Raw genomic sequence first — 144,179 nt, 5'->3', positions numbered from 1 at the left:
GTCGGCTATTTAGGGTTGTTTGGAAAACACATACAGTGGAATGTGAAAGACTCCTCCTAGGGAATTTATCCGATTGCCACCAAACTCGGTGTGAATGAAGTCAAGACATTGAGGATGAATTATTGACAGCAGATTTTTGATATCTTGAAAGGGTTGGCCGTGGCGAGGAAACGAATTTATGGCGAATAATGGGACACAGGAAGTGTGTTATAACTTCTGCACACATTAACTTATCTTGATGAAACTTCACCTTCACCAAAGGCACCAGGGTGGCTGTGCCCCCGGCTTGGGCCCACAATCGCTGCCTGCAGCTATATTTAATATATATATAAAAAAATATACACAAAATATACACAATCTATACACAAAAATATATACACAAAAATATAGCTGCAAGCTACCCTAATCCATTTGTAGAAAATAAATTGGATAAAAAATATAATTGATTGATCCCAGGATGTAAATTAGTTCTGTTACCATTGCTCACATTTAAGAAAAGAAATAAAAAGCATATGTTAACTCTAAAAAATTAGGATGACTTGTGCATGTTTGAAATAACAGGGTGAATAAATGTAGACAGAATGCTTTGAATTTTGAGTGAACTATCGGATGTTTCTGTAATTTGGTCCCTGTAAAGCATCTTGGTGGCACCCTGCTCGCAAAAGTGATACATTTTATAGTCATTTTATATATATATTTATATACCCTATTTAAACACTAAGTCTTAAAAAAAAAAAAAATGGATAATATCACCTCTATACTTAATTGCTGTTTGTCTGTGTTGAGCGCACAATATTTGAACAAAAAGGTTTCAATAAGCACCACCTGCTTGTGATACCTTCAAATGTAAGCACAACAAAAGTCCACATTGTTCTCTAAAGACAGATATTGATTAACCTGCATTAATTGCTTACCTCCACCGTAACTGATTTTCCCACACAAATGTTAATGATTTAATGTTAGAGCTAGAATGACCACTAATGTGTTTATTTACAAAAAGGCATGAGCGAAGAAAAACAAGGGAATTTTATTTTTATCTAAATTTTTATAAAACTGCAATTTAAATATATTATTTCTATAAGTTCTACAAAAAAGGACAAAATAGATAGGCTGAATAACCTGATCTATGGCATGTTAAATGGTGGTAGCCTAGTCTATGAACAGTAGCTAAACCCCCCTAAGCCCACAGAAATGGTTAGACCCAAGCCTTCAGCAGCCAATGACACTGACCCGTTCAAACTGATTTTAACTGGTATTTCACGCGTCCTTTTCGCCTGGTTGGAAACTTCACACACGTTTGTACTGCCTGTTTGGGTTAACTGTTTACACATCAAAAGCGTGCGTTTTGTCCTAGTCAAAACACACGTTTTCAACGCCCATTTTTGTTATTATAAACGCGCGTCAAAAACGCGCGTTTTCGGTGACCCCAAAGCGCACGTTGCAAACGTGCGTTTTAAATGGCAGATCACACGTCGAGGACGCGCGTTTTGATGCAAAAACCGCGCGTTTGTGACGCGCGTTTTCCGTGACCACAAAGCGCGCGTTAAGAACGTGCGCTTTTATGGCAAATCGCGCGTCAGGGACGCGCGTTTGGCGGTCGAAACGCACGCTTTTGACGTGTCAGTGTGCAATCAGACGCCCGACCAGGCGTTTGTGAACACTTTGGCTTGCCATACCTGCTCACCATACGCACTGCTCCTGCTCTGCTCACGCTCTGCTATCGCGTGCAGTGTGAAACCGGCGTGAGACGCGCGTCTCACACAGGCAGTATGCAAACTCTAAACTGTTAACATGGATGGGAGCCGAAATAAAAACGGACACGCCACGCAGCTGAGACGCTTACGCCACGCATCCAGTGTTTCACCGGCCTTATCCAGCGGATGTGGGCGTTTCACAGGTTTGTATGGATCGCCTCACATTTGCGTTTGAATAGCGGTCTCCGTAGGCGGAGTCACATTAAAACTTAATTAGCTGAGATGAGAACGACTGACATCTCTCTCTTTACATACATATTATATAAACTGTGAATATTTGTTTTTTATAAAAATTACTTCATTTGAAAGAAGATAATTCAAGCTTCATGCCTGTGTGACTGTATGCCTGTTTGACTGAGTATTCGCTGAGTTACAGTTCATTTTCGGACGCGTTTCAGAATTGACTTCACTGACGGAGAGTAGGCAGAACTCGCATCATGTTTATTTTTCTTTATTTGGCGAAAAGCACAACACTTTGTTTTTATTATGAGCATACACAAAAAAAATACACACTAAACTGGATCGATTGATGTATAACACAAGCATATAAGATAAAAATTATAATTTTTTTAAAATTTTTTTTTTGCACTCATACGGAAAAAAACGAGCCTATCGCGCCGGCGCGATAGCCGACCTCAGGGGGTTAAAAAGGTTATACAATTACAATTATAACAATTAAAATTTTAACAATATTTCCAGTGTAATCTTTCTTTGTAAAAACTAAAGTATACATTTTATCATACGTATTTCAAAGTAAATAATTCATTAGTAAAAGCTGTTCATTCATTCACGCACAGAAACGCGATTAATATTTAAACAGTCTTTTTGCGTGTACAGACACTTGCGATTAGAACAAAGCAAATATAGAACTGACCTCTTCCTCAGCTGGATCTGTTGCTCCTCGAAATGAAACTTCCAGCACTTCTGAGGTAAATTTTCCAGGATTATTATTAAGATAGTATTATTCCTCACAGCGTTGTAAAGTTCATGACTCTGATAACTCGTGGTGTGTGTTCTCCAGCTGATGTGGGCGTTTCACAGGTTTGCGTTGATCGCCTCAGATCATTTGCGTTTGAATAGCGCACGCTCTCCGTGGGCGGGGTCACATTAAGACATAATGAGCTGAGATGAGAACGACTGACATCTCTCTCTTTTCATACAAATGACATACACTGAGAATATTTGTTTTTTATATAAATGACTTCATTTAAAAGAAGAGAATTCAAGCTTCATGCCTGTGTGTCTGTATGCCTGTTTGACTGAGTATTCGCTGAGTTACAGTTCATTTTCGGATGCGTTTCAGAATGGACTTCACTGACAGAGAGAAAGCAGAACTCGCTTTGTGTTTATTTTTCTTTATTTGGCAAAAAGCATAACACTTTGTTTTTATTGTGAGTATACACAAAAATAATACACACTTAACAGGATCGATTGATGTATGGCACTTGTATTTAAGATCAAAGTCAACAGAGTATTTGGAGTCTCCTTTGCACTCATAATAAAAAAAGCGAGCTGGTATCGCCGGCGATACCGCCGACCCCAGGGAGTTAAGGATTCATTACTTTGAATATAGCCTAGGCTACATTGGAACAAACACTATAACATGTTATTTGATGACTTTATTTTTGACAAAACATATACTATATTTAACATATGAGCAAAAGTTGGCAAACAAAAGCTTATTTGAGGTGGCAGATATTTTACAGTAAAAATGTATAATCTATCCATAACTAGTCAACGAAATGTTGTCTTTCATATGTCTGTAACATAGGCCTTTCGTTTTTATTATAAGGAATATAAATGTTAATTTGCAGTTTAAAACGTTGCTTATACAAATACATTTTATTTCAACATATTTCAGTCGATTTTTACTTATCTCAGTATAGCAATACAGTTTGCTAAAACATCATCATTCATTCACACACAGAAACGCGATTCAAATTTAAACTGTCTTTTTGCGAGCTGTGGTAAACAGCGCGCGTCTCTGCCGTTCATTCATTCACACACAGAAACACGTTTCACTTGAGAATGAAAAAAAACTTACTACAGTATTCCTCAGCTCGGATCCTCCTTGAAATACCAGCACTTCTGTTCTGAGGTACATTTTCCATTATTATTATTACGATAGTATTATTCCACACAGCGCTGCGAGACGGTGTAAACAAATTCAATGATCTGAATAAACTTGTGTTTTCTCGAGCTGAAATGGGGGCGTTCACAGTTTGCATGGATGCCTCAGTCATTTGCGTTTGAATAGCGCGCACTCTCCGTGGGCGGGGTCAGATTAAAAATAATGAGCTGAAATGAGAACGACTGACATCCTTCTCTTTTCATACATATTACATTAACTGTGAATATTTGTTTTTTATATAAATTACTTCATTTAAAAGAAGAGAATCCAAGCTTCATGCCTGTGTGTCTGTATACCTGTTTGACTGAGTATTCGCGGAGTTATTGTTCATTTTCAGACGCGTTTCAGAATGGACTACACTGACAGAGAGAAAGCAGAACTCACATCATGTTTATTTTTCTTTATTTGGCAAAAAGCACAACACTTTGTTTTTATTGTGAGTATACACAAAAATAATACACACTTAACAGGATCGATTGATGTATGAAACTTGTTTGAAAGATCAAAGTCAACAGACTATTTAGAGTCTCTTTTAAAAAGAAGCGAGCAGATCACACCGGCGTGATCGCCGACCTCAGGGGGTTAAGGACTAACTTAAAGCATCCAAGATCGAGGAGGTCAGAGGTCATGTGTCCTGCTATAGTATCATCACCTCTCCTCAAAGTCTGTTCATGCGGCCACCAGACAGACAGCCTGTCTATCAACACATGCTAACACTTTAAACTTCTACTAGGGCTGCACAATATATCAAAATTATCGAAATATCGCAAATGTATATATCACAATACGCATATCGCAACACCTTGCAATAACTGGGGTCATGAACAAAAGACAAAGAGAAAATCACTCACTGCTCTCGGCTGAATAACTTTTGTAGCTTTAATAAGAATCAGTATATATTTAATTCATACAGTGATAACTAAGCAGTGTTTATTTTTACATTTATTTATTTTTATTTTACATTTATACACTGCTGTTCACTGTCAGAAGTTGTAAGGATGTTTTCTTGTCACACAAAGAATGTGAAACACATATGTAGGTTATATCATTTTAAATATATTTTAAAGATAATTTAAGTTTACTTTACACACTTTTTAAGCATTATCGTATTGCATATCGAATATCGCATTATTTAAAGAGTTATCGCATATCGCATTCTCCTTCAATATCGTGCAGCCCTAAATTCTACATATATTTTGAGTAGATAACCGATTGTATATTCTCAGTAAAGGGTTTCACCCTGTGTGTTTCCACACTGAATAGATCATAGCTACCATAGAAAAAGCAGAGCTGCCAACTCTCACGCATTCACCGTGAGAATCATGCAATTGACACTTTTCACGCTCTCACGCCACACATCCACTTTCTCACGCACAGAAAAATCGCGAAGCAAAGAGGACACGGAGACCGACAGACTAGACAGAGCAGGTTACTTATGATATAAAAAATATCAGCTCTCAAATTCTGTCAATTTTATTACAAAATTCAAACAGTAAATACCGTTTTGGCGCTTGTGACGTGACAGATCCCTAGCGGCACGTGAACCGATCATCTCTACTAGCTAATAGTAAATAAACACGAATGAACAATGTTGAAAGATACAGGACAACTTACCGAAATGTATATTTCTCATACATAATATCGATCAATCATTGTTTTTCAACAGCAGAAAGAGGTAAAACAACTGGAGAACAATTATGTCACATAACCATCTACCTATAGGAACAAGACGCCTATCACAGTTTACATATATAAGCTCCATCAGTATTATCAGCAGCTATCGCGTTTCTCAGGAGCTGATTACCCTCCTCCCTCCCCAGCTCCTCCTCTCGTCAGTCAGGATTTGGCCTCCTGAGCGCTCTTTGAATCAGAATAAATTCTCAAATTATGTTGTACTTTAAAATCTTGAATTAATGACATTTGCAATACATTCATGTTGGTTCTGTTCTGTTTACCCTGAGGGGGGTTATTGCTGTGTCACAGTGTCTGGTTTGTGTTTCCCTGGGTGTCCACTAGAGGTCCTCTTCCCCATGGTGTCATTCACATTAGGAACTGCATTCCCCATAATCCTTGTCTGCACTCATCACTGTTCATTGCACCCAGCTGTTCCCCATCATGATTGTTAGTTTCTGTGTGTATAAATACCGTGCCTGTGTAGTGTTTTGTTACGGAGTCCTTGTTAATCATCACACCACTTTGGAAGTCTGTTTCTTGCCTGTTCTTGTTTTGTTTCTCGTTATGGACTGCTTATATTGATTTTGACCCCTGCCTGGACTGGTTTATGATTTATGGATTACCCAATAAACTGCTTTTGGATCTATCTTTGTTTCCTGTGTGTGGTATCATGACAGAAGGACTCCGTCTACACAAGATCCAGCGGTATGTTTTTTAATGTCTCTTCCCCAGCCACCGAGCATTTTTTGAGGGGACCTGGTTGGTCAAATTTAGCGGGACCCGTTGAGGCCGCAGTGGAGGAGGCGGTCGAGAGGAATCCCGACACCATTCTCCACTCTGGCCCCTCTTCGAACCTGGGCTGGTGATGTCCAGTCCTGAGCGCCATCCGCCGCTGATTTCCACCCAGCCCAGAGCTCTGTTCGCCGCGGTTCCCGTCCAGCCCAGAGCCTGCACATCGCCATCAGAAACGGTGGAGGAGGAGGAAGAGCTCCAGCCTCCCCAAAGACCCAGAGGCCGTCCCCGTGCAGCCCGCTGTCGTCCCGAAGGTCGTCCCCGTGCAGCCTGCTGTCGTCCCGAAGGTCGTCCCCGTGCAGCCCGCTGTCGTCCCGGAGGTCATCCCCGTGCAGCCCGCTGTCGTCCCGAAGGTCGTCCCCGTGCAGCCCGCTGTCATCCCTGAGATCGTCTCAGAGCTGCCCACCATCAGTCCTGCCACAGCCAAGAGGGCTGTCTTCCTCTTTTATGCAGTGGTGGTACTGCATGCGTGGAGGAGACACAGGACGTCTGCCGATCCAGAGACTGTTCAGGTCACGTCTGCCGAGCCAGTGTCTCCGGACAAGATGTCCGCCACTGAGCCCGTGTTTCCGGACAAGATGGCTGCCGCCAAGCTGGTGTCTCCAGAGAAGATGGCCGCCGCCGAGCCAGTGTTTCCAGACAGGATGGCCACTGCCGAGCCTGTGTCTGTTCCTGAGCCGGTGTCTGCAGAGAAGATGGCCGCCGCCGCCGAGCCAGTGTTTCCAGACAGGATGGCCACCGCCGAGCCTGTGTCTGTTCCTGAGCCGGTGTCTGTTCCTGTGCCTGAGTCGGTGTGCATTCCTGTTCCTGAGCCGGTGTTCGTTCCTGTTCCTGAGCCGGTGTTCGTTCCTGTTCCTGAGCCGGTGTCTGTTCCTGATCCTGAGCCGGTGTCTGTTCCTGTTCCTGGGCCGGTATCTGTTCCTGAGCCAGTGCCTGTTCCTGTTCCGTGGGGTCGTCTCCGCTGTGGCTGCCCGAAGGGTCGTCTCCGCTGTGGCTGCCCGAAGGGTCATCTTCGCCATGGCCGCCCGAAGGGTCGTCTCCATCCTGGCCACCAGATGGACTGTCTGTTCCACTCTGGCCGCTAGATGACTGTCTGCTCCGCTCTGGCTGCCTAAAGGGTCACTTCCACCCTGGCCGCCCGATGGACTATCTTCTCCGCCCTGATCACCTGAGGGGAGGTCTCCGCCGTGGCCGCCCGAGGGACTATCCGCTCCGTCCTGGCTGCCTGAGGAATTGTCTGCTCCGCCCTGGCCGCCTGATGGGTCGTCTGCTTCACCCTGGCCACCCGATGGACTGCTTCGCCCTGGCCGCCGGCTAAGCCGTCACCCCCTATTCCTGTTCCCCTTCATGGACCTGGCCCCCCATCCCTCCCCCTGATCCTCCACTGTTCCACCTCCCTCCTGGACTCTTGTTTTGTTTGTTTTTTGTGGGTCTTGGAGCGTCTGGTGGCTGTGTCACAGTGTCTGGTTTGTGTTTCCCTGGGTGTCCACTAGAGGTCCTCTTCCCCACAGTGTCATTCACATTAGGAACTGCATTCCCCACAATCCTTGTCTGCACTCATCACTGTTCATTGCACCCAGCTGTTCCCCATCATGATTGTGAGTTTCTGTGTGTACAAATACCCTGCCTGTTTAGTGTTTTTGTTTTGTTCTGTTCTGTTTAGTCCTTGTTATTCGTCACACCACTTTGAAAGTCTGTTTCTTGCCTGTTCTTGTTTTGTTTCTCGTTATGGACTGCTTATATGGATTTTGACCCCTGCCTGGACTGGTTTATGATTTATGGACTACCCAATAAACTACTCTTGGATCTATCTTTGTTTCCTGTGTGTGGTATCGTGACATGCTGCTCTCCTGCTCTTATCCATGCTAGGCTACAGTTCTTGCCCAGAACAGAATCATACCGCCAATCCAAACTGTATGCTGATTGTCAATCATATTTGACGATAGTGGTCCTGACAGAAATGCGTTTGCCCACCTATCTAAATGTAGGAAAGATGGTGAATAAGCCCTATTTCAAAAAACGGTGGAGTGTTCCTTTAACCTAATAAAATTCTGTTTAGTTATTAAAATGTTTTGACAATCACAATACACTTAATGTGATACAAGATTTTTTTTTACATCCCCCCCAATCCAATCAAAATCAAAATTTAAGGAAAAACCTTTATCTCATACAGAAGTCTTCTAGAAGATAAACAGAAAATGCATTTTGATAAAACTTTAAAGATTTGATTTAAACAGTCTTTTAATTGTAAAATATCTAATTTAAACTTTAAGCTTTTAAATTAATTTAGTGTGAATAAACCTCTGGAGCGCAGACTAGCTTTACTGTGTCATTGTGTCTCGAGGCTCGTCTGGTCTATAACTCCTCCGTCTCTGTGAGCATCTGATGCTTCAGTTCACACTGTGGTTTATCACTGGAGGATCTGGGAGTGTTTTGTTTATGACAACTTACACTATTTGGATTTTTTTTTTTTTTTTATCATTGCATAAAGAACTACTACTTCAGCGCTCTGAAAATGTAAGGTGTTTTCATATTTATATGTATTTATTCATTTTTAACCAACTTATTTTTATAACTAAAACTGTTTAAATCAGTTTGTGTAATATTTGTTATTATTCACTGAGTTCTATATTTTATTTATAATCATTTAATTTAAAATAGAGATAAGCTCCTTTTATAGAACCTGTGTGTGTGTGTGTGTGTGTGTGTGTGTGTGTGTGTGTGTGTGTGTGTGTGTGTGTTGCGAGATGTCACTCCATTTGCAAATTTGCTTTCTGCAAATATATTGAAGCAGTTTACAACCGCAGGGCATCCAAAGAATGCAGAGTGTGTCATTAGAAAACTGATGTGTGGAGCGCAGTGTTTCCCCATGGGAGTGTGTTCTGTGCGGTGATCTCACACCTGTGTCTCTGTCTCTCTATCTCTCTAAGAAACACTCAGTAGATTTTCAGCTTTAAACTTACTGCATTTTGTAAACCACATCACTGAACACATTTACAATGCTAAGCTCTTTATCTTGCTGAACATGCGAGATGTTTTGTTTATTCATAATAACCATAAATAACTGTTTAAATTGTTTCTCTAAACTTAGCAAGATATTTATTTTTATATCGAGAGATATATTAATTTCATTTATACACTTTTAAAATAAACAATGTTTTTCAACTTTAGTTAGTGTGAAATCTTATGAAATATATGGGTGTGTGTGTGTGTGTGTGTGTGTGTGTGTGTGTGTGTGTGTGTGTGTGTGTGTGACACCCTCTTTTACATGATGCCTTCCACTCCTCACATTCACTCTCTTCTCTTCTCATTTCATCTCTTCTTGTCTCATATATTTTCTTCTCATTTAATCTTTTCTGATTTCATCCTTTCTTGTTTCATTTCTTCTCATTTTGTCTTTTTTGTTAGCTTATCTTTTCTTTTCTCTCATTTGTCTCACTTCTTCTCTTCCTTCTCTTCTTACTCATGTAGTCTCTTAATTTTTAAAAGAAATTTCAGCAGTCCTTTATTTTACAGTGTCCTTGTTACACGTTACATGTAGTTACTATAGTAATAACTATAAATTATGCATAATTACAATTATTAGTGTGTGTGTGATTCAATAGTCTAAATCTTCTAAATTGATCAAACGGATATATTAGACCCTGGCCTAGAGCATACCATGGGACATAAATCAACAGAGGTATTCCTAATATCCACCGGTCATAAAAAGGCCATAAATGGTCCCAGAGGATCCCAGGGTCAAAGGTGCAAGGTCGTAGGTGGGCACGGCGTGTTTGGGTCATGTGGGGGGACATAATTAATTTTTACACATGCTATATCATAATCACTACTAGCAGTGTTGATGTGTACTCACTGGAAATGTTAAAGTTGTGATTAAGCAATGTAATTAATCTCTCTATCTCTATTCCAGGCCAGATGAGCAGCAATATATATTGATTTCCTTTATACACTTTTAAAAGAACAGAATGTTTTTCATCTTTAGTTTGTGTGAAATCTTATGAAATGTGTGTGTGTGTGTGTGTGTGTGTGTGGGGGGGGGGATATAAATAATAAATACATAATTTTTGACATATGCTATATCATAATCACTACTAGCAGTGTTGATGTCTCACTGGAAATGTTAAAGTTGTGATTAAGCAATGTAATTAATCTCTATCTCTATTCCAGGCCAGATGAGCAGCAATGCTCACACTGGAGTCAGAGTTGATGTGAAAGCTAAAACAGCAACAACTGTACATGCTCCTGTACTCACTGATAACACCATCACAGCCCCAGTGACCTTCAACTACAGCTTAAACACTGCAGGACATGGTAATATAGTATATATATATATAAAATAATGACTATAATACAATTCATATAGTGAAAATATAATAAATTGTAATGTTTAAAAAGACTCAATAACTGCTTTCTGAGACACACTGCTTATTAACAATCATATATGAAATATTGCTCAGTAGTTGTGAATCCTATTCTTAAGGAAGTTTAGTGTGTCGCCATATTGTTCAGAAATGCTTTAGGTACTTGTCACTTTATTCTTCTGTGTAATTGTATCTATTGTCTCTTTCCTTTGTATAAATGTACTCATTTTCTCTTTTCAGTTGCAAAACTATTTTTGCTAAAGTTGTGGAGCATTGCTGCATGTGTGTGTGTGTGTGTGTGTGTGTGTGTGTGTGTGTGTGTGTGTGTGTGTGTGTCCTGCCTGGAACTACTTTAGCTGTGGATTTCCTGGAAAATAATTGCACACCTTAGAAAGTTTGTCAGCCAATCAGAATCAAGCATTCAATAGCCTCCGTAGTGCAGTTACATTTAAAGCACATGCATTTAATTAACATTTGTAGTTACAGTTAACTTTAGCCCTAACTGTAGCCCAACCCTTGACCCAGAAGCTAACTCTAACCCCAATAATCCTAACCCTTAACCAAACCCATAACTCAGCTCATTAGCAGAAATGTGGGAATCATCCTGAACAATGTCTAGTCACACAGTAAAAAGCAAGTTCTGCCTGGCATGTATTGCACACGACAGCTTGGTTTGAAGTTTTGTGAAACTTTCACACACCTAGCTAGATTCGTTTGCACTCCGTCATAATTCACGCTGTGTTTTCATCTACCCCAATAGCATTTGTAACGGCTGCATTACACTCTAGCGCTACAGCGCCGTAGCGGTCAAATCGCGACATTGCAGGCCCTTACATTAGGTCACGTGAGATCAAACGACTACTCGACAACAAAGATATTTTGTCGACAATTTTTTATTGACGTTGCCGACAATGTCGACTAATCGTTTCAGCCCTACCGGCGGTCAGAAGAAATAGCGGTGCTGTGTTAACAGATTTCACGACATACACGTAGGCCCGTGGCCCAAACTAACACAGCATCTTCATGTTTAGAAACAGTAAAAAACATAACTAAGAATAACTATAGTCATGTCTGTACAGTCTGTCAAAATCAAACTAGCTTCCCACAGTGACCACAATTTTATCTACAGAGCTGACTTTGACACAGTCACACAGACACTCACACACACACACACACTCACAAACACTCTTACACACTCAAACTTGCAGTCACACGGACACACAAACACACTCTTACACACACACAAACACTTTTACACATACACTCACACACACTCACAGACACGTACACGCTCACATGCACACACAACACACGGACACACACCTGCACGCACACACACAAACACTCACTCGTGCTCTCTCTCTCTCTCTCTCAAAAATGATGAAGTTGCTGTCACAAAAAGTGCCCATTTAAGGCTTTAGTATAGCATAAGTGTAAAATTATATGTAAATGTTATGGTGCATGGTACAATTTCTAGTAAGCTACGCTTTTTTATTATTTCAATTCAATTATTGTGATTTGATTTAATATTGACTAATTTGGATAAATATTAGGTACTCAAAATAGCGTTAATTTTTCTCAAGAAAAAAAAAACTCACCTAATGCTGTAAACATACAGATAGCCCTATGAGCTGGTAGTATTATTTAAAGTTAAAAATAACTCAAATTAAATATAATGCATTTTTTTATTATAATAACAACTTTATTTAATGATATAAGTAAAAATATAATAAATATGTAATATAGAACACATACAGTGGTGGACGAAGTACACATACCATGTACTTAAGTTAAAGTAAAGATACTCAAGGTAAAATATTACTCATAAAAGTACAAAAGTATTTGCCTTCAAATGTACTTTAGTATCCAAGTACTATTATTATTTTATGGCTATAATGTCCAATTATAATTTTTGTCACCAGACTCTTGCTTAACTCAGTCTACGTGAAGACTATAATGTTACTCTGGGCACACCAATCTATTAATAAAATGACATTAATTAGTATATATTTATATACACTCACCTAAAGGATTATTAGGAACACCATACTAATACTGTGTTTGACCCCCTTTCGCCTTCAGAACTGCCTTAATTCTATGTGGCATTGATTCAACAAGGTGCTGAAAGCATTCTTTAGAAATGTTGGCCCATATTGATAGGATAGCATCTTGCAGTTGATGGAGATTTGTGGGATGCACATCCAGGGCACGAAGCTCCCATTCCACCACATCCCAAAGATGCTCTATTGGGTTGAGATCTGGTGACTGTGGGGGCCATTTTAGTACAGTGAACTCATTGTCATGTTCAAGAAACCAATTTGAAATGATTCGAGCTTTGTGACATGGTGCATTATCCTGCTGGAAGTAGCCATCAGAGGATGGGTACATGGTGGTCATAAAGGGATGGACATGGTCAGAAACAATGCTCAGGTAGGCCGTGGCATTTAAACGATGCCCAATTGGCACTAAGGGGCCTAAAGTGTGCCAAGAAAACATCCCCCACACCATTACACCACCACCACCAGCCTGCACAGTGGTAACAAGGCATGATGGATCCATGTTCTCATTCTGTTTACGCCAAATTCTGACTCTACCATCTGAATGTCTCAACAGAAATCGAGACTCATCAGTCTTCAACTGTCCAATTTTGGTGAGCTTGTGCAAATTGTAGCCTCTTTTTCCTATTTGTAGTGGAGATGAGTGGTACCCGGTGGGGTCTTCTGCTGTTGTAGCCCATCCGGCTCAAGGTTGTGCGTGTTGTGGCTTCACAAATGCTTTGCTGCATACCTCGGTTGTAACGAGTGGTTATTTCAGTCAAAGTTGCTCTTCTATCAGCTTGAATCAGTCGGCCCATTCTCCTCTGACCTCTAGCATCAACAAGGCATTTTCGCCCACAGGACTGCCGCATACTGGATGTTTTTCCCTTTTCACACCTTTCTTTGTAAACCCTAGAAATGGTTGTGTGTGAAAATCCCAGTAACTGAGCAGATTGTGAAATACTCAGACCGGCCCGTCTGGCACCAACAACCATGCCACGCTCAAAATTGCTTAAATCACCTTTCTTTCCCATTCTGACATTCAGTTTGGAGTTCAGGAGATTGTCTTGACCAGGACCACACCCCTAAATGCATTGAAGCAACTGCCATGTGATTGGTTGATTAGATAATTGCATTAATGATAAATTTAATAATCCCTAATAATCCTTTAGGTGAGTGTATATATATATATATATATATATATATATATATATATATATATATATATATATATATATATATATTTGAATTGAATTAATTTTTTGTGTGTTTAATTTTGGAGGAAATGGGACTGTTCCCATAAGGTATAATACATTTACAGTATTTACTGTATATATTTTTCACGAGCGTCTATGGTCATAATTATAAACATAATGTTATGATACATTCACATACACACACACACACACACACACACCCACACACACACACACACACACACACACACATATCTACGTTATGGGAGCAAAATTAAAAAGCAAAATCCCTCCAAAATTAAACACCAAAACATATTAATGCAGTGTTTCTGCTACTCCCCAGAAAAATGCTATTATATGCAAGTAATTTTAGTGTCAACGTAATAAGCAATGTTCACTATGCGTCAATATTTACCGATAATTTCTGCAATAATAGCTGCTGCTCTCTGAGTAAAAATCATGCCCTGCTAAAAATCATTGGCAACGCGATTCGTTTGGAACTATTGAGAGCTAGACGAATCACGGGACCGCGCGGCGGCGAGATCACAGTAGGGTTGTTGGACTTGAACCGGCACTGCACACTGCACAGACCAATCGGTAAATGACATTAAAATACTGCGAGAGCGATTAGAGAGTAGACGGCTCTGTATGCTTTTCAATCGCTCTCGCGATTTCGCTCTATACTTTGATGTCATAATAAACTGATCGGTCCTTGCAGCTCCGGTTCAAGTCGAACAAGCCCAAGCCTAGTGTGTCGCAACCTTATATACTATATGGTAGCAACCGTCTATGGTCGCAACTCTCATATTTAATGGCTCTGGTTCGCGAATAGTAGATACCGCCAAGGCAAGTTCAAAACAAAACGCGTGCTGTACTGTGATTGGAGGCTCGTTTGACCAGTTAAGTTTTTATTCACTCATAAATAAAAAGGAACGACTGATTTGAAAATGTAGTAGAGTAAAAAGTAAGATATTTGACTTTGAAATGTAGTAAAGTTAAAGTAAAAGTCTTCCCAAATTTAAATACTTGAGTAAAGTACAGATACGCAAAAAAGCTACTTAAGTACAGTAACGAATTACATTTACTTCGTTACTGTCCACCACTGAACACATATTTAGCAAAATACTCTCTATAGCTCTTTTTTCTTGCCAACTACGTGCTATAGCCTATATTATCTTCATTAAATGGAGTTCCTGAGGTAAATGTGACATAATTGTTCTCCAGCTATGTTACTGACCTCTTCACGCTGATAGAAAACACGAATTGATCGATATTATGTATGAGGAATATACATTTCGGTAAGTTGTAGCCTACTACTGTATCTTTCAACAGTGTTCGTGATTTTTTACTATTAGCTAGTAGACGATCGGTTCACGTGCACTAGGGATCTGTCATGTCACATTTACAAGCGCCAAAACGGTATTTACTGTTTGAATTTCGTAAAAAAATGTACTGAATCTGAGAGTTGAGATTTTTTTATATCATAAGTAACCTGCTCTGTCTAGTCTGTCAGTCTCCGTGTCCTCTTTGCTTCGCGATTTTTCTGTGTGTGAGAAAATGGATGTGTGGCGTGAGGGCGTGTGAAAAGTGTCAATTACGTGTGTCTCACGGTGAATGCATGAGAGTTGGCAGCTCTGTAATACGACTATTTGTACTTCTGTCCAACTTCCAAAAGGCTATTTTTTGTAGCTGGATATATATCATTTGTTGCGTCTAAATATGAATGAGGATACGGTTATTGATAAATCAAATTGTTATTGTTCTTCTTATTATCATTTAGGGGGGCTTAGGAATTACCCATTTACCCATTTTGGGGTAGCTTCAGCCCCCCTAAAATAGGCCTAACGACGTCCCTGTGTTACAGAATGATATTTCTTTAGTGCTTTATTATCATTGGTTGCTTACAATCCTAAATGAACTAGTCAGATCTGAAATGAAGACTCAAGATAGAAAGTTTCTGTAATTCACTGATGTGTGTTTTCTCTCCATCAGATTCTCATCAGTTCACTCTGGATCTGAACACAGCGAATAAACGCCTCCGTCTGTCTGAGAGGAACAGAGTGATTACTGGCACTTACCCAGGGCGTCAGCCGTATCCTGATCATCCAGACAGATTTGATGTGTATCCTCAGGTGTTGTGTAGAGAGAGTGTGTGTGGACGCTGTTACTGGGAGATTGAGTGGAGTAAATGTGTGTTTATATCAGTGTCATATAAGAGCATCAGCAGGAAGGGGTCAGGTCTTGAGTGTGTGTTTGGATGTAATGATCAGTCCTGGAGTTTGGACTGCTCTCCTGACAGTTACTCATTCACACACAATAACATAGAGACTAAACTCCCTGTAAAGCCCATCATCAGCAGGAGAACAGGAGTGTGTAGAACAGGAGTGTGTGTGGATCACAGTGCAGGAACTCTGTCCTTCTACAGCGTCTACAGAAACACACTTAGCCTCATACACACAGTCCAGACCACATTCACTGACACGCTATATCCTGGGTTTAGGCTTTATAATAGATCATCAGTGAAACTGTGTTGATGAATGAGAATAGCCTGATGAGAGACTCTACCCATAATGCTTTGAGCTGCATGATAAATCAGTGACAGTGAGATGTTATTCACCTTATTCTACCCCGCCCGCTTTTAATACTTTGCGCTTCCGCATTTTGTCATCTGACTTCCGCTAAACTGACACGGCACATCCGGTAGCTAGTTCAGTAGTTATAAGATTGTTTATATTTACCCTTGTTGGTAACCCTTCCTTTTACAGTCCCCTAATTACTAGGTATTTACGTGGTAAATATATTGTAAGTTATACTTGATTATTGGTAATTACCACAGGTAACAAGTATTAAATGCAGAGAAACTACAAACTAATTACTAAGTATTTACCTGGTAAGCATATGGTAAATTATAGTATTTTAGTGTGTAATTACTTAAGGTGATTAGTATGCAATTACAGAGAAACTACCAGGGAAAAAAACACCACTGTTAAATATCAACTCAACAAAGTACTGTGTACTTGTTACCTGTTTAGGCTGGTAATAACTCAGATTTAATTGTGTACTTCCTAGGCAGCCAATTTTTAGAAACACCTCCGGTATTACCCATCAATTCAAGTGTAAAGCAACTGTACTGTAAAATGATGCCTTGTTTATTTCCATGGTATTACAGTTGTGCCAAATTCTGACCCCCGCCGAATTATTACCCTCTTAATATTGGTAGGTTTAGGGTTAGTTGTGGGGGATGGGTTAGGATTAGGGGTGGGGTTAGGATTAGGCAATCAGATACTGACTTCAACGAGGGGGGTAGTAATTTGGCAGGGAGTCAAAATTCGGCACAACACCGGAATTGTACCATATAATCTGATCATTCCCTTTTCCATAGTCACATTTTTTTTTTTTTTTACCTCGTATGCCCTGCAATTTTACCAATTTACTCAGTAAGTAAAGTGCAACTGTACTGTAAAAGAAAGCCTTGTTTATTTCCATTGTATTACCAGACTCTTACCACATCCTTTGCTACTGCTTAAACATTTTTGAAATCACAAACTTTTACCATGTGTGTTCTGCAACTTAACTAAAACATTCCAGCCTGGTCTCATTAATACATAGTATTAATACGTAATTTTCAAAGATAGAAAACTACATAGGCTACAACTATGAAGAAAAACAACATACGTGTAATCACAATAATTTATTTATTGCGAAAATGTCAAAACCGGTACCAAAAGTCGTTCAAATGACGATGTGTTGCAGTCACAGTCCTCTCTTTCAGTATATAATAGTTTAGAATGAGGTACAGAGCAGAATTTAAGTTATTAATCCATGAAAATGTTAATCCGGCTTCGCTCTGTGTGAAGGCGCGCGCGCTTCTCCATTTCAAATGTTTACCGACTGAAATACGGCATGTCGCAATCTGTGACGAACATAGACGAACAGGCGAGAGCCAATGAACGTTTGATATCACTGCCGTAAAACATGTCGTAGCGCTTCTTGAGGGCGCAATTTTTGAATTTGAATTCATCACGAGCGCGGGATTTGACAGTTACGGACTGCGCTGCTGTGATAGCCTGTGAAATGGAGATGAAGATCACTCACTCAGACCTGCCAACCTGTACGCATTTTGCGTAGCGGATACGCATTTTGACATCAAAGTACGCTGGTACGATTTGTTAGTCTAAACTACGCAAAAACTTGGTGACGCCTCTGCACGCGCAGTCCTCAAATCAAGCAAAAGCAAAAGAAGAAGAGTTCGACCAATCATAGCGCTGGATTCATTCCCCAAATAGCAAGCGGGGATGATTGACAGATGCGTAAGGCCTATAATTAAAAAGAGACTGAAAATCGACCAATAAAGAATCTGCTCGATCCGCCTTCCACTCCCGCGGCCCGCCGTCTGATTTCATAAGCGAGGACATTAACTTTAACGTTACAGTAGCCTAGTCACTGTACATATGACTCCTGAAGGTAAACGGGCTGGGTTGGGCTCGATATGGAAAGATGAAATATTGTACTGAGTTAACCTAATCCTATGGATTCGATGATCACACGGATCGCATTTATTATCTTAAAATACTCCGTTCTTCATGGTCACTCAGAAAAAGAGGTAGACATCATTCAGCCACGCAAATAATAAAATGCTCAAGAAATACTGAACAATAAATCTTAAAAAACTTGAAATCGTTATGGCTTCGTGATTATGAAAGTGATGTGATATGTGGATTAGCCTACGGATAAGCGCGAGTCTGGAGAAACAGGCGTTTATTTATTCATTCTCAGTGTTGAGAAACGTAGCCTTCATGTGTTACGTTATTGTGTTAATAATAACTAAAGTACCTAATTATGTTACATATTTATTTTGTATGAAAACTAGCGTATTAGTTATGGATTAAAAAGTACCATTGTATCAGTGCTGCGCGAGCTCTCTCACAAACACGGACGTGCGCACAGAGAGAAGATAATTAGATTTGACGGGCTAAGTTTAAATTTTGTCCTTGCTTGTTTTTGTTTTTTATTTTTTTCTGTCAAAATGCCAGAAAGCATTTTGTATTATCCATCCTTGTTTTTAAAATTCGTTAAATGACGAACGGTTTACTGTTAACAGCCCTTATTACATGGCTTGGCTGAATTCCAATGTAGAATGCGGTCTGTTATTTCTTTATAACAGACCGCTGCGGAGTATAACAGACCGTTGCCATGAAAAACAGAGCGTTGCTATGGACGCGGAACGGACTATTTTCTTTGGCGGAAGCAATACAATCGTTTTTAAATCAATAAACTCCTTTTTAAATCAATAATTCGTGTCAAATTATTTATTTATTTTGTAGGTAGCCATGTAATAAGCGGGATAATGTATAGAGAGGCGGTCGTTATAGCGAATAACAAGCCCTTCAGGCTGTCAAGACCCTTCCGCTTCGCGTCGGGGTCTCGTTCAGCCTGTCGGGCTTGTTATTCGCTATAACAACCGCCTCTCTATACATTATCCCTTACTTATATGTCGGAATCGTCTAACTTACCGGTATACTCGATATTCTTTTTAGAATAAGTGATTCGTTATGCTATTATTGGACTCCTGTCTAATCATTGTCAACTGTTTTCTATTAATATTTTTGTATTGGTAACATTTATTCAGTAATGCGTGTCCTGTTTAAAATGTGCAATGTTCAAATGCAAAGACAGCACGTCACAAATAGAAGCCCTTTTCCCTGTGGTATTTAGTATCATATTTGGATATTGGAATAATAAATTAAGTAGCCTATCTTAATTGTACAATTTTTTTTTTTTTACAGCTTTATAGTGGTTTCTTAATTTTAGACTAGTTGACCAGCACACATTTTATGCAATGCAATATAATGCATGTGTGTCGTCGTCGTCCACACAACCCCCCGTCGTCGTCGTCGTAAGCCATTGAAGTCAACAGGGTGCAAATTTTAAAAATAGAATAACTCGGTGTAGGCAACACCGATTTTTGTCGTTGTTCTCTGTATTGACAGCACTCCAAATGTACAAAAAAATGAGCTCAATGTTAAAATTGACCGGAGTTCTCCTTTAACTCAATACAATATTTCAACTTTCCACATCGAGCCCAGGCCGTTTCCCTTCAGGAGTCAGAAGTATCGTGACTACTGTACTGTCCTCGCTAATGAAATCAGTCAGACGGCGGTTTGTCTATCATCCCCGCTTACTATTTGGGGGATGAATCCAGCGCTATGATTGGTCGAACTCTTCTTCTTTTGCTGTTGCTTGATTTGAGGACTTTGCGTGCATATATAGGCGTCACCAGGTTTTTGCGTAGTTTAGAGTAACAAATCGTACCAGCGTACTTTGAAGTCAAAATGCGTATCCACTACGCAAAATGCGTACAGATTGGCAGGTCTGCATTAATAACACAGCTGAACTTCAGTCAGTCATATAAGTAAGGGATAATGTATAGGGGAGGCGGTTGTTATAGCGAATAACAACCCCGACAGGCTGAACGGGACCCCGACGCGAAGTGGAGGGGTCTTGAATCAGCCTGAAGGGGTTGTATTCGCTATAACAACCGCCTCCCTATACATTATACCACTTATTACATGGCTACCTACCAAATAAATCAATAATTTGACACAAAATATTGATTTAAAAAGGAGTTTATTGATTTAAAAACGATTATATTGCTTCCGCTAAAGAAAATAGTCCGTTGCGTCTCTACGGTCGCGTCCATAGCAACGCTCTGTTTTTCATGGCAACGGTCTGTTATACTTCGCAGCGGTCTGTTATCAAGAAATAACAGACCGCATTCTACATTGGAATTCAGCCAAGCCATGTAATAAGTAAGGGTTAATGCCCGACGAGGTGTCCATTGTCAGGTATTAATGGAGGACGGTTGCCTCCGCCGAAGTCCATTAATACCTGACAATGGACACCTCGTCAGGCATTAACCCGCTTATACCATGGTCACTTGCCAAATAACACATTTTTAAAACATTAGTTTATATTTTAATTAGTTTTACAATCGAAATCTGAAGTTTTTACAAACAATAACTTGGTTTCCCTGGTTACGCCTGACGGTTTATTTACTAGGTGTCCTCTATCACTTTTTAATGGACACTCTGCAGCCAATCAGAATCGAGTATTCACCCAGACCATGGTATAAAGAGAAACAGACAATGATACACAGAGAAGAGAGAGGAAATATGAGACACAATGAGACTCACTGAAACATGTCTGGATGATACGAGCAAAACTAGACTTTCAACTCTAAACTCAGTTTAAGACATTCAGAGATGTTTTATCTCAACTTCTCGATCTGTTCAGAACATGATTCACACACACACACACACACACACACACACACACACACACACACACACACACACACCGGATCTGTTCAGAACATGATTCCTCTGCTTTGGGTTATGTGTGTGTTATTAAAGACGCTTCTGCTGTAATATATTGTGTACTGTACTAAACCTGTTAGTGGGGGTTTCTGGACTGACCTTTATCTTTTTATTATTATCTTTGTTTTATTTTTGATGTGTGATTGTTTATTATTTTACTTTTCTGATTGTTTGTCTCTGTTGCTGTGAAAATTCAATAAATAAATCATAAAACAGAGACATTTAAAGATGATGTCAGAAGACAAAGATGTTAAAGTTAGAAGCAACAATGTAAGAAATACAGGAACAGAAAGTTAAAGTCGAGGGAATTAAGACACAAATTCAAGAGAATCAATCAATATCACAGTTTGTTGATCAATGAGTGTGTGTGTGTGTGTGTGTGTGTGTGTGTGTGTGTGTGTGTGTAGTAATCATGTGATTTACAGCATTTATCATGTTATTATTATAGCTGTTGTCAGGGCTGTGTTTAGTTTTGCTGTTTTTGTTCATATTTGAGTTTCCTCTTGATCTTTATTCCTCTGTTTCTGATTATTGTTCTGTGTATATATTTACACTCCTGCTTCTGTTCAGTTCATCTCACACACACACACACACACACACACACACACACACACACACACACACACACACACACACACCACAGTCCTCCATTAATGTTGGTCAAAACACTGTAAAAGTAAATCAACTCGCTAAATGTCATAATCATTTCTTAACAAACAAGTATTCATTACTTCAATCAGATCATTGTATTCTACCTTAAAATATTAGATTGTTTAAATTAATAAATTTTTCACTAACTGTGATTTGTATATGTAAATTTCTGAAATGCACAACTTAGACAGTTTCCTCTGATATCAGATCACTGTAGATTGTAATGTGGACTCTATATTTTCTGTAAAGTTGCTGTGAAATGATGTGTATTGTGAAAAATGTGAATTTAATGAGTTTTATCTTCTAAATCTGTTTCTTCTTCCACATACAGTTTCACTGTCTTCAATCATAAACCACATTTTTAAGGTGTAATTTTAACAATATTGTGTTCGATCTCTGCATCTGAAAATACAACAGTGAGGAAAACAAGATTGTGAATAAAAGTCTTATTGTGCTTATATTCGAGATTCACCATTAGCTTTTCTTTTTACTTTTTACATTGTTTACTTGTGATGTTATTATTACAACTACTATTAATAATATTTTATGTATCATTATTAGTAATAGTGGCATTTTATGTATTCATTTATTTATTATTATGATTAGATTTCTTTTCTGTTTTTTTTTTTTGTTTGTTTTTTTAGCACCAAAAAAAATAAAATAAAAAGAATAATCATTTTTTTATATTAATGCATTTTGAGAAACGGTCTGAAATGAAGAGTTAAATTACCAAAACTATTTAGACAGAGACAAACACTAAATTCAAACACTGTATTTCCTTTCAGCGATCAGTAAAATCATAAATATATGTAGGCCTATAAACAATAACGAATGAACAAGTGCAAATGTTAGGGTTAGTAATTTGTACCATAGCCTATGCTGCAGAGATGGGAGTAAGTCACACATGTGCAAGTCACAAGCAAGTCTCAAGTCTTTAACCTTCAAGTCTCAAGCAAGTCCAAGTCAATTTTGCGAAAAGCAAGTCAAGTCAAGTCAAGTCACTGCTTTATGTCAAGCAAGTCAAGTCAAGTCGTAGCTTGGGTCACAAGTCACTGGCAAGTCATACACACGTTTGATGATTTCACTGAATTTATATATTAAAATAAGTTAAAACTACAGAAGTTGTGGACTATGGTTTTATTTGCAACATTTTAAAAAAAAATATGCATTTCCACATACAGCTGAGTGATTACTACAATAAAAATCGAAAAAATAAAAAATAAATACAATTTCAAACTACATAGCCTAAAATGTAAATGTAACTGAAATTAGGCCAACATTAAATCATGAAAAAATAAATATGCCTCAAACATTGCAGAAGACCTACAGAAGATTAAAAGGTATTAAAACAATTCACAAAAAGTATAATGGTTCCTATGCCACCAAATGGCATTCTTCAAACTGGCATCCCCTTTATATAAGTTATATATTTTTAAATATGAAGTTAAATCCGCCTAGGCTAATTATAAAAATAACTCATACTAGGGCAATTTTTCCACCACATTTTGAATTTTGGGTGCATATTAATTCTGCTGGCATTTTGCCCCCAACCCCCTGATAACATCTAACCCTGCTTTAAGAGAAACATAAAACACGACTATGTTTTCTATGTTGTTTTTTGTCATTGGAAAGAACAATATATTTGGCTTTAAAGCATGATTGGAAAGAAATGTGGCAAATGTTATACAAAACATATGCCATCATTAATTATCATTTGAATATTGACAACATTAAGCTACATTTGAAAGCATAATTGTGTATAAAGAGGCATGCTGTTTTGACCAATATTCTCTCTAGATTTAAATATTTAGTTTTAAAGAAAGTCAAATTAACAAACAGGTTAAACAAGCCATAGCTTACTTTTAGACGTGGTGAATGAAGTTCGACTGTTCGAGCTTGTGATGGTCGTCCGATATCCCTTGCCAGTTATTATGCGTACAGCAAATCTTCTTGTATGAATATGGTCAATTTTAGTCTTTATATCCAAAAAGAAACGATGCTGGGAGATGTTTTTGTATTTAGCGCGCTGCCGCGCTCACCGCAATGTTTGTTTTTTCAGGGCTTGTGCAGCGTCACGCAATCGCGCAGAATCTGATGACTGACATCAATGGTTCCGTTGCTTTCATTTTGTTCATCAATTGATGTTGCGATGATTTATATAAAAATGTATATCAAGTCATTCTCGAGTCATACAGTTCAAGTCAAGTCAAGTCTCGAGTCATTGGATCTCAAGTCAAAGTCAAGTCGAGTCATTTTCTTTATTTAGTCAAGCAAGTCTCAAGTCCTTAATTTTGCGACTCGAGTCTGACTCGAGTCAAGTCATGTGACTCGAGTCCCCCATCTCTGCTATGCTGTGTCTGACATCGCTCCCTATCCACTATATAGTATGCTATTTAGGGTGTCGGCCATTTTGTACTGGTGTCCGAATTCCAGGGTTCGAAATGAGGGGGGTCTGGGGGGTCCTGGACCCTCCATAAGTCATTAGGGACCCCCCATAAGAATTTATTTTTGGATTTTGGGGGGTCCCTAACAAATATATTTTAACATTAAAAATTATTGTGAAAATGATAGGTCTTTAGTGGCGTTTTATATTTATAACAGTAATTAATTTATTTCCTAGCGCGAGGCAGCAGTCAGGGCAGCTATTAGCCGAGTAAGCTCCTATCCCAGATAGCAAACTGACATTGAACCAACATGGAAACGACGTCTCTCCTGACATTGAAACAACATCACTTTGCTCATCGAATTAACGTTGAATCAACGTCAGACACGCCATTCAACCGCATTTCAACATTGAATCAATGTTTTATTTTCAACGTAATAAATAGTAAAGATTGATCCAACGTTGAAATTTGATTGATGATTGATACTAACCTTTACAACTAAGAATCAACGTTGAATCGACGTCTGCCTGCTATCTGGGATACGGCGTCACAGATTGTTGTTGTGGTGCTCCGGCAGATACGCACTGTAGCTGAACATGGCAAAACGAAACCTAACAAAGAGTGAAATCCTGAATGAAAATCCTGTAAGTGCTTCGATTATGTTTATATCTCCATAACCGGTCAGAGTTGTCGGTAGTCGGTTAAAAACAAAAGTGATCTCTAAATTAGGCTATTATAGACAGTGGACTAAACGCTATACAGTTAGCCATCTCATTCCAAGATATCTTTGTGTGAAGTGAACAAATCCCTCACACTCAATTTTTCATAACTCGCCTGTTTGTACTTAATAAACCAATAAAAATGTCACAGGGTGACGTGAAGCGGAACTACTTTTGCCCAATGTTGTTTCCCTGTGGGAGCGATTTCTATGTAACACCAGGCCGGTTCCGGGTCCTTCTATGTAAACCAGGGTTCACCAATCTCGGTCCTGGAGGGCCGCTGTCCTGCAGAATTTAGCTCCAACCAGCTCCAACACACCTGTTTGAAAGTTTCTAGTATGCCTAGTGAGACCTTGATTAGCTGGTTCAGGTGTGTTTAATTGGGGTTGGAGCTAAACTCTGCAGGACAGCGGCCCTCCAGGACCGAGATTGGTGAACCCTGATGTAAACAGTCCGGCCGGGCTTAGTAAATGGGGAGATGAGCATCAGCTGTGTAACGAGCGGCGATTGAGCCGCGAGAGAGACATGTATACGCGAGGGGGATTATAAAAGGACCTGTTTGTGTGGAGAGAGGAGGTCACACAGAGCGGGGAGAGACTGCACATTAGAGGAAGGAGCCTTAAATCAGCGGTTTGGATGGATCTGGATCCATAAAGAGAGATAATGCTAACAGAGGAAGAGAGGCAGTGGATCTATGTTACTTCATCAAGCAGTTAAGTGTCATCTGTAATTCTTATTAGGAAACCTAATGCCTTCCATAACCGCTGTATACAACAGTTTGGTGAAACTGCCCCGGAGCTTATTGAAATCCGATTCGAAGCCTCTAATGCCAGTTGTGTGTTCATAGTGCACTTCCCACACAGTTTTGGATGTACAGCATCGTCAATTGAGAGGAGGGAGTCGGCTGGGACCGCGAGTGGAGACCTTGTTCACTGTGAGTTGTTGTGAGTTGCAGTGCTTAGTGTGAAGTGAACACGTGTGACCATTTGAAGTGATTGACGCATGCACAGGTGTGGACATTATAATTCTGTGTCTGCTCGTGTCCCCAGTTGGCATACTCGTTGGTCTCGAGTGCCGAACCGAAATTTACTAACTGCTGTGTGTTGAGTGTATGCTGTGCAGGACTGCAGCTCCATCCTGTCTGATTTGAAGAGGATGTGTTGAACAATCATGCATTGCTGTTTGACTCTCTGACTCAAAGAGGAAGCATTATCTGTCCATTGAGCTGTTCACACCGAAGAAGATCCCTGGCGTGAGTACCTGATTACTGTCTGATTTGAAGAGGATGTGTTGAATATTCAAGCATTGCTGTTTGACTCTCTGACTCAAAGAGGAAGTATTATCTGTCCATTAAGCTGTTCACACTGAAGAAGATCCCTGGCGTGAGTACCTGATTACTGTCAGATATGAAGAGGATGTGTTGAATAGTCATGCATTGCTGTTTGACTCCCTGACTCAAAGAGGAAGCATTATCTGTCCATTGAGCTGTTCACACTGAAGAAGATCCCTGGCGTGAGTACTTGATTACTGTCTGACGTGAAGAGGCTTTGTTGCACACTCATGCACTGTTGTTTGATTCTCTGGCAAGACTTGCTACCAGGCTACTGAGCTGTTTCTGTTGGGAAGGGCCCTTCGCTCCATCACTCACCTCTGGCTGTCCGAAGAGGAATCGCTGTGTGAACCCCGTACCAGTGTCCGCCCCATTACTTACCTCTGGCTGTCCGAAGAGGAATCGCTGTGTGAACCCCGTACCAGTGTCCGCCCCATTACTTACCTCTGGCTGTCCGAAGAGGAATCGCTGTGTGAACCCCGTACCAGTGTCCGCCCCATTACTTACCTCTGGCTGTCCGAAGAGGAATCGCTGTGTGAACTCTTTACCAGTGTCTGCTCCATTACTTACCTCTGGCTGTTCGAAGAGGAATCGCTGTGTGAACTCTTTACCAGTGTCTGCTCCATTACTTACCTCTGGCTGTTCGAAGAGGAATCGCTGTGTGAACTCTATACCAGTGTCTGCTCCATTACTTACCTCTGGCTGTCCGAAGAGGAATCGCTGTGTGAACCCCGTACCAGTGTCCGCCCCATTACTTACCTCTGGCTGTCCGAAGAGGAATCGCTGTGTGAACCCCGTACCAGTGTCTGCTCCATTACTCGCCTCTGGCTGTCCGAAGAGGAATCGCTGTGTGAACTCTTTACCAGTGTCTGCTCCATTACTCGCCTCTGGCTGTTTGAAGAGGAATCGCTGTGTGAACTCTTTACCAGTGTCTGCTCCATTACTCGCCTCTGGCTGTCCGAAGAGGAATCGCTGTGTGAACTCTTTACCAGTGTCCGCCCCATTGCTTACCTCTGGCTGTTCGAAGAGGAATCGCTGTGTGAATTCCTTACCAGTGTCTGCTCCATTACTTACCTCTGGCTGTCCGAAGAGGAATCGCTGTGTGAACCCCGTACCAGTGTCTGCTCCATTACTCGCCTCTGGCTGTCCGAAGAGGAATCGCTGTGTGAACTCTTTACCAGTGTCTGCTCCATTACTCGCCTCTGGCTGTCCGAAGAGGAATCGCTGTGTGAACTCTTTACCAGTGTCCGCCCCATTGCTTACCTCTGGCTGTTCGAAGAGGAATCGCTGTGTGAATTCCTTACCAGTGTCTGCTCCATTACTTACCTCTGGCTGTCCGAAGAGGAATCGCTGTGTGAACCCCGTACCAGTGTCTGCTCCATTACTCGCCTCTGGCTGTCCGAAGAGGAATCGCTGTGTGAACTCTTTACCAGTGTCCGCCCCATTGCTTACCTCTGGCTGTTCGAAGAGGAATCGCTGTGTGAATTCCTTACCAGTGTCTGCTCCATTACTTACCTCTGGCTGTCCGAAGAGGAATCGCTGTGTGAACTCTTTACCAGTGTCTGCTCCATTACTTACCTCTGGCTGTCCGAAGAGGAATCGCTGTGTGAACCCCGTACCAGTGTCCGCCCCATTACTTACCTCTGGCTGTCCGAAGAGGAATCGCTGTGTGAACCCCGTACCAGTGTCTGCTCCATTACTCGCCTCTGGCTGTCCGAAGAGGAATCGCTGTGTGAACTCTTTACCAGTGTCTGCTCCATTACTCGCCTCTGGCTGTTTGAAGAGGAATCGCTGTGTGAACTCTTTACCAGTGTCTGCTCCATTACTCGCCTCTGGCTGTCCGAAGAGGAATCGCTGTGTGAACTCTTTACCAGTGTCCGCCCCATTGCTTACCTCTGGCTGTTCGAAGAGGAATCGCTGTGTGAATTCCTTACCAGTGTCTGCTCCATTACTTACCTCTGGCTGTCCGAAGAGGAATCGCTGTGTGAACCCCGTACCAGTGTCTGCTCCATTACTCGCCTCTGGCTGTCCGAAGAGGAATCGCTGTGTGAACTCTTTACCAGTGTCTGCTCCATTACTCGCCTCTGGCTGTCCGAAGAGGAATCGCTGTGTGAACTCTTTACCAGTGTCCGCCCCATTGCTTACCTCTGGCTGTTCGAAGAGGAATCGCTGTGTGAATTCCTTACCAGTGTCTGCTCCATTACTTACCTCTGGCTGTCCGAAGAGGAATCGCTGTGTGAACCCCGTACCAGTGTCTGCTCCATTACTCGCCTCTGGCTGTCCGAAGAGGAATCGCTGTGTGAACTCTTTACCAGTGTCTGCTCCATTACTCGCCTCTGGCTGTCCGAAGAGGAATCGCTGTGTGAACTCTTTACCAGTGTCCGCCCCATTGCTTACCTCTGGCTGTTCGAAGAGGAATCGCTGTGTGAATTCCTTACCAGTGTCTGCTCCATTACTTACCTCTGGCTGTCCGAAGAGGAATCGCTGTGTGAACTCTTTACCAGTGTCTGCTCCATTACTTACCTCTGGCTGTCCGAAGAGGAATCGCTGTGTGAACCCCGTACCAGTGTCCGCCCCATTGCTTACCTCTGGCTGTCCGAAGAGGAATCGCTGTGTGAACTCTTTACCAGTGTCTGCTCCATTGCTTACCTCTGGCTGTCCGAAGAGGAATCGCTGTGTGAACCCCGTACCAGTGTCCGCCCCATTACTTACCTCTGGCTGTCCGAAGAGGAATCGCTGTGTGAACTCTTTACCAGTGTCTGCTCCATTGCTTACCTCTGGCTGTCCGAAGAGGAATCGCTGTGTGAACCCCGTACCAGTGTCCGCCCCATTACTTACCTCTGGCTGTCCGAAGAGGAATCGCTGTGTGAACTCTTTACCAGTGTCTACTCCATTGCTTACCTCTGGCTGTCCGAAGAGGAATCGCTGTGTGAACTCTTTACCAGTGTCTACTCCATTGCTCACCTCTGGCTGTCCGAAGAGGAATCGCTGTGTGAACCCCGTACCAGTGTCCGCCCCATTACTTACCTCTGGCTGTCCGAAGAGGAATAGCTGTGTGAACCCCTTACCAGTGTCTGCTTCATTACTCGCCTCTGGTTGTCCGAAGAGGAGCCGCTTTGTGAATCCCTTACCAGTGTCTGCCCTATTACTTACCTCTGGCTGGCCAGAGAGGAACCGCTGTGTGGACTTCCTACGCAGCCTGACGAAGAAGAGGGTCGGATCAGCCTGTGTCCTTTTAGTTAGGACTTAGCCTATTTTAATTCAATAAAATACAACATTTTAAGACTGATTACCTTGTCTGGTCTCGTGGTGTCTTTGGATAACTCCTCGAGGTGGTACGCTTAATAGGGGTGGTCACAGCGTTTGGGTTCACACGCTCACAAGGTTTGCGAAAAGTAAAGGCTACAGGCTAAAACACTCGATGTTAAAGCCAGGGCAGACGACAGGATGAAACGTGCAAAGAAAAGTAGTGTGTGGGACCATTTCACCAAAAAGAATGACAGATGTTAGTTGCAACTTGTGTGATACAGTGCTTAAATACAGTAGTAGCACATCATCTATGATGTATCACCTGAAAACGCGACACCCGCAAGCCCTTTTCGGGTGAGAAAGGTAGCCAAAGCGGGTGGCAGAGCGGCAGTGAGATGCGACAGTTGCGAAATTGCAGGCATGATATTGCACAATATTGGGAAAATATTACGATATATTACGGCTTGAATATTTTTAACGATATATATTTCGAGCCATGATCAATCCAGGCTAAAGTCAATAATTACCATTCCATGATATTAATAATTTCACTAATAAGCAAGCTTCATTACAAGTGACAAAAAGATCACTTAATATTTTATTCCAAAATTAGAACATATTTCTGTCAGAATTCGGTTCTACGCAATCCAGCGTAGCGGCGCTCTTAACAGATGTTTGTTTGTTCATTATTTCCTCAAAATAAGTAAAAAAAAAATCTTATTCTCTCTCTCTCTGGTGCTGATGCAGTCTCTCTCTCTCTCTCTCTCTCTCTCTCTCTCTCTCTCTCTCTCTCTCTCTCTCTCTCTCTCTCTCTCTCTGGTGCTGATGCAGTGACGTTCATGTAAACGGCACCTAAAAGCTGTCACAAAGAACCAGCCAAAGTAATGATTATGAATATGTAAAATATTGCGATGAGACATTTTAATTGTCTATTAATAAACAAGTGTTTTCTGTGTCGGCTGCAAAGATGAAGTCTGACTCGCGATCTTCACAGTAGCCTAGTGAACGCGCCGGAGAGAAATACACATTTCATACGGATTACATCGTTTTATTTTGTTTTGAATGGTTCTGTTTAAAAGTAGAGATTTTTGTAGATATTAAATATATTTCTATTTTTTTAGGTGTGTGAGGCGAGTAGGCTACCTTATACGCTGAGTTTCGGTTCATGGATGATAGCTTAACGTTAGCTCCAGTTCAGGCGCTGGCGCCTCCGTGTCGTGATTATTGTCTACTATATTTACTTTTTATTTATTAAATTGAGAAAATTGGATAATGAAACACTGATTAAAATTAAGATACAATTAATACAAAACAAAATTCGTTTTAACCCCCTTGGGTCGGCGATCACGCCGGCGTGATCTGCTCTGATTTTTGGTGACAAATCTTATTTTGACACATATTTTGGGAAAATGTTTTGAAAATTTTCAAAAACTCAACAGTACACTGTGGGCAAATTCACTACCCTTTCGTTATGTTCGTGGCTGAAAACAGCCACTAATTTAAACTGCTGTAAAAATGTATCAGATAAATATTTTTTTCAAATTCTTTTGCATACATCTATTAATCAACCTCTGTCCTGCTCAAAAATACTAAATGTTTAAAAAAAAATCAGGATTTTAACTCTTTAATTGCCAAATTCATAAATTATGTCACTGATTTGGGGGGAAAAACACACAAAATGACTTATTTTCAATATAAAATGTAATTGTGGACTGGATTTTTTTTTTTTTTTTCTGTTATTTTTATTACCAATTTCCAACAGTTTTATACAAATCAATGACATATAAACAATTTGTATATGTATAAATGTAAACAGAAAACAAAACATAACCAAAAAAAAAAAAAAAACAGAAAACAAAAACCTGCACACACATGAAGTATTAAATAATAAATTAAATCAAATCAGGCATTAGGGGGCCGTCCGATTTTACTTGTTATAATAATTAATAAAAGGTTGCCAAATTGAATAAAATGTTTGTTCCTTCTTCCTTAAAGAATATTTAATTTTTTCCAACTGTAAATATTGCATTACGTCTCTAAGAAGGTTTTGATGAGTAGGAGGAATTTTATTTTTCCAGTTTAGTAAGATTAGACGTCTGGCTAGCAACATCACAAAACACAATACATTAATTTGTGAGCTGTTTAAATGTATATCTGTAGGTACAACACCAAATAGTGACATTACTGGATCTGCTGGGAGTCTAACATTAAAAATTGCTGACAGAGTCTCAATTGTTTTAGACCAATAGAGGGTGATGTGGGGACAGTCCCAAAATGTATGTGATAATGAAGCAGGGGCATAGCCACAACGTTCACAAGAGGCGTCCACTCCTGGAAACATCCTGGACAGTCTTTGTTTGGAAAGGTGTAATCGGTGCAGGATTTTAAACTGCAGCAGACCGTGTCTGACACAAACTGAAGAGGAGTGGACCCGCTCTTGAGCTTCGATCCATTGGTCGTCTGTGATGTTTATTCCTAAGTCTTCACTCCAAGCATCCTTTATATGATCAAGTGTAGTTGTACTATCTATCTGTGAAAGGTAATTATATATTCTGGAAATAGAACCTTTTTTAAGTGGGTTGTTCAAAAATACATTGTTCATAGGACATACTTCAGGCTGATTGGGAAAAGAGGGAAATGTTGCTTTAGTAAAGTTGCGCATTTGGTGGACTGGATTTTTTTTTTTTACCTTTTATCACAGACTTGGACAACATTGGTTTTGATGAATTGTTAGTTTTTGTGTAGCATCAGATTGTAACTTTTTCTCCCTCATTTACTGTTCGTGGCTGTTTTTGCCCCATTGACTTCCATTATAAATACTTTTTTTGATTGCAAAGCCATGACATCATATAATCATGCATTTTTTATTTGTTGGTGGTTTTCCCTGTTCTGAAGAGGTCAAATTTGTCATTTTTACTGTTGATAACCAGGTGGCACCATTAACCCTTTAGGTAGGCCTGTGCAAAAAAAAAGCTTAGTTTCTGGCTTTTACATGGAGTTATATGGAGTATCATAGTGTGTGTGTGTGTGTGTTTGTGTGTGTGTGAGAGAGAGAGAGTGTGAGAACTCACATTGATGCATCTGAGAAAATCAAAATATGCACCTCAGCTCTCAGAACTACATGGAGTAAACAAAAACAAAGTAAGAGTATTTATGCATCTGCTGCCTTTTGATGGTGAGAAATGCAGACTAAACAAAAACAAAGCAAGTGGATTTAAACACGTGCATGCAAGCCTGCTGGTCATTTGATGGTGAGAAGAGCAGCAAGCAACATGAGAAAGGGCTTGACTTGATTATGCAGCCTGACCCTTCCAGCGAGCTGCAGGATGTATCGTCTTCTCCCTCTGACACCACAGACTCAGGAGAGTCAGATCCTGATTTGGATGTGGCACCCTCATCATCCTCTCTAGCTTCCACTGAAGGCGAGGAGGATTCGGAGGATCCTGGATCTGGGTGGATTGGGAGAAATGGTGAAGTGTGGTTTTCCACCAACGCGGTGACAACTCCCTTTCTTCAGCCTGCCAGAGGCGTGACTCCAGGGCTGACGCGCTATGCCATCGCAAAGGTCCAGAACATGGATTCTGTGTTCAATCTGTTTTTTACGGAGGAGATGATTGACCTCATTGTCAGCATGACCAACCTCCATGGGCGCCGCACAATGAGAAACTAGACCGGGGTGGACTCCACAGATCTCCGTGCCTACATGGGGCTCTGGTCTCTGCAGCTTGTCGTCAAAACTGATTTCATGGAATCTTGAGAGGGACATGGTGGCTCTAAAAATCGCACGACCACTGCGATCATCCCACATGCAATGTGTGGACTCCCCTCTGGACCTGTAGACGCCGGCCAAAATCAGTAGCCCCATGTAGGCACGGAGATCTGTGGAGTTTATTGAACTCTATAGGTAATAGAACAGAAGAGAGAATAAGAAAAGAGGACATCAGAGAGGAGAGACTTCTCTCAATTCTGGAGAAAATTGTTGAAAAAATATAAAATCTGAACATTGAGTATAGTAAGTAAGTAAGTAAGTAAAGTTTATTTCTATAGCACATTTAAAACAGCTTGCGCTGACCAAAGTGCTGTACATAGTTGTATAAGGTAATAAAAACATGTAATAGAAATACGTTTACAAATAAATGACAAATAAACAACATTTACATAGAAACGACAGGTTGAAAACACACTAAGCAGGAAAAACATTTAAGATGCCTAAAAGGCCAATGTAAAAAGGTGGGTTTTACGTCTAACTTTAAAAATATCAATATAAGGGGCATTTCTGATGTCAGGTGACAGTCGGTTCCACAGCTGAGGACCAGCAACAGAGAAAGCTCTGTCACCTTTTCGCTTAAGCAGGGACCGTGGGACAATACAGCAGGCCCTGACTGGAAGATCTGAGGGCTCTGGGAGCTGTTTGGGGCTGAATGGTATCTGCTAAGTAGCTTGGGGCCAGTGCGTGTAGAGATTTAAAAACCATTAGCAGTATTTTAAATTGTATCCTAGACTGGACAGGAAGCCAGTGCAAGGAGGCTAGGACGGGTGTAATATGTTCACGTTTTTTTGTGTTTGTGAGCAGTCTGGCCGCTGCGTTTTGAACCATCTGAAGCCGTGCCACTAGAGTCAGAGGGAGACCAAAGTATAGAGAATTACAATAGTCTAAACGGGAGGTTATGAAGGCATGGATGACTTTTTCCAAATCTTTGAATGACAGGACAGGCTTGAGTGTGGAAATGATTCTCAGCTGATAAAAACTGGATTTCACTACAGATGATACTTGTTTTTCCAAATTAAGTTCTGAGTCAAAAATAACGCCTAAGTTGCGTGCGTGAGTTTTAACGTACGGTGCAAGGGGACCAAGGTCAGCGGTGGTGACAGTTTTGGATCTTGAGGGGCCAAAGATGATTACTTCAGTTTTGTTCTCGTTCAACTGAAGAAAGTTATTACTCATCCAGATTTTGATTTCTTTTAAGCAGTCTAAAAGAGGTTGCATTGAGTTGCTTGATTTTAGTGGGATGTACAGTTGGGAATCATCTGCATAAAAATGGAAAGCGATATTAAATTTTCTAATAATTATAAAAATGTATAAAAATTTAATCTTTTTTTCTAAATAAATAATTTTGAGTTTTACTGTTTTTTTTTGTTTTGAAAAAACTGATTCTTTAATTCTTATAATAATATAAACTGTTATGGCAAATTAACAATATCATGTACATCTAAACACACTAAGATATGATTATATTATTTTATAATACTTATAACAAGGAATTTATAACATGTTTTAAATTAGCTTAGATTTGAATTAAAATTGGAAAAAATAAACAGATACATAAACTAACCTAAAATAATTACACTCGTTTTGTTTTTCATTTAATTACATACTAACTATATAGTAGTTGAACAACTATAATACATGTTATAATTAATCATGATGTCTTAGGGCTGGAGGAAGATCATCATCATCATCATCATCATCTGGAGCAGGAACGGCTGCAGCCAAGCGGTCCCTGGTGTGTTCTCCACTCTGTGGCTCTCTCACTTGCAGGTCATCAGGATCATCACCATTCAGCTGTCCTTCTTCCTCTGGCTCCATGATGCAGATGTTGTGCAGTACAGTACAACAAGTGATGACCTCTGGAGCAAATTCTGGCTAGACTTCAAGGCCCTTAAAGAAAAGTGACCGCCACCGGGTTTTCAAAATGCCAAATGATCTCTCAACGATGGATCGAGCTTTCGCATGGTGTAAGTTGAAGCGACGCTGAGTTGGATTCTGTAGTGGCTCTCTACTGTATATGGAGTGATAAGAGAGAGATTGGCTGGCTAAGACAGGGGTAACCCCCATCTCCTAAAATGTGGTATCCCTCTGGTGGGTACAGTGCCTTCAAATAGACCGTGCTGTTTCTGAGAACTCGGGAGTCATGGACTGATAACGTCCAGGTATTTACCTTGGTGGTCACAGAGTGCTTGTAACTGTATAGAGTAGAACAATTTTCTGTTTAAGTAACACAGAATCAGCAGATGGAGGCTTGATTCTACCGTGACAGCCATCAATGCTACCAGCAAAAGACTGAACTAAAGACAGGACTGCCAGCCAGGTTTGCAAAGCCTGTGCTGATTTCCTCTAGCTCTTTTAATGATGGGAAGTGGATTACTTTGCATTTGATTCTGAGGAGCAGTTTTTTTTAGACTTTGTGGACAATCATGTGAACTGTTGAACGGGGCATATCAAATGCTCTGCAAACAACCCGATAAGAAGTTGCACTTGCAAGCCAGAATATGAAGACCAGAATTTCTACATCCTGAGCCCAACCATGATCACGATCCTCACGGAGTGTATAAATGAGGTAGGTCAGTGTTTGCCTGTTAAGTCGAAAGTCTGGCCTCAGGTCACTTCTCCCATCCAGGTACAACCTGAGGACAGGCACTGATTGGTTCAGCAGGGAGTATGGAGCTCGAGTGCCAGACTAAAAGAGTAAATTTACTGAAATGGTCAATAATGATATTTATGTCAATGTAATAGGATGCGTTTAATAAAAAAGTTAACATTAAAAAGTGTTATATAAAATTAAAGATGTTGATATGATGTGATATGATCATATAAGCATAACCATATTATTATATAATTTGGATGTTATAAATTGAAAAATAGCTACATTTAAACACAAAAATGTGTTCTGCCAATTATCATAAGTAACACTGGAAACTAAATTGATAAATGTTTGTTAACTTTCAGTTAATTGCTGAATGTGTAACTTACTGTATAATACTAACTAATAGGTGGCATCTTCGAGCTAACAAAGCACGCCTTTGAGTTGCTCTTCCGAAAAAAAGCCGTTTTCTTCTCCTCAGGAAAAGAAGTTTCGTCAGAATGAAAACGAACAGGATGGAGTACATTTTATGCCTGGTTTACCTCAGGAGTATCTCTGAAGGACACTGACTGGAAACCCCGCGAAAGTAATGTTTAAATAACGGAGTTTTTTTTTTTTTTTTTTTGTACAGTTTTATGTATTTATTTATTTATATACCGACCGTTATATCTATATTTGAATAAACAAATGTGTTGTGTAGTGTTTTGTTCTATTTTATTTTCACATAAATGTAAAAAGTAAATAAATATGACAAGTGTTTTATTATCTTTTTTTTTTTATCAAAAAACGCAATAAACGTGAAAAATACATACATACAATTGTTACATACAATTCATACAGCCAAAAAAGGAAATATTAAAGAAGGGTAACGTTAGGTAATGTTTATGACGAAATTATCCGAGCTCTCTGGCGCGTAATAATTATGTCAGCGTCCCAATTCGCTCACTCATTTTCGTTCACTCTTTGCTGATATAGTGCACTCAACTGCCATTTACGTAGGGATTAGTGAATGAGTGAACGAGTGAGCGGATTCAGACACAGCTCTAAACTATAAACTGACGGTCGTGCCAGGCGTTGTGGAAATGACGTAGTCCAGGCGGAAGTGGAGAGCCGTTGCTATGGGCCGCTGCTGCTGTTGTGATGCTCCTCTGATGAAGAAAAGCTCATTTCTCCAGCAACATTCAGCATGAACTGATCGCTGCGCGGACTGACAGCTGTGAGTGTGAGTTCAGTCCGCCGTGTTTTATTGAAGATATGATCCGTAGTCTGTTAGTTTATAATGAAGCGCACGAGCAGCGCCTGTAGTTTATCATCCGTGTTCAATAACAATCTGTTTCAGCACTTTGACACTGAAATCTTCCTCTAAACAATCATGAACATCGACTACATTATCAAAGACGTGTTTTAGTGCCAAACAAAGTGTAATTATCAAAATAATTGTAATGACTTAATAATTTTACAATTACAAATAATACATTAATAACTTATCAAAGTATTTGTAATATTGGTAACACTTTACAATAAGGTTTCATTAGTGAATTACATGAACTATAAATTAACTAAAAATGTTGTTCTTCTACAGCATTTATTAATCTTAGTGCATGTTATGTTTAACATTTACTAATTGTATTTTTTAGTTACTAAAAGTGATGTTATCTAATGAGATCTTATTGTAAAGCAAAGTATTATTTACATTTCTTCTTCAGTCGAACACCATTAATAACCTCACAGTGATTGAGCTGCTCCTCTCTCATGAGTGTTTTGAGCTGTCGGGTTCGGTGTCTCTGAGACGGAAGTGACGGGTGTTTCTCAGGAGTGTGTGTGTGTGCGATGGCTGGGAAGGTGAAGTGGGTGACGGACATCGAGAAATCGGTGCTGATCAATAACTTTGAGAAGAGAGGATGGATCCAGGTGACGGACAGCGACGACTGGAACTTCTACTGGCAAGACCTCGTTTCATTTCATCCGTTCACACTGACACTGCAAACACGAACTACACACTGAAGCACTTGATCAGACCAGTACTAGGGCTGAATCCCAGTTACACACACACTACATGTTGTTCAGATGAACTGTTTGAACCGCTCACGGTGGACTGTGGTCGTACGACTGTGTCCTGAATGAAATACTAGTATGATACTGCACTTTATGCTCTGAGTGGGTGATTCTCACCAAAGCTTGCTTTAAAAAAATTCACAAATGTTTTTTTTTTCCAGACATTAGAAACAAAGTCTGGAGAATTTGTGAACATTACTTTAAAAAACATTTACTTGCATTTTGAGACCTTTTTGAACATCATTTCCAAAACTAGTCCTAAAAGATCTCATTACCGCAACAGCCTGAAAACATCAACACTGTTAGAAAAGTAAACATTTTAACATTATTAAAAATGGGTTATTAAGTCATGCACAGTTACTTAAAATTTTGATAAAATATTTATTTTAAAGTTGTATTGATTTCTCTCATTAATCTACAATTTGGATATATTTCAATGAAAATACATTTTCAAAATGCTGTGACAAACCTGAAAGAGCATAATGTGTAGATTCTGTACATGCATTTAAAACCAAACTACTATTTTTCCTATTAATTTAATGAACATTTAATGAACATCTGTTGTGGTAATGATACATCGGTCACGGATATGAGGTTGATTATTTCGGTAATGATAATAAGTATACTATGCTTTTGTTAAAAACACAAAATTTAATTTAATGTAGGGTTTTTTTAATAATATTTTCACAATCATGGATTCAAGTTGAAATTTGTAGTGCTTCAAAAATACATAGGCTAAGCAAAAAAAAAAAAAAGAAGAAAAAAAGAGTCGAGCTGAGGATGTGGTTGTAGCTCTGGAATAATGGCTTTTATGTCATCAAAGTAGAACCAGACCTTCTCCCTCATATCTTATGGATGAAATGTAAAATTTGATTGGTCAATTCCCTTTTTTTTTTTTTTTTGGACCTCTCTGCCTTCCATGTTCACAAGAACCTGCTTAATCTCCCTCTTCTCAAGTCTTCTCAGTCTTTTCTTTAGGTTTACAATGTCTTTAGTCCTGTCCACAAGCTTCTCTTCTGTGTGGTGCAACTTTCCCCTCAATTTTGATAGTTTATTTTTTAATTTTGAGTGATTCTTTTGGGGTGGGTAGATGTATTTTTTTTTGTTTCGCTGTCTGTATAGAAATTGTCTCTGTTACGTATGTACGGAATGTAGAGAAAGGAGATGTAAAGTCGACGAGAGCCCCAATCATCTTCGAGTGTAAACAGAACGAGCCAATGCACATTGGCGTCCAGGATTTGGATCTCTCACTCCGTCCAGCAGTGCAGGAATAAATAGGAAGCAGATGCAAGCACCAGTTGTTTTTCGCTGAGGAGCCGAGCAGGACCCGGCTCTCAGTGGTGGTCCAGCAATGGTGCCTACGGGACGTTAAGTCTCCGTTCCCTCCTTCAGGGAACAAGGGTTACATAAGTAACTGAGACGATTTCCCTTTCAGACCATCACGTTCGACTTTTAGTGGGATCCCAAGTAAAACGCCACCTATTGCTGCCACCTTCCAGCACCCAGCGTAAGCCCTCCTAAACCCCCGCACCTCCCGAAAGACACAGGCTCACCATAGGGCGTCGTACTGTGGAAGAATACACATGGTATCGCCATAGGGATCACAACATATGGGACCCAGCCTAGCACAGGTTCCACCAATGCATACGAGTGTTAGGCCTGGCGTCAGACGCTCCGCCAAGTCCGACTGCCAGAGGGTGTGGAGGAATTAAACAGGGTTTGCCAATCCAGGGAACTCTACTGGAGCGAATAAGTGCACGTATCCATCCATAGGAGGGGAATGGTGCAGCAAGCCGACACTAAGCGGGTTCTCCGGTGTTACTGGCTATGGGAAGCGAGTACACGGAAGGATTTAATCTCCCCGCACTCCTCAAGAACCTAACGATCAGGCCATGATTTCCCAAGGACTTACAATCGACTGTATTGTGATGAGGCTCCAGCTGAAGTGATGGTGTCTACCACCGTTTGGGGTAGGTCACCTAAAACCTCTGCATCCCGTCCAGGGACCAGACATGGAGTTTCCAGAGGTCTAGACGTGGGTGCCATGTGGTGCCCCGTCTCTGAGAAAGTAGGTCCTTCCTCAGAGGAAAGGGCCAGGGAGGAGCATGAGTTGCAAGGACCGTGAGTTCTGGGAACCAGGTCTGGTTGGGAAAATATGGGGCAACTAGCAAGACCTGCTCCTCGTCCTCCCTGACTTTGCACAGGGTCTGTGCAAGAAGGCTCACTGGGGGAAACACATACTTCCGCAGGCCCCGGGGCCAGCTGTGTGCCAGTGCATCCGTGCCGAGGGGCACCTAAAACAACTGGTATGTCCGGAGAGGCAAACAGGTCTACCTGTGTGGCTCCGAAGCATTTCCAGATCAGCTGGGCCACCTGTTTCCACTCTCCTGGGGCCACATGCTGTCGTGAGAGCTCGTCGGCTGCATGATTGAGCAAGCCTGGGATATAAGTGGCACAAAGCTACATAAGATACTTCTGACTCCATAGGAGGAGATTGCAGGCGAGTTGCTACATATGGTGGGAGCGTAGACCACCGTGATGGTTTATGTACGCAATGGTCGTGGTGTTGTCCTTATGGACCAATACGTGCTTGCCTCGTAGTGGCGTTTTGATGTGGGCCAGCGCAAGACAGTGGGGCCCAGCCATGAAACCAGTGCTGAAGCGGCCCTATATGAAACAATCCGAGCGGCTTTACTGTGACTGTAGTTGCCATATGCCTCAGGAGCCTCTGAAAAAGTTTCAGTGGGTTCACTGTCCTGTTCTTGAGAGATTTCTAGCAGTTCAGCACCGACTGAGCACGTTCTTCTGTGAGGCGTGCTCTCTGGCTGACCGAGTCCAACTCCATACCAAGAAAAGAGATCCTCTGCATAATGGAGTTTGCTCTTTTCCCAGTTGACCTGAAGTCCCAACTGGTTGAGGTGACTGGCTGAACACCATGTCCCTGTGTTTGCCCAACTGCTCTCGACTGGGCCAGAATGAGCCGGTCGTCAAGGTAGTTGAAGATGCAAACACCACGCTCTCTAATGGGAGCAATGGCCGCCTCTGCGACCTTTCCACAGTCTCTGTAAGCCTTGCCCATGAGAATAGACAAGAACTTACAGGCCTTGGATGGGAGGCGGGGATTACTCCTCCAAGAATTAGCGGTCAACGGTTTAACAGGAGAAATACCCATGTAACCCTTGGCCATTCACCATCAAGGGTAGTGGAGGTACCAGCACGGTTCTTGGCAGAAAAAGGTGCCGTCCACGACCTGGTGATCTCCTCATGCACCTCCAGGTAGAAAGGCACTGGGGCGGTGCGTTGAGAACCAGCACAAGCCACCCGAGATACCAGTCATCCAACCTCGAGGGCTTAGGACACAGTGGAGAATTCCACTCATGCCCGACTCTCTCGTCAGCCCAGGAAAGCATAGCCGTCAATTCTGGGTATATGTGGGTGTGTGTGTGTGTGTGTGTGTGTGTGTCAGTGAGTGCTTGTGAGTGTGTGTGTGTCAGTAAGTGTGTGTTTGTGTGTCAGAGTGTGAATGTGTGTGTGTGTGTTAGTGAGTGCAATAGGGGCGGGTGAAAATACTGTTTAACGGTCTAACTCCACAATTCAGTACTTCACAGTTCACAGTCTTTGTAATGTGTTTTAGCAATACATTTCTAACATTTATAATGCGTTTAGATATTTTTTGTGTGACTGTACCGTATCCCTTAAATGTCAGTCTAGTTTTAACTTGCTGCGTTAGCAACTGCTCTCTCCACGGAAGCTTTTAAGCTTTTTGAAGTGTTTTAAGACTTATTAATAAAATATTTAGACTCAGATCAATATTTTGTCTAATTATTTACTTATGTGGCAAGTAGCTGTGTAATAAGCGGGATAATGTACATCTAGCCGGTTGTTATCTCAGAATAAACCCCCTTCAGGCTGATGAAGACCTGATCCTGATCACCCTTTTGGGGTTTATTCTGAGATAACAACCGGCTGGATGTACATTATCACTTACGTCGTGTACACATTCTGACAAGAGAATATTTAACATTTAATTGGAGAAATATAAAGAGATCTTCTTTCCTGGTAGCCATCTTGAAGGAACTGGCCCATGTGCTCCTTTATTCAAAGTCAAGCTTTATTTACAACATAACATACATTCAGATATAGCCGGACACATTAGGGCAGGGGTGCCCAATCCTGCTCCTGCCGATCGACTGTCCTGCACAGTTTATCTCCAACCCTAATCAAACACACCTGAAGCAGCCAATTAAGGTCTTCAGGATCACTTGAAAATTAAAGGCAGGTGTGTTTGATTGGGGTTGGAGATGAACTGTGCAGGACAGTCGATCGGCAGGAGCAGGATTTGGCACCCCTGCATTAGGGTAACGAGAGTTTCAGCAGAAAATGCTGTAAAATAGAAAAATTATTAATTCCCATGTTGAAATTACACATTATTCAAGGTAGAGAACAGTATTTTCTTTATTGTGATGCTTTTTTATATTACTAAATAACATGTTTTATAATTAAAATCATTAGTGCAGTGGTGTTTTAATGGTTTTCGTGAGAATCACCCGAGTACACACTAGTATCTAGTCCAGTTCCACCTTTCAAATCCAGTTTTGTGTAGAATATCAATCTGACTATGGGCTCAAATTCCCGCCAAATATATAGCGGTCACGTATAAAAAAATAATAAGCGTGAATCAAAAATTTACAAACACATGTAAAAATATATTGCACAAACTGAAAAAAAAATGCAAAATGATCAGAATAGCAAACAACGTGGTCACGGATCAAAATATAATAAGCGTGAATCAAGAAATAACAAGCATGAATAAAAACTTTAAACACATTAAAATTTATTTTGCACAAAACTTAAACTTATGGTCATGCTTTCTTAAAAAGTATGTTTTCCTTGGTTTTATTACTGTGTACTTTGTGCTTTCTTGCATTTTCTGCTCATATTTTACTCTTTTGTACGCTTGTGCTGTTTTTCTCTTCGCTCTTCTTTCTATGTTCTGCGCTTGCTTTCCCAAATGTTGCAGTTCGAGGTTCATGTAAATTAGGGCGGGCTTAAGAGTCACCATTGGTCCACTAGTTCTAGATTGACAGCTACTCCTCTAGCCAATCAATCGAAGAGGGGAGTTGACGTCACACCAATGCGACTCGTGGCTGCTGATGCTTATGTAGGAGTACAAGCTGTTTATGTTTGTACAATTTCTTCAATCCCATTATAATATACTAAAATGTTATTTTTCTAATACTTTTATATACTGTTCAATTTCTTATTTGTGCTTTGTTATGTGCATTTATTAAATTATTTTCGCCTGGCATACCAGCGTGATTACGTCACCGCACACTTCAGTGGGTGGTGCGCGCCCGTGATGCACTTCATTCTGAGTAAATATAACAACAAAGAAGCACTGCTGCGCTCTCTTTTATTTCATTTTTCTTTAATCCTTACTCCTTTTCAGGAGTGCTACACTTACTTATACAGGGGAAGACGGCAGTTCAATTTAACTTTACAAAGACTTTCAAGCAGTAAAGCTATCTGAACTCTGGACATAAATAATTAAATTAATCTTTTTTGAGATACATGAGAATGTTAATGTGCACACTTGTAATTGGTGTTAAACAATATTACTTGGCTCATGATGTCAATATGCTAAGGCTGCTGTAAGTAAAACATCCTGCAGTTATGAAACGCTACAATTCGTTGCAAAAACTGAAACGGCCATTGTCTGAAGACTTTAGGACTTTGACCTGTCACCGCTAGGCATTGCCTACCTTTTTTTATTAACCTCGCCAAATTTGACAAGATTATTGAAAATGATTGTGTTACAGAGAAGATATACAGAAACCAGTTGAATTTAATACAGTGATTTATTACAAACTTATTGTGTTTACTTACATAGCTACATAATTGCATATTACTTTAGGATTAATGTTTTAAATATAGCTTAAAATTTGAATACAGCAACATCTCCATCAGCGATAGGTAACGTTGTTTCTAGAGTGCCGCTGTCCTGCAGAGTTCAGCATCAACTCCGATTAAAAACCTCACCTGTCTTAATTATCCCAAAGACGATGATTAGCTGGTTCAGGTGTGTTTGATTAGGGTTGGAGGAGCTAAACTCTGCACCCAGGACCGACATTACCCATTATTGATTAAATATGAAAGTAAAACGGCCAGTAGGTGGTGGGAAGTTACTGCTCGGAGAAGATCGACGCTCGCGGTGCCAGGTCCAGTGCATAACAGGTGAATGATGGATCATCAGACAGGCATAACTGTAACAGGTCGTCGTTAGGATGACGAATTTAACGATACCATATTGCCAGGTATACGTATATACCGGCAACAGGTTGAGTTGCAGGCACACATGCAGTTTAAAGGTGTCCTGCCACAGAAAAATTTTTGCCAACTGAGTTGATGGTCGTCTTCTCCTGTATAACAAGTAAGCATCAGCAGCCACGAGTCGCATTGGTGTGACGTCAACTCCCCTCTTCGATTGATTGGCTAGAGGAGTAGCTGTCAATCTAGAACTAGTGGACCAATGGTGACTCTTAAGCCCGCCCTAATTTACATGAACCTCGAACTGCAACATTTGGGAAAGCAAGCGCAGAACATAGAAAGAAGAGCGAAGAGAAAAACAGCACAAGCGTACAAAAGAGTAAAATATGAGCAGAAAATGCAAGAAAGCACAAAGTACACAGTAATAAAACCAAGGAAAACATACTTTTTAAGAAAGCATGACCATAAGTTTAAGTTTTGTGCAAAATAACTTTTAATGTGTTTAAAGTTTTTATTCATGCTTGTTATTTCTTGATTCACGCTTATTATATTTTGATCCGTGACCACGTTGTTTGCTATTCTGATCATTTTGCATTTTTTTTTCAGTTTGTGCAATATATTTTTACATGTGTTTGTAAATTTTTGATTCACGCTTATTATTTTTTTATACGTGACCGCTATATATTTGGCGGGAATTTGAGCCCATATCTGACCAAATAAATCACAGGAATGTGGATATCACTTCAGTGCAGTGCTACCTTACTAACTATTAAATTATGAGTTTATTGAGGCAATTCTTGTTGTTTTTAGTGAATATGTGTTCCCCACACTAAAGTGTTACAAACATTGCATTGGTTTAGGCTGACATTACCCACAAGCCCTTGTGCCGCACAGGTTGCTGTAGTCATTCCAGCACTGGTGAACAGGCTTCATTTACACTTACAGCGACACACACACACACACACACACACACACACACACACACACACACACACACACACACGTCTCATGTTTGCAGTGATGTGATCTCTTTGGCAGGATGAGCATCCAGACCATCCGCAGCGTGTTCAGCGTGGACACCGGCTACCGGCTGACTGACGACCAGATGGTCAACCACTTCCCCAACCACTACGAGCTGACCAGGAAGGACCTGATGATCAAGAACATCAAGCGCTACCGCAAAGACCTGGAGAAGGAGGCCAGTCCCTTGGCCGAGAAGGACGAGAGCGGGAAATACCTCTACCTGGGTAAAACGAGCTGCTTTCTTCCTCTCACCTCCATCTCTTTCGTATGTGCCGTCGCTCACTCTCTGACTCTGACCTTAGACTTCGTGCCGGTGACGTTCATGCTGCCGGCCGACTACAACCTGTTCGTGGAGGAGTTCCGGAAGAGCCCGTCCAGCACGTGGATCATGAAGCCGTGCGGGAAGGCGCAGGGAAAAGGCATCTTCCTCATCAACAAGCTCTCTCAGATCAAGAAGTGGTCCCGCGACAGCCGCACGTCCACGTAAGATCGTCGTGTAGTGAGGCAATAGTGGACAAAAAAATATATAGATAAATATCTAAAGAAACAATATTTTTTGGATTAGTATTTTAGTTCTTTGGTTATTTAGATTTTTGCATTTTATTATTATAGAATTTTTTTCATGCTATAAGAAAAATGAAAAAGGCAAATTAAGTATAAGAAATATTATAATTACATGATGCTAAAATGTATGGACCCCGTTACATGCATTACATAATGTAAGGAACACAGTGATGGAAAAAATATGGTAATTGGGATAATCTATTTCAATACTGCTTTTACGTTCTCTTGCAAAACTGTTGTGTTCTTTGCGAGCGGCCGCAGAGTTTCTCTGGGGAATGCAAAACCTTTGCGAGAGAACACAAAAGCATTGACATAATTTTTCCTCCCATCTCATATTTGTTTCTCACCTCATGTCTCTTTAGGGGCTCCGTAAAAATGTATATGGTTGATAGGGATGCACGATATATCGGCCATAATATCGGTATCGGCCGATGTTAATGGGTAATGTTAATGTTATCAACCTGATAAGAAAATTTGGCCGATATTTTAAAGCCGATAAACAATGGATTACTTCCTTCAGCTGAGACACTTAAGATATGCTCTGTTTGCCATGATGGTTTTGAATTGCCTGAAATATGATTGTAAAATAAAAAGGAAAAACAGTAAAGTGCAACATGTAGCACAAGTCTGTCATATAGGCGACAAAAGTATAATGAGAACATTGTTTTAATTGTGTAATTGGGACATGACTTTTAATGATGAGACTTTTTTGTTTTTGTAATCAGCGCTCAAAATTATATAAAAATTTGGATTTAGATTTATCGGCCAATATATTCAGGGCTCAACGCTAAGGGCTACTTGGGCCAGTGGTTAAAATGTTCACTGGCCCCAACACAAAAAAGTAATAAATAAATTGAACAAAATAAAATAGGCTTAGTTATTGTTTTAGTTGTTTTTGATCCATGTAACCTTAATGAATAAGATTATGACCCTTATTACAAATAGTATATTATGAGCAAAAATGGGTTAAAATCACATTACATTCTAAAATTGTAACATTATAATCTAAAAACAAAAATAATGATTTTATTTTTAAATTCACTAAACTAAAAATTTTAATAAATGCAAACAAATGCACAGGCTAATTAACCTACATTTGAGGTCTACCCCATTACAATAGTCACTTTACAGTAACTGCTATCATAAAAATACACTTACTTTTAGGTTTAAAATTCTACATGTGGCACATTTATTTTTCAACAAAAAATATTTTAGCGGGGAGACTTCCGGTGATGCGGACCGAGTAGCAGCGTTCGGTGTGAGCTCCCGCTTTGTCGATGCGAAATATCCTGATACTAATGCTTAATTCAGCCCAAGTCGATAAAAAAAACACGTGTAGAATTTAGCTGATGTCATTGGACCACTTCTGGGGTAAAGCTTTTGTTAAAATGGCTTCAAAATCTGCGAAAAAGACACAGGAGAAGAAGAACGTCACGGCTAGCAACACGGATAAGACACAAGATGGCAACACAGAGACTGTAGAGACGGATGTGTTGAGTCTCGCAATGACCAAGGCCATGGCCACACTTACAGCAAATATATCCGGGGTGATAGAGGCTAAGTTTGACTCTTTCCTGCAAAAGATTGGAGACATATCGAAAGAGTTGCAAGACACAACTAAGCGTGTTGGAGAAGCTGAACATCGCATCTCCGCGGTGGAGGACGTAAATGTCGAGACGGAGAAACGTGTCTCATACCTGGAAAAAGTTGTGGCCTCTCTACAGGAACGGCTGGATGACCAGGAGGATCGAGGCAGACGTAAAAACCTCAGAATAATCGGTCTGCCAGAATCCTCAGAGGGCTCATCTGTTGTAAGTTTCATGGAGATGAAGTTTTGACACTGACCACCAAGGACGGGAAAATAAAGTTGGAAAGGGCACATCGGGTGTCGGGCCCGGCGAGGAGGGGAGCCGACTCACGCAGACCTTACCCCCGCGCTATGATTTTAAGGTTTCACCACTACAGCGATCGGGTTCGGGTGCTAGAGGCAGCCAGGCGGGCGAAGGAGCTTCGTTTTGTGGACAGCAGAATTTTCTTTTTCAGGACTTCTCCAGCGGAACTCAGAGGAAACGTCGGGCTTTTCACGAGGCCAGAAGGAGGCTCCAGTCGCTCGGACTACACACCTATGGCCTAAATTATCCTGCAACTCTGAGGATCACCGTGAATAACACTACCAAGTCCTTTATCAAGCCCGAAGAAGCTATGGCATATATAAACACGCTTGGTGGTGAAGGCACTGTACCGGACGAACGAGCGTGAGTAAGTAAGATCTTACAATTTAGTCATGGTCTGTGACGAACAAACTGAAATATACAGTTCATGCTGCTGTAGTTTGTTTCCAAGCTCAATGTTTTGGAGAACGAGTGTAAAAGACTGGCGTTAAGACTATCATGTTAAGGGCATTTGGACTATGTCTCGTGTCTATCGGTTTTTTCCCTTTTTTTTTTTTTTGTCATAAGTGAAAGTGCCCAAAGGAGCGGGGGATGTCGGACGTGGCCAGCTGCCACCTGCTGTCACCAACAGGTGGTAGCACATAATTATTTAATTTTATTTACTTTTTAAAAAAAAAAAAATGTCATTTTGTTTATTCCTTTTTTTTGTTGTTGTTGTTGTTGTTGTTTTTTTTTTGTCTTTATATTATTAACTTTCTGACTGTATAGATACCAGAGATATCCCTGTTCTTTTTGTGTAATACTATGTGGAAAAATACAAGTGATGGTTGAACGTCAGCTCAGTGAACATAGGGCTGATTGAATTATTGATTGCACTCGATATTGTGGGTTCAGGGTTCACCCTTCTCTTTATTTCGAGTTCCATTTGCCTGTTTGTTCATGGGAGACTGTGTGTATATAGTTTTGATCAGGGGGTTATTCTAGGGTTAGGGAAGACAGCGCAGCACTTTGAGTTTCTCTTTCTGTTTTATCTTTTTTCCGGTCACAATGTATGGTACATGGAAGGAATTAGATTATGGATAGTATAATGCATACAGACTTAAGGCAACAACCAATCCTCGCTCTATTTAATTCTTTACAACCACTATGATTGACTCTATACTTAAGGTATGTACATGGAATATTAGAGGCATACATCATCCTGTGAAAAGAAAAAAAATATTGACGTATATAAAAAAAGAAGAGGTCGACATAGCCCTACTGCAGGAAACACACCTAAAAGACACAGAACATGAAAAACTTAAACGGGAATGGGTGGGACAAGTTTTTTTTTCTTCTTTCACGTCCAATAGTAGAGGAGTCTGTATCCTTATTAACAAACGGCTTCCTTTTAAGCTAGAATCCTGTATTAAAGATAATGCAGGAAGATATGTTGCAATAAAAGGACACCTGTTTGGCGAAAACATATCTATTTTAAATGTTTATGCTCCACCAGGTCATCCTCCTGCTCTCATTACAAAAGCTTTTTCAGAATTAGCGGAGTTGGACTGTGCTCAGTCATTTGCTGGTGGTGACTTAAATTGCATATTAGACCCTCGCATTGATAAGTTACCTGCTGAAAGAACTAACCCTACTAAACGGGCGCGAGCAACCGCTGATGTATGTGAAGAACTAGGTTATTTGGATGTGTGGCGAGCACTCAATCCAAACAACAAAGAATTCACATTCTTCTCTGGAGTGCATAAAAGTAGCTCTAGAATAGACTACTTGTTTGTCCCTAAAGCAATGTTGTATTCTGTTTCATCTTGTGATATTGGGAGCATTACAATATCGGACCATGCCCCGGTTTATTTACAGTTCTCACATGGAGAGGCCCAGCAACGATCAAGTAAATGGCGGTTTAATAACCATCTGTTGTATGACCCAAATTTTATATCTTTTTTTCGGACTGAGTTTCAGCTATTCTTTTCATGTAATAATACACCTGATGTATCTCCTTCTATTTTGTGGGAGACTTGTAAGGCTTACTCACGCGGTTTGATAATATCTTATGAAAAAAGCACAAAACGGAAGTGTCAAGAAAAGCAACGGAAACTGGAGTTACAGCTAGCTGAGTGTGAGAGGGCATATAACCAGAATCCTACGGATACTAATCTTAAAACAACTTTGACCACAAGAGCAGCACTTAACTCACTGCTCACTCAGAAGGCAGAGCAGACTATAAGATTCGCAAGGCAGAAATTATATGAATTTGGTAACAAACCTAGCAAATATTTAGCCAACCTGGTTAAGAATAGACCTATCTCTCAGAACATATCTTCAGTTAAAGATGTCTTTGGGCAGTCAAAACTGGATAGCAATGGCATAAATAAGGTTTTTGTAGAATTTTATGCAAAGTTATATACAAGTGAGCAGCCAGCAGGGTCTTCCAGACTTATGGAGGGCTTTTTCTCCAATCTGAATCTGCCCAAGCCTAATGACCAACAAAAGACAGTACTGAACGGACCGATAACACTGGAAGAAGTAGCTAAAGCTGTTGGTGTTTTACAATCAGGAAAGGCTCCAGGCCCTGATGGCTTTAGCTCGGACTTTTACAAATGTTTTAAGCCGCTGTTGGTGAAGCCCCTACTTGCCATGTTTAATGACTCCTTCGAGAAGAGAGCTCTTCCCAAAACACTTACAGAAGCGAACATTAGCCTGATTCTTAAGAAGGATAAAACCAGCGGATATGTGTTCATCCTACCGACCTATCAGTCTACTAAACTTAGACTTTAAAATTTTATCTAAAATACTAGCCTTAAGACTAGAGAAAATCCTCCCAACTATCATTAATAATGATCAGACAGGGTTTATTACTGGAAGGAACTCATGTAATAATGTTAGAAGGTTACTTAACATTATTCAGCTGTGTCAGCAAAATAACCTTAAAGGTATGGTAGTGTCATTGGATGCAAAAAAAGCCTTTGACCGTATAGAATGGGATTTTTTGTTTTTCACACTCAAGGAATTTGATTTAGGTAAAGATTTTATTGAATGGGTCAAGCTGCTTTATCATAACCCAGTAGGGTCTGTCATCACAAATGGTAAATGCTCTCCCTACTTTGCTTTGGGAAGGGGCACTCGCCAAGGGTGCCCCTTATCACCACTGCTGTTTGCAATCGCAATCGAGCCACTAGCAGAAGCCATTAGAACCCACCCTTCTATTCATGGTATATCGATTAATCATAGGCAACATAAGATTTCTCTGTATGCTGACGATGTTCTATTGTTTATCACGCAACCAGAAATATCTGTTACGTTAGTCCTTACTGTTATTAACGAGTTTAGTAAGTTTTCTGGTTACAAAATAAATTTCAGTAAGTCAGAGGCCTTGCCATTGGGTCGGGTGCATCACTCTCTTCCCCCCGGCTTGTCACCTTTCAGATGGGCAACAGAAGGTTTTCTTTATCTAGGTATATTTATTACTCCTCTGCTGCAAAGGATGTTTAAAGCAAATTTTCAGCCTTTGCTTAAACGCATCCATGATGACCTAGAGAGATGGTCTTCTTTACCACTCTCAATGCTTGGAAGAATCTCTTTAATTAAGATGAATATCTTACCACGACTGCTCTACAAATTCCAAATGATCCCAGTCGTACTAAATAATAATACTATTAAGACGGTTAACGGTTGGTTCAGATCATTTATATGGAATGGCAAGAGACCACGACTTAAAGGTCCCGTTGCATGCGATTCCATGTTTCAAACTTTAGTTAGTGTGTAATGTTGCTGTTAGAGCATAAGTAATATCTGTAAAATTTTAAAGCTCAAAGTTCAATGCCAAGCGAGATATTTTATTTAACAGAAGTTGACTACAAAAAAACGGCTCGATTGGACTACACCCCTCTACATCCTGCTTTAGTGATGTCACCAGAACCGTTTCTTGACTAACCTCCGCCCACAGGAATGCTCCCTCAACTCTACTGGCTACTTGCGCACTTCTTATAACTTAGGCTACTGTGTTTACTCAGCTCTTACGGTGATTTTCTGAAGTAAAACTGACGCTTCATCTTTTGTGTGATGTACAATAAACTTTATTAAACTCATCAGTACATGTTTGATCATCATTCAGACAGCAGACTTGTAGGCTATTAATAAATAATGGATACATAGACTACAAGCAGATGACAAATACGTTATAATAACCGTAATTTAACTACTAAACCATACCCGTTTCATCTCTATACAGCACTCTGACTCTGTAGGCATTATTGTCCGACTCGAAATGAACGCCGTTACTGAGAGTTTCTGATATTATCATCATTCCGTGAGATGAATTTTTCCTGACAGACTGAGCGCGAGCTCATGAAGCTCCGCCCCCTGCGTCGTCCAGCAGCAGCTCATTTGCATTTAAAGGGCACACACTGGAACAGCTCGTTTTTTTCTGAGCCCCAAAAAATGTCAATTTAAACATGCTGTAAAAAATGATCTGTTGGGTATTTTGAGCTCAAACTTCACATACACACTCTGGGGACATCAGAGACTTATTTTACATCTTGTGAAAAGGGGCATAAAACGGGACCTTTAAATTAACAAAATTGCAATTGTCATTGGGTCAGGGGGGTTTGGCAGTTCCCAACATTAGACTATATCAAGTGGCTTCCCAATTTCGATATCTAGTAGATTGGGTACGGAGTGACTCGGACTCTGTCTGGCTCGATATTGAGGCATATAATTTAGGTAAGCCATTACAATTAGCTAGTCTCCCTTTTATCCTGAATCGGAATAAACTAGAGGTTGCAGAGGGTAATTGCATTGTTAAATCCACACTAAAGGCTTGGGACATGATTAAGAAATGGGAAAAGAGAACAGATGTTTTATCTCCAATTACTCCAATACAAAGAAATACAGATTTTCTCCCTGGCATGACAGATAATGGGTTTGCTCTGTGGGAAAGTGCTGGTATCACAACTTTGAAAGACTTATTTGAAGGGGACAGAATGATGTCATTTGACCAACTAAGACTGAAATACAACTTATCACACACACATTTTCTTAGGTTCCTACAAATCAAAAGCTTTATACAGAATCCAATTCGGCATAAATTTACTCTGGAAATGTCACCAATTGAGCAACTACTATACAAAATACATAGCAATAAGGCTATAGTAAGGCGATGCTATGAGGCCTTTTATAAGTCCATTAAGACTAATAATACAATTATTCAAACATGGGCTCAGGACCTTGGGGCGGTAATAGATAAAGTTATGGAGGCGGACATATGGGAGCATGCTAATAGCATATCCATGTGTAATAGAGCGAAGGAATTACAATTTAAGTTACTGCATCGACTTCAGATATCACCTGAACTCAGACATAAGATGGACCCAAGGAAATCAGCTCTGTGTATGAAATGTAACAGGGAAGTTGGTAGCTTTATACATACTGTATGGACCTGTATGCATATCCAGGATTTTTGGGTAGAAGTGGCTTTGAAATTAGACTTGGTTTTTAATAAGAAGTTGGACCTGGACCCAGTGTGTTTATTGTTGGGATTACCACACCCACAAATAAAAGGATCACATTGTCAAAAATTGTGGAATGTTTTAACATATGCTGCACGTAAAGCTATATTGTTGAAATGGATTTCAAATAAACCACCTACAGTTTTAGACTGGCATAAGGTAATATTTGAACTTCTACCCATGGAATACTTGACATACTGGTCCAGAGGGAAAATTGGTTTATTTTATCATATATGGACCCCATTTCTTGATTATGTAGGACCTAGAATATCTGCCATATTTTGGAAGGTGCTTCCCAGACCAAGGAATAACAGTTAAATGTTAAAGGAGAAGTTTTGCTGTTTGTAATACTACTTTTGGTTGTTTTGTTTTTTACTTTCTATCTTATCTCCTAATTGTTGTAATGTATACTTATTTTTATTTATTTATTATTATTATTATTATTTTTTTTTTTAATTATTATTATCTTTTAATTTTATACTATTGTTAATTATTGTCATTACCATTGCCATATGATATTCTACCATGACTGTGACTGAATGCTGTGCTGCATGTTCAACTTTGGAGGGGGGGGGCGGGGTTCTCTTGAAGGGGGGAATAGATGTAAAAAATATTTTAGCAATATGTATATTTTAGTCAGAATTATTTGCCAGTCAGAAGAGTTTGGCGGAGATTCACTCCTGACCACAAAATGGAAATATTTGCACGATTTTCTAACATTTACAGATGAAGAATATACCTGTGAAATGTAAGTTATGCACTGTGGAAAGCACATCATCTCAAACACATTACACAGCAGCACATCTGTCACCACATGTATCTGCCAGAGCATCTGACGGGGGAAGCCGCTTTAAACGAACGGTAAACGTGTAGTTTGTAGCAAGGTATGTTGTTATGGAAAGAAGGAGGCGGGAACCAGCGAACATTTAAACACTTAAACACAAAACTAAAGTAAAGGCGGAAGCCCCTCATGGACGACTGCCGCACACATAAACAAAACATAACATATCCGTTTAAGCTCAGGGAGACGTGATAGAGTATTCGCACGCTGTGAGATGCGGCGCTCTGGGTGCGAGGACCAAACTGAGAGACGCGGGTACATCTAAACACTAAAACACAAAACAAATGATCAATTTCCGTGAAGATGCAGCACTGGCCCGGGCCATTGGGCAGTCCTTATTGTGGAGCCCTGATATCGGTTATTGGCTTTCAAATATAAAGGTATCGGCCAAATGTTCATATCGGTGCATCCCTAATTGTAAATATACCACAGTAAAAGTGCCATCAGCTGCTTGCTTCTGTCTGATATGCTGGCGTTTGTCAGGTTCGTGGCAGCAAACAGCGGGAAGGAGGCCTACGTCATCTCTCTGTACATCGACAACCCTCTGCTGATCGGCGGGAAGAAGTTCGACCTGCGTCTGTATGTGCTGGTGACCAGCTACAGGCCTTTGAAGTGCTACATGTGAGTATGTGACCGCCGCACGCCACTGCACCACTCGATCCGCACTGAACGCTTTGTGTTTCAGGTACAAACTGGGCTTCTGCCGCTTCTGCACGGTCAAATACACGCCCAGCACCAGTGAGCTGGACAACATGTTCGTGCACCTCACCAACGTGGCCATCCAGAAGCACGGCGTAAGTCTCTCACACCCGCAGCTTGTGTCTGTGTACTTACAACAGTCTGAACGTTGCACAATCTTTTCTCCATGTTTGAATCAGCTGCTGGTTCCCTCTTGTAGTCAATGCTGAATAAGTGGCTGACGCAATGGGGATGCGTCTTACAGAGCCCAGTGTCTGAAGCATGTGTGAAATCAAGGCAAATTATATTAGCCGACAGCAGTCCAATTATGTCATATGGAGCACCAGTGCCTTCATTACATGCCATCAGCTTTGTTGTCTTCAGGAAGCCGCTCTGTGTGTGTGTGTGTGCATGTAGGATCATACTCTGTTAAAGCATTTTCGGCTCTCGAGGGAGTTTGATGGACTGGAAGTGTTCTTGCTCGATTCTCTTGAAGGAAGGAGAATCAAGCGTTTGCATGGAGTGAGTTCAGCTCTTGAGAGAGCAAATTGCATTCATTGTGATGCTCCGCCCTTGCTTGACTCTCTCATCCCGAGAGTCGAGCGTCTGCTCCTCACGATTCGGGTCCCACCGCTAGCAAGGAGGGAGTAGAGCGAGCTTGTTCGTTTTGTTAATAAACATAGTTCATAGACTTTCATGAGGGATGGGTAGGTTGATAGAATGTAAATGGACTTTGTTGCTACAGGCATCCCACTTATCACTTGCAGCCCCCTTCAGAAGTGGAGGTGATAGTGCAGTATAACACACTTCCTCAGTGAACGTGTGGCGATAATGGCGTCTGCCTGACAGATATCCTTGTAAACATAGAGCCAGACAGGTGAGGTCGAATGTGGTCTATTTACACTCTTCACTTGTCGCCCACCTCAATCTTTCTCATTGTTTAGAGCTTGACAGATGAAAGCTCAGGAGGAAGTGGCCCACTCTCTCATCTGTTGCACTCACCAATCTATCACATAGGGTATGAGTTATGCTCCTTTGGAAGCATGACCAATAAATCTGATGCCCTCCCCAGTTCATCGACTGAGAGTTGTAGTAGGGCTGAGCTCCATGGCAGGGGCTGAGTATGAGTAGAGCTTGACAGCTGAGACTGAGTATGGATATTTTTCCAATCTCTCTCTTGTCTTCCTTCCCCAAGTTGTTATATTGTTTATTGAAGCAGGATTTTGCTCCTTGTGAATTGGTTGATCCCAATCCCTGGACTACTCGATAGACAGAGCGGGGCTTTGACAGGGTGGAATGGTTGTGTCACGGTTAGTGACCCATTATCTGTTGCCTGTACAGCTCATTAGTCTGGATATTTTTGGAATTTTTCTTTGTCTGCTCCCTTTGATACCCTGCTCCCTTAGGCTTGTGCTCAGGTCTGATCTGTCTATGTCTGCTCTTAGGGGCTCTGGGTTCTCCTGTAGCTGTGGCTCGGACTGGACCAATGAAGGAGTCCACGTACCAGAAACAGTTGAGCATGGAGGCTTCTGGGCTTTATTTTCTAGCTCTTATAACACTCAGCTTTCTAGGGAGGTGTCAGAGCATGCGCCCTTATTGGTTGCTGTGCTTTGATTGTGGCAAGATTGTGTTTGGTGACCTTCACAGTGCACAAGCTGGCATTGATCAGCATGGCGTGGTGGGTATTAACATCCCCATAGCGTCAGCAACTGACACAGCATTGAGTTCCCTACGAAAAGGTAACGTCTTGGGTTACGTATGTAACACCCCAGTTCCTTGAGAAGGGAACGAGACACTGCGTTGCGTTGCCATGCTTTGGGCCTTCTCATCTTCCTTCAGACAATTCAAATCTGATGATGTGTAATGCAAGCACCCTTTTTATACATAGATCCGCTCCGTTGATTTCATTGGACTGCTGTCGGCCAGTAAGATTGTCTTAGTTTCACACATGCTTCAGACACCAGGTTCTGCAGGACAAAAAATGTTTCTTGTCTCCTCACATTCAGTTATGAATTAATTAAATCATGTTGCCTAATTGATGATAAAGTTGAGTAGTTTGCATCACTGGAGATCACTGTCATTTGTTTAACATTTCTGTTATAAAACAGTTGTTAAATGCTAAATGTTTAGCTACTTGCATCACCTAGCTTTCTTCCACCGTCAAAACTACAGCATCGCATTGGAATTCACAGCCAAACACACACACTCACAGTAAGGCCCACCTTCTTTGATTTGATTGTTCATCTCAATCATTTTAAGACTCTGACACACCAAGCTGGCGGTCGCTCGTCAGGCTGTCGTTGAGTGTCAGCCGGCCCAGTTTTTATGGTGTTCCACACTGTCAACACTTGTCGGACGTCGCCTGGGTTTCTTTGGCCAATTGAGCATGTCGAATCGGCGTCGGGCCGTCGGTGAGAGAGAGAACAAGTCAGTGAACAAGAATAAAAACAAAAGTAATGAAAGCGAGCGAAGTCAAGATGGTTCAGACAGAAGCCTGCTATAATTTTACATCATCTTACCTGAGCATTCGAATGCACGAATATTTTCATGAGAACATGAGCTGACTGTAATGAAGTGATCAGTGTGATTGATATTCAAACTGGTAAGCAAGCACTGCTTTGTTTACGACCAATCGTGGCGCGTCCCGCCAAGTGAGCGCAGCGCACCCGAAACACTTTTGAATTAAAGACTTCAGACTTCTGATAAAAAGGAGTTTTCCCCATAGCGTCTAGCAAAGACGCAATACTTATCTCGGTTACTTGCGTGAGCTCGGTTCCCTGAGATAATGGGAAAGTTTAATTTCAAAGAGACAAGATAGTCTTTGCATGACCTGACTCTCATGTAATGTGCATTTCGTACATACTGAAGCTGGAGGGCGCTCTCTTGCAGAAACTCCAAAACGGACTCAGAGAATTCATAACTTATGACGTTCCAGGAAATCCCTTATTATATGGACAAAGTCTGAGTTAAAAAGCAGAAACATTTTGACTGATTGCAACAATATATTTTTTATGTTACATCTTGGGGTATTTATAAAAATAAAGTATATGAATAATGGATTCATATGGCTAATTGACATAGCCTTTATTACAGTAGAAACTATAAAATCTACTGCTATGGTGGTTACTTTATATTAATGTTGAAAATGGTATCTTGCTATGGTGGTTACTGCCCTGTTTTATAATAATTATAATAATGCTGTTTCACAGAAAAACAGTAAGATTACAATAGTAATATTTACAGTGCAGCCGGAAGTATTCACAGCGCTTCACTTTGTCCACATTTTGTTATGTTACAGCCTTGTTCCAAAATGGATTAAATTAATTATTTTTCTCAAAATTCTACAAACAATACCCCATAAAGACAACGTGAAAGAAGTTTGTTTGAAATCTTTGCAAATTTATTACAAAAAAAAAAAAATGAAAATTCACATGTACATGAGGATTCATAGCCTTTGCCATGACACTCAGGAATTGAGCTCAGGGTTATCCTGTTTGATCATCCTTGAGATGTTTCTACTTGATTGGAGTCCGCCTGTGGTAAACTCAGTGGATTGGTTGTATAAACACCTCATGGCTGATTCAGACATCTTCTTACAGATTTTTTCTGGCGGCTGTGCAGCTCATATATACTGTATATAGTGTGTGTGTGTGTGTGTGTGTGTGTGTTTGGCTGTAGGACGACTACAATCACGTTCACGGCGGGAAGTGGACGGTCGGAAACCTGCGCCTCTATCTGGAGAGCACTAGAGGACGGGACGTCACCAACCACCTGTTTGACCAGATCCACTGGATCATCGTCCAGTCGCTCAAAGCCGTGGCTGTAAGTCAAGCTAGAATATGCTAACGCCTCTGCAGAAACATCCACAGATCACCGCATCTGTCAGGCATGATGATATAGGACCGCACCTACTGGATCGTTCTGATGCATAAGTGTTGAGCTGGAGGACTAAGATGAGTCATTCACAGTAATAATAATAATAATAATGTGTTTCTGTTCTGGCTGCAGCCCGTCATGAACAACGACAAGCACTGCTTCGAGTGCTACGGTTATGACATCATCATCGACGACCGGCTCAAGCCGTGGCTGATCGAGGTCAGATATCATCATCGCTTTCAACATTTTTATACGTTTTTTATATTTCTATTTAGCTTTACTAAATTTTAGCATTTAAAGGATTAGTTCACCCCAAAATGAAAATTTCCTAATAATTTACTCAGCCCAATGCCATCCAAGATATCCATGTCTTTCTTTCCTCAGTGGGAGAGAAATTGTTTTTTGAGGAAAACATTTCTGGATTTTTCTTCTAAAAATGGACTTCATTGGTTACCATAGTTTTTAGGTTCAAATCAATGCAGTTTCAAAAGTCTTTGAAGTGTTTACACGGGCTGTACGCGATCACAGCTGAAGAGGAGGTTATCTAGCGAAACGATAGGTCATTTAAAAAAAAAAAAGATAATTTATAGACTTTTTACCTTCAATAGTTCTGATTGAGCTGATCAACAAACGGACAGGGAACTACGTCATCACGTTGAAAGGTCACGCCGGCTACCCACTTACTCATCATCTGCTTCGATGCTGGGCACCCCTTCCTGGGTGACGCGAACAGACGAATAATGGATCAGACTTAAGCCACAGGGCAGCTCTGTGGACGTAAGCGCCTAGGACCCTAACAGGCCTCCTGGTCTGGGGTTAGAAAAGGTGGAGGACAGAAAGCCTGCAGCACAATAGGCCTCGCCATATTGGTGAGGACCTTAGGAACATAACCCTGCCAAGGGTGAAGAAAAGCTTTAACCATGCGAACTCCAGGCAGGACAGAGCTGCCGATAGGGCCCGTAAGTCTCCGATTCTTTTAAGAGACGAGATAGCAAGAAGGAAGATAGTCTTTAGAGTGAGTGACTTTTCTGGAGCCTCTTCAATAGGCTCAAAGGAAGCCGCCGTAAGACCCTCCAACACAATAGCCAAATCCCATGTAGGGTGCTCTAGTGCGCTGTGTAATAAAGCACTTCCTTGTACCGCTGCACCTCCTCTTTCACCATTTGAGACAGAGACTTGGATGCAGGTGTGCTCGTCTCCACTGGAAATAACTTTCCAGACCGTTTTTTGGAAAACGGTGCTCTTCTGGCTGGAGGATCACATTCACTGCTGGATGCCACTCCTGACTGCTCCTCTGAGGCTTGGGCCTAACAAGGACAAAGCCACAACATAGTTACTATTGCTAATTGCAATTCATATCTGACAAATAAAACTACCAAAAACATAGTGATGCTCGTCATTTCTGATGATCTAAGTTTCTGTTTAGATTTTAGAGTTTCAAAAATTATATATGTAAAGTGCTTTTCACAGGACATATTCACTACTAGTAAGATATGTTGCATGTGTGGTATTTATAAACAATGAAATTTATAAAATGTTTTTTTTTTTAAATGTGTTAATTTAAATTAATTAATCAAATTTATTAAATTAACTCATTTTGGAATTAAAACATTTAAACAAAAATACCTGTGAGGGATGGGTATTCCAGAATCTTCTCTATCAGGCTGTTGAAGACGATGCTGCGCGCGGTCTCATCCGGAAACGGCAGAGATTTAAAACGTGGGTCAAGTGCAGTACTCATATGAAGAAACTGCACAGGTGTTGAGTCAGAGTCTGGGTATCTGGTGGTGAAGTCGGACACAATGGCAGATTTGACATCTTTCACAACTGCTGTATCTGTGCAACTCACGGTCATAGGTTCCAGGATGGTGTGTTTCAGTGGCATCATCATTGAAACGGTTGGCAGCTGTTCAGTGCTCAACAGAGCTGTTACTGTTTTCAGTGGTTTGAGAACCTGAACAATGTCCTCAGCTGCTTTTACATCTTCATCAGACAGACTAACAATGTCCTTAATGTTCCTCTTAACATTCTTGTCTGCAAGTGCTGAGAAAACAGCAGCCTGCTGTTCAAGGTAGCGCTCAAGCTTGTCCTAGCTTGAGCTCCACCTGGTGGGGACATCCTGGATCAGCGTGTGTGTAGGCAGAAGGAGCATCTCTTGTTTGTCCTTGAGCACTGCTGCTAAAAGCCATGACATCTGGTTAACACCCGTCCCCCGTTGTGAAGCCAGGTTAACAGTGAGTGCAAAACATCGAATGTTTGGTGAAAATCCGGCTATGTTTTTTCCTTCACTATGTTTTTGGCGTTGTCTGTTGTTTTCTCTGTCAGTTTTCCACTCAGCTACAGCTCCCTGTAGTATTTCCGACAGATGATCGCTTGTATGGCTTTCATAGACAGCGCGTGTCTGGAGAACAGGATTTGCAATTACCCAGTTGTCGGTAATATAGTGCGCCGTGATCGTGATGAAGGACTGAGTTGCACGGGAGGTCCACCCGTCTGTAGTTAAAGCGATGAATTTTGCATTGCTCAGGTCCTCCACCAGTTTGGCTTTCACTTTGTTGTGAAGTTGAGGCAAAACATTCTGACTGAAATGCGGTCGGCTCGGTAGTTGATATCTGGGCTCTAACACACGTAGCAAATGCGTGAATCCGTCGTTCTCAACAACTGAAAATGGGCGCATATCCAGCGCCATGAGAACACAAATTGCCTTGGTAATTGCTTGAGCACGGTCTGAGTCTGCGTTCGGTTCGACATGAGAGTATCGCGGTTCAAACCGTGGCTGTTGTATCGCGTTTTTTCGGTTCGGTTTGAATATCGCTACACCCCTACTGTTCGGACAAGCACATGACGGCCACTCGGGTCTGGGGGAAGCAACTCCCGCCACGGCCTTCATCCTCCTGTCCCGCCAACAACTGGTGCCATGATCGCAGAGTCAACTTTCCCGCGAGTGGGCGTGGTTTCAGCGCAGTCAGCGGACACGCCCCCAGCGCTTGAGAACGAGACCACTACTCATTTTTTCAAGATTTTGATCGCTTATTTTATTTACTTGGCGGCTTTTTTTATCATTCAGATTTGTCTGGGGGGCTAATAACACATTATTCTGTGGTGTGACAAACTCAGAACACATACTTAATTTTGACTTTACAGGGACTTTAAACTTTATTTCAGTGACCGTAACTTACTGTTAATGTGTGTGTGTGTGTCTCTCTCAGGTGAATGCGTCCCCGTCGCTCACCTCCAGCACGGCCAACGACCGCATCCTGAAGTACAACCTGATCAACGACACGCTGAACATCGTGACGCCCAACGGCGAGATCCCTGACTGCCGCTGGAACCGCTGTCTGCCCAAAGAGGCTCTGGGACACTATCAAGTGCTGTGAGTGACACTCTCTCTCTCTCTCTCTCTCTCTCTCTCTCTCTCTCTCTCTCTCTCTCTCTCTCTCTCTCTCTCTCTCTCTCTCTCTCTCTCTCTCTCTCTCTCTCTCTCTCTCTCTCACACTCTCTCTCTCTCTCTCTCTCTCTCTCTCTCACACTCTCTCTCTCTCTCTCTCTCTCTCTCTCTCTCTCTCTCTCTCACACTCTCTCTCTCTCAATTCAAATGAGCTTTATTGGCATGACTTGTACAGTATTGCCAAAGCATTGGCCATTACATAAATGGACATTACATACACAAATAATCAATAAATTCAATAAATCAATCAGTAAACAAATGCATGAATACATTTGTATTAAAAAAAAAAACAAACAAAAAAAAACACCTTTGTACATTACTACCAACATTCAGACGAGATGAGAATGATTCTGACTTTAGTTTTGTCCACTGGCTGACTCTCGTAGATTGTGGCAGGCTGTCACATATTTTGCTGCTGTTGTGATTGAGCTGGAGTTCTCTCCCAAAATATGATTTAATTTTTCTGAATTTGGTGATGCCATAAAATCTGGTTCTAGTTGTTGGAATCTAGTGAAATAGTCCAATCTAATGCTGTGATAGTGATCACAGTGTATCAGGAAGTGTTCTTCTGTCTCCTGGTTATCAAATAATTTCCTACCAATGCTTCAAGGAATACACCCATCTGTTGAGATTTTGTCTAAGGCTATATTTTGCGCAGACTTGATTCCTATGCTACTTGTGAGGACATGTTTGGGTTTTTGTGACTTATGAGGTCATAGCAACAAACACTGTCATTTCATGTTTAAGTGAATTGTGAAGCCCATAGATACACACTCAATTTTCAGGTTTAAATGACTTATAAAGACTCAGTAACAAATCAAATAGGGTGCATATTTGCAACTTGGCTGCTGTTAAATGTTTGAAATTTCTTTCTACATTAGAAGCAGCGGTGTACAATATAGTCATGCTCAATGTTCAGTAAACCTTTTTCACATTTACAGGTTGATAAAATCTAGTAAAACTGAGTGGCTCAGAGATATATAAAAGCTAACTCAAAGGGGTCGTAGCTCATGAAAGGTGCACTATGTGTTCCTGCATGGTGACACTTGTGTTGAAATTCTAAGTAAATACCAAACAAAACAGAGCATGTTTTTACAATATTTTTACGATATTAGGTTATTAGTTACAGCTGATATATTGAAAATTCTTATGAGCTTATGCAAAAGAAACACTTCTTGTAGAATCCGTCCTTCCTGCGATAGAAAATGGCAGCCATCTTGTCGGTGATTGGCTGGAATGTGGTTTGTTGTATTTTGGTGCAGAACCTGTGCACCTAGTGTTTTTTTGACATTACGATTCCTGTGTTGTCTCCCGAGACCGGGCTTTTTCACAGAGTATTCAGGGGGCAGGAGGCTAGCGGATCAAGGAGAGAGGCCTACGATTTGAGACAAAAATGAAAATCGCGCTTGCCTCACTGTCTATTCATGAATTTCGTAGTAGATGTTATGTGAAAGAAAGACGTAACACTTCAGGTCTTTCTTACTTGTATTAATAGCTTAACCAAAATAGGTACAAGTATGAAAATGATTGACCTTCATTGGCTGGCCTCATGAATATTCCTACAGTTATCCATAAGGACATAATACTTAACCAATGCTGCATATGGGTGGACTTATTATAACTAGGGCTTAACTAAATTAAGAAATGGCAGCCCTCATCAAATGTTTTAAAGCATTGAACAACCAACCACAATACAGGATAAGGCAGTACAAAAGACATAGCTTATTTGAAATTAAAGAACTACTCTCTTTACCATCAAAAACAAAACACTGAAAACCTGGGAAATGTGTGTGAAAGTAACAATCCCTTAAAGTACTTGCTTGTTGACACAGAGGGTATAGATTCATAAAATAAGGTTTCAATGTATATGTAAAGACATTATGTCAGTTACTTGAAACAATGCATTATAATATGATCCTGAGGTAGTAAGAAAAAAGTAATAGTGTCTGAAGGGTGGAGATAAAAAAAAACATCATTAATAGCCCTCATAAATACATGTCAACATGGCAGCTTCAGTCAAAACTAGGTGGCATGCTTGTACAAGAAAACATCAATAGCAATCCTTGAATGAAAATGAGAAAATCAAAACGAAACCCATTACAAACATTTTCGCTGGATATCTAAGGTGACACTGATTATAACCGTACACAGTGAGCATTTTTCTAAGTTCAACAGAAATTAAAATGCACATGAGCCACAGTTGGCATGTTCTAGTTCAGTGTTCCCCAAACCTGCTCCTGGAGTACCCCCAACACTGCACGTTTTCTTTGTCTCCCTAATCAAACATACCAGATTCAACTCATCAGCTCATTTTAACCCATGTGATGAGCTGATGAGTTGAATCTCGTGTGTTTGATTAGGGAGACAAAGAAAACGTGCAGTGTTGGGGGTACACCAGGACAGGTTTGGGAACCACTGTTCTAGTTCTATCTATTCATCTTCCTTTTCATTGATATGATTCTATTGTGAATGTAGTATTTGATTGCAGCCCAGTCTCGGTCTTTCAGAGCCACTGGTTCTGCCTGGAGGCAGGAGTCACAGTCCTTTTTACCTGGTACCTTGCAGCTGGTTATGAAATGAATCATGTGCCGCTCCACAGCCTTCACTTCATTACCTGTCCACTTGCTCCTCACCTTCCCAGCTGTCGAATGTAAACAAAAGACATGTATTAAAGATGAAACAATGGCTCTGCTAAAGTGAAACATTGAGGATTTGATAAAAAAATATATATTTTGTTAAATCCATTCTCCGATAAGTTATGTTTTTTTTTTCTCCGTTTAGTATTTCCTGTTTTATTTCACATGTCTGTCCCCATTTGTGGATGCTAGTTTGTCTCATCTGTATCAGTAAGTGTTCCAGCATAGTTTGTTTCCCAGTGTTAGTCTCCTAAACCCCTTTTCCACCAAAAAAGAACTGGTTCGGAACTGGTGCTGGTTCAAAGTTGGTTCAACTTGCGAACCTTCTCAGAACCAGTTTGTTTTTCCACTGACTAGAGAGCCTAGCGAACGACGTCGTTACGTCACTGTGTACGTTGCCATACGTCTTAGCTTTCCCAACTTCAAGCATAACAATTACAATGGCGGACTACATCGTCTTTATTCAAATGTTTCTCCTGGCTTTGCAATCCTATATTGGGGTCAGAAGAAGACGTTTAGAACACCTTTGTGCTTCTTGTCTGGATTACTATAGACGGAGGTTACGTTCGAGAAGAAGTTCGACAATAACCCCGCCCCCAACGTAAGCATGACGTGGTAAAAGAACAGTTCTAGTCCAGCAAAGAGTTGGTGCCGCTTTGGAACCAATTTTCCTAGCCGAGAACCGGTTCTTTGGCTGTCGAAACACAAAGAACTGGTTCACGAGTAGGCACCGGCTGCGAACCGGCACCAGCACTGCCTTGGTGGAAAAGGGGTACTTAGGTACTGGGTACTGTTATATTGACCTTTATTCTGGGTACCTTGACTCAGCATAAGCCTTGTGATTTGGATACCTGACTGCCATTACCAGTCGTGATAATTTAGTAGTTATGATATTATATGGCATTCATTAAATTTAATACATTTTTCTAAAAGAGTAATGTGGTGTATCCACATGCTTACAGTATTTACCTTGCTTTGCAGTGGAGCACTTTGAATAAGTTTGGGATGTAACCACTTGAAGTGCTGTGTTCTGCTGGGAATCTGAAAACAATTAATTTAAATTTATTTCAGATAAAAGCACAACTTCACATACTGCCATCTCTGTGAAGGCAAGAATAAATCACTGTTTTCATTATGAACGCATTCACTTTTTGGTGAGCAAATTTTGTATTTCGGTGCCTTTTATATTTTACCATGTCTTGGTTGAGTGTTGCTGACGTTTGCGTTGTCCAAGACGGTTGAGGCAGAAGTGCTCTCCAAATTATCCAGGGTGGTTGAAGCATGCGAGTCCCTCAGAAGTGTCCGATCCCCAGAAGTTTCAGTTCTTGAGCCTTTGAAAAGTAAAAATGAAATATGACCATTAATGACAATGAGTTTGTTTGAATGTATTATTCTATGAAGTCAACCTCAATGTCAGACAACAAAAGAACTTAGTGGAAGTCTGAATCTGCTGGCTTGAAAAGGCCCACTCATATCAAAAAGTATACTGTATCTCTCCTCATGGTGGGATATCAAGAGGAAAGCCCAGCTCTCTATTGTTTCCTGTATCTGAGTAATCTTTTAAGCTAACTATTCCTCTACCTCTAACTTTAAATGTTCAAAGTTACCTTTTTCCTTTTGACTTCACATCCCAATAAAAGGCTGTCCTAACTTACTCCACCTGTACTGCTAACCAGACTTTTTGCAAAACATTAATTACCTTTATCATGTACTGTAACTATTGCTTTCTTAGTTGTCTTCTCTCATTCACCATTTCTTTATCTCTTGCTACTGTTTAGACTTAATTGATTAAAACCTGTCCACCTTCTTTCTATCAATGATTCTAAATAATTCAGCACCATGTTTATACATAATCTCTCCCATCTTTTTTAATTTATTTACCACTGTTCCTTTCAGCCCATCTAACATTATCATTAGGTCTCTACTGTCTGTCTCCCTGGTCATAACCTAAAGATATCATCACATAAGTCAGTATACCTTCATGTTGATGTAGGTCAGCAATGGTTTCTTCACTGGAATCATCATCACTCGTGCCTACTTGATCTGGTTGGGTAAAAAAAAAAAACAGTTTGGACCAAGTATTTAAAACAAAGACTAAATACAATTATAATTGTGATATGAGAAGTACTTCTAAACTACATTTAAAACTAAACTTCACCTTCAGGATTGATTTCAATGTCATCCAGCCCTTTCCCTTGCAGGTCAGACAGTCTTCCTTTTTCCATTGCTATCAACAGTTTGCTAACTTTTGCAAGCTGCAGTGTACTCTCTGGAAGCCGATAGAATTCCCTGTGGACCCTTATATCATGTCCTAGAAAGGTAGCAAGTTGATCCATTTCATTTTCTTTCAAGTTTAGTACTGTTGACAAAGTGGCAACTTGTTTCCTCAATCTTGTTGAGGTGAGTGACTCTGGGTTTTTTGCACCACATTGTTTTGAATACTTGCGGAAGCAGTCAGAGCCTCTGTAATGGGAAAGCACACATGGCCGTGCAAACAAGTACACATTCTCTGTGTGGACTTGACACTCATTCCTGTTTTTAATGAGGAGGTCCATTGCAGAGATCATGTCAGGTGTGAGAAGCACGGGCACCATTCGTGACCTTTTGCCTCGAATCTCAACTCTGTCAAAGTACTTTGCAACCTTCCTCTCAAACTCAGTAAGGCCCGTCATAATGTCAGGATTCAACTCGGTACGGTTTCTGGATGTGAAAGCCTGGAGGGCAATTCCATGCAAAACTGTCACATCCATAACGCCAGCACAATTGCCATTGTATTTAGTTGGCGTTATGGATGTGACAGTTTTGCGTGGAATTGCCCTGGAGTTCCATTTTTGAAACTTCCCCTTGCCGTCTTCTGTTAAATAGTACCACCTGCGTCAAAGTCACTTGTGCAAGATTCCCAAAGCTTTTGATGTTGGGGTCTTCCTCAAGGTCCTTCATGCACTTAGCACGCTCAGTAGCAAGAAACTTGTGCAGCAGGTGCACATCCTGTGTAAAGGGCAAAACATGTGGTTTATTCCATTTGGCTTGATGAAGTGTACCCAGTGCAGCACTTGAAATGGATTCCGCCCATCTTTTCTCATACAGAGTGGCGAATTGCTTGGCAGACTCTGCGACGACATTGCGATTTGCAATGATGGCATTGCATTGCACAATGCCTGCAACCTTAGCCAAACTGTGACCCAATTTTAAAGCCAATGATGGGATTTTATATGAGTTGGTATCCAAGTCATTACCAGCAACAGATCTCACTGCTTGTATCACGTGGGGGAAATGACTGGGCATAACAAGGTCTTCAGTGGTCTTCAAAGGTGTTGTAGCTCTTGCAGCTATCAAGAGTCTTGCCATCTCTCTCATTTTTTGACGTATGTAATCGTTTCTTTTCTCATTTGGTTTCCTGCTATTGTACATTGACTCGCCAAGACTAAGGATGTCTCTTTCACTCCTTACAACTAAAGAAATGTCATCCTGGTTCATTTCACAAGCAATCTTCCAAACAGCTTCATGAACTGTTTCAGCTTTTGGTAGGTCAATGTGGATCCGTTTTCGCCCAACTCTAGTCTCCACCTCAACAGACTTCTGAGGGCAGTTTCTGACATGTCTCCATAGACAATCTCTTGCATAGAGTCCTTGACAAAACTTGCAGTGACTGAAGTCATTAGATTGTCTGACTCTAGTGGGTCTTCGACAAGCAACCATTTATCCATCACCACTGCTTGCCACTGTGGCATTATGGTTAAAGTTTCCCCTCTTCTTAAGAGAGCATAACAAATCTTTTCTTTCGCGAGATCTCTTATTAAAACTGAAAGCTTTTGCAACATCAGGCTGTGTACTGTGAGCGGATTCGAGGTGTCTTGCCAATTTAGAAATGGCCTTACTACAATAAAGACAGTATTGTTTCTTGTTGTACTTGCTTCGTTTTGCTGTGTTTGGCAATGAAGTGACATTTATGGAGCTGTGCGATGTCTTCTCTGATGAACTGTCACTGCAACTTATCCCTGAACTACAATGGCCGCTGCTCATCTTTGAGGAACTAAAACTTCTCTGCTCCATGGGACTGTTGGTACTGTCCGAACTGTGGGCTGTAGCCATCCCCAATGATATTTCCTTGAACACTTTGTGGGGAAGATGATTGTCTATGATTTTTAGATCTCTACTATTAGAACTTGTGTCAGAGGAGCTGCCACTTGAATCTGGAACATAGTTGGCATCATCATAGTCCGAAGCATCCGAAGATTCATCAGTCATGTCATTATAGATCTAAAGGAAAATGGAGAGAAAAGCATCTCATTCCATCAAGAAGTTAAACATTTAATAATAGCTAGAATATTGTTCTCCTAGTACCATCACATTGTGCATAACACAACACAACACTTAAACATGAATAAAAACATAAAATTAAAAGTAACATTTGAGCTTCTTAATATGATTTGTGTTTTACTATTTCAATATTGTTGTCTAATGGTATTTATTACCAGGTCATTTGGGCTTGTTGCGTTTCCATCATGAAATCCACCATCATCGACTGAGGGAGGTCCAACCTTTGAAATGATTAATAATTTTCATCAAACAGAAATGTTCACCCCAAGTTATATCCACTTAATGCTTATTGTCGCAAATTCATATCACACTGCTTCCATTCAGACTGCAGCCCAGATAGCGTATGTTTTCCCCCAATGCCAGTTTGTGCATATTTGATACGTACCTAGGAACCTGTTGTCAATAATTTGCATCATATCTATTGATGGTTTGATTAACCATCTGAGAAACATTTATCTCAAGTCTTTGGAGTAAGAAATTAATCTACTCTTAAAAGGCTAGGCTAATTTATGTTATAGAAATAATGTTCTTGTAGCATTAAAATACTAAAGATAAATACTTTTCTTATAATTTCAAGATGGTTTGATTTAGGCTTGGATGTACATACTCACAGAATCATTAATTCTGGTGACCAAACTCAAAGTCATCTGTCTCTCTCTCGCAATTCTCTCTTTTTCAGCCTTCTCATAACGATCCTCACAACAATCATGATGACGCTTCAGATTTTGCAGACGCTGTTTTACTCTAAGCTGTTCAAATCAAACATCATGTGTACAAACCCGTAGTCTCACCTGGAATTATACACTATTTCCTAACAGTAAATATTCACATTAGTTAATGAAGAAAAATAACTTTGAATGTAGCTGTCTCACCTGTTCTGCAGTAAGTACATGATGGAAGCATGCAATTCCAGTGGAGTGGTTGGCCTTAAATGAAAAGAAGAATAAATTTGTTATTTTCAGTAATAGTACTAAAATACATAACACTAATTATGAAAATCATTTTGGTTCATAGGTGAACATTTTGATGCTCAACCTAACCCTGAGGACAATTTACTTACATGTTACAAACATTGTGTCATATGATAGAGATTAAATTGCAACATACTGAAGTTTTAAACAAAAATACAAAAATGTTTGTTGTAGCAAGGTAAAAAGGGGTGTAATTTACATGAAAACTAAAAGAATTATGTAACTTTAAAAAACAGAAATCCAGAGTAAATGCGTAGTAACCTGTTGGAAGGATGAACTGGGTCTCTCGCTCACTTCTGGGTCTCCTGAATCTTGAGTCTGGATCATGCCACTTGGTGTCTGCAATGAAGTACAACAACATTTATCAGTCAGAAATATTCAGAACTATAACAAACTAATGATCCTACCCATTTCAGTTCAAAGAAATCCCACCTCAATCTATCATAATGACCACCTTTGGGCTGAGACTCATTGCTGAAGTCAAGGGCTCAACTTTGCATTTAAGGACCACAAATTGTAGTAAAAATTTTCATTCAAGACTCTATGGAAATATCTAAAACTGCACAATACCAGTTACCCACAATATGAGGACATTGTTAAACACACACACACTCTAAACGTTGAAACATACAATATCAGGACGTCGTCTGAAACACAGTTCAGTCTTTCACAGCCTAAAACAAAATGAGGACATGACTGAACACACACACTACACGTGTCAGATCATACAATATCAGGACGTCGTCTGAAACACAGTTCAGTCTTTCACAGCCTAAAACAAAATGAGGACATGACTGAACACACACACACTACACGTGTCAGATCATACAATATCAGGACGTCGTCTGAAACACAGTTCAGTCTTTCACAGCCTAAAACAAAATGAGGACATGACGACTAAACACACACACACTACACGTGTCAGATCATACAATATCAGGACGTCGTCTGAAACACAGTTCAGTCTTTCACAGCCTAAAACAAAATGAGGACATGGCTGAACACACACACTACACGTGTCAGATCATACAATATCAGGACGTCGTCTGAAACACAGTTCAGTCTTTCACAGCCTAAAACAAAATGAGGACATGACTGAACACACACACTACACGTGTCAGATCATACAATATCAGGACGTCGTCTGAAACACAGTTCAGTCTTTCACAGCCTAAAACAAAATGAGGACATGACTAAACACACACACTACACGTGTCAGATCATACAATATCAGGACGTCGTCTGAAACACAGTTCAGTCTTTCACAGCCTAAAACAAAATGAGGACATGACTGAACACACACACTACACGTGTCAGATCATACAATATCAGGACGTCGTCTGAAACACAGTTCAGTCTTTCACAGCCTAAAACAAAATGAGGACATGACGACTGAACACACACACTACACGTGTCAGATCATACAATATCAGGACGTCGTCTGAAACACAGTTCAATCTTTCACAGCCTAAAACAAAATGAGGACATGACTGAACACACACACTACACGTGTCAGATCATACAATATCAGGACGTCGTCTGAAACACAGTTCAGTCTTTCACAGCCTAAAACAAAATGAGGACATGACTAAACACACACACTACACGTGTCAGATCATACAATATCAGGACGTCGTCTGAAACACAGTTCAGTCTTTCACAGCCTAAAACAAAATGAGGACATGACGACTGAACACACACACTACACGTGTCAGATCATACAATATCAGGACGTCGTCTGAAACACAGTTCAGTCTTTCACAGCCTAAAACAAAATGAGGACATGACTAAACATACACACTACACGTGTCAGATCATACAATATCAGGACGTCGTCTGAAACACAGTTCAGTCTTTCACAGCCTAAAACAAAATGAGGACATGACTAAACACACACACTACACGTGTCAGATCATACAATATCAGGACGTCGTCTGAAACACAGTTCAGTCTTTCACAGCCTAAAACAAAATGAGGACATGACTGAACACACACACTACACGTGTCAGATCATACAATATCAGGACGTCGTCTGAAACACAGTTCAGTCTTTCACAGCCTAAAACAAAATGAGGACATGACGACTGAACACACAAAGAGTCAGCGTTCCTGTCTTCTAAGTTATACTGTTGTAGTAAAAGAAAGCTAAAATCTCCACAGTAATGGACAGGGATCTACTTCCTTAGAAGTTAAACCATGTAAACTGATAAACAGAAGCTTAGATGGGCAATAAATGTGTTTGAAGTATATAAAAACATTGAATTTTGTGAAAATTAAAAAAATATATATGTTTTGAGGGGTAGTTAGTTCCATCAAATGCTAGGGGTAATTCACTTACAGGAAAGGTTTTGTGAGACGTATTAAACTAAAAGAAATCCAGAGTAAATGTGTAGTAACCTGTTGGAAGGATGAACTGGGTCTCTCGCTCACTTCTGGGTCTCCTGAATCTTGAGTCTGGATCATGCCACTTGGTGTCTGCAATGAAGTACAACAACAATTATCAGTCAGAAATATTCAGAACTATAACAAACTAATGATCCTACCCATTTCAGTTCAAAGAAATCCCACCTCAATCTATCATAATCACCACCTTTGGGCTGAGACTCATTGCTGAAGTCAAGGGCTCAACTTTGCATTTAAGGAACACAAATTGTAGTAAAAATTAGCTAATGTGAGGACCTGGGCTTTTCATTCAAGACTCTATGGAAATATCTAAAACTGCACAATACCAGTTACCCACAATATGAGGACATTGTTAAACACACACACACTCTAAACGTTGAAACATACAATATCAGGACGTCGTCTGAAACACAGTTCAGTCTTTCACAGCCTAAAACAAAATGAGGACATGACTGAACACACACACTACACGTGTCAGATCATACAATATCAGGACGTCGTCTGAAACACAGTTCAGTCTTTCACAGCCTAAAACAAAATGAGGACATGACTAAACACACACACTACACGTGTCAGATCATACAATATCAGGACGTCGTCTGAAACACAGTTCAGTCTTTCACAGCCTAAAACAAAATGAGGACATGACTAAACACACACACTACACGTGTCAGATCATACAATATCAGGACGTCGTCTGAAACACAGTTCAGTCTTTCACAGCCTAAAACAAAATGAGGACATGACGACTGAACACACACACTACACGTGTCAGATCATACAATATCAGGACGTCGTCTGAAACACAGTTCAGTCTTTCACAGCCTAAAACAAAATGAGGACATGACGACTGAACACACACACTACACGTGTCAGATCATACAATATCAGGACGTCGTCTGAAACACAGTTCAGTCTTTCACAGCCTAAAACAAAATGAGGACATGACGACTGAACACACACACTACACGTGTCAGATCATACAATATCAGGACGTCGTCTGAAACACAGTTCAGTCTTTCACAGCCTAAAAAAAAATGAGGACATGACGACTGAACACACAAAGAGTCAGCGTTCCTGTCTTCTAAGTTATACTGTTGTAGTAAAAGAAACCTAAAATCTCCACAGTAATGGACAGGGATCTACTTCCTTAGAAGTTAAACCATGTAAACTGATAAACAGAAGCTTAGATGGGCAATAAATGTGTTTGAAGTATATAAAAACATTGAATTTTGTGAAAATTAAGAATTTTTTATGTTTTGAGGGGTAGTTAGTTCCATCAAATACTAGGGGTAATTTCCTTACACAAGATAGTATGCTGAAACTAGTGATGGTAATATTGATTCTTCAACATTTCACGTTTGTCTGCTTGAAGAAGGTGAAAATGCATTTTATTGATGCACAGGACTCGTGTGAGGCGTATTAAACTAGAAGAAATCCAGAGTAAATGCGTAGTAACCTGTTGGAAGGATGAACTGGGTCTCTCGCTCACTTCTGGGTCTCCTGAATCTTGAGTCTGGATCATGCCACTTGGTGTCTGCAATGAAGTACAACAACAATTATCAGTCAGAAATATATTGTACTATAATACAACAATAAGTTTTAATTAAAGTATCAATGCATATTAGACAAAGCCAGGTTTTCTACCTTCACTTCTTTTAATCAAACAATTAGTATTTAATGTTTTTTTTAAAGAATCTTTCCTTCATTGCATGCAAGCACACCTCATGGTGCATAATTAACTGGACATAGTCTATACAATTTCATCAGTAAAGTAATTCCACAAGAAGATATTGAGGGGGAGCATACACTCCTGAAGGGAAATGTAACTAATTATATTTTAACAGATCCTATACCGTATGATCTATCAAGAGGTCTTACTTACCAGATTACGCCATGGCCATTGAGAATCTCCATAATCGTAGGTTATTTCAGTCTCTGCTTGAATGTTTTCAATTGCAAATAAGCAAAGATGAGGTTTACCCTGGACTGTCAACCTTCTCATTTTACAATTTGGTGACTTGTGGCAATCATTCACCAGCCTTCCTAGCGAGGTATCTTCGCGGGACGCATCTATGCTAAAGTAGGAGGAAACAAAAGGTTTTTCCACAAAACAACACAAGGCTTTAGAGAATAACTGATCTTGTATAGGCCATGACATACCACCATGCACTATTGTTCCATTCAAAATCAAACAAGAAAGCATTTTGTTTTTCTGTGTACTTCTTCTGCCTCTTGTCCTGTTCATATTGTGATATTAACTCCCCACGGTACTCGGCGACAAACGATCCCTTTTCAATTGGTGTGCAGGTAAATACACCACGTCCTGAGGAAAAATGAATAAAATAGTGTCAAGTTATGCAACCAAAATTAGATATTAATCGCTATTATATATTGACAAACTACAAAATAAACAAATATCAGACTTTTAATAGAGTGTTAATGTTGCACAGTGGCAGGTTAAGTCGGCTAATGCTGTGTACTGTAACAGTTGCTATCATATTTATAATATAAATATTTAAGTTTCGACCACATATGACATACCTTTAAAGTCACTGATCCACTTGACCTTAAAACAAGTTTTTTCACGTCCAGATAAAATAAACTGAATAGCCTCAGCCTGAGGACTAAGTCTGGTTCTCCTTTTTGACATGCTCTTCGGCCATACATGTGCTCCTCAATTAGCAAAGATCTAACTACATAGATAATAAAGACAAAAAAGTCAGCAAGACAAGTACCAAAAAAGACCCATACTTGAATAAAATAGGATGTATAAATGGTATTACCCTGCCCATAGAAATAATAACTTTAGCTTAACATTAACATTACTCATTTTCTCACCAATGCATGTCATTAACTTTAGCTAATTAGGCTAATTGATTGATGCTAACACTGTGCAACTGCAGCTACAACAGTGTAATGCAAAGCATAAATTTATGTTAAAAAACGGTCAAATTTGGGGACTTCCGGTTTGGCAATGTGAGGTGCAGACGCGTGTCGGCAGAGCTCCCGACAGTTTCTGATAAAGTACACTTTAATAGCGCAATTTAAGCAGTCTAAATCGTTTTTATAAACGTTGAAGTGGTGCTTACGACAATCGCACTGATATAGCAAGATGAATAAGAACAAAGCGGCAGCAAATGCCCCACCAATAACGAGAACCAGTTTAGCTAGCAAGTTAGCCACGATGGCTAGCGCAGGGAAGTCTGAAGAAGCTCTTCCAGATAATGACGGTGTCTCCATGAGCCAGCTAGTAACAGAGCTAACAAAGCAACGAGCTTCGATAAAAGAGGACATCTCCGCTCTGATCCAAGAGTCGATGGCACCGCTTCAGGCATCGGTGAATGCTTTAACGGAGACTTTGGCAAGTTTCCAGTCCCGCTTGTGTGCTACAGAGACACTCGCGGGCGATAACTTTGCTGCGCTGGCTGCGGCCGAAACGACTATAAAAACTCTGAAAGAGCAAAACGCGACACTTCTGGATCGAGTCGACGACTTGGAAAACCGGTCGCGGAGAGCAAATCTCAGGATCTTAAACGTCCCGGAGAACAGCGAGAAAGGCCAATCCACAATCAAGTTCGTGTCCGAGATGTTAATGGAAGTCATGGGTCCCGAAGTTTTTGAAAAACCTCCTGAATTGGAACGAGCACATCGATCTTTGGGGCCAAAACCACAGGAAGGTCGGCATCCTCGCCCACTGGTTGTGTGTTTTCACAGATTCCAGGAGAAGGAAAAAGCGCTAAGATGGGCCAGACAACATGAGGCAAAGTATAAGGACTCTACTTTGAGGATCTATCCTGACATCTCCGCCGATCTCGTCAGAAAACGCGCCGCTTTTAAAAACGTCAAACAGTTGCTGTATCAGAAGGATGTACGATTCCAGTTGCTTCATCCAGCACGACTACGAGTTCGTTTTGAGGACGAAACACTGCTTTTCAATACGCCTGAAGAAGCTCAGCAGTTCTACGAACAGCGGATTGCCAGACGTGAATAAACCTTGATATTATGGCAGCAATATTAAGAATTACAGAAGAGACATTTTGACTAGGTAGGCCTAAAAACACTACAAAGACTGGAAAACTTACATCTCAGCACAATCTTTCTAAGTGCACTTTTTGTTTTAGGGTGGTCTGTGTTCTGCGTTGACAATTGCAATGCCCTATTTTCACAATTCATTTATTAGGCCTAGGTCATAGATCCTACATTTGATATCAGGTGATAGGTCTGTTTTAGGTCTATTACATAATGCACTTTATTTAGCTGTGCTAGTTAACAGATTATTCAGTAGCCTAGTAGTAATGATGACGAACAACTTTACAGTTGATTGGCCCGGAATGTAGTAAATTGTATATATTATTCTTCATTTGTTTATTTTTATTTATTTTTGAAGAAGTTTTATTTATATAGCATTTATTTATTTATTTTTGGTTACATTCACACTTTTTGTTAATCATTACGGCACTGTGTCTTGTAATGGTACCTGTGGTCCGCTTATACATCTTATACATCACCTTAATTTTACATTTTATGCTTACGTTTTTCTGGTTTCATTATGTCGGGAGCTCTGGGATATAACGGAAAAGGATATGGACTTGGATCATCGGGAGTTGAAAGATAGTTGTGAGCTGCGGTTTGTCTTTGTTCAACAGACAAATCTAGAATGTATTATAGTTTGGTTGGGTTTGTCAAAATGTACCATTTGCTGGGGGGGGGGGGTTTCCCTTTTTTTTTTTTTTTTTTCTGCATTTTCTATGGGACGTCAGCCACAGACAGAAGATACATCTTTATGGGGGTATACGATATTTGGGCACACAGACAACTATCGATAAAGAATGGTAGACACTGGTAATAAAGGTACAAGTACTGGAGGGTCAGCTGTGCGGTTTGTTAGTTGGAACGTTAGAGGTTTAAACGGACCAGTAAAAAGAACTCGCATATTTACGCATTTGAAGAGATTAAATACAGAAATAGCCTTTTTACAGGAAACGCACCTACGTACTGAAGATCATAACCAACTGAGGAAAACTTGGGTCGGCCAGGTCTACCACTCCAGTTTTAACCATAGGGCTAGGGGTGCAGCAATCATTATTCACAAAAGAATACAGTTTACTGCATCTGGAACGATTTCAGATCCCCAAGGTCGGTACATTATTGTATCAGGTCATCTCTTCAATATTCCAGTAGTCTTGGTCAGTGTTTACGCACCCAATTGGGATGATGTTAACTTTGTTAAAAAAATATTTTCCTTGTTACCGGATTTAAACACTCACCATCTTATATTCGGTGGAGATATGAATTGTGTGATGGATACAACTATGGATCGTTCCAACCCTAAAACGGTACCCCTGTTAAAAATGTCTCAGACTCTCGCTGGTTATATGACGCAAATTGGCTGTGTGGATCCATGGAGGTTTTTATTTCCTGATAAAAAAGAATTCTCTTGCTTTTCACATGTCCACCAGACTTATTCAAGGATAGACTATTTCTTTACTGATAAAAGGCTTATCCCCTCAATAAAAAAGGTAGAATACTCTGCTATTGTTGAATCAGACCATGCCCCCGTCATTCTTGATATTTGTTTTTCTTATAATTACTCATCGCAGCCTATGTGGAGACTGAACACTACTTTAATTTCAGATGCAACCTTTTGCCAATTCATATCTAGCGCGATTGACAACTTTCTACTAACGAATAAAACGGACTCTATATCACCATCATTATTATGGGAGACATTCAAGGTTGTAATAAGGGGTGAAATAATATCGTACTCTGCCTCACGTAATAAAGTAAAGAAACAAACACAGGAAAAACTTATTGAATCTATACAGAAAATTGATCACCAATATGCTATGGCTCCAACACCAGAACTACATAGAGAAAAACTGAGCCTTAAGACAAGATATGATTTACTATCGACAGAAAAAACAGAGCGTGATCTGGTTTTTGCCCGTGCTAGGTTTTATGAACATGGAGAAAAGGCAGGTCGTCTTCTCGTCCAACAGTTAAAGATTAAATCAGCATCCCAGCTTATTCCCAAGATTAGGAAAACATGTCAAGAAATTACAGTGGATCCTCAAGAAATTAATTCTACTTTTCAAAAATTTTATTCAGATTTGTATACTTCCGAATTTCCACATGATGACACTCTTATGTCAACATTCCTGGCTAATGTAAACTTACCCTCAGTCAAACAAGATCAAAAGAGTAATCTGGATAAACCTTTACAACTTCAAGAGATAGAAGATTCAATCAAAGCTATGCAGAGCGGTAAAGCCCCGGGACCAGACGGATTTCCCGTCGAGTTCTATAAGAAATTTTCTTCAAAATTGTCTCCCTTACTTCTCAGTATGTTCAATAATTCTCTCGAACAGTCGACATTGCCATCAAGTCTTACACAGGCCCATATCACAGTTCTCCTGAAGCCAGATAAAGACCCCCTGGATTGTAGTTCCTATAGACCGATTTCCTTATTAAATGTGGATGTAAAAATTTTATCTAAAGTATTAGCCTCTAGAGTAGAGCATATAATTCCTGATGTTATTTCACAAGACCAGACGGGCTTCATTAAGGGGCGCCACTCCTTCATTAATATTCGAAAACTTCTTAATGTTGTGCATTCCTCTGCGTCGGAGAGTAGTCCTGAAGTGATTATTTCTCTGGACGCAGAGAAAGCATTTGATAGAGTTGAGTGGAACTATCTATTTGCTGTATTAGACAAATTTGGATTCGGCTCAAAATTCACTTCCTGGATTCGCCTGCTTTATCATCAACCAAAGGCAGCCGTAATCACAAATAAAATACGCTCACAATATTTCTCTCTGTCTAGAGGTACACGGCAAGGTTGTCCCCTTAGCCCTTTGCTATTTATTTTGGCTATAGAGCCACTATCATCAGTACTCAGAACCTCACAGTCTATTTGTGGTATTAAAAGAATGAATGTCGAGTATAAAGTTTCTTTATATGCTGACGATTTATTATTATATATAACTAACCCGCTGTCATGTGCCTCTCAGATTGTGAAAATATTTAAAGACTACGGGTTCTTTTCAGGTTATAAACTAAACTTTTCTAAAAGTATATGCTTCCCTATAAACCATATGGCAGATCAGATTATGGATACAGACTTGCCCTTTTGCATATCAAAATCAGGATTTAAATACTTAGGAATTAATATTACTCGTTCATACACTGATCTGTTTAAAGTAAATTACAGTCCCATACTTAAAAAACTTGAATCTGACTTCCAACGATGGAGTGTTATATATATGTCTCTAGCTGGTAAAATCAATTGTGTTAAAATGAATGTGTTACCCAGATTATTATATTTGTTTCAGAGTCTTCCAATTTTTCTGCCAAAGTCCTTTTTTCAGTCAACTAATAGATTGCTGTCTTCCTTTATTTGGGGTGGCAAAAAACCAAGAATACGTAGAGAGCTTCTTGAGAGACCAAAAAAAGATGGAGGATTGGCTCTCCCGAATTTGTTAAATTACTATTGGGCAGCAAATTTACAAAAAGTTGTTTATTGGTTTCAGTCTCCACATACGGACTGGTGTGCAGCGGAAGCTAAATCATGCCAGTCAACATCACTTGCCGTGCTAATTACAATGAAGTCACCATTCTCACCATCGCAGTTTTCCTCAAGTCCAGTTGTAATTTCGACTCTCAAAATATATAACCAGTTCAGACAAGCATTTCAACTCACAGATTTTTCCTTGGAAAACCCCATATGTAATAATCATCTTTTCCCGGCTTCCAAGCTAGACTCTACTTTCAAGCAATGGCAACACCTAGGCCTAGTTAAATATAGTGACTTTTTTATTGATAATACTTTTGCTAGTTACAATGATCTTGTTAAAAAATTTAGTCTTCAAAACTCAGATTTTTTTCGATTTCTTCAGGTTCGTCACTTTATCCAAGCCCACTGCTCTGTGTTTCCACAATTGCCCTCTGAGTCACGTTTAGATTTAGTTCTGAGGGTCCCTTCACACCTTAAGGGATTTATTTCAAAAATATACAACCTGATCATGTCGTTCCAAAATGTATCAATAGAAAAGATCAAAACAGAATGGATAGGAGAGTTAGGAATCGACATATCTGAAGACACCTGGGATAGAGCTGTTGATCGAGTAAATGGGACTTCATCTTGTGCAAGACTCAATCTGATTCAGATGAAAGTTCTCTACCGTATTCATTACAGTAAAACAAAATTGGCTAAACTGTACCCAAATATAGATGAAACGTGTGACCGCTGCAAGGCATCAAAGGGAGATCTAACCCATATGTTTTGGTCATGTCCTAAACTGAGACAATTTTGGTTTTCAGTCTTTGAGGTTTTAAACTCAGCTTTTAAATTAAAAATTCACCCTAACCCAATAATGGCTCTGTTTGGAGTCAGAGGTGACGACTTCCAAATAGATAAAAATAAAGAGAATGCCCTGGCTTTTGCCACATTAATAGCTAGAAAAAGAATTCTCCTAGAGTGGAAATCACACAATCCACCTAATATGTCATCATGGCTTGGTGATCTAATGATGTTTCTAAAAACTGAAAAAATTAAATATTTTCTCAGGGGATCAACCAGAACATTTTACAAAACATGGGACCCTTTAATAAACTATTTTGAGAAGAATATACTCCTCACTCTTTAAAGTAATTTGAGGACCCCCCTCCCCTCCTTCCTTCCTTTATTTTAGTCTTTTTTTATTTATTTTTTTTATTATTATTATTATTATTATTTTTTTTTTTCTAGCATCTGGGGTGTTGTGTTGGGATGGGAATCTGTAGGTGAAAATGTTGAAAAAAGCAAAGCCTTTAATAGTGTTTGTCACTGAATACTTTCAATGTACCTTGTTCTGATAAAAAAAAAAAAAAAAAAAAAAAAAAACGGTCAAATTTAACATATACTCAAAGATTAACTTTCGTTGTGGTTGAAAATGAAGAAAAGTAACGTTAATTAACTTACCACTTACCAGGCCATGCCTGAAGAGACTGCAGCAGCAGAGACGAAGGTCGCTGGCTCTGGGTATGCGGGAAAAGCCGGCACATAGTATGCAGGCTGCACTTCACTTGTCCAAACAGATAACCGGACGATGGGAGGGAGAAGTGCCACTTACTGCTGTTATTTGGGTGGTCATTTGGCCATTTAGACTCCCAAATATATATTAAACATTATTGATAGTTCGGATTATGGCATAATCAAGGTTTTCAAAGACCAGGAGAGACTCCACCTTATGTGGCAGCTCCGGACCGGGTTTTTATGCTGGCCCACCGTGGCGTGATTATGCTGTTTCTGAAAGTAAGTTCTTAATATTAATTGCATTTATTTTAATTAATATGCATGTTCAGTTTGGATGTGGCTCTTATAACCAGAGTTTTGCAGTGTTAGATCTGTTTTTATAGTAGTAGCCTATTTCTTATATTATGTGTGGAGTTATTCATCTATCTGTGATATTCTGACATGACATGACTAAAACAAGGCATATTTAAATTCACTACCAATCTGCAAGTTCTTTTTATTTATCATTTTTTAAATACATGTGTGTTTATGTAAGCTTTTAAAAAGAAGAGTCCAGATATTCCCAGGCTATTAATGATGTTGTCCTTTAAGTTTAATAAACTAACATTATCTTATCCAGCTGATTAATTTCAATTAATTGAGCAACTGATTCTCTTCCAAGTGAACAGGATACTTAATCAGCAGTAGCAAATTGGTGATGTTATTATTTTACTCTGGTTACGTGGAATATGTTAATTACAGTAGGCTAATTCTAAACTAGCTTAAAAAGTTGGTGTGTATGAAAACGTTTTTTATTTTTTTATTATTGAAACCAATGACTCGAATCATACAACAATCATCACAACAGCATGTACAACAAGAACTCTTCACAGCATATATATCACATAAATTTTAAATTAACAAGTCATAAATAAAGAACAACAATCATAAATTCTTTATATTGTGAAAACGTACAATATGAGGACCCGTTGATTGCGTCATCAATGTGTGTTAAAAGTGTGTTAAACTTCCAGATCTGACCACTAGTTGGCGTATCCGCAAACGAGCAAAAACCATAAACACACTTAAACACTTCATGTCATAAAATTGTGATGTTTCAGGACTTTGGAGATTTTTGGTTTAGAGGCATTCTAGGAGCATCTACAACTGTTTAGTGAGCGTGGAAAAATGAGGACCCCCAAAATGTCCTCATTTTTCCGAGTGTCCTCATATTGCTGGTGTGTTATCATAAAAATGTCCTCAGTTGTCATGAAAACAAGAGCACACACACACACACACACACACACACACACACACACACACACACACACACCTCTCTGGGAGCACAGTGAACACAGACTCTGTACACACACACACACACACACACACACACACACACACACACCTCTCTCTGAGAGCACAGTGAACACAGTCTCTGCTCTCTCGGCTGCCATCTCTGCCTGTGCCGGCCTCTCTCTACAGCCAGTCAGTGGTCACTCTCTCTCTCTCTCTCTCTCTCTCTCACACACACACACACACACACACACACACACACACACACACACACACACACACACACACACACACACACCTCTCTCTACAGCCAGACAGTGGTCACTCAGCCTGTACTTGGTCAGGGTCTTTCTCACTTTATGCTCTTTCACACAGCTCAGGTATTCTGCTGGTGTATATGTCACTCTCTCTCTCTCTCTCTCACACTCTCTCTCTCTCACTCTCTCTCTCTCTCTCTCTCTCTCAGATATGACGAGGAGCAGGCCCTGAGCGAGAGCGCTGACCTCAGGAGCCGGTCGGGTCAGTCGCTGGGGTCAAAGGGCAGCAGGTCCGGCAGCGTGAGGCCACCGTTCCCCGCCACCTGGAAGTGAGACTGTCCACATGAGGCCTTCACTGAAGACACTGCAGGAAACTCTGTGTGTGTGTGTGTGTGTGTGTGTGTTTGAGTGATTATGATTACGAGAATGAGTGAGAGTGTGTGTGTGTGTGTTATATATCTAAGCTCACTCGTGTACCCGTTGCAGATGGATCTTAGCACTATTAAACACGTGAGTTTGAGTGAGTGTGTGTGTGAGTCTGAGTGTGTGTGCGAGTGTATGAGTATGAGTGAGTGAGGTTGAGTGTGTGTACGAGTCTTGAGTGTGTGTATGAGTCTTGAGTGTGTGTATGAGTCTTTTTTTTTTTTTTTTTTCAACTTTATTTTGAATTTTTCCACATAAACAGAGTACATCACACAGTTACAGATATCATTGGAATATCACATATATGTAATTAATTCCATCCCTCTTGTTCATCGAAAGGACCATACAGCAAACGGGGACAGAATAAGGTTAATTCTAAGTTAAGCAATAATCAAAAGAAAATATACAGTTATGGATCTGTCATATGATGCAAATTACTTCCAAACAGCATTCAGCATGAGAGAATAAAACACTGACAAAAGTGTAAACAGTAAACAAGAACAGCAACATAAATTATAATAATAATAATAAAATAAAATAATAATAATAATAATAATAATAAAAAAAAAAATAAAAAAAAAATAAGGGACCATATAAAGCTTGGTCATCCAAAGACACATTCAGATTAATATCACATGGAAGATTCTTTACTGCCAAAAGAGATATAGACAGGTGTTTAAAACCATTTCACTTTCCTACACAATCTAGGAAAGGACCCCAAATTTTATAGAAGTTGTCAGAAGATCCCTTCATTGTATGCATGATTTTTTCTAGTTTGATGAAATGAAAGATATCATTAATCCATGAAGAATGAGTAGGAGGTGTAGGTGATTTCCAATTTATTAGAATTAAGCGTCTTGCCAGAAGAGTGACAAAAGCTACAAAATCAGCCTTATATTTAGGCATGTCAAGTGAAAGAGAGAGAGTACCAAATAAAGCTGTGACAGGCAAAGGTTTAACATAAATTCCAAGAACTTCAGATAATGTTTTAAAGATCAGAGACCAATATATTTGTAGAGATGGACAAGACCAAAACATATGCGCAGTAGATGCGGGGGCTTGATGACAGCGATCACACAGGGGATCTACCTCAGAATATATTTTAGAAAGTCTAACTTTGGTCCAGTGGGTACGGTGAAGGATTTTACACTGCATCAAACCCTGTCTGGCGCAGAAGGATGAGGAGTGCACACAACGTAGAATCTTTTCCCATTGTTCTTCTGGAATATTTTCTCCTATGTCCTCCTCCCACTGAGATTTAATAGATGCAAGTGAGTTTTCACGTAAGGAGCAGATTGCTTCATAAAAATGTGAAATCATACCCTTCATAACATGAATAGGTTTGAGGAAGAAGTCAATGGGAGTGGCACTAGGGAGATTAGGAAACTGAGGGTGCGTGTCCCGAACAAAACTACGGACCTGCAAATATCTAAAAAAATTGTGTTTGGGCCAGGCACGGCGTTATGGGTGGGCCTGACGGGCCTAGGCCCACCCACTTTTCAACAGGCCCACCCAAAACTTTTCTTTAAAAAAAAAAACGTTCTAATTTTGTCAAGAACTATAAAAATCGTCAATAAGCTAATTTGTGCTAAAATAGTCTAAATGTTTAGTTTTAAAAACAAATTTAAGAAGCTGGTTACGTCTATTTTGATGTTTCTGCGCAAATTCAGCAGACAGTGGTTCGGGTTTTCTCTTTTTCTATAATAGATAGATAGCCTATATTTCTCAAATCTGTGAGGCACAAGCTGAGTTTCGGCGCCCTTCAGTTCACGTGCAATGCGATCATGCCGGCGCCTTATTACATTGTCTGCTATATATTTTCTTCTTATTTTAAATACAGGCAAATGGTTGACAAAACATTGATCAAAATTAAGATACAATTTATACAAAACGAAAGTCTTTTAAAAAGAGTCTTTCTACAAAACAAAACTCATTGAAGTGGTCAAAATCATGTCTTACATGTCATGTCTCCAGACATATTTGCGCATCTCATGATGTATCATATCTTTCTCGGCGACCAGCGCCGTTGCTAGGAGGGCGCCAGCGCATCTGCCTCGAGAGTGGATGATAGCCCTGAAGACGCCTAGCAATGGTATACCTTTAGTGGTAGTATACCTTTAGTTAAGTTATAGTCAAGAGTCATAGCGCACTAAGAGACAACGCCAGGTATGATGCGTAATGGAGATTACAAAGCGCTCTTCTTTGGTCAGAACCATGGAGAGCGATCGCGGATAGGTCCGTCCTATGCACTGACACTTTTTACAATGCAACAAAACATTTAAAGAGCATTAAGTTATTAAAATCTGTATTATACGCACAGATAATATTAGTCAGTAATTTTTATTAGGTTAAACAGTGATTGGATAACGTTTTTAATTTAACGTTTTTAATTTAAGGCCCACCCACAATTGGTCTGGCCCATCCAAAACTGAAATCCTGGCGCCGTGCCTGGTTTGGGCAATGCAAATTCTTTCTGTAATTGCTGGAAAGACGCAAATACATTATCTATATACAAATCCTTAAATGTTAAAATACCCAATACCGACCACTGAGAGAAAGCCCTATCCATTAATGATGGTAAGAAAACAAAATTTGCTGCTATAGGTGCAGAAATAGAAGAGGTTTGTAAACCAAAATGGTGTCTGAATTGCCTCCAGATTTTTAGTGTAGTTTTAACGATAATATTTTTGGTGTAGGGAGAAGATGAGCTCTCGCTCTTGCTTAGATTTAATTTATAACCAGAAATTGAACCAAAGGACTTTAAGACATCAAGCGCTGTAGGTATTGACCTATCCAAATCTGAAACGTAGAGAAGAAGATCATCCGCATACAAAGACACCTTTTGTTCTGTACCCATTCTTTTTATGCCCACTATAGAAGAATCAGATCGCAGTGCAATAGAGAGGGGCTCAATAGCAATGGCAAAGAGAAGCGGACTCAGAGGGCATCCCTGGCGAGTTGACCGGTGGAGGGGAAAATATCCTGAGCGAGTATTATTGGTCCTGACAGAAGCTTGTGGGCCAGAATACAGTAACCTCACCCAAGAAATAAATTTGCGACCGAAACCAAATTTTTCTAAAGTGTAAAACAGATACCTCCACTCCACCCGGTCAAATGCTTTCTCTGCATCTAATGAAATTACAGCCTCTGGGACAGCAGAAGAAGAGGGATTATATACAATATTAAACAGTTTCCTAATATTAAAAAATGAGTGTCTATTTTTAATAAACCCAGTCTGATCCGGAGAGATAATGGATGGTAAGATAGACTCTAAACGTACTGCCAACAACTTTGATAAGAGTTTAAAGTCAACATTAAGAAGACTGATCGGGCGGTAAGAAGTGCAACGTAAGGGATCTTTATTCTTCTTAAATATCAAACAGATAGAAGCCTGATTAAGTGTTTGAGGGAGCTTGAGTGAGTCAAATGATTCAAAATACATGTCAATCATCATAGGGGCCAATTTGTCTAAATTTTTTTTATAAAACTCTACTGGATACCCATCCGGCCCTGGACATTTACCATTTTGCATAGAGCTAACAGCTCGATTGAGTTCTTCTATAGTGATAGGTTCTTCCAAATGGGCAGCAGAATCGACAGTGGGTGTGCTCAATTTACTAAAAAAGACATCAAAAGCAAGGGGGTTATCAGTTTGTTCAGATGTATATAGGGAAATAAAATATTCTTTAAAATGATCATTAATTAGTTGGGGGTTAGTTGTTACCCCTGAAGAAGTTCGAATCTGAGGGATGAGATGCGAGGATGAATCCTGTCTTAATTGATGGGCCAGCAGCTTACTTGCCTTATCACCCTCTTCATAGTACTTGTATCTTGATCTAAGTATTAAATTCTCTGCATAGCATGATGAAAGAATGTCAAATTCTGCCTGTAGAGCAAGACGCTCCCTGTATGTATCTGGGGATGCAGAAACTGCATAAATATTATCTAAATGGCCGATTTTCTGAACAATCTCTGATAGTTTACGTTTCTTCATTTTTTCCCTATATGCAGTGTATGAGATGATTTCCCCTCTTAAGTATGCCTTCATAGTTTCCCAAAGGAGGGATGCTGAAACATCTGAAGATTTGTTTGTTAATATAAACAAATCTATCTGATTAGACACAAATTCCACAAAATGCTCATCTGACAACAAACGGGTATTTAAACGCCACGGTGGCCGTGTGCCCTCAAGTTCCTTAACACAAATCTTCATACTAACCGGGGCATGGTCTGAAATGACAATAGCATTGTATGAGCATAACTCAACTGAAGAAATTAACCTGTTATCTATCAAAAAAAAATCAATCCGAGTAAAAGTATGATGAACCTGAGAAAAGAAAGAGTATTCTTTCCCAGACGGGTTAAAAAAACGCCAAGGATCTGAGACCTTAAACTCCTCCATAAAAGACTGAATCACCTTGGCAGACTTTGATGGTGTATTATGTCTAACAGAGGAGCGGTCAAGTTTGGGATTAATCCAGCAATTAAAATCACCTCCCAAAATAAGATGTTGAGAAGAGGTGTCAGGTAGTACAGAGAATAAATGTCTAAAAAAATTATCGTTATCCCAGTTAGGCGCATAGACATTGGCGAGAATAACTGGAAAGTTACTGATTTTACCCGTGACAATGACAAATCTCCCATTGGGATCTGCTATGACATCGGAGCATACAAAAGGAACTGATCTGTGTATAAGAATTGCAACGCCCCTGGCTTTACCCTGAAAATTGGAGTGAAATACCTGCCCAACCCATCTTCTCCTTAACAATAGGTGGTCGTGAATTTTAAGATGTGTTTCTTGAAGATAAACAATGTGGGCTCCTAAATGTTGGAGGTGATGTACTATCTTGCTACGCTTAACGGGATTGTTCACTCCATTACAGTTCCAACTAACAAATGTGAAACTCCTCCCACTTACATGTTGCGTCATTTTAGGTTGTGTCATACACGATATGGATCAAATTTTGAATGTGAAATAATTCTTTACTGTGAAACTGGCAAAAAAATTGAGCGGAGACCAAGTTAAGAAGAAAAAAGAAAAGAAAAAAAAGATAAAAAAAAAACACAGATGAGAACAGCAATAGAACCCCTTTTCGAACCACCCCCCACCCACCCCGGCAGAAGCATCTCCCCAAATGAGACACATGCACTTTACCTTTTGAACACTCGGACAACTACAATTAACTATGCCGCCTGGGAGAGAGTGCAATGATAATTAAAAAATTAAACACAAAAAACTGTAAAAACAGAGGGTTAAACTTCGTCCATAACACCAATGACACATGTGTGTACTAATGTTAAACTAACATAATTATATTAACAGAACCAACAATCGCAGGCAAGTTATCGAGCAGAATGAGTCATATTCTGTCAGTACACACTAACAAAATGTTTAAAGTCAAACTGACTACATACTATTTACCTCAGGTATTTGCAGGTAAGACAGTTTTTTTTATAAAATCCAATGCGACGGCCGGGTCCTCAAACTTGTGTACAGCACCATTTGAGAGAGTGATCCGCAACACGGCAGGAAACAAAAGGCCAAACTTAACCCCGGGGCATGAGTGAAGGAGACGTTTTGAATCCTTGAAAGCAGCTCGTTTCTTTACAACAGCCGTTGTGTAGTCCGCAAAGACAGATATCTTATTCCCATCATGAATCAGAGGAGATAGCTGCGCGGCGCGTCGTAGGATCTCATCACGGGCTTGAAAGTAGTGAACTCTAATGACAAGGGGACGGGGGGGCTCCCCCTTCCTTGGCCTCTCACGCAGTGTGCGATGTGCCCTGTCTAGCAGAGGTTTCTCCTGGAGATGCAGCAAGCTCTGCAAAAGCTGAGAGACGAAGTCAGCTGGCTGAGAACCTTCAACTCCCTCGGGTAATCCGACGAGGCGAATATTGTTCCTTCTGGATCTTCCCTCCAGATCTTCACATTTGGCATCCAGTTGTACCACCTGTTTTTGAAGCGTGGATATAACGGATTGCATTTCAGTTATGCGATCGCTGTGATCAGATGCTGAACGTTCCAGTTCTCTGACAGTGTCAGCGTTAGCGTCCACTTTCTGCTGCAAAGGGCCTAGCCAGTCTTTAACTTCTTGTCTAACTGTGACGATCTCTGACCGCAAATCTGATGACAATGAGTCAATTTTCTTGCATATATCATTTTTGACCGACTCCAACATGCCCTGAATGAGAGTTATGTTTGCAGGTGAACTGTCAGTAGAGTTGATGTTTGCTGAGGCCCCATCAGCATCCTCCGGCGAGTGTGCAGTTTTGCCGCGGCCGCTCTTACCCGCGTCGGTTTTCGCTCGTGATGACGACATATTCGTGACTTACAGTCAATATGAGTGATCCTTTTAATGTTAGTAAACTAGTTTTACAACTTGCATAAAGAAATTATACAAAACTGCGCAAATAAATGAGTAAATGGAACACTTTCTCTCAGAGCAGTGGGGAAACACGTCTTACATCTTTGCTAGAAACAGCACCCCCCCGTGTATGAGTCTTGAGTGTGTGTACGAGTCTTGAGTGTGTGAACGAGTCTTGAGTGTGTGTATGAGTCTTGAGTGTGAGAGTGTGCGTGTGAGTATGAGTATGAGACACACACACATGTGGTTGTTCAGTGTGATCACATGACCTTCGCCCAGGACTGACGCCTGTGTTCAGAGAGTGAGTGTGTGTGTATGAGTGAGTGAGTGGTGACTCTGCAGAGGAGCCTGAGATCACAGACACACTGACGACGCTTGATCTTCTGAAGGAAATGAAGACTTCTATCAGCAACGACACGTTAAAGTGCCCGTACAGACATTCATGATGTCATAAAGATGGATGAATGAGGTCTAATAGATGTATGGCATTCGCTTCATCCTCATCCTCAAGGACTGATTATATCCTGATTTCAGAACAAGTGTTGAGTCCTTCCTACAGACCCGCTCCAGTGGAGACGCTCCTCACCACTGCGAACCACACAAGCAACACAAGAGGGCGCTTCAGCAGTCCACTATTGCACACGAGCCCTCCTGTCCTTCACACGAGCAGCGTTAGATGAGCTCCGTCTCTGAGCCCGCTGTAACACGGGCCGCTTTCCTGACGGGACGGCTTCTCCAACACTGTTCGGGAAAACCCAGTCACACTAGAACACTAGAACAATATATGAATATGGTCCTCAGATAACCTGTATAAGGGAGAACACGGGCTCTCATTTAATCATCTGACACAAACACACACACTCTCCAACACTGACTTTAGGGAATATCTCAGGGTAAGACATCGTCTTGTAAGGCCCGTGAAATTGGTCCAATTGCCGGTTCACCAATAACACAGGGAAGGTTATCACGTGCTCTGTCCTTACCCATGCAAAGTATTTGGTTGGTTAAATTTACAATACATTTAGTTATGTATTCTCTCGTTAATTCATCTGACTCCATAAATGAAAGGTTTTAATAATATCTGTGTCTCACTAAAGGTGAGTGAATATTTGACTATTCCTTTTAGCCATTAAATGTACAATGTCAAGATCAGTTAGAATAATCCCACGTAACAATTTAATATTTCAGATATCAGAAATCAATTCCACAATCAATTAAAATATCTAGAACATGATTATACAATGGTTACACCAAAGAATCTTACCCAGCTTGTACCTGATATAGAGAGAAAGAAAGAGAGAGAGAGAGAGAGAGAGAGAGAGAGAGAGAGAGAGAGAGAGAGAGAACCTAACCAGTCTGCGTCCACCAGAAAAGAGACCGAGCGAGCCCAAAACACCTTCCTTTGTTTCCTTGACCAGGTGACATGGGGGTGGGGAAACCGCCCTCAAATGGCTTAACCAGTTTTCCCTAAACTTCTATAAACCTTATTACCTTTTATCTTATCTATCTGGATATGAGATATCTGTACCACTCACTTTGAGACATTTCAAATGACACCAAAAACATACCAGTCAATCATAAACATTTACATTAAACTATGTTCTTTTGTGAGTTCTTTGTTGTTTCTGGGAGGAGGTCAGGCTGTATGAGGAGGTCGAATGCTAATTAGCCAGCAAGGCCCTTTTGTCTCAGATCAGGGCCCCAACCAGTATTTTCAGTCTTACAGATCCCTCCTTGATCCCGTGGGTCAAATTCTGATGAACACTTACGGGGTCACAGTAAGACGTTTGTTATAATCCTTGAAGATGTAGCACAAAAATTGTCTTTGCAATGTTGGCATCTGTAGAAGCTCAGTGGGCTGTGTTCACCTGCAGAACACCTGTTCACAGAACACCTGTTCTCACCAGTGCATAGCTTGAGTCCAGCAGGTGGATGAATACATTCAGGTTCTCTTCCTGCAATCCTGTGACGTGAGCAAAGTTCATAGAGTCAATCTGGACCTTTAGTGACTTGTTCAGTAGACGTGTCATTCCATCATGGGGAAACTTCCGCTTCCCTGGCACCTTCTCCACGATGATGATCTGACCCTTCTTGACCAACCCTGTCACCTCCAGCGGTACGGTGGTCTGGGCAGACCTCAGTGGAGGAAGGGGTTCTCCTTGGTTCACACTGCTTTGTGTGAGACACCTGAAAAGCATCTTAAATGTCCGCTTCACGATTGAGCACATATGGACTTACAGTCGTAAGGAAGTGCATAGGAATACATAATGCAATAAAGCAAAATCATGTCATGTTCAATGTAAAATACCATGTTCATGTCAGCAAAATGTGAGTGGTATATTTGGTCTCATTAATTACCTGATTTTTAATTACCACGCCAATAGTACTCCTATAGGGGGTCAATAAAGGACAAAGGAAGATCTTACAAGCTCTTACCCTGTTTCTAGAAACATTTCAATAAATGACATTCTAACAAATCAACCAGTGCTAGGTTAAAACAACATTTCATGAAGAGTGTCAGCTAAATTTTGGTGTAACCAAACATAGAGATTCAATTGAATTGATGTCCAAAACATTGTTGCGAGTAAATTGGACAATATACAAATAAGCAGAAATCAAAATAAGTTTCAGAAAATTAAAATCAAAATAAGTTTCAGAAATGTAGCAAGAGGTTGGTGTAAACCAATCAATGGTTTTGTGTGAGAGTGTTTTTTAGAATGTCAGAGTGTGTTTTTGTCTGTGAGAGTGTTTGTGTGTGTGTGTGTGTGTGTGTGTGTGTGTGTGTGTGTGTGTGTGTGTGTGTGTGTGTGTGTGTGTGTGTGTGTGTGTGTGTGTCTGTGAGAGAGTGTGTATTGATCTGGCTAAGTCACAGTCGATGACAGAGTTGAATTGTAAATTTTTGTAATTGATTGAAGCGGTCTCACTTCAAATTTATCCATTTTAATTATGTTTCTGTTATTAGTGGTAAGTTGAGAAATCAGGGGCCCTCTGATCTTCCAACTCCCACCAACAATCATAGAGTTTGAAATTTAATGGCAGGTCTGCCTTAGAATTTGTCTTGATTTGTGACTGTAGCCATTCAGTTGTTCATGTGTGTTGCATTAGTTGGCAGTTTGTTGTGAATAGCGTATGCTATTCTCTGTGTCTCTGTTAGACAATGATCATGAGATCAGCTCCACCTTGTGTGTGTGAAGCTATCTGGATCTGTTAGTGTGAAGATGACACATCTTCGTCTGATGTGCAGTGTTCAGCCTGGATAGACCATCTACCCCAGGTGATGATGCTGTGAGGGTATAGTGATGGAGGGGTGTGTTCAGTGTTTATGTCTAGGAGATGGGTGGAATATAATCTATAACAATTGTGTTGCAAATTTAGTTCCAGTTCTAAACTGGGAGGCCATATTTATGCAGTGATGTATAATTGTGAGATGTGAACGGCCTCTTGTAATGTCTTTTCACCCATCTCCCGAGTCTCAGGTTATGTTCTAACAATTCCGCTGTCCTGGATTAGTTCCAGGTGAGCATCTTGGCATCCGTCTTCTCAGGAATTTGCAGAAGTAAGCCTGAGACAGGAAACAGAGGAGAGCGAACCACAGACAATTCCAATATTTCACAAACATTAAATTCAGACGTGTGGAATTCTTTTACTTGTTCCATTATCATGTCAGTTGCATTTTTTAATTCCAGTTGTCACATGAAACTTAGTTTCATTGACCAAGTCTGAATTGTTGCTGTTGTTTCAGTGTGTTGTGACACCTGAAGCTGCTCTTTCAGTTCAGCCTTTAGTCCGCTGCATGATCAGTGCAATGCTCATTGCTTTCTCTCATTACAGCCAGATCTGTTATTGTGTCGTTCACACATTTTAGTTATTTTTTGACCTGCAAAAAAACTGTGGTACCTCTGTCTGCTATTTAGCATTTTACACCCTCCTTGTAAATTTACTTCTCCGATTAGATAACATTTTAGTTGTTGCACAATTTGGTTTGCTATTACCTGTGCCACAATTCTAGCCGTGTTTTCTAACGGTGAAAAATAAAGGCATACTCCGCCCCTTTTGGCACTGGGTAGCACACAAATGAAATTCTGTTTCAGAAATTCAGTTTTAATGACGAAAGTCACACTTCTCCAATTATTATCCTACTCTGTGAGTGTAATATAATGTTTATTATAATTCAAGTTATAATATAATTATATTCTTTAACAATACAAGTCAAATTATATTGTTTTCAGTCTCTGAAGAGTCTCTGGAACAACTTAACGCATGGTCAAATCTCTACTTGTTCTCATGTCAATACATTTGCTGTTTCTCTTATTTCTTTTCTAGGTTTCAAATACATTTTCTTCTCATTTAGTCTTTTAAATGGCCATTTTAACGTTTGGTTATTCTATTTACTCTTACTTTATATTTTTCCGTTTATAGACAAGGAAAACTATATTGCTCCGAGTTCCTTACCCAGGTCTCCGACACAAGTGGCCAGTCCCGAAGATCAGGAGCAGAGGCAGTTGGCTACTTCTCTAGGATTTTGCCGAACACGCACAACAATCAAAGAGACTTTTTCATAGCCCCCTTGGGTGCCCTTCAAGATCTTAATTCAATTGTTTTACTTTAGTAGGTTTTGGCTCTGAATTAATCAAGCCTGTACATTTATCTAAAGTAACATTAAATTAGAAAAGAAGACATCGGAACACATCCACCCACCCAAGTCGCCAGCAAAACTCCCTGATATCAGTTGTTAACCGTCGTTAACCTCTGACGCAGCTTGTGGCAATATACGAATCCGTTAATCTATTTTGGAAAAAACAAATCTCAGAGTAATTCAGAATACATTCAAACATAACAATATTTAGTTCTCTGAAGCCTTAAATATAAAAAGATTTTTGTTTCAAGATTAATGAGATGCATTCGTTTCTGATTTTCCGATTTCTTTGTCTTGTGATTTACATTGTAGCCACATGGCAATCCTATGCTCCTGTTAGGAGACAAACAAATTCAACAAACACACTTGATATTTAATCCAGTTTACCCAGGATACATGGCCTAGAATACAACATCTACAACCTTTTACCTAAGTGTTCCAAATACACTCACAGCAAAGCAATAGAATACAACATCTATATCACCTTTGCTTAAGTGTTTCAAATACACTTACAGTAAAGCAATCCTGTGTTTTTAAAGAATAAATTCAACTAGCCTATGTGCACATTTTCATAGCACAAACAACTATAAAGTGTGTTCTAGCACAATGTGTTAAGCACAATTACAAATTTGAAAATCCAAACAGAATATGCATCACTTAATTAATCCCATCGTGTTAGCATTTAGCATTAACCTTAAATGCAGCATGGCTTTAGCATTTAGCTTTAGCCTTGAGCATCTTGAAAGCAACATGGACAATAGCATTTAGCGTTAGCCTTGATTGCAGCATGGCTTTAGCATTTAGCATTAGCCTTGAGCGTTTTGAAAACAGCATGGACAATAGCGTTTAGCGTTATCCTTGATATTTGAGTTTTAGCCTGTAAATTATATCATCTTGTTTTCCCAAAATTTTCTTTCCATAAACAATGCATCGGTCTGCCTTTTTATTGATAAAATCACGTGTTTTCCGATCGTTTACAAACTTAGACTTGTCTTTCTGTTGTTTGCTCATTGTCATCAAGTGTTGCTAGTGTTTAAACAAAGCCAACACAACAATGGCCAGAAAACATGCGGCTGATTTTTAAAACCTTTAGGCTTTACATTTTCAGCTCTTCATCGAGTTATTAATTATTTGGAAGATGTTATTCTCACTTTAGGTTTCGTTTCTTGTTGCTTAGGCAAAACAAGGAGATCTTTAAAATCGAATCATTCTTCATCTGGCTGCCACATCAAACATTTCTTGAACATTTCTAAAATGCAAAGAAAATTAACTTACCACAACCGCTGAAGAAAGAGAAGATGTTCAAGACTCTTGTTGATATTAAAGTCCCAATACTTGCTGAAAAGGACGTTTTCTCGTGAAACTGTTTTGATCTGTTTTGAGATCACGTACTCGAGGTCACCATTTTGTAAGGCCCGTGAAATTGGTCCAATTGCCGGTTCACCAATAACACAGGGAAGGTTATCACGTGCTCTGTCCTTACCCATGCAAAGTATTTGGTTGGTTAAATTTACAATACATTTAGTTATGTATTCTCTCGTTAATTCATCTGACTCCATAAATGAAAGGTTTTAATAATATCTGTGTCTCACTAAAGGTGAGTGAATATTTGACTATTCCTTTTAGCCATTAAATGTACAATGTCAAGATCAGTTAGAATAATCCCACGTAACAATTTAATATTTCAGATATCAGAAATCAATTCCACAATCAATTAAAATATCTAGAACATGATTATACAATGGTTACACCAAAGAATCTTACCCAGCTTGTACCTGATATAGAGAGAAAGAAAGAGAGAGAGAGAGAGAGAGAGAGAGAGAGAGAGAGAGAGAGAACCTAACCAGTCTGCGTCCACCAGAAAAGAGACCGAGCGAGCCCAAAACACCTTCCTTTGTTTCCTTGACCAGGTGACATGGGGGTGGGGAAACCGCCCTCAAATGGCTTAACCAGTTTTCCCTAAACTTCTATAAACCTTATTACCTTTTATCTTATCTATCTGGATATGAGATATCTGTACCACTCACTTTGAGACATTTCAAATGACACCAAAAACATACCAGTCAATCATAAACATTTACATTAAACTATGTTCTTTTGTGAGTTCTTTGTTGTTTCTGGGAGGAGGTCAGGCTGTATGAGGAGGTCGAATGCTAATTAGCCAGCAAGGCCCTTTTGTCTCAGATCAGGGCCCCAACCAGTATTTTCAGTCTTACAGTCTCCATGCGAGTGTTAACCTGGTCCTGATCCCCCGGCGGATGTACAGCGTCTGTCTGCTGCTAATGGTCAACTACACTACACATGCTAATGCTAATTTAACCTGGATGATCAGCATGTATGCTAATGTTGCTGAAATTCAATCCCAGTTGATAAACTATAACAGTTTTAACAGATGCTTCTGGACTCCAGAGTGGCTCTGACCTGTTGATCTGTGTATTAACGTCATCTATTCCTTTTATCTGTGCCGGTTTACATGTTTTACGTTTTATTCTATATTGTGCAATTTTTTATTTATTTATTTATTTATTTATTTATTTATTTATTTATTTATTTAATTCTATTGATGTAATTTATCTATATAATTAAGTTGGGCTAAGGGGTAAAAACCAAAACATGTCACTGTTAAAAAACATTTGACTGATGTTGTTCATGTTCAAAAAAGCTACAATAAATGTTACAAAAGATTTTTGTTTCAAATTAATGCTGTTATTTTGAGCTTTCTATTCATCAAAGAATCCTAAAAACTTAAATGTATGATGGTTTCCACATAAATATGAAGCTGTTTTCAGCATTGATAATAATGAGAAATGTTTCTTGAGCATCAAATCATCATATTATACTGATTTGTAATGATGCTGAAAATTCAGCTTTGATCACAGGAATAAATTACACTTTACTATATATTCACATAGAAAACAGATGATTTACATTAGACTAATATTTCACTGTATTTCTGATCAAATAAATGCAGCTTTGGTGAGCAGAAGAGACACTTTTGAACAGTAGTGTAGAAATGTATACAGACTAGAGGATAATGACTGTCATACAGTGTGTAGTGAGTAGTACAGGGACACCGGGGCTATATGTCACAGGCTCTGTATCAGGTTTTGAGTCATGAATGCTCATATCATATGTTGGTTTGACACACTCAGTGAATTGTGTCCTCCAAACTCAAATTCAGCATCAACACAATGAAGAACGCGATGAAGGTTCAACTTTTGCACAAATATTAGGAGTGGCGCAAGTTGACACATTTACACTGTATAAAATTATTGGTTATAATATATTAACATTTGGTGTTATATTTTAATTGTTTTCAGTTTTGACGAAATATTTCATGTTTCTCGGTTTAATTCTCGGTTTAAAAGGCAATTACGCTGTTCAAGGCAGATTCCCATTGTGACAACATGCCCCGTTATTGGGTTTTACTCGTGTTTACACTAAACCACTGAAATATCCACTGGAGTCTCCTGTATAAATATTTACTGTGACACAAGACTGATAAATGTAAAATTATTCCTATTTTATGTTTTTTCTTCTTTTTTTTAAAGTGAAACAATCCTGTAAATCTAATCATTTTCAGGAAATAAATAGATTACGAATAATTAAATTAAATCACAATAAAATATATGCTTTTTGTTTACGTCACTGATGAATGTAGTATTTCTACTATGGTAAAAATAGCACGAGCTCGTGCGTGCGCGCGCGCGCCCTGAAGGGATGTGACGTCAGAGAGGCGCGCCCCCACTCCACGCGCTCACAGCAGTCGTTGAATGTATCGATGAGAAGCGGAGAAAGTCAGCGAGCGAGCGTCACATCATCCACGGACACGCGAGCGTTGGATCGGGACTGTCACACACACTCAGGTAACGATAGAAACATCGCGAGCGCTGTGATTCAGACACTTTACACACACTCTCCGCGCAGTCTGAGCAAACTTTCCGACGCGTCCGTTGATGATCAGAGTCTGTCAATCACCGGATCAATATGGGAGGCCGTTTGAGACGAAACCCATTGAAACACTTGCAATACACATTGAAAACTTACGATACACACTGAAACACTCGCGCTACACACTGAAACACTTGCGCTACACACTGAAACACTTGCGCTACACACTGAAACACTCGCGCTACACACTGAAACACTTGCGCTACACACTGAAACACTCGCGCTACACACTGAAACACTCGCGCTACACACTGAAACACTTGCGCTACACACTGAAACACTTGCGCTACACACTGAAACACTTGCGCTACACACTGAAACACTTACGCTACACACTGAAACACTCGCGCTACACACTGAAACACTCGCGCTACACACACTGAAACACTTGCGATACACACTGAAACACTCGCGCTACACACTGAAACACTTGCGATACACACTGAAACACTCGCGCTACACACTGAAACACTCGCGCTACACACTGAAACACTTGCGCTACACACTGAAACACTCGCGCTACACACTGAAACACTTGCGATACACACTGAAACACTCGCGCTACACACTGAAACACTCGCGCTACACACTGAAACACTCGCGCTACACACACTGAAACACTTGCGATACACACTGAAACACTCGCGCTACACACTGAAACACTTGCGATACACACTGAAACACTCGCTAGGGATGGGTATCGTTAAGGTTTTAACGGTATTACTACTCTTACCGATACTCCTTATCGATCCGGTACTTTAACGGTATTCTTATCGGTTCTTTTTGTTATATTAAAAAAAGGAAAAAAATATTTAGAACATAATTAATATTGCTTTATATTTTGAAATGTAAAATAAATATCTATAGCAAAAGAAAAAGCAATGCTTAAACAAAACAAATAAAACATGTAGGCTGTGTTATGCAGAAGGGTGCAGGCTTTTGTGTTTTATATATTTATATTAAGACATAGGACACCAAAAACAAAGTACAAACACATGGTCAAAAAAAAAAAAGTATACAATAAAACAAATATACAAATTATATACCCAGTGCTTTAATTTCAGTAATGTCTGACATTACTGTTCAAGAGTAATATGGGCTAAAAAGACATCTAATAAAGTCAGATTTAAAATAACACTGCATAGTTTATCATAGATAGATTAAAGCTTATGAAAGCCAAAATTATTCATTCAAGAGCTGCGACTGATTTTCTCTTTGCCTTTTGTTGTTTGATTCACATTAATGGAGCAATCATCAGCAGAATTATTAGACTGCTGCCTCTTTAAGACCAAATGCAGATCTAATCATTATTACGCCTCATATTTTCTCCCAACTATTTACGCCCATTTAAGACATAAACTGTATTTAAGTGAATAAACTGTTTAAGTGAATCTCCAAGACGGCCATTTTGATATATTTTTGTGTATATTTGATCGTTTAGATCCGCACAAAGCCCAAAATATACGTTGCTTGTCTCGTTGCGGTGTGTTTCGGAGCGCGCGCCGCATTTGAAACAGCGTCTCTTGCTCAATTTTGGTACTTGCCTTTTATTATCAAACGCGTCCCGCAGTTTAGCAACAGTATAGACCACATTTTACAACAATCACCGATCGTGCAGATTCTGACATTACGTTTGGGTTTTAGGGAGAAATGACAGCGCACCGCTGTGAGGGGAAGTTGCGCTAAACAGAATGAACGCGGCTTTAGTTTTTAATGGTTAATTATACCTCAAATATCTTTTTTATAATCATTGGAAGCCACAATCTAAATCTAAAATAAAATTAGTTTAATATCAAAGATCTAAAGTGTAGCCTAACCGTTTGAATGTTTAGTTCTGTCCTCATCGTCACTCATTAAGCAGGGCTGTTGTGATGTGCGCGCCGTCGCTCCGCGTTAAAGATCTCTCTCTCTCTCTCTCTCTCTCTCTCTTTAGCAAAAATGCATCACAGTAAAATGGTTAAATATTATTATATATAGAAGTGGCTGGCGAGATTAAATTAGCAAGATAATAATTTCTTAATAGCAATAGCACTTTCTTAATTTCTCCAGTACCGACAGCAGAACCGATAATGTCCGAGCTTATCGATCCAGCGGTATTTCAAAATTCAGTACCGGGGCCCGTTTAATACCGGGTTTCGGTACCCATCCCTAACACTCGCGCTACACACTGAAACACTCGCGCTACACACTGAAACACTCGCGCTACACACACTGAAACACTCGCGCTACACACTGAAACACTCGCGCTACACACACTGAAACACTTGCGATACACACTGAAACACTCGCGCTACACACTGAAACACTTGCGATACACACTGAAACACTCGCGCTACACACTGAAACACTTGCGCTACACACTGAAACACTCGCATTACACACTGAAACACTCGCGCTACACACTGAAACACTCGCGCTACACACTGAAACACTTGCGATACACACTGAAACACTCGCGCTACACACTGAAACACTTGCGCTACACACTGAAACACTCGCATTACACACTGAAACACTCGCGCTACACACTGAAACACTTGCCCATACATGTGAAACACTTGCGCGTACACGTGAAACAGTATCTGTGCATATATGTGAAAGACATGCGGCTACATGCATATACCCTGTAATCGCCCACGTACTGTTGTACCTGCACAAAGACTGCACATTAATTCTCGCGTGTGAGAGAGTGCAAACATTTTCAGTGTGTCCGGAAGTCGTTTCATTGCAACCGGAAGGTAGAGCTCAAATATTCTCATATTCTCCACGTATATGGCTCCTTCCAAACTTGTTTAAAAAAATGAGGTATTTGTTGTTATTCTTTACAATAGGCTTTTTCGTATGTGATCACTCGTGTGTTATTGCCAACTCTGAGGAAATTTTTAATTTTCTTTCGCGTGTCCTTCGGTGCATAGAATGTTTACAAACTGACCCTGCAATCCCATACTTTACTGAACTAGAGCACCATGCACGGACAGTTCGTTCAATTACGAGTGTAGTTACTCGTGCGGGAGGGCAGGGGTCTGAAGAATGCATTATTGTTCTGGAATCATTATATCATAATATCAATTTAATTCTACAGCAGTTTGACAGCCAAATACTACAAGACACCGAAAATTGTATCGTTCCGCCAACAGTTCACAGTGGCACTGCTGGTCGCCCACGGTATGATTTCACAGCGGATCAGATTAACCACGGCTTGGATCTGGGTTATAACTGGCAGGGAATATCTTCACTGTTTGGAATAGACCGGCGAACTTTATTTCGTCACAGGCAACGTCTTTCTATTCCATCGAATGAATACAGCTCAATGTCAGATGAGAATCTGACTTTAATCATTAGGCAAATTCTAGAGAACACTCCAAATGCTGGTGAAACGTATGTCCGGGGAAGTCTTCGCTCAAGGGCATTACGCATTCAGCGGTGGAGGGTCCGTCAAATTCTGCAGGAAACTGACCCTGTTGGACGATGCTTTCGACGTAGGCAAGCCATTCGTCGCAGAATTTACAGTGTCGGAGGTCCTAATGAATTATGGTATGTGGTCAATTAATATTATCATAGCCTACTGTATGTTATTGTAACTATACAGATTACAGTATGGATTATTAAACGTTTCCGACTGTCTGTAGAAGCAAATGTAAAATAAGGTAAATAACTACACAAACTGCAGTTACAATAGATATTACGCCAGAATGATATTTGTATACGCTAAATATGCTAAGTAGCACTATAATATAGAATTTCATAAGTCGGGAGGTAAACGCGCCAAAGCTCGAACATGCCACTTAAAGTCAATGTGTTATGAAAATCCACTGTGCCATAGCCTATCTCAAACTAAATTATATACACGCTCGTTTTTCACACGGTCAAACTTTTTTGAACGGTAATAAAAAAAAAAAAAAGTTTTTAAAAGAAGTCTCTTCTGCTCACCAAGGCTTCATTTAATTGGCCTAAAATACAGCAAAAACAGTAATATTGTGAAATATTATCACAATGTAAATCAGCTGTTGTCTATGTGAATACACAGTAGCCTAAAGTGTAATTTATTCCTGTGATCAAAGCTGAATTTTCAGCATCATTACTCCAGTCTTCAGTGTCACATGATCCTTCAGAAATCACTCTAATATGAGGATTTGATGATCAAGAAACATTTATGATTATTATCAGTGTTGAGAACAGACTGTATTTTTGAAGAAACTGATCATTTTATTTTTCAGGATTATCTGAAGAATAGAAAGTTCAAAAGAACAGCATTTATCTGAAAGAGAAAGCTTTTGCAACATTATGAATTTCTATACTTTTGATCAATTAAATAGCCTACATCCTTGCTGAATAAAAGTATTAATTTCGTTCCAAAAAAAAAAAAACATACTGGCCCCAAACATTTTACCGATATTGATAATGTTGCAAAAGCTTTCTCTTCCAGATAAATGCTGTTCTTTTGAACTTTCTATTCTTCAAATAATCCTTAAAAAAAATTGTACACAACCGTTTTCAACAATGAAATGGTACGTGAATGTTTCTTGATCCTCATATTAGAGTGATTTCTGAAGGATCATGTGACACTGAAGACTGGAGTAATGATGCTGAACATTCAGCTTTGATCACAGGAATAAATTACACTTTACTGTATATTGACATAGACAACAGCTGATCTACATTGTGATAATTACTGTTTTTACTGTATTTTGGATCAATTAAATGAAGCCTCGGTGAGCAGAAGAGACTTCTTTTAAAAACATTTTAAAAAAACGTATACCGTCCACAAACGTTTGACTGGTAGTGTATCACTATTCTAGCCTTTAACACATTGTCCCAACCTGGTGGTAATTTTGCGAACGAGAATCATTCTGGTGTTGTACCTAATTGAAGCTGACTTTAAAAAACACACCATTTTTTTTTTTTTTGTAATTTTCATTTTTTAATGTGAACTTTTCCTTAAAACTACTGGCTTACAGTATAATTGGATTTTAAAAGGTGAGCAGCTCAATAATCCACCATTGCCATTTTCTCTTTTGACAGGCACATAGACGGAAACCATAAATTGGTTAGATGGAGGATGGTGTTCCATGGATGCGTAGACGGGTTTAGCCGTACAATCATATACCTTGACTGCTTAAATAACAACAGGGCTTCCAGCGTTTTGTTCCTGTTTCAAGGAGGAGTGCGCAACTTCGGATTGCCTTCTAGAGTCCGATGCGATCGTGGAATGGAAAACATTGAGGTGGCTAGATTCATGCTGAGCAGAAGAGGACTGAACAGGAGGAGTATCATAGCAGGACGCAGTGTTCACAATCAAAGAATAGAAAGGCTTTGGGGTGAACTTAACCGTGTAGTGTCATACCATTTTTCAGAATTGTTCGGTTTCATGGAAAATCAGTTTATTCTTGATTCACTGTCTGAATTGCACCTGTTTGTCTTACATTACGTTTACCTGCCACGAATCCAAAGAGCAGTGAGGGAATTCACAAACCAGTGGAATAACCACGCTTTATCTACAGAAAGACACATGACGCCTTTGCAATTGTGGCACAGAGGAGTGATTTGTCGTGTTGGACAGAATAACATGGCAGTGAACAGTGTATTTGACACAAATGACTCTTCAATTAATGTTGATACTGGACCCTTGGCAGATGATGTGCTCAGCAACCAAGTTTCAATCCCTGAAACCACTTTTCATGTGAACAACACTACCCTCAATGAAATCCACCAGACGTTTGACCCTTTACAAGATGATGGTAATCACGGAATTGACATTTTCTTGGCTCTTTTAAATTTTCTTGAAACGAGACAGTAATTGTAAATTTGGCTTTGCAAGTACCTTAAACAAAGTCAAGTGTTATCTCTTATGTATTGTATTGAATAGTGATAAAAAACAGAAAATATTCAAAATACACAAGGAAAATGTCATGTTCATTATGTTTATTAACTGAATTGCTTATTGTACCATACAATAAAGATGTCAAGAGCCTCAGTACATGTAACATTTATTTTAACAAAACATAAAAAAATTTGCATCTTCACTAACAAAGTTTAAGGTGCATAGTAGTGCAAATTAAAGTTGTGCTTTTTGTCTTAAAGTGTTTAGTCAAATAATTGCACTGTCTAACAAGGTATAACTTAACACAAAATTCCTTTACCAGGAGTAAACGGTACACTTTTCAACAAAACAAGCAAAAGAAACAAATGCTTTCAAGGCAAGCTTCTATTCCATTCCAAACCCTTGAGTGTTTTGGATTCCAAAGTCCATGTCGTTTTTGAAATCCTCGTAACTTTTGTGGATGGGAAGTCGAAGGCAGTTGATGCAGGTGTTGGCCACTGGATATTTTCCTTCATTGTGAAGGAATTCCACAGAGGGCTGAGGAGAAAAACCAATGGGTGGCGCCACATTTGATCCTGTTGCAAATGTTAAAATGGCCTCCAGCTTTGTTGGCCCTTCCTCCTCTGATGGAAATGTAGCATAGAAAACATTAATTTAAACATGCTAACAAGATTAATAACTAATACTGTATGCAGTGGCTTACACTAAACACTTAACAAGACAAACATAAAATGGATTTCCAGTAGCTCAATTGGGGATTCCATTTCACAATGCCTATATTTTAGGTTTGATTCCTAGGGAACAAACATTCAAAAAAAAACTATCCCCCCTCTGAACATGTATACATTTTTAAACAAAGCTTCAGGCACCAATTTCTGTATTCGTAACATTTTACAATAAGTATACAGTAATAAAGTACTTACAAATCATTTTCAAACTAATAGTTTATATTTTATTCATAGTTAATATAGTCTCTAGTGAGTGAGTGCGCGAGTTTGTGTGTGTGAGTCTGTGTGTCAGTGTGTAAGTGAGAGTGTGTGTGTCAGTGTGTAAGTGAGAGTGTGTGTGAGTCTGTGTGTCAGTGTGTGTGTGTGTGTGTGTGTGTGAGTCAGTGAGTGTTTGTGAGTGAGTGTGAGAGTGAGTGAGTGAGTAAGTGAGTTTTAGTGTAAGTTTGAGTCAAAGTGTGAGTGTGTGAGTGAGAGTGTGTGAGTGAGTGAGAGAGTGAGTGAGAGTGTGTGTGAGTGAGTTTTAGTATGAGTGTGTAAGTGAGTGTGTGTGAGTGTGTAAGTGAGAGTGTGTGTGAGTGAGTCTGTGTGTCAGTGTTTAAGTGAGAGTGTGTCAGTGTGTAAGTGAGAGTGTGAGAGTGTGTGTGAGTGAGTCTGTGTGTCAGTGTGTAAGTGAGAGTGTGAGAGTGTGTGTGAGTGAGTCTGTGTGTCAGTGTGTAAGTGAGAGTGTGTCAGTGTGTAAGTGAGAGTATGTGAGAGTGTGTGTGAGTGAGTCTGTGTGTCAGTGTGTAAGTGAGTGTGTGTAAGTGAGAGTGTGAGTGAGTGTGTGTCAGTGTGTAAGTGAGAGTGTGTGTGAGTGTAAGTGAGAGTGTGTGTCAGTGTGTGAGTGTGTGTGTGAGTGTAAGTGAGAGTGTGTGTGAGTCTGTGTGTCAGTGTGTAAGTGAGAGTGTGTGTGAGTGTAAGTGAGAGTGTGTGTGAGTCTGTGTGTCAGTGTGTAAGTGAGAGTGTGTGTGAGTGTGTAAGTGAGAGTGTGTGAGTCTGTGTGTCAGTGAGAGTGTGTGTGTGTGTGTGAGTGAGTTTTAGTCAGAGTTTGAGTCTAAGTCTAAGTGTGTGAGAGTGAGAGTATGTGAGTCTGGTTGTGTGAGTTTGAGTCTAAAGGCTGATTTATACTTCTGCCCTGTTGTCTGTTTTGATGCGCAATTACACGTGCAGAGGGAGCGTGTGAAACCCGAGGGAGGGGTTCTAGCAGACCAATCACAGCGCTTGCGTCCGCGTATAATTGATGCGTTGTTACATTTTTGGAGAGGTGCATGTCAGCTACACACAGCCCAGCATAGCTATGGCAGGAGTTCAATGCAGAAGTCTAAACTGGGCTTTAGTGTGAGTGAGTGAGAGAGTCTAAGTGTGTGTGTGTAATGTGTTTTTAAACATTTTAAGGAACTCTGCATATGAATCCATTTTCCGTGACCAATCTAACTAATCTAAAGTGAGGACTATTTACTCCTGATAAACAATTAACAGTACCTTCGGTACAAGCTAATTAACCATTAATAATAGTGTTAATTACAGAGACAATGAATGGATAATTCACTCTTTTTAAATAGCCTAATATATTAACAATGTAGAGACTACAATACATTAACTTTGAATTAATAGTTAAATGATTTGTGCATTAAGTACCATATCACTGTATACTTATTATAAAGTATTACCCAGTATTCTAAAGCTTTTAACACTAAATATGCCCACCTTCAGCATCCTGGAGGTAATCTCTCCAATAGGCGACCACTCGGTTTTCATTCGCTCGTCTATTGCTTCCTGTCTCCGACCATCTGATTTCAAACAGCCCATCCATGATGTCTGCTGATAGGATCCTTGGAGTGTAGCAGAGGGCAGCATGAAACGCTTCTGGATGTTGCTGGATCTTCTGGAGGACTCCAAGTGTTTTCAATCCATCTCTGAACCTAAATATACAAAATTGAGATAGAGAATATAATCCAACACTCCATTATTAAACAGTGTTCCCGTCTCGTTTATCTCCAGTAAGTGTCACCTTCATGGACGGGGGGGGGGGGTTCTATTTGAGCTGAGGGTGGTGTTGTTTAAGTGGCGCCAAATTAAATAACTAATCAGTTTTTAGAACAGAAATTATTCAATCAAAAATTTGTGTCACGTGTGTCCTTTGTTTGATTTTCCCGCCACTCATCAGTCACCATAGACACTGATCCTCCACCACAGCTGCTCATCATTTAGTTAGTTTTGTCTGTGTATTTAGTTTCTCTGTTTTCATTCTTTAGTGTCGGTTGATGTTTGCGTGTTTACCCCTTGTTTAAACAATTAACCGCACTGTTCTTGTGTTTATTGTTATTAAAACCACTTCTTATTGGGTCCCGTCTACCCTCGTCTTCATCATCTTCTCATGACAGTCACTTAAACCCTTGTTGCTTTTTTATTACAATCGCTACTACAGAGGTAGACCTAAAAGAGTAGCTAAAATAATAAACTTAATGTAAACCCAATAAACACATGTAAACCTATTTGTCCACTAGACTAAGAGAGCACAGTATTCACTGAGACAACATGTACCTTTCAAAGGGACCACGGACACGGTGAACAACTTGAAACATCAGAACATCCTCCAGTAACGGATTCTTGTCCAACAAACTTGTAAGAGGTCTTAGGCAGCCAGCATGAGACAAGTAATCTGTCAAAGGCTCAGTAGATGTGTGAAGCTCCTCCACTGTTCTGGATTCAGAAATCTGGTTCCAAAAAATATATATATATAAATATATATATATATATATATATATATATAGTACATTACACAAGTAGAAAAAGTAAAAGTGCTTACAAACCTGTTTCAGTTTTTCATAGAGTTCGTTGTCTGCAATGTCCTCAATGACTGGTCTGCTCATCTCTGGTCCTTTAACTAAGCAGCTGAAAAGAGTTTCAGAGAGGAAACATGGTGGTGGGCCTCCATGAACCAGGCTGACAGCAATGGATTGACCAGCAAAAAAATATCTGTCATCCCGCACAGCTGTAAAATAAGCAGAATAAAAGTCCAATCAGGACACTACCACTTTGTTATAATTCTGTGGCCCAAAATAAATAAATAAAATTCATACAGCATATTCATTATTACTATCATTTTAACTGACTCAATGCAATTATATATACCAAAGGAATCAAGGGCCAAGTTTAAGTGTCCCTCATGTCCCTCAAACATCTCAGAGTGTGATAGTGCTTCCATTAGAAGCCGTATAAATTCTCATCGAGGGCCACCAAGATCAACAGCCTCTTTGGTTATGCCCTTGTCATCAGAGAACTTAATGCACATTTTGTGGTTTGGGTTGTACGACATTCTTCGAAAGCCTCGAATAGCTCCATCAAGCACTGCTGCACGATTGATATTGAACTTGGAAATGCCTGTGCTTTTGATCTTTTCACCAAGTTCTTTTAAGATGTCACTTATGGAGACATCTTCTTTGGGGCGTCTAAAATGACAAGGAAAGAAATCCTTCAGCACATGATTAGATGGACAGCAATAATCCAACTATTCATCTGATTAGACGGCTATTATCAAGAAGACTGTAAACAAATGTTCATGAACCGCTATAGTTGCAGTACATACAACATGCATTTACTCAAATCAAAACTTATAAACCATGATAAATAAATACTAAAGACGTAAGCTAAATTTTTAGGCTCTTTACATTGGTTACATTATGTCAAAATCCTATCTTAAAAATTTGTAGTAAAAAGTCACAAACTTAAAAAAGCTCCTACTTCATGTTAACTAACCGACCTTGATTTGAAAAAGACTCACTCCTCCAGATGATGTTATCAAAAGTAAAATTATTGCTTTAATTTAGCATAATGCACTTACGTCTGGTCCTCAATACTGGCAATAATAGCAGTGTACATTTCTTCGTCTTCATCTTCATCTAATGAGTCATTTATGAGGTTAATGTAAGTTCCATAATCATTTTGCCAGCGCCTTGAGGTGGGGCTATTTGTTTGAGATGTTCCTTGTTGGCTGCTGGAAGAGGCTTGGGCATTTGTTGATGGTTGTTCAAAATGGTGTGTTGATGGTTGTTCAACATGTTGTGTTGAAATGGATATTGCCATGGCATGGGACTCTGTTGCGGGTAGCTCCGCTGTTGAGGTTTTAGCACTTGCTGAAACAAAGGTGGGATTCCCTGTCTGTTCTTTGCATGACTTTGAGGAATGTGATGGCCTCTCATCATCTGTGCCACATGTATCTACCTCCTCTTCCTCACAGTTTTCTTCAGAATCTGAGGTGTCTCCATACACAGACTACAAAAACAAGTTAGCAGTAGTCAAACTTTTGATCAGTTCTATTGTACACAGTTACATTTGTGTGAAGTTAATGCCAAAATGTAGGACAAATTAAACTATTAACCTTTTGGGAAAACACTTAATTGTAAAATAAATAATAATTTATGATTTAAATTAATTCAGTTTAATGGCTTATACTTACTTGAAGAGGCTCTGATGGTCTCAAATAAAGAGAAGCTCGTTTAAAAACCCTCTGAATCAGATTGCCGTCGAGCTTCTGGCCTTCATTAAATGTAGGAGCAACAAGTTTGTTGCCACAAGGCAAGAGCATTTCCAGACTGACAGCCAAAAATAACACAAAAACTTTGTTAATGTTTTATAAAATTTGATTAAACACTTGAGGCTAAATCTTAAATCGTTGTACACGTCTGCATATGCATGATTACAAACCAACTTACCCCACACCACATGGAATTTTCCCTTTAAATGCCTCATGCATTTTATTCATGACTGTTCTGTAGTCCCACGTTTTATCAAACTCAAAAGCACTTATTATGTGGCCCTTTTCATACAACTTCTGCTTCGCCCTCTGCTTAACCACATTGTTTTCTTTGGGGTGTGTCAGTAGAATTAGATCTTTATTATAAATCCTATGATATGGTGGTTTTGGCCTGAAAAAAAAAGGACAAATAAATTGTTAAATGTCATAAAAGTGCTATTAGTAGCTGTAACCCATCCTTCTTGTCTGTCAGTAAATGTCAAGACACAAAGAAGAGGATGGCCACTGTGAATGTTGGTAATTGTGTAACTAAGAGATCATACACACACACACACACACGCACATGACTTGTGTTCTCTTAATTAATGATAACTAGCTGAATGAAAGTGCTAGGGAAAATAATCTATTTTAATACCCCTTTATGTGGAAAATAAAATGCACCGTTTTAACTTTTAACCTACATTGTCTAAATGAAATGTTCAATATTTTTGTACTTGTCCATTATTATTATTTCCCATGATAAATTAGAGTTTTGTGGTTGCACCACATTACAGTTCATGTCAACAGTACAAAAAACACTTTAATAAAAACATGGTTAATATAGTTAAATCATGGTTACCACAAATTAACCATGACTTTGCTACAGTCATTAATCATAGTTTAACCATGGTATTTGTAGTAAAACGGTGTTAATGTAAATGGTAACCTGCCAAAAAGAATGGTGACTACACTTATATAAAACTACTAATAAAGCCATGGTTAATTGGTCAAGTTGCCAAATAAAACAACAACAATATAAAAAAACATACCTAATGTAATAAATACACGGTACATACCTCTTGCCTTTGGAGTTGGGCCTCCAGCTGCTGTACCGTTTTGCGTGGGTCGAAACAATGCCCCAATTTCTGAATCAATCTGAGAACTGGATGCTGCAGAATTTGCGATCGTGTTAATCAAAACTGGAGAACAAAGAAGATTTCTCAACAGATTTATAGCATCGGCAGCAGGCGCACGATCTGCCATGACTGCTCGCTATTCCAAATAAACCGCGCTTCTGTTTCCAAATGAACCGAACTTCCGGTTGCAATGAAATGACTTCCGGACACACTGAAAATGTTTGCGCTCTCTCACACGCGAGAATTAATGTGCAGTCTTTGTGCAGGTACAACAGTACGTGGGCGATTACAGGGTATATGCAAAGAGTTTCTATGTAACCGCATGTCTTTCATATATATGCACAGATACTGTTTCACGTGTACGCGCAAGTGTTTCACATGTATGGGCAAGTGTTTCAGTGTGTAGCGCGAGTGTTTCAGTGTGTAGCGCAAGTGTTTCAGTGTGTAGCGCGAGTGTTTCAGTGTGTAGCGCAAGTGTTTCAGTGTGTAGCGCGAGTGTTTCAGTGTGTATCGCAAGTGTTTCAGTGTGTAGCGCGAGTGTTTCAGTGTGTATCGCAAGTGTTTCAGTGTGTAGCGCGAGTGTTTCAGTGGGTTTCGTCTCAAACGGCCTCCCATAGATCAAACTCTCTCTCTCACACACACACACACACACACACACACACTGCGGGTGTTCACACGCTCATATCTCCGTCCACAGCGCCGGGTGTGTGTGTGTTTACACGCGTACTCGACAGCTGTGTGTGTGTGTTCGCAGGGCGGGGCAGTGTGGGGCTTTTCCGCGGCTCATATTCACTCTCTCTGGGTCTTTAATCTAACACAGAACTTTTTTTGTTTTGTTTATAGTTATAGAACAGAATAGAATAGAGTAGTAGAGAGAAAGTGTTAGTATTACTGGATCAAGTGCTGTCGAAAAAGAAGCGTCTTCAGCCGTTTCTTGAAAGTGGCTATGGACTCAGCCGCTCTGGTTGAGTTCGGCAGATCATTCCACCAGCAGGGAACAGTCCAGGGGCCTCATGTATAAAACTTTGCGTAGATTTCATCCTTAAAGTGTGCGTACGCACATAAGGCAGAATTTGCGTACGCACAAAAGTTATCAGATTTATAAAACCGTGCGTACGCCAGAACCTGCGCAGAATTCACTTTATAAATCCCAGTCAGCGGAAGATTGTGCGCACATGCGTCTCCACCCTGAAATAACCATATATGGAGCTTACAACGCCTAGTTTTACTATGCATATCCTCATCTGCATATCATTTGCATTTGATTATTCATCCACGTGATAACGTTTAACGGTACAAGACACATTACATTAATAAAAATCATGTATTTGCCTATCCTTGTCTTGTTTTTGAATACATAAATCAAATATAAAATGTAAAATACATTTAATCTTTTCCACTGGCCGAATAGTATTTTTAATTGATTTATATTTTTAATGGAAACAGATAGGCCTTGGGCATTATTTGCACGAAACTATTTTCTCAGACAATCTGGTATTATCATGATAAGCAATTATCTCTGTGGTTAAAACATTTAAACACAGCACGCTACAGGAAACGTGTTCAAAAACATCGCATCCACAACAAATATTTCTATTGATTGAATTTGAATATAAAAAATGTTGTAACTTCTCAGTAATGATTTAATGTTTAAGTGTTCTCCATTAATTTGAATGGCATATTTAATCTAAATGTTTATATCATAAGTAAAACATAGTTTATCAGAAGTATTTTATTTATTTAAACTGTTATTTGCATCAGTTTCACTAAACGGCCCAACGCGCTCGCTGGCGCGGACATTTCAGAAGGGATGGGTATTTGCTTCAAGTGACAGGTTGGTGAGCGAAATTATATTTGTATTATCTTGTATTTCTTTAGATTTTCTGTCTAAAAGTGATCTTCTGCAAGACACCAGTGCAGAGCTATAATGAAATAGAGTCCAAATTTGATTAAAATCAATGAATCCATCAAACTCCATTATAATCATATCACAATGATAATTCAGGTTGATGCAATTTGATTTATTGGGTGATGTAATAGGATAATTTAGAAGTTTTTCATTTTAAATAGTTATTGCTATTTGGGCCAGTTGGTGTCGCCAAAACACATACTCTTCTAAAAGAGTGCGTACGCACGGTCAAGAGCATCCTTACGGTGCGCACTTATCTACGCCTAGTTTATTTTTTATAAATCCCGATATGTGCGTGGAAAAATGCGTACGCATATTTCTATGCCCATTTTGTGCGTACGCAACGTTTATACATCAGGCCCCTGGTGAAGGTCCGAGAAAGAGATTTTGTGCCTCTTTGAGATGGCACCACAAGACGCCGTTCACTTGCAGAGCGCAAGTTCCTGGATGGCACGTAAGTCTGAAGTAAAGAGTTCAAGTAAAAGGGAGCAGAACCAGTGGTTGTTCTGTAGGCAAACGTCAGTGACTTGAATTTGATGCGAGCGGCAACTGGCAACCAGTGCAATTTTGTGAGGAGAGGAGTGACGTGTGCTCTCTTCGGCTCGTTAAAGACCACTCTAGCTGCGGCGTTCTGGATCAGTTGCAGAGGTTTGACTGTGCAAGCTGGAAGACCAGCCAGGAGAGCATTACAATCTTAAACCACATTACCAGCACATAAGATTATCCATACATTATATATTTAAATATATTCATCCAACATCTTTGGCCATACTTTGAGCAGATTCAAGATCTTGCCAGCGGTGAACTTTGTCCACTAGTCATGTAATGTTCATAGCATTACAGTCATCTGTTATTTAACCTTCTCCAGGTGTAGGTTTTAAATGATAAAACTGATCAGAACAGTTCAGGTTAGGGATGCAGAGACGAATGATGATTCCACAGCAATACATGCATATACACTACCAGTCAAAAGTTCTGGATCTGTAATATTTTTAAGGTTTTTAAAAGAAGTCTCTTCTGCTGCATTTATTTGATTAAAAATAAAAAATAACAGTGAAATTGTGAAATATTATTCCAATGTAAAACAGCTCTTTTCTATGTGAATATATAGTAAAGTGTAACTTTCTATTCATCAAAGAGTCCTGAAAGAAAATTGTACACGATTGTTTTCAACATTGATAATAATAATAATAATAATAATAATGAATGTTTTTTGATCATCAAATCATCATATTAGAGTGATTTCTGAAGGATTATGTGACACTCAAGACTGGAGCAATGATGCTGAAATTCAGCTTTGATCACAGGAATACATTACATTTTAAAATATATTAAAATAAAAAAACTTATTTTAAATTGCCATAATATTTAATAACACTACTGTTTTTTTGGTATTTTTAATCAAATAAATGCAGCCTTGGTGAGCAGGGAAATTTAGTTAAGTTAGCGTTTTTGCTCTTAAAAACAGACACACATAATAGCATCCAACTGCAGAGCCGCAGCACTACTGAATGGGAAAGAAGGCTGGGTCTCGAGTCCGACATGTTGGAAAAGCTGCGAGACGCGGCGCAATGGTCAAAGATGTCCATCTAGCAAATATTTACATAGAAAAACTATTAAAGAGCAGTGGAGTAATCGCATCATCTCCATAAGAGCTTTATGATTGGCCCAAAGCAGACTTCTTACGTCAGCATGTTCTGAGTTTGTACGGCTCATACCAGTAATCGTCATGTTTTGTTCACGCATTAACAGTCATTCACCAGTGAGGAGGCGCTACTGATGTAATGAGGTCCAGGTGTTTGTTATGTTTTACAGTATTTTACAGCGGCTTTGAAAGCAATTCAGCCAATCATGAGGAACAGAACTATCCATATTTTAACACTACTGGAGCACTCAAGAAGTGTAGGAACTCATGTGTCAAAGAAAGTGGTCAAGCTTTCAACAAAAAAAGCTGCTCAACAGTTCCCCAGTGAAATGATGAACATATAAATGTAAAAGTACAAAGATATTATAAGAAAACATTACTATTAGATTAAGAAATGGGCATGTCAGTACTTACCACTGACAGTTTTTGTCCGGTTTATGTCACTGATCTTTTCGGGTATTGTAGGACACTTAGGAGGCGCTTATTAATGTCCTCTGAGGTGTGACCCCTTCCCTTCAGCCTCTGAGACAAACACTCTGTTTGGAACACACACACACACACACACATTTTATGTGACTTTATGGACTTATATGTCAATTACATTATTATTAGATGGCAGCAAAGACTGTCTTTATGATTGAGTCAGAACAAGGAAGTTGTTTTAGCGCTGTCTGTCATGGGAAGGACAAAGACGAACATATCGCTTTCCTCGGCGGACATTCAAACTGATTTTTTGGGATATAATATGATGGACATATGGTGTATTTCCTCAATCGTCAAGTATATGACAGAGTTGTTTTCTGGGCATTTATCAAGTCTGTATTTGTATGATAACTAGTATTTTATAGAATGCGTTTAGATGTATAAAATGATGCGGTCTAATTCAGCCTTAAGAGATTTTGGAGTTATGTCTTGTTTTATGTATATTTTATTAGATGAATAATGTGTCTTGTGTAGAGATTTAATTGTATTATAGATAAATTTGACAATTTTTTTGGCAGTTTTTTTAGCGTTACATGTCGAGCCGGTAACGCTCCTGTGCATCCAGGCACTTACAGAACCTCGAGTCACCCTCAACTCTTCTCACGATGTCCTATTTCTCTGTGGGTATCATGACTCCATGTCCTAGATCCTAAAAAAAAACCACACACACACAAAAAAACACATGAATATGCAGAATAAGACCATTTTAGCTCATTTAAAAGTAGAGGACGACCATTATATTGGTTTTACTGATTACTTGGCACCAATAGGTATAGCAGGCAGGCTTGGCAGCGTTACTTAAAAAATGTATTTCGTTACAGTTACAAATTACTTCATAGTAACATAATCCACAATAGTACCACAATATGAAAGTAATGTAATCTGGTTACTTTTGGATTACTTTAAGGTCACATATATAAATAAAGTCAAGCAAGAAGAAATATTAAATAAAAAAAATGCTTTAAGACCTATTTAAGAAAATGTCATATATCTGTAAGTAACTATGTTGTAGCTAAATGCTCAGTTAATATGAAAGCAGAATTTACACAACAGAAATGTTTCTTCAACAGGAACCGAACTGCACTGACTCGCTGCACATAAAATGATCGCAGCCTTTGCTAAATCGCGAGTGCTGTTTCATTGTGATCAATCGTGCAGCCCTAGTTTAACCCTCTGGGGTCTGAGGGGTTTTTGGGGTCCTTGAGATGTTCTGACATGCCCTGACATTTGTGCTTTTTTCAGTTGCTTATAAACATATTAATGGTAAAGGTGTAAATTCACTCTATTTAGCACAAACAGGGCTACCATAAAATGTGAACAACTTGCATGTACATGTTTGTATTTTTGATAGAATAATGTTTATGCATGGTTTTTTCAAAAACAAAAAACTAAAGTTTCTGAAATAAGGCCATAAAACACATTCTAAATATATGTAAATAAGACTTTTGACTAATGGATGACGTTGCCTAGAATTTTTTCTTCAAAATTATGTGAAAATCATCCTGCCTAATCATTCATATAACACAATACATTGATTTAAATCTTGTAAAACACTTTTTGTTTGGAAAGGCCATATGCGGGTGGGCGTGATTCACACCTGCGGAGACAATGGGGCCCGCATAATGAGGCTGCATACGTAATGAGCCTTTCATTCAGGTGTGTGAATGAGCCACAAGAATGCAAGGACAATATATAACTGGTTTGTTGTTTTTTCCACAAATTTTGCTTGCAAATTGTACAATATCCAAGGTAAACATTTCTAGTAATTGTGCAGTTAATTGTTCTCATACTGTATTTTCAGATTTGGAATATATTCTCTTCCCAAATGTGTCACTAATAAAGCATAATACAATTATTTAAAGAGAAGGCTCATAATGACCTTTTAAGATTTTGTTTACATCTATCCTTATATATATATATATATATATATATATATATATATATATATATAATTATTATTATTTTTTTTTTTTAAGGTTATACAGTTACAATAACATTTAAAATTGTAACAATATTTCCAGTGTAATCTTTCTTTGTATTCGCGATTCATATTAAAACAGTATTTTTGCCAGCTGTAGTAGCTCCACAACAGCATGCATCTGTGCGTTCGTTCGTTCATTCCAATACACAGAAACGCGATTCATATTTAAACAGTATTTTTGCCAGCTGTAGTAGCTCCACAACAGCGCGCATCTGTGCGTTCATTCATTCAGATTAGAACAAAGCAAACAGAACTGACCTAATTCCTCAGCGGGATCCGTTTGCTCCTCGAAATGATACTTCCAGAACTTCTGAGGTAAATTTTTGCAGGATTATTATCAAGATAGTATTATTCCTCACAGCATCGTAAAGTACATAAGTCTGAAAGTGAACTCGCGGTGTGTGTTATCCAGCTGATGTGGGCGTTTCACAGGTTTGTTTGGATCGCCTCACATTTGCGTTTGAATAGCGCGCGCTCTCCGTGGGCGGAGCACATTAAAACTTAATTAGCTGAGATGAGAACGACTGACATCTCTCTCTTTGCATACATATTACATAAACTGTGAATATTTGTTTTTTATAAAAATTACTTCATTTAAAAGAAGAGAATTCAATCTTCATGCCTGTGTGACTGTATGCCTGTTTGACTGAGTATTCGCTGAGTTACAGTTCATTTTCGGACGCGTTTCAGAATTGACTTCACTGACGGAGAGTAGGCAGAACTCGCATCATGTTTATTTTTCTTTATTTGTCGAAAAGCACAACACTTTGTTTTTATTATGAGCATACACAAAAATAATACACACTAAACAGGATCGATTGATGTATAACACAAGCATATAAGATAAAAATTAATATTTTTTTTTTATTTTTTTTTGCACTCATACGGAAAAAAACGTGCCTATCGCGCCGGCGCGATAGCCGACCTCAGGGGGTTAAAAGAAGTACATCAATACCACAACTGAATAAAACATTTCGTAAGGGTATACAGGGAAAACCTGGCTTCTCAAGACTCCCCTGCTTCGCATGAAAATGATAGGAATATGTAGAGTTTATGTTTTACAGTCTATGAAACGCCTCGTCATCCCTGTGTCTTACAGCCGACTGGTCCTCTGCTTGTGGACCGTGAACTGGCTGCTGTGGGAGAGGAGTGTGTCCTGCAGAAGAGGTCTGTGGCTCCTTTTGTGCTACTCTAATATCAGATTGATACTTTTATTAGTTTAGTTGCAAACAAATAGTGAAATCATAGGCTATAAGTTGCATTTAAAAGTGTCCAATTCTTTCTAAGGACCATCTATGCTAAATGAATAGCCAACCAGTTTGAAAATGCTCACTTTTTTTGTTTTGTTGAGCTCCTCTTGGAGATGAAGGTTTAACCGCCTTAGTTGCTGCAGTTCAGCTTTTGTGTCTCTTTTCTCTTCCTTTAAACATTTCATTTTTTTTAACTCATTTTTACCCTTTATTACTCATATCCTCCTTTTGTTGAGGTTGTAGTACTTATAGGACATACTCATTGTGTGTTTCGTCAACTTTTTTCTTTTCTTTTACGATATCCATTAAACTTTTAATTTTTTTAATGTTTTTAACTGCTGCCTTTTTTTTTGTCTTGTCATTTGTCTTGTCACACTTAAAAAAGAAAGAAAAAAAAGTTTAACAGCAGAATTTGTGGTGAAAAACTAAATTTCCTATGATGCTATTTAGATCATTTCACCAATCAGAGACCCGAAACAAGCATATAATGTGTATAATATTATGATTCACCTCATAGCTGATTGGTTTAACACTTTAATGGAGACTATTGTTAAATCCCGATGGGATAAATGAATGGAAAAACTACTTCCGGAACCTGCGCTGCTGAAAAAAGTGCAGCAATAATGCACTCAATTGTATTAATTAAGAGATGCATTACACAGCTTACAGAGGGATTCAAGCTAAGCTCCGCCCCTTATTACGTGATAAGAACTCAACAACTTGTCTCCAGCACTTTACATCGTTATTAGTATTTTTTGGGACAAATATGCGTAGAAATAGGCAAAAATATAAGCTATACCTGGAACCTCAAAGTAAGGCAAAGATCCCTCGCCAGACACTGTGTCCACATGACAGGCCAGGTGTTGATGTTGACGAGGACGAGAGCCAATCAGCCAATGAAACGGGTAACGTTAGGCTATCGAGCTTATTATCCAGTAGGATTGTCCCTATTATTTGAATACATTTGATTATTAAAAAAGAAAAAGAAAAACTTTAGTAGCCTACATACGGCGGAGGTGATCCAGCAAAGTCTGACATACTCACTGAAGAATAACTTTTGATGTTTAATAGACAAATAAATAAATAAAACCCAGAGAAAAGGAGAAGAATTCTCAACGGATATCAAAATAAGAGTCTTCACACAACATACTGTTTACCTGTTAAATAAAAAGTCTAGGAACGTGTTAAAGGAGAACTCCGGTCAATTTTAACATTGAGCTCATTTTTTTGTATATTTGGAGTGCTGTCAATACAGAGAACAACGACAAAAATCGGTGTTGCCTACACCATGTTATTCTATTTTTAAAATTTGCACCCTGTTGACTTCAATGGGGCAAGTACTAAACCTGCTTTTAGCCTCTTAACATCCTTGATGTGTCATTACAAGTGCACAGAAAATGTGAGTGATTCCTTCCGAGTGAACACGAGTGGATCTGACTGCAGTAGATGTGAAAGAAATGTATAAAAATGATGTTATTTAACCCAGCGCAAATACCTTTGTTTACATCCTTTTTTTCGGTTGAAGTCCAAAGTAGTCGATTGGCGAGTTCACGCGCATAGGTTTAGTTACCTATGATCACGCGCGTGAACTCAGCAATAACTTATATCGTTAGAGTGAGTATAGAAGAGAGCGTCATACTTTGTGTCGGCGTTTATTTGTAGGTGTGCATGCTTTGTTTATAACAGACTAAAACACACTACTTCCACCTTTCGCCGATGAGTGACGCAGATTTGAAAACTCACTCAGCAAACAAACAAAAAGACAATTATGAAAAATAAATTGAATATTGCACTTAAAATGCCATGGTTTACATAAATAAATTATCGCCTAAAAATGACAATTCATATTGTGTCTTTCTGTCATTTGCACTAAAAAATCCCTGTCTCATGTTAAGGTCCCTACGCAGAGGAAACACTGAATTTCGATCTCACCGGTGTGAGTAGAACGTGATCAACTGCTAAATTCAAACTGTGCTTTTTTTTCCCAACTAACGTGATCATTATAAAGGCGATTCAATGCTTTAGCTAACAAATTTGTGAATATTTTGTATATTTACATCAGTATGTATTGAGTGGTTGTGGTCGTGTGACGACACGTCACCATGGAAACAAAGTGATACGATCTATAACGGTCGCCTTGAAAAGCTTACGCTTGGGAGCAGCTGATTTTTTTTTTTTTACTTAACTAAGTGTGTGAAAAGGTTAAATATAAATGAATGTTAGGTGGATTATTAAATTATGAAAAGTTCAAAACTGCTATTGTGGCTTCAATCTGGCAAGAAAAGTTTGGATCAGGAGGAGAATGTTTCAAATACAAGAACTGAAGAGGATGAGAGTGAACCAAGCACTAGTGCTGCTAACAACACAACAGTGGCAACTTTGAAAGCGCCGGTGAAGGCAGCAGCAGCAAACGCTACAAAACAGTGAGAAATTATGATTACCTGTGTAACAGTGCACACAGTGCAGTGTTGATGTTAAAACTGTGTTGTTACAATGTTTAAAGTGGCTGACAACAATACATATTCTTATTATAAATAAAACTGCCTGTTTTTTTTTAGCTGTGCATAACTGTAGCTGAATAGTTAGGCCTACTACGCTACTGTATTTTAATATTGATCATTATGGTGGTACTTGGAGAGCCAAATATTTTCTGAGGTGGTAGCCTACTTGGTGTAAAAAGTTTGAGAACCACTGATCTAAGCACCCATCCCAATAACATGGATTATCAATAAGACATTATTAGTGTCCATAAGGAAGTTCAATCCATTGTTTATGGCCTGACGAGCCGCGGGAAAACCGCTACTCTGAGTGAGTTTTAAAATAGTAGTTTTTGACAATCAAGTGCCACCCCAAATAAAAGACTGGCCCAAGCTGGCCCCCCCAGAAATAATGTCCTGGCTACGCCCCTGACCAGAGCACACGAGGAACAGGTGAGCACAATTATTGAAACGAGGGCAAGATGTGGACTAAACAAGGGGGCGTGGTAACAGGAAACAAGGAGGCAGGACAAGAGGAGCACATGGCAAACACAAACAAATACAGAGCCATGTGCTCAGACACAAGACAAACAAGGAAACATTAAACAGTGACAAAACAGACAAGACTGTCAGAGCAGGACCCTGACAATATATATATATATTTTATATATAAATAACACATTTTTCTTAAAAATATACATACGTGTGTGTGTTTTTATATATACTAAATAATTATACACAGTACACACACATATTATGTGTACACAAACATTTATTTTGGATGCGGTTAATCGTTTCACAGCCCTAAACAGCAACCAGAGTTAGTTTAATCATACATACCAAATTCCATAATTGTCATGACTCAATATTGCAAGATTGTAGTTCAGCATTCCTATTTTCTAAACTTTAAACTTACTACAAAGCTATGTATAAGTATTTTATGCCATGTGACAACCAATGCACGTTTCTTTCTTGACAGATTTGCAACATACAACCACCTGATGGCCTTCTGGGAACTGATTCACAGGATGATTCGTGTCACCAATTCCAAAGTCTTCAAGGAGCCTGGAAACTAGCGGGCACTTCCTGCAATAGATGAGTTCTTCCTGTTCTTGATGCATCTTGCTTTGGGCCTCAAGCAAAGGGACCTTGGTCATCGGTTTCAAGTACATCAGACCACTGTAAGCCGCATCGTAACAACCTGGGCCAACTTCCTGTACTTTGTCCTGGGGTCAGTGTGCATTTGGATGCCAAAAGAGAAAGTACGAGCCCATCTGCCAGAAGAATTCCATCAATTTCGAGACACACAGGTTATCCTGGATTGTACAGAGATCCGCTGCCAAACACCTTCCTCTTTGCTACTACAAAGTGAGGTCTTTTCAAATTACAAGTCTCACTGCACCTTCAAAGCTTTAGTAGGAATGGCACCTCATGGTGCAATAACATTTGTTTCTGCATTGTATGCAGGGTCTATTAGTGACCGGGAGCTGTTCAAACAGTCAGGGATCATTAACCTTCTTACCCCTGACAGGGCCATCATGGTGGATAAGGGCTTCTTAATTGATAGCCTAGTGCCATGTAAAATCCACCGGCCTGTTTTCCTGACCAATGGAAAACAAATGTCAGCTGATGAAGTGACACACACTCAGTCTGTGGCTAGGCTCAGGGTACATGTTGAACGTCTTATCCGTCGTGTTAAAGAGCATAAGTTGTTTGACACCGTCATCCCCTTGTCCATTTCTGGTAGCATAAACCAACTGTTCACAGTGGCATGTTTGCTTGTGAACTACCAATGTGGACCACTTGTCAAGGCATGGAGCCATTGAGCCTAAAAACTCTCATCCTTGGTGATATGCTAAGGTTTGTATAAATATTGTACATATACTTTTGTAAATACTATGGATTTCACACTGTTCTGTATTCATACCTCTGATCAACAGACAAAACTAAGACAGTGTTTCCTTATACATATTTTATTATAATTTCATAATACAGAACACAAAAATAACCATAAGAATCGAGAGATATATGTATATACATGTGTAATGTAATATAATAGATAGGTATATATTGTATAACAATAATACTATATATATATAATGCTGTACAAAGATAATGTATATATATATATATAATGCTGTACAAAGATAATGTATATATACTGTAATATAATAGATAGGTATATTATATTGTGTATATAGTGTATAAATATAGTGTATGTGTATGTATGTAAATATTGTTTAGTGTAAATAACTATGAATAATACAATAAATATAATGCTGTATAAAGATATGTATATATACATGTGTATTGTAATATAATAAATATAGATTGATGTATTGTATAAATATATGTACATGAGTGTATAAATGTAAATCATTTTAATAAGAATAATACAATAAATATAGAATACCATAAATATAATACTGTATAATAATTTCAGAGTAATTGAATGGACCACCAGTGGTATGTGGCCACACTCACACTTAACACAGTCATTAAATGAAGCAACATCTGAAATCTGAAATGACTTAAACACGCAAACACTTCAGTAGGTAGTGGTAAAAAAAAAAAAAGATCTCCTCGGTCTCTAATGGTACACATTACATCTACATTTTTGTGTATGCGTTCAACAAGCATGTCCTCCTGCGCACATACCACGAAATCACACCACTCCAAACCTGTTAGGAGGATCTGACCTTGTACTTGCCAATAGTACTTGTGCTGCCTCCTAAGCTGCAGAGAGCCACCAGACATTTTCAGGTAGGGACAGTCAACGTAACTCTTGATGTTGGGGCACTTAATTTCCAGCAGGCCGAATGGTGGGTTTTCAGAAGGATCAAACACGACTCCATCGGGGGAGCTCCCCAGCCATGGAGCATCAGGGTGTATAATGAACCCGCAGGGTGAATAGTTGACATTTTTTAAACTGCAGTACTCTGTCACGGCAACTGGCTCCATATCGATTCCTCTCCTCATGTCCTTCGTCATGACAGTCCCCCTCAGAATTCTGTGTGCCAGATTTTCAGCTGATGTATGACAGCGAACATGGCATGCCTCGTGAAAGCGTGTAGATGTAACTCGCATCTTTCTCAGTCGATGCCATTCCTGGCATGAGCTCTGCTCCCGTGTTGCAGCTTCAATCCTGTGGGCCAAGTGGAATGACACCTGTAGCGATTTTATATATACATGTTCCTCCTCTGATAACACATGGGCGCATGTGGCTGGCTCAAGCCTATAGCCTTGGATGGGAAGGGAAGGTTGGGCAGGGGCATCTGGGATGTTGATGATTTCCCGCATTTCTGGTGGTTTTTGCTGAAATGACAGCACACTCCCGGCCTGGACAGCCCCAAAAGCTGACTGAACTAATGGGACTTCCGCTGACATGCCCATGGTGGTCACCAGAGGTGCAAGCAAAGGGGGAAAGTCCCTATATACTTCTGCCACTCTCAATGTGGCAAGATCTGGCATTTCCCCATCCAGTGCTTTGTGGAGAGAACTTCTGAAAATGTTGAAGTGAAAAGATGTAAAAAAAAAAAAACTAAAAAAACTGCAGCATATTAACTGCATACATATTAACCACATCAACACAGCTTACACTAAAGGTAATATAGTCTCACCTCACACAAACAGAGGTAGAATTTTGGGGTTTGCGGACCTCCATGTCTCCCACCGGACCTGGCCTAACACCCTGACAGCAATGACACATTTTGACATGGCATCACAATAGTTACATGGTACAATTCACATGACAGACAGATGACTTACCAAGGTCCTTGGCTTATGCCAGGTCTGCTCACTTTCTGTGCAACTGTGCACTGGGGGTACAGCAGGGAGGCCTAATTGTGAAAAGTGTGCTGTTTGATATAGTAGTGCAACCAAATGGTTGCATAAGGCACACCCCGCCACACAGGAGCAGTGGGTGCTCACCAAAATGACAGGTTTCAAGTCTTTTAACACCATCTAGGGAGAAATAGAAGCTTAGATGAGAAATACCTCTTAAGAGATAAACTGTTAACAAGAAAAATATAACTAATAATAACTAGTTGTTTTTATATCCGCACATTCGCGCTTAAAATGTTTACCCCGCTTGGCAATTTTTTACTTTTTAGGAAAACTTGACTATGTGACATGGCGCTGTCCATGTATGTGGTACTGAAGGTCCTACCTGTAATGATCCTCCAAATGTACAAAATACATTGATCTCTATATGCGCAGGCGGCTGAGAGACGGATCCGAGGGGACCAATCAGTAAATCAAAAACACACACTATAGTGTCACTAAATTCAGTTCACACATCACTACTGTCCTGATGATTATCCTACAACACTTCTTTTGGGTAAAAAAAAATAATTTGCATTATTTTTATGATTTGTTATTATGAAAAATATTCAAAAACTTCACTGTAATTATCTGTATTGTTGCCAAATTCAGATCACACATTGTAATGCAATTATACAATTGTATTGCATTTATCCAAAACAAAGTCTTGTTATATAACCAGCAGGACAGCAGTGATGTGTCACGTGTGATCTGAATTTGGCAACAATACAGAATTACAGTGAAGTTTTTGAATATTTTGTAGTAACACTTTTCGGGGTTTGCACTTTGCAGACGGTCCCTTCTCAGCAGCTTGCGCATAGAGATCAGTGTATTTTTTCCACTGCGAAGGAAAGCTCGTTTTGAGGAAAATTAGGCTCTATGCACTTTCGGTTGTCTGCAGGTGTTATATGTATAGTTATGTGTTAGGTGTTATTTGTGTAGTAACAACTTTTAGTTCACGAGTTACTGAACGCGAAAGTCCGCGAATATGCGACTGTACGAATATAAAACCAAATTTACCTATGTTGTATTGTAGATGAGAGCTACATAGGCCTACCCATTCACATCCATAAACAGTAGACTGAGCCATGTACATTTAGATAATGTTACTTATCAGCTGGGCAACTTATCAGCCTAACCATTACCCTAACATTGACCCTAATCACCCTACTTTCAATTCGTGTGGCTTTTCATTTTTCCTCATGGATCTATGACAGACTGCCCTCACGCTGACCTCTCCTGTCACCTTGTTTTTCATTGACACTGTTACGGAAAAAGATGAACATACATTTCGAAACTGGATTACACGTTCTTACACTGTGCTAGTTTTAATATAGTAGAGTAGTGTGAAACAAAATAGCTAACGTTAACAAGTTCAGTCACGTCAGTTTCTTGATTACAATATAACTGTTAGCATGATAACGTTAGCTACTTACCCTCATAGTTGTCGATATAGCTGCCGATATACATTTTAAATCCCTTTTCCCGCTTGCAGTTGGGAGCAGCACATGATGTTGTTACGAGTCGGTCTATGTCATTTACCGTGAGACGAGGTAAATCCTGAAGACAGCGAATATAAAAGAGAGCCATATCTGTCCGTGTATAAACAGGAAGTTGAACAGGAAGTTGATAGCCTAGTACACGCGAACCCGGAACTGTTACATGCATAGAGCCTATTACATGTATATTGTTCCAGAGACGATGTAACGTTAGTGGAAGAGAAGTAAATTTGATATGAAAGAGACAGAGAAAAAGAGTTAAATTGATTTTATACTGTGTGATGCAGTTACGGAGAAACCGCATATGTGACGCAGTTACGGAGAAACAGCATATGTGACGCAGTTATGGAGAAGCAGCCGTTGTAACACAGCGCGTTCACAAATTGAGGTTTATTTATTGAGAAACAGTGACTTATAATACGAAAATATTTTTGAGTGAGGAAGAGAAAAGGATTTTTCTGAGTTGTAACCGTTCTTCAAACCTAAAAAAAAGGTTTATATTCAAGCTCATCTGGTCTTGGTGAGTTACACTTTTATTCCATTTGGGTTAAATGTTCATGAAATGCTTATATTAGAGAATTGTAAATGAGAAATCTGTTTATTTTATAAGTAATGTATTTTCTTCATAACCACATTTGGTGAACGAAATTATTGCACGTTGTATGTGAAACGCAATCGCCATTTTGATGCCGTGTTAAACACTGTTAAATGATGTGATGTGTAACGTTATGTTATGGAAAACTAACAAGGTTTTTTCTGATCTTGTATTCAAGGTCAGGTTTTTTGTTTTGTTTTGTATTCTCTCTGTTTTCTTCTTGTCTTTTCCTGATCTTAATTTTTCATCGTCGTCGAGTGCGTGCTGAATTGAGTTGATGCTGCTGTGAGATCGAATCTTTCCGGATTGGAGTTCCTGGATTTTGTCCTAACTCTCATGTTCGCGGACGCGGAGGGAGTCGGGACTGGCGAGCCGCACGAGTCTAACAACGAGTATTGATCGATTGCCTGAAACTGACATTATCGTTGCCGAACTGGATGGTAGGAAATTGAACTAACAGCTCTCACACTTTTCACTGTTACTGGGAGGAATTTCATTCACGAGGAGAAACGGACAAAATCATTGTCATTACCCATTTCAGCCATAACTTCAGAGACTGCACTCAACTCATGTCGAAATTGAAAGGTTAAATTCCTGAAAAAATAATTTAAATGTGAATTTATTAATTATTTGTTTTATTTTGTGTTGCTTGATCAAAGGTAATTGTTTTTTTGTTGTCCATTCTTTTATTTTGTTTTGAAAAATTAGAAGATAAGAGAAGAATTTCAAAAGGAATCAGATTAGGAGTTTAGCTTGAATTGATTATATTCTAAATTAAAATTTAATTATAAGGTGAAGTGAGTGTTACAGGTGGTGACTAAATTGAATTCTAAATTTTATTTTATGTTTCTTTTATTTTCTAAAAGAACCACTGAAATATGAGTGAAACCTAAGAAGTTTTAAACAAAAGTGTTTAAAGAAATTAATTTGTTTGAGACGCACACTTCATTGTATTTTATTTACTTTTCTATTTCCTGTATTTTATTTTATCTATCTCTGTTTTTCTTGAATATCTTGAAATTCTTGAATACAAATTTTTCATTATACTAAATCAGTTACAACTTAAACCTTGTGTGAGTGACTCATTATTGTTGGGACATCCTATTCTCTACAGGCGAATTCTAGGCTTCTGATTTGACTGGTCCATACGCAGACATTGTCTGTATCAAATTTAGTGAAGGGTTACAGATACATATGATTTTATGAAAAAGATCAATAATTTAGTTTACGTGGCAGACATGAAAATCAACAAAACTTAATTACAAAGTAAAGTATATTCAGCAGATTATGTCTAAATGTAATAGGCTACTAGAACTCTTATACATGTTTTTAACCTTTCCACTTTAACATTTATGATGTTTATTTGTGAAAGATTATGATAATTTAGTAATTTTATTAGGATTGAGTCAGTGTTGAGATCTGTAATTAGTTCTTGAAATAAAAGATCATGCTTGATTAGATTTTATCCACGTTTTATTTGTTTGTTATTTGTTTGATATTGCCTGTCTGTGTTTAGCATTTAGAAACATAAGTGCATCGCTGTGAGAAATGTGTTTTAGTGAGTGAGAATGTGTTTAGAGTTCTGCAAAAAGAGTGCATGAGATGTGCAAACAGAGTTTTAACTACCTGTGAACTTGTTTAATGTTTTACATAAAAATGGTTTAGGCGATTGAGAATTTGGTTCAGAGAAAGGGGTTTAATGTTTTAGCAATTCAGAAAAACTGTAAAACACAAATCTAGCACATTTTCAAACTAAACTCACAAAACCACTGACTCTTCTCAAAAAGTCAAACAATTGCTCTACTAAAACTACACACGAGTCAATAAAATAAGCACTACAAATCATTCATTAGACGCTACATTAAAAAAGGAGAACAAAGCATCCAAAGCGTTACAGAAAATAATAATATTGTATACAGTAAACAATTTTTGCAATTACATAAAAAAAGTCTAGCAATTGCTACTGATGAGGTGAACATAATGTATAAGTACTGTATGCTCTGCAAGTATAGTATTTTACTGAATATTGAATAGTAGGCCTATTGAATGTCTGTATATTCTGCACTTGTCACAAAACCTTAAAACTCATTTTTTAGAGTAGTTTTAATTGAATATTCGCGGCACAAATGTGTCACCATGCGATATGTGTTTTAATAAGGGAGAATGTGTTTAGAGTTTTGAAAAGAGTGCAGGAGATTTGCAAACAGTGTCTAACTGCCTGAACTTGTTTAAGGTTTTGCAGAAATAGTGATTTATTCAACAGATTGAGAATTTGGTTCAGAGAATGGAGTTTAATGTTTTAGCAATTCAGAAAAACTGTAAAAGGCTTATTCAAGTATAGACTAGTACAGCAGGATGCAGTAAATATTTTAGTGTTGTTTTAGGTGTACAATATCTGTATGTATTGTCTTTAATGTCCATTTATAGCCTTTGCACATCAGCTTGGATACTTGCATGGTTAAAAAATAGCTAATTTCAAGACGTTGACGTCACGTCAGGTCGTCACGTGGGTCACCTGTTTAGTAAGACGCTCAAAAGTACAAGACGTTCGGATAGACGTTTGGTCGGTCGTTCGGATGTTTAATTTTGGCACGGGGCGCGCACCATAGAAGTGCGAGTAACTGATCTCTTCTCAATGTGTTGTTTATGTGTGAAGACAGCAATTGCAACTGCAATCTGCAAACAAACTATTAGGGTATAAACACAAAACAGTTTATGACCTAGCTAGGCTATATGCCTACTTTACTGTAGTTCGTTGTTTGTTTGTTTATTTATTTAGCCATAATTATTTATTTATATATTTAGGCTATTCAAAATTCATTACAGAAGCATAAACCAATAGCCTAAGCCGTTTCGTTTGTCACATATTGTTTGGGTTTTCAGCATATTTTGTATTACAAATGTTCAGCAGATATTAGTCAGCCTATTGAACATTTAAAGGGGGGGGGGGGGGGTGAAATGCTATTTCATGCATACTGAGTTTTTTACACTGTTAAAGAGTTGGATTCCCATGCTAAACATGAAAAAAGTTTCAAAAATTAAGTTGTGCGTTTGATGGAGTATTTCTGTGCCAAAAATACTCGGAAAATACTCGGAAACTCGGAAAAGGCGGAATTTCCTTATACGGGTCCTAAGGGCACTTCTCCGGTAAGATCGCGGGCGCGCGCGCACTCGTAGACCAGAGCAAGAGAGCGAAAGCAGTACGCCCATCATCAAAGCGCTGTGCTCGGCTTTAGCACAATGTCAAAGAAAGAAGTGTGTTTTTGGTTGCCAGGGCGAGACAACCCTGCACAGATTCCCAAAGAACCCAGCGTTAAGGGACCAGTGGATGGAGTTTGTTTTTCCAGATCATCAACGGAGTTGTGCAAGTGTTCTTGTTTGTTCCCTGCATTTCGACGATGATTGTTTTATAAACAAGGCCCAGTTCGACGCCGGATTTGCAGATCGTCTAATGCTTAAGGATGGAGCAGTCCCAACGATAAAGGTTCACGGTCGTGCGTTGGAACCGCAGGCGGTGAGTAAAACTGCTTCAAATGTCTGTGTGTTGTTAGCTATCGGCGCGTAAGCACAGCAAGTAAACAGTGAAGAACAGCACTCGTGATTCTTTAGCTCCGCCCACACAGCACGCCTCCAGCCGCTCGTTTTTTTTCGGAAAGACTCGGTACAGCCTATATTTCTTTTATAAATATAATAAAACTAAAGACTTTTTGGAGATATGAAGGATGCAATACTACTCTATAGGTACTCAAGATTAACAGGAGATTGACTAAAACTGAGTGTTTCACCCCCCCCCCCCTTTAATTTAAACAAAGTTTATTATAGTAAAATAATTATGTTTATTTTTTTCTATTCAAATTTCCTCCTATATGTGAAGGTGTAGCCTAGTAGTGTCAGTATCTGGAGGACGATAGGTGGCGATAGATAATGCAGAAGGAGAAACCGCTTGGAGATTCTTCTTGCAGGTTTTAATCATTTGTCGGCTACTAGTTGCAGGAATGGAAGCAGGTTTAGCGTAAGTTTCTTACCACATATAACCTGTAATTTATCGACCAAATTAATGTTTTTTCAGCATATTGGTGGTTATCATTGTTTAGCTGTCTATCAGGCTAAATAAATCATCGTTGTTTTGGTTTAGGGAAGATGTGAGAATGATAACTTTGAAATCGGCTATTTCAAGTGCTTTAAAACTAGAACCAGCAAACAGGGCAGACCTTCTTACTCAGGTCACTACATCTTTGTTAACTGATCAGACTTTTTCTAGAAATGACGAATAAAACTCGAAAAAAAATCCCATAGATTTAAATCATTAATATAATTTCACTCGCCGCTCAGGCAAGTGCAGATCCTATCTCTGTGAACGGGGAAACATCAGATTCTCCAAAGCAGTTCACCTGGCTTAAATTTAATATTGGAAATCATCATATCTAAAATTGACATTTTTCAAAACGTAAAAACGTACATTTAGATTTTTGTAGTCGATTATTATAAAGTTTCCTTTGTGTCTTTTTTATTAATATATTTTTATATATTTTTATTTTCAGTGGGCTCTGTGTAAGCGGTGGCTCGCGACACCAGTTATATAAACACTTGTCAGCGTTGTGTAGTGTTGTGGACACAGACAAGGGACAACAGGCGGCGGTTTCACTGGATTTTATCTGATGTAAAAAAACAAATAAAAGCAGCTTCTGACTATATCGCCCTTATTTTGCTCTATAAAACAAATGCGATGTAGATTTAATCACCATGTGCTTTCATCTCCACATATTGGCCAAAGACAAAAATATAACTTAAATGGGGCAAAATGACAAAAATAACCACACAGGTAAGTAAAATAACACAATACACATACATTGCAGTGAAGATATAGACATAGAAGCAACCAGGGGCGTCACTAGGCCCTTTTTAGGGGGGCTTCAGCCCCATAAACATAGAATTGATGGAGGGAATTATTTGATAATCAGATAAAATATCTTGAAAACTTTGGTTTGTTCCATTTGTTCCTATTTTAATAAAAACCTGTTTAATTATAACCTCAGTGAGATCAATTATGCAACATAATAACTTAAAAATATCCATTAGGGAACGTTCTCTATAAGTTACTTTAAGGTTATTCAAAAAATAACCACCCTGCAACGTTCTGGGAACGTTATTTTATGGTTGCAAAATAATAACTTAAAAATAACCATTAGGAAACGTTCTCTATAAGTTATTTTTAGGTTTTAGGAACACTATTTTATGGTTACATAAAAATAAAACCAAAAAAGAATGTTCCCCTAACGTTAGTATTTGGTTCCCAAAAAAATAACCAAACGGGAACCAAAAACTAACGTTAGGGGAATGTTCTGTGTTAACTGGGTGGTCTGTCTGACTTTATCAGTCTGTCTGGGAACAGCTGCAACAAGCAAACAGGTAAAGATAGTACTTGTCTTGCTGTCTTGTTGACTGTGTGCAGTTTTAGTTAAGTATGGGATTGACTGTTGAATGAAATAACATTTATGACATTTTACAGGATCGTTAAAATAGTTTGATTAACCCTGAGCTTCTAATCTTAAAACAATGATTTAACTGTACTGTTATGGTGGGTTGCCCACAGTAAACCCTCATGGTGGCCCCACAGTGAAAAACAGCTATGGGCCCCGCATGGGCTAACCCACTGGGGGCCTGTGTGGGTTTTTCTGTGGGCAGTCCCACAGTGGGTTGCCCACAGTAAATCCTAATGGGGGCCCAAATGGGCAAAACTGCTATGGGCCCCGCATGGGCTAACCCACTGGGGGCCCGTGTGGGTTTTCTGTGGGCAGTCCCACAGTGGGTTGCCCACAGTAAATCCTAATGGGGGCCCAAATGGGCAAAACTGCTATGGGCCCCACATGGGCTAACCCACTGGGGGCCCGTGTGGGTTTTCTGTGGGCAGTCCCACAGTGGGCTTGCCCACAGAAAGCCCACATGGGGCCCGAAAGGGTTTGCCCTTGCCCACACTGTCCCACAGAAAACCCACACTTACCCACAGTGGGCCCACACTGGCATGTTTGCTGGGACAGTAAATCCTAATGGGGGCCCAAATGGGCAAAACTGCTATGGGCCCCGCATGGGCTAACCCACTGGGGGCCTGTGTGGGTTTTCTGTGGTCGGTGCCACAGTGGGTTGCCCACAGTAAATCCTAATGGGGGCCCAAATGGGCAAAACTGCTATGGGCCCCGCATGGGCTAACCCACTGGGGGCCCGTGTGGGTTTTTCTGTGGGCAGTCCCACAGTGGGTTGCCCACAGTAAATCCTAATGGGGGCCCAAATGGGTAAAACTGCTATGGGCCCCGCATGGGCTAACCCACTAGGGGCCCGTGTGGGTTTTTCTGTGGGCAAGCCCACTGTGGGTTGCCCACAGTAAATCCTAATGGGGGCCCAAATGGGCAAAACTGCTATGGGCCCCGCATGGGCTAACCCACTAGGGGCCCGTGTGGGTTTTCTTTGGGCAAGCCCACTGTGGGCTTGCCCACAGAAAGCCCACATGGGGCCCGAAAGGGTTTGCCCTTGCCCACACTGTCCCACAGAAAACCTACACTTACCCACAGTGGGCCCACACGGGCATGTTTGCTGGGCCCCTAAACTTCTGCCCAGCCCCCCTAAAAAATATTTGATTAATACATTTTTGATCGCTTCAGTACCCTTTTAAAAAACTCATTTGAAACGGCGGCATGCTGCGTCAAGTTTCGGCTCCTCCCCTTATCTGAGTCTGCTTGGATTTAGCGCATTTTTCAATCTGCAGGGGCGCCGAGCAGAGCGAACATCAGAGAGTACAAGGTGTGTCTTGAGTGCATTTATTGATAGATTGCTATGATATTACATCTGCATCGGTGCAGTTCTTTGTCATAAATGCATTGCAGTTTACATAATGTAATTACTAGAGCATTGGGAGCAACACAGGACGTTTCGGTTTTTCATCCGAGCGCGAATTTTAGCAGCACGACTGACGCTTCAGTTTACGGTCAAGTACAAGTTAAGTAGCTAAACTAAACATTTTATATTTGACAGTTTTTTAGGTCATAAATGTTAAACGAAAGACAAAAATAATTGGAAAACTAATAAACTTTTGTCTAATAACGTGTAATTATGTCATTGTGAGGGGACAAGAAACATTAACAAAGCCGTTTTCATAGGCACAAGATTAATAATGCATGTGTACATTGAGAATTAATATAATATAATTTGTAGCCTTCAGTAAATTAAAAAAGTTCAGCTTTAGGAGGGGAAGAGACAGGGCAAGATCAGGAGACTGAGAGAAAATGACAGAGTGATGGAAATGAGGAGAGAGCAGGTTTTAAATCTATTTCTTATCCTTTTTTGGCCTTCAAACGTCTTGAAATGCACATATCAGAGAAATAAAAATGTTTAACCCCATAACAACTTCAAATTTATGACCTCTTTGATTATAAAGCCCTGTCTACGGCCATATATTAGGCCTAGATCAATGATTATTGTGAATGAATTTAATAAACTTAGTTACCTAGCTTTCCTGGTAGCTTTGTCTGAGAAAATGATTCGTAAATCAACCTATCAGTTGACCCTATGTTTACTTTTTTCACTGACAGACACAAATGAAAAGCCTATATCAGTCAAAGCTCAGCTTTAGGAGGGGAAAAGACAGAGCAAGATAAAAACAAAGAGAAAAAGAGTGTGATGCTGATGAGGTGAGAAAAAAAAAACAGCTGCCACAAATGGTTTTAAAGCTATTGTTATCCAATATTTTTGGCCTTCAAAACATCTTAAAATGCACATATGTAGATCAGAGAAATCAAAATTTTCTCGGGGGAGCATGCCCCCGAACCCCCCGAAATACCTCACATTCGGGACCTCAGTGATTATATAACCCTGCCATATGCATGTTACTGGCATTAATGTTAATAATGAGCATTAAACCATAAACTAACTTTAAAAAAAAAAAATCATACCCTCATTGGGGGCTGAGCCCCCCTAAAATGAAAATCCTAGAATCGCCCCTGGAAGCAACGATTAAAATAAAGATTAATTAAGATTAACAGGAGCCAAAAATAAGTCACCTCTTCAGTGCATTAACAATGCCAAGAGGAAGAGGAGGAGACAAAACTGGAAATGATGTAGGCTCATGATGACATCACAGCAATTAAAGGGGAAAAACGCTCATTCAGGCAGGCGTACCAGATATATGGAAATTAACCATTTTGTGTGAATTATAACAACCAATACATATGTTTTAACAGAACACTTTCTGTACCCGTTACATCTAGACCCACCAGGATGAAAGGCCTTTTTCTATTGGTCACTCTCGGCTGAAGTGAGAGGTTGACCACGCCCACTACGTTTTTGAATTGATCCTATTTACTTTGTTAGTAGCGCACAATACTAGTCTTGTGGTGAACCATTAATTTGTGCAAATAAATAGACAGGAAAAAATAGACTTTAATCAAAGTGTGAAAATGTACTTTCGCTCTGGAAATGCGTTTCTTCTCTGATGACGTCACTTTGAAGGCTATAGGGTTGAATATCCTTTAACCACTCCCCTCCAACCTTATAAATAACCTTATTTCAGCCGTTTGACCAAAATACCATTCAAAAAAACTCATTGACTTCGGGGTGATGGACCCGGAAATGGTTTTGGCCTATAAACGTGTCACACCTCCACCACTCTCTTCGGCACAACACTGAAGTAAAGTCAGTTGCAGCTTCCGGTTCACGGGGACTGTAATTGCAGTTAATCACTTTTCTGCCTGTAAAATGTATCGGAAAAAGTGCAAAAAAATACAAAATAATTAGGAATGTTCAAGATACCATTAAAATACACAGAACTGTTAGTCAGGCATGAGTAAACCGAAACCATTTGACAACCATAATGAAAGATATGTTGATAGCGGGAGTAGGTCAACCTGAAGGCTATCTAAACATCATTCTGTGTACTTTATTGTTGTGTTTTTGTGAATTGAAACTTCTCTCTTTTTTGACAGACTTCCTGACGACATCAAGCAAGTTTGGGATGGGGACATTGAACAAGGTCCGTCTGAACAGACAGAAGCTGTTCTCCAGCAGGCAGAAAACATTATGGCATTTTTGCTGCAGTGTATCGATCTGCCTCATGAGTGTATCCATCTGCCTCATGAGTGTATCCAACCCACTATTGAACAAATATCCAGAGCTTGTGATATTCTACAAGCAAACATGAACAATACAACCACACGATTTAGAGTTCCAGCTTTATGTAGCGGGGACAGAGGACGCCCAGCTTTAATAATCACCTACGACCAGCTGGAGTTTCTGCTCGAGTTGCAGTTTTCAGTCCCAGACATGGCCAGATTATTGAGTGTGAGTCGATCGGCTGTCAAGAGAAGACTCTGTGAGTTCAGTCTGTCAGTCAGAGAGGCATACAGCGTTATCTCTGATGAGGACCTCAGACAACATCTAGAAGAGTTTACTTCACGGTTCCCAAACTCTGGCTTCAGAATGGCTAGTGGTCTTCTGCGAGCTCGTGGTGTTAGGTAAGAGCTTATGAGCAATGTTATGTCTCCACATACAGATACATCCTCACATGCTTTCAGAAATATCAATTGCTGAAACAATTGCTTTTCAAATATATTTTTTTTAAATATATGTTTATCTCTCATACCAATGAAAAATGATATGCTTCTAAGTGTATTCTACAACAGATGTTTTTTTTATTACATATGTTTTATTTATTTTACACACCTTCTTGACCACTAGAGGACAACGATCACGGCTACTAGCCATGCTTAAAGCAGTGGATCCACTGGGCCCAGTTTTTCGAAAAATGTAATCTGGATCAAATTGATCCGGATTTGGAAATCCCATGTTTTGCTATCCAGGATCACCTGATCCATTTTACTTTTATGCCAGTTTTTTAAAGGAACCTTGGATTGGATCACTGTGATCCAAATACCAAATTTCAGAATTACCAAATCCTGTTTACTAGAGCCTTAAATGGAACCAACAGTGTAGCCTACTGGCTTAGCAAAGAACAACAGTTGGCAAAATACCGGTGGCCACAAATAACCATTGTTTATTTTAATTTTAAGAAACAGAAACACTGTAATAAACAGAAACATTTCACTTTCCTTATTTTGTTATAATGTTAAATTGTAGATTTTGTTGTTTTACCATATCTCATTAGATGTGACATGCTTCATATATGCTTCAAATATGAAGAAATGTATATATCATCAGTAAACATTGATTTGTGATCATTCACTTAAAAAAAAAAAACTCTCTGGTTTTATTTGGTTCGAAAAATCACAACTGAATCCACTCTTCTGATGGGATCAGGATAATCCTGTTTTTTTTTGGATCAAATAGATACCAAACCGAGTTCAAAGTTCTGAAAAACCCAAAGGGCAGGTTTGATCCAGATACAATTTAAGATCGGATTACATGATCTGATCTTAGTTCAGAATCCCTCTTTTGCTTTTGAAAAACCCATTTCCAAGATTTGATCCAATCCGTGATCCAAAATCCCACTGGATTACTTTTGAAAAACTGGGCCCTGGGGACCGTTCTACGAGGAGTTCAGCTCAACGTCACACAGAGGAGATCGGATTGTGTAGGAGCACCATTGGCACTACGGCACATTGATGGAAATCACAAACTGATCAAGTGAGACTTCATTTGTATGGTTTGTTCTTACATATTTTCTTGTAGTATTATTTGTGCTGCAACTTTTTATGAATCCTAACAAACTTGGCCCTAAATATGTTCTTGCAAACTTACATATTAGGCTGGAATGCAGATATTCTATGTCTGGTTTTGTACAGTTGGCGAATTGTTATTGATGGAGGTATTGATGCGTATAGCCGCAAAATAATGTTTCTGAGAGCCAACGACAACAATCGGGCAGCAACTGTGTTGAGTTGCTTTCTTGCTGCTGTTGAAGATGTGGGTTTACCTGTGAGGGTAAGAAGCGTCAAGGCTGGAGAGAGTGTGGAGGTCGCCCGGTTTATGCTGGAACGCCCTCTTCGTGGAGCAGGGAACTACAAAGATAGGTCATAAATACACATGTTATTTTAAATAAATTTTTATCTAAAAAATTATCTTTTTGTAATATTACTTGGTTGTTGGTTCACAAAAGCTAAAATAATTTAATGGTGTATTTTATTTTATTCAGCATGTTGGGAATATTTTGTGCTGTAACCGAATGAAAAGAATGAGTCTGCAAGACTGTTGGTGATGCCAAAGTTGACAAATGCCGTACTACAAATGAAGCAGTATTATTAATTACACAGACTCACTGCTTGTATGCTCAGTGTCCAGCCGCCCCTGTTTCGCTGGTCAGGAGAGCTTTCTAAAGTCCCAGCTGTAGACCACTGGTTCAAGAAGAGCAAAAAGGTCTGGGACTCAGGTCACGTCCCTCTGTTAGTAAGCACAAGAGCCAGGAGAATGTCAGAAGAGCAGACACTAATATAACACCTGGGACATTCACCTCTGACTAACCCACTGCAAGCTGAGTCCCAGATACACTAGACCATTTACTATTGCACGTCAGATAACTGATGTCACTTACTGGCTCAACTTACCTCCACAATACCGTGTTTCAGCCATCTTCCTGAGTTATGCTCTGTTAAAGAAACTCCAGTAAAGTCTTGTTGATTCCATCCTTGTGACACCTTGCTGTCGGGTAATGATGATTGTATGATGTTTTTTTTTCTCTCTAGAAAAGAGCAGTTTTATCGCTGGCAGAAGTGAACACAACCAGAGGATTGAGCGTCTTTGGGCGAGACATCTGGTGTGCAGTCACTTCAGATTATTATGCTGCCTTCCAGTGCCTTGAAGAAGTGGCACTCTGGACATTCAAAATGAAATCCATGTTCTCTGCCTACATTATGTGATGCTGCCTCGGATCAACATGCACCTGGATCTGCTCCGGAGAACATGGGATCAACACCCTCTCTCCTCTGAGGGGAAGCGTTGTGGGCAGGAGGCCAGCTTCTAACAACAGAGACGCCAAATGATCCAGTGAGGAGCCTGACACTGTTTTCTTCAGCATAACCTTAACAAGCTGAAAATAATCACTACAAGTGAATTTCATAATGGTTTTTGGACTGATTTGGGCAGTAGATTGGGATGGACAAGTACCACAACCAGATGATGCCCAGAGTGTTGAAATCCCGGGATCACCCACTTCTCTCCAGGATGCATTTCTGGCTGTGCCTCGAGAGAATATTGATCCATTGATGAGCAGCACTTGTTTCGGCACAGACATATACCAAGAGGCTGTAAGACTGTGTGAGGCACTTCAGTTTACCTCTTAATCATGTTTCCATTTGATCCATACTTCTGGCTTTTTGATAGTGTCATTTTGTCATCTTTGAGGATAATATTACTTTTCTGTTTAAATGTTAATTCAAAACTGTTATGTCCTGTGGATGTATTTCTAAACAAATGTGTTGTTTGAGGAGAGTTAGACAACGCTAGCTAGCTAATTTATGTTACATTTATTTAGATTTTTGATTTACTACAATTGTTACTTCCTCTTCTACCCCTAGACAAACGGGGAGGTTTGTAACAGTATGTATAAAACATTTTTTTTCCCCAAAGGTTTTTATATATGTGTACACAGTATATATATATATATATATATATATATATATATATATATATATATATATGTGTGTGTGTGTGTGTGTGTGTGTGTGTGTGTATAATACTAAGTAACAACTGGTGCACTTGAAATAGTCTTGTGGAACATCTAATCTGATAATATTTATATTGCAGCTGACTGAACTTTTTTTTGTCACATGCATTTTAATTGGTTACCGTTCACAAAATGCTGTTTGAATGCATTTAAGAAAACTATTAAATATGACAGTTAATGATTCTAGTTTTGCTCTCTGTTTGTCTGTTTTTTGGTTGAAATTAAAAGGTACCAAAAGGGACGTGTGTGAATATATATATATACTGTTTAGCCTATATATATATATATATATATATATATATATATATATATATATATATATATATATATATATAAAAAAATGAGTACTATAATGATTACCAAATCATTGTTTTATGTGTGAAAATATAGCAAAAGTAAAACAGAAATTCAAAAATAATGGACTTATGACAAGGCCCCTGAAATAAGCTTTCATTTAGTGATGAGGGATTATTTGCTGGACAAAGAGCAGAAGAAATACTAAGCGAGCATCTCAGAGCATAAGCTATGAACAGAGTGAGTGTTTATCTCACAGAGTAAGCCTGCAGAAGTGGCATGGATGTTGTTCATCTCGAACTGCCTTCTCCAGCCAAACCACAATAAAGTCAATTAGTCTTTTCCAAGGCCCATATTTACTAAATGACTTCTGGGAATCCATTCTCTGGTCTCATGAGACCAAGTCAATCATTGTGGATCTAACAGCAACAGAAATGTTCTTATGTTGCTAGAGGAGGAGTGCAGTGAAGATTGCCTGGTTCCCACAGTGATGTTCAGTGGTAGTAAAGTTGTTATATAGGGATGTATGAGTGATAAAGGTGTGTTTTATCAATGTTGTCATGAATTCACACACCACATGATGACAAAAACAAACCAAAAACTGAAACAGAAGATGCTACCCTCTCCTCATTCCCTGTGTTTCTGTGCCCTTTTGCAACATGACAATGAGTTCTGCAACAGGAAGCACACACACTCCATTAACGTTGAGGTAGTGTGCAACTCCACAAACCTTGTTAACAACGTTGTGGCTAAATACCCAGGGTCCGTTCACGATCCATTCATTTTCCAGAACATGAGGGATGGAGAGTTTGGTGATGGATGGTTAAGTCCACCATGTTTTTGCTATTCTTTTTCTTACAACACATAAGGCGTTAATGTTTTATGAAGAGCCTCACTCTCTCTTATGCTGAAGGTGACCGTGCTTACACTGTAAACCCGTATAAGTTCTACTAACTCGAAAAAATTGAGGCAACTGATTGCCGCTATTTTTGTAAGTTTGCAAACTTAAATATCATCAGTAAGCATATAGCTACTTACTTTGAGTAACTTTAAATTATAAATAAACATTAATTTAAATCAAAATATATATTTAGTGTATTGCTCATCTTTACTTTAATGCAACTCAAAGTTTTGAGTACTGACAACTTTAATTATTTCACTTAATTAAAATATCCCTCAAATATATATCAACACTTTATCACTTAACAATTTATCTAAACTTACTTTAAAGAACTTTAAGTGTTATTAAATTAAATTTTATAATTTACGTAACTTAAATTGTAGTAGTAATGTTACTTAAATATTTTGTGGCAACTGATTGCCTTGTTTTTTTTAAGTTTCCTGTACTCAAATATATACATTTTACAACTTAACAGTACAAATTACAAATCTGAAATCATTAAACAAAGTACAAAAATGTATTATAAAACATGAGAAACAAGTTAAAACAGTAAACAGTTCTGTGCAATAAAAAGGCACACCAGGTCAAATAAAAAACATTGAAATATTACCTAAACAGCCATTATGCCAACAAAAACTGTGACAACAGTTCTGTGCAACAAAAAAAAGGCACACCTGGTCAAAGAAAATCAATTGTCATATTACCTAAAGGAATAGGCATTATGCAAACAAAATTAGTGACAACAGAAATGTGCAATAAAAAGGCACACCAGGTCAAAGAAAATACATTGAAATATTACCTAAACAGCCATTATGCCAACAAAAACTGTGACAACAGTTCTGTGCAACAAAAAAAGGCACACCTGGTCAAAAATAATAAATTAAAAAATATTACATTAATGAACACAAAGCAGAATTAAGCTTTCTTGATCTGCTGTCTTCAATTTTTTTTTACTTTGTGACAGAAGAAATTGCTATTTTTGTTTTTGTTTATATTTTAGGCAGAGCACCAATTGTTGTCTTGTTGAAATCTTGCACATATGCCTGATGTCACATATGCCAAAGAAAACAACACAACACAGGCACACAGTATAAAATTACTGTGCATGAATCAGCAAGTCATTCTTTAGAGCCAGCACCCTTGGCTTAAGTTTGCCATCATCAAGACCCAAAAGAACCTTCTGAATAAACTCAAATGTGTTGCCCATCTCTTTTGGATATGAGAGATCCAATGCATAGATTAAGCCAAACATCAAAAGGAAAGCATCAGAGAGTCTCTGAAGGTTTGTTATGACAACTTCATTCTCAAGGATGATCGAAATCTTCTCTGGATTGTACTGAACAGCAATGTCTGGGAGTTCTCGGATGACTGTCAAAAGGGCAACTGATGAATCAACATCTGGCTCTTCTGAATCATCTTCAATCTGGATGTAAAAAGTATTGAAACACAATTACCAAATGCTATCTTACCAGTGTGAAAAAAAAAGTTGACAAATAATCCTACGAAATATGCAGAATAAGTGACTTACCGTGCATGTTTTAAAGAATTTTGAAGTGTCTTCCCTCAGATACACAGGAAGTGCACAGAGCACTGTTGTTCGCCTTGTGTGTACATCATGTTGATCCTTAAAGTTCACATTGAAAACAATGTTAAAAGTGGAACACATTTTAGCCAGCACAAAACCAAACAATGCTAACTTAAAACGGAATGAATGCCAAAAAGTTGATCAAGGCATAGATAAAACAAGTAATCACGGTAAGAGTCCTGACTCTTAAAGGGATACTTCACCCAAAAATAAAAATGGTGTCATCATTTACTCACCTTTAAGTTGTTCCAAATCTTTATAAATGTCTTTGTTCTGATGAACACGTTTATAATTATGTTTATAACCAAACAATTGACGACCAGTTTATAACCAAACCCACTGACTACCAGCATTCTTCCAAATGTCTTCCTCTGTGTTCATCCAAACAAAGTTGGTTACACAGATTTGAAACAACGAGCAAGTATTTCATGACAGAATTTTTATTTTTCAGTGAACTATCCCTTTAAAAGGACACAAAGACACATCAGAAGTTTTTTTTAATGTATTCTAAATCAACGTTTCTCAAACCTGTCCTGGATGACCCCCTACCCTGCAAATTTTGTATGTCTCCCTAATCTACACAGGTTTCTATTCATCAGCTCGTAGAGACTGCAAGAACTAAATTGGGTGTATCTGATCAGGGAGATATACAAAATGTGCAGGGCAGGGGGTCCTCCAGGACAGGTTTGAGAACCACTGTTCTAAATTAAATACAAAAAATTCTGAAAAAGGTTTACTCATCACTTAGTACATAATAAATCCAAGTCATAGTTAGACTTATATATTTAGATCAAGTGATAATATTCAGTATATACAGTCAAAACAATGTCTGTTGAAGCATTAAACAACAATAATACCACGATAATACCTTTAAGTCATGAACCCGAAGAAATTCAGCAAGTGCATCAGCAGTTTTTCCAGTCTTCGCTGCTCTCTGTCGATATAAAGTCATCAGGCGAACACTGTGGCGGTCTAGCTCTGCGTAAAATGTGTTTGTCAAATTCTGGTTGGTAATGCGCTGAAATTCAGCACATACCTGAAACAGAAGACAAGAAAAGCATGTCACAAAAAGACTGAAACTATTAAATAAATTCTTTAAACACATAATTAAATTTAATTATACCTGTGATTCCAAACGTAGAGCTGGCCAGCGTCCAAGGATCTCTTTCACTGGTGATGGACTGGTAATGATCTCATTCCTGCGTAATGCAAATGTCATCTGCATCTTCTTATCAACAACAACAAGATTTTTTTCAGCCTTCTGAGCTTCTTCTGTAATTTCAACCCTCTGCTGCTCTAGAGTCGAAGAATCATGACCTTGGGGGAAGTCTGGTAAGTAGTTTACCTCGGCACGTCTTGCCCTTTTTATGTTCGAGTGTGATGGTTCATTGTCTGGAATGTTTTTGCTTCGTTTTCCAGCGTTCACTGCAACCTCCATACATCCTGCTCTCCTCAGCTTGTTTCGGAAGTTCCCCATTTTAAATTTGATGCTAGTTTTCCATCCAAACCATCCGGTGTCTGAACCCAGCTCTTTCAGACATGGGTGTTTGGTGACCAGAGCTTCTGCTGCTTTTGACAGCTCTTTGTCACTTGGGTAGGCTTTAAAATTATAGATTGCAGCTGCTAATTTGTCAAGGACATCATGCTTCTGGTCTCTGGTTAGCTGCAGCACTTTTCCTGTTTTTTCAAAGGCAGAATTTCCTTCTCTAAGTATGTGTTCGACCTCATAAGAAAATGCAGGCACTGGAAAATTGTCTTGAGGCCACCCTGAAACACGTTCAGGTGTGGAAACATCAGTTAATAATTCACTGTCTGTTGTTGATGTAGAACTACTTCCATCAAAAAAAAGCTTAACAGTAGCTTTTGGTGGCAACTCGTCGATGTCCACCAAAGATACAAGTTGTCCATCGAAATCTGGGTCTTCGTATTGTATGCTGAAGTTTTTATCCAAGTCCAGTTTTTCTCTTAAAACATTTTTCAGGTCATCAGTGGATTCAGGATAGGAGGCGAGTGTGATCTTCCTAGTAGTCCTGGCATCAACAATGACACGAAGCATCAAACAGGAGGAAGCTGCCATTTTTCTATGGACTGAAGAGTAGTAATAAAAAAAAGAAATTAACAAATCACATGCACAACATCTGAAAATGTGTTTTGTAACACAGATCAGAAACATTTCCCATTAAACTACCCATGTTGAACTTCAGCAATACCTTTGCAAGATGTATCTTCTGGGAGACAGCATTAGCCGACCATCAATGAAGTACGCAGCAAGTGTGATTGTGTCATTCAGATCCGAAATCTGAAAAACAGAGAGTCTTCCTGGCATTGGTGACAGCTCATAACAGCGCACATGTTCAACATACCATGACTCAAATGAACTGCAGAGCAACGGCACATTGTTATTGACAAGAAAGATTT

General features: G+C 39.5%; 2 protein-coding genes across 5 annotated transcripts in view; both read left to right on the top strand.

Moving 5' to 3' along the window:
• Nucleotides 1-18,076, top strand: part of LOC308689953 (stonustoxin subunit alpha-like) — a 39,254-nt gene extending 21,178 nt beyond the window's left edge. The window contains exons 3-4 of the mRNA XM_081364090.1: nt 10,522-10,665; nt 15,940-18,076. Coding sequence (XP_081220216.1) covers nt 10,522-10,665; nt 15,940-16,481 — 686 coding nt within the window. The 3' untranslated portion in view covers nt 16,482-18,076. The remainder of the gene's footprint in view (nt 1-10,521; nt 10,666-15,939) is intronic.
• Nucleotides 18,077-37,102: 19,026 nt separating this feature from the next.
• On the top strand, nt 37,103-90,712 carry LOC308689952 (polyglutamylase complex subunit TTLL1-like). 4 transcript variants are annotated; one of them, XM_081364088.1, is made up of 11 exons: nt 37,128-37,234; nt 37,725-37,961; nt 45,379-45,587; nt 45,666-45,846; nt 54,648-54,785; nt 54,850-54,958; nt 58,521-58,664; nt 58,851-58,937; nt 61,928-62,091; nt 83,251-83,421; nt 90,364-90,712. In XM_081364088.1, exons 2-10 carry the CDS (start codon nt 37,849-37,851, stop codon nt 83,372-83,374), a joined length of 1,269 nt encoding a protein of 422 aa, XP_081220214.1. In that variant the 5' UTR covers nt 37,128-37,234; nt 37,725-37,848; the 3' UTR covers nt 83,375-83,421; nt 90,364-90,712. The 4 variants fall into 4 exon arrangements, with proteins under 4 accessions (XP_081220212.1, XP_081220214.1, XP_081220213.1 ...); XM_081364086.1 differs by lacking the exon at nt 90,364-90,712 and having other exon boundaries at nt 37,103-37,240; nt 83,251-83,566; XM_081364087.1 differs by lacking the exon at nt 90,364-90,712 and having other exon boundaries at nt 83,251-83,564.
• Nucleotides 90,713-144,179: the final 53,467 nt, after the last annotated feature.

Source organism: Scardinius erythrophthalmus (genome assembly GCF_964197995.2).
Source record: "Scardinius erythrophthalmus genome assembly, chromosome: 4".
NCBI classification, from domain to species: Eukaryota; Metazoa; Chordata; class Actinopteri; order Cypriniformes; family Leuciscidae; genus Scardinius; species Scardinius erythrophthalmus.
The sequence above is the reverse complement of the archived record's forward strand: the minus strand, read 5'-3'. Positions and strand labels throughout refer to the sequence as shown.

Excerpts from the sequence above, each read along its gene's own strand:
- LOC308689952 (XM_081364088.1), top strand. The coding sequence starts at position 37,849 with ATGGCTGGGAAGGTGAAGTGGGTGACGGACATCGAGAAATCGGTGCTG. Across the intron at positions 45,588-45,665 it reads CGGGAAATACCTCTACCTGG|ACTTCGTGCCGGTGACGTTC; the intron begins GTAAAACGAGCT and ends CTCTGACCTTAG. Across the intron at positions 62,092-83,250 it reads CTGGGACACTATCAAGTGCT|ATATGACGAGGAGCAGGCCC; the intron begins GTGAGTGACACT and ends TCTCTCTCTCAG.